Here is a 110320-nt window from a genome sequence, read left to right on the forward strand (position 1 = left end):
ACTGGAAGGTGCTGTCTGCTTTCTGCGGGCTCTGTTTAGACAAAAACAGCGACAACAGGAAAATCTCCATTTCCTTTTGTGGGAAATGAAGCTCAGTCTGGAGGAGCGGCCGGGTTTCCGGGTTTCCGCGTTTCCGAAGGCCTGTCCTCTCGGGCTCCGCTGGAAGCCGGCCAGGGTGCCCCTCTGGGTATCAGGGCAGGCCGCCCCCCAGCGGGCTCTGCCAGGCTGACCTGCCCCAGGAGGGGGCGGGGGTGCTGACAAAGGCAGACCCCCCCCCTCCAGCCGGGGGAAGGGGTGGTGGGAGTTGAGACCCTTCTGGGAGTCCAGGAAAAGAGACTTGCATGCGTGCATGTGTGTGTGTGTGTGCGCGCGCGTGCGTGAGCTATTTTCTCGTCCATAATAGAGAAAATCGTGGCGAGGTTAGATTAGAAAACTTCAATTAAGCCTTTCCAAAAAAAAAAAAAAAGACCATCTGCCGACCGATGACGGGGGTTGCGTGTAAACAAAAATGCCTGCGCCGATGACAAACAAATGATCTTATCCATTGTATTGTGTTACAAATTAAAATTAGATTAAGCCACCTACACGGTACCTCCTCCGCATGTACAATTGCCGGCGCACCCGAGCGGCGCTCCGCACATATTGAAACCGGGCGGAGGAGCCCTCATTATCTGCGCAGCGGCCTCGCTAACCACGCGCAGCATAATCAAACCCTGGGGGTACGTATTAATTATCCTTTTGAATAGTGATGAAATTTTAAAAACATCTCCTTTAGGCTCAGATCATCAGCAGATGAAACAAAGGCACCCACAGCTTGCGCGTGCAGCCCCGCATGTGTTTTTACATCTGTTCAGGATATTTCAATTTGAAGCTCAACAAGCAGAGACGGCGATTAAAGAGGAACATGGAGACAGACGGGGCGGGCGGGGGAGAAAGAGGGAATAAAGTAGAAAACCCTGCAATAACAAATAGACTCCCCCCGCCCCGCCCGCCCCGCCAGCTCATCAGCCAGAGAGGAAAATGAGGTTCCTTCCCAGAAAAAGCGCCCTTGTTCTATGAAGCGTCGGTAACGATTGGGATTCAGACAGCTAGAGTCACCGGCGGGGGGTCCACCTGTTACCTCCAGACTCGAGCGTCCGCTCTCGAACCTGCAAATCAGGGTGGCTTCCTGATGATTTTCGAGGTTGAGGCGCCAAATTCGCAGGATCTGTCAGCGAATTGTGCAATCTAACCCGAGCTAGAAAGCAACTGTGTGGTTGTTCAGTCACTTGGTCGTGTGCGATTGCTTGCAAACCCATGGACTGCAGCATGCCAGGCCTCCCTGTCCATCAACAACTCCCAGAGCTTGCTCAGACTCACATCCATCGAGTCGGCGATGCCATCCAACCATCTCATCCTCTGTCGTCCCCTTCTCCTCCCGCCTTCAATCTTTCCCAGCATCAGGGTCTTTTCCAATGAGTCGGCTCTTCATTTCAGGTGGTCAAAGTATTGGAGTTTCAGCTTCAACATCAGTCCCTGCAATGAACACCCAGGACTGATCTCCTTTAGGATGGACTGGTTGGATCTCCTTGCAGTCGAAGAGACTCTCAAGAGTCCTCCAGAACCTCAGTTCAAAAGCACTGATTCTTCAGCGCTCAGCTATCTTCATGGTCCAACTCTCACATCCATACATGACCACTGGAAAAGCCATAGCTTTGACTAGATGGACTTTGTTGGCAAAGTAATGTCTCTACTTTTTCATATGCTGTCTAGGTTGGTCATAGCTTTTCTTCCAAGGAATAAGAGTCTTAATTTCATGGCTGCAGTCACCATCTGCAGTGATTTTGGAGCCAAAAAAATAAAATTTGCCACTATTTCCACTGTTTCCCCATCTATTTGCCATGAAGTGATGGGGATGCCATGATCTTAGTTTTCTGAAGGCTGAGTTTTAAGCCAACGTTTTCACTCTCCTCTTTCACTTCCATCAAGAGGCTCTTTAGTTCTTCTTCACTTTCTGCCATAAGGGTGGTGTCATCTGCATATCTGAGCTTATTGATATTTCTCCCAGAAATCTTGATTCCAGCTTGTGCTTCATCCAGCCCAGCATTTCTCATGATGTACTCTGCATAGAAGTTAAATAAGCAGGGTGACAATATACGGCCTTGACACACTCCTTTCCCGATTTTGAACCTGTCCTTTGTTCTGGGTCCGGTTCTAACTGTTGCTACTTGTCCTGCCTCCAGGTCTCTCAGGAAGCAACTCTGGGAGCCCAGGAAGAGAAGAGTTCCTGCTGTGAGATGGTTAGGGTGATGAGAGCGGAGGTCTTTGGAAGATGAGGGGATATTTCATCGACTTCTCTGCCCTGGAGTGAAGGTTGGCAGACATGCAACCAGATGCCCTGCAGACTGAACTTGCCTGCGTGGGATTGAAATGTAGGGTCTCACATTAAACCCTGGATGCTCACAAATACTGATTTGCTTTTTTTTTTTGAAAGTTTTTTTTGATGTGGACTGTTTTAAAAGCCTTTCTTGAATTTATTACAGTATTATTTCTGTTTTATGTTTTGGGGGGTTTTTTTTGGCCACGAGGCATATGGGAATCTTACCTCCCTGACCAGGGATCAAACCCATATTCCTTGCATTGGAAGGTGAAGCCTTAACTGCTGGACCACCAGGGATGCCTCCAATTTGCTTTTAATTCCCTGTTTAAAGCGGTACAGAGGGTATCATGAAGTGGCAGCACCAAGAGTGGGTTTTGGAAAGATAATCCGGAAATCGGGGCTTCTCTGGTGACTCAGAGGGTAAAGAATCTGCCTACAATGTGGGGGACCTGGGTTCAATCGCTTGGTCAAGAAGGTTCCCTGGGGAAGGACACAGCGACCCACTTCAGCATTCTTGCCTGGAGAATCCCATGGACAGAGGAGCCTGGCGGGCTACAGTCCAGGGGGTCACAAAGAGTTGAACACGACTGAGCAATGAATACTTTCTCCTTTCTTTATCCAGAAATCAAAAGGTAATCAAAAACTGTTTGACGTGTACAACAGCTGTGTGACCGAAGGCATCTTTGAAATGGCATTTGACAAAACGCCCCTTATAACGCTACGCGTGATGAGAGCTTAACCCGAAAATACAGTAAAAATAAAATTCAGGGTCATTTTTTAAAATCTCTGAACCTGCTTTTCTGGACAATTGGAGATGAAAGAGTTCTTCCATTATGCACGCTGTGTGTTGTGATAAGTCACTCAGTCGTGTCTGACTCTTTGTGATCCCTAGCTCACCAGGCTCCTCTGTCCATAGGATTCTCCAGGCGAGAATACTGGAGTGGGTTGCCATGCCCTCCTCCAGGGAATCTTCCAGACCCAGGGATCAAACCCAGGTCTCTTGCATTACAGGTGGATTCTCTCATCATCTGAGCCACCAGGGAAGCTCATGTCGTATGAATGTACTAAGACCGTCCTGTGGCTTTAGTTGGTTAGTATCAGGTGGGGTGGATGGCCAGGAGATCTTAGAAAAACAAAAATTTGTTTTTTGTCATTTTTGGAGACCAGAACTTGGAAATCAAGTTGTTGGCAAGGCTGAGCTCCCTCCAGAGGCTCCAGGGGGGGTCCTTCCCGCCTCTTCCAGCTTCTGGGGGCTCCAGCTGTGTCCCTGGGCTTGTGGCTGCCTCCCTCCCGTCTCTGACTCCCTGGTTGCTTGGCCATGGAGAGTCAGGATTGATGGTGGTAATGCAGCCAGGAGGATGGAGCTGGGAGGAGACAAGCAGACCTCGGTGAAGGACAAAATCAGTCTGCTGGTGACGGTCAATCCTTCTACCCTGGGTTCAAAATAGCCCTGGGCTAAAACAGTCCTGAAGTCGATGTGAATTCGTCTAGGCTGAGAGTGTCCAATGCACAGGCCATCCAGATAACTCTATCCTACTCCAGCTCACCAGGTGGACAGAGGGCACAGAAAGGACCAGGGTGACTCCAGAATTGACCCCAATCAGGAGCACAGGCAAGACACAACCTCACAGGGAGGGCCCCTAGCTGACCCTAACCGTGTGGACCCAATGGGTTTATCTCCTTGAGGGAGTCCCACACTTGACCGCAACCCCATGGTCCCAAAGGGCACATCCTCCCAGGGGTGGTCTCCCAGCTAATCAGAGCTACACGGACCCAATGGGTATATCTCCTCGAGGGAGTCCCACATTTGACTGCAACCATGTAGATCCAAAGGACACATCTCCTTGGGGTGGTGCCACAGCTGATAGTGACCAATCATGTAGACCCAATGGGCACATCTCCCTGGGGTGGTCCCACAGCTGATAGTGACCAATCATGTAGACCCAATGGACACATCTCCTTGGGGTGGCCCCACAGCTGATAGTGACCAATCATGTAGACCCAATGGGCACATCTTCCTTGGGGTGGCCCCACGGCTGATAGTGACCAATCATGTAGACCCAATGGGCACATCTTCCCTGGGGTAGCCCCACAGCTGATAGTGACCAATCATGTAGGCCCAATGGACACATCTCCTTGGGGTGGCCCCACAGCTGATAGTGACCAGCCATGTAGACCCAATGGGCACATCTTCCTTGGGGTGGTCCCATGACTGACCCCAACACATGGGCCCAAAGGGCACATCTGCTTATGGCGGTCCCCTAGCTGACCCTATCCCCAGAGTGTCATTAGTTGGAAAGCTTCACGGGTAGAGAATCTTGTCAAAGGCATGCCCTAAACCTGGGGTCTTCACCTGAGTCCAGCAATGCCCAGAAACATCAGGGGCATCCTGATGTTATGGGGGGATTTTTTAATGTGTGTCTTCCTAAGAGGAGGTTCGACTTTTCACACATCCCACAGGGTTTTGTCTAAAGAAGCTTGAGATTTGCTGCCCTTGGAAGCTGAGAGACTTTATAAAAGGAGGAGCTGCCAAATGGAGGATGGAGAGGACACAGCTTCTAAGCCCAGCCTTTGGGTGACCCAGGAAGACAGTGGTCTGGTCAGATTAGTGCCTCAATGGCCACATCCATGGGCCTCCGGTCACACGACGTTCTTATCCTGTGACCCAGGACACGCGATTCCAGACAACGGAACCTTGTTCAGTTGTCCAGAATGACGGCCCCAAGTGGAAACGCATCCAGCCCCCAGACGATGAAAATCCAACCCCTCCTGGTTGAAACGCCCTTGAAATTCACCGTGACGGTCTCTTGAAATGACTAGATATATTTTTCTTTACACCGCCTTGATTTTTGTTTAATTGTGTCTTTTGCTCCGGGGCTGAGATTCTACGCCTCATTTCAGCCTACAGCGGTTTGAACGGCTGAGAGATAAAGTTCCTAAAAATAGGGTTCTTCCAGCCAAAGTGCTGATGTCACTTTATCTCCTGAGGAATGAAGGTGGCAGAACTATAATTAAAAGGACCCGGAGTACTCTGTCTTTGACTAACCTAAATAGCCATCAGGTTAACTTAAAGTTTCTCCGGATTACGGAAGGCTGTAGGACATGGAAACCGCGCTCTTCCGTGCCACCAAAACAGATTGCCCAATTCCGATGACAGGTGAAGAAAAGCGAGCCTGCCTGTGGGTTTCAAAATGACACTAATAAAATATTCTTTGAAAATGCACAGAGACCAGACCACAGATGGGGGCCCGGGCTGTGCAAGAAGCCGCTCAGCAATGGCTGCAATGATTCTCCCCGCGTTCACCCCAGTCTCAAAAGAGGCTTCAGCCCTGCTGTTTGATGGCGAGCGTAGCCGTTAATGCTTAAAATTGGATATTAGGTAATAAAAATAAACATTTCCCCTCCTGTATCTCTCTCTCTCTCTTTCTTTAAGTACTGTGGCTATTTTTTTTTTCTCTCTCTCTCTCTCCGTCCTCTGGATCTGATATTCTGTTGATTTCTTCAGTGTGTGAGGATGAGAGAGTCTGGGATGAGTTTTCATGTTCGTTCTGGCTTAATAATATTTTCTTCTGCGATTTCGTTGGACGCCTTGATAAAAGCTCTGCTGTTTTATAACTTGGCATTTTATGACTTCCCTTCAGCGTGGTTCCTGCAGTCACCCTGAGTTTTTCTTGCTTGCTTTCTCTCTCTTTCTCCTTCTCTTTTTTTCTTTCTCTTCCTTTCTTCTTTTTTCTTTCTTTCTCTCTTCCTTCCTTCCTTTCTCTCTCTCCCCCCTCTCTCTTCTTTCTCCTACTTCGGGCTTGCTTCACTCTTGCTCCTAATTCCCGACACAGTGTTGGGAAGTGAGGTTTTCCTAACCTGGTACAAGAAGGCATGTCTTGTTTTTTATTTTATGTGGATAAGTCGATCCACTGGAGATTCGCTGTGGATACTTTTCTTCTGACTAGGAAGGATGCGTGAGCCCTAAGATGGAGTATGGAAAGAAGTGAGGGATAAAGATGAAAATTATGTCCTTCAGCCCAGAGGAGGCAGAAGTAGGAGAAACAGTAAAATAATGGGACCGTTCGTGGAGATACAAGTCTTCCAGTGCCATGCAGCCATCATCATCACCAATATCATCACCAACTTCATTATCACCATCACCATCATCTTCACCACCATCACCCTTATCACCATCGCTAACATCATCACCATCATTAACATCATCATCACCACCATCATCACTGTCACCACCGTTATCATCACCACTATCAACATCCTCACCACCATCACCCTCATCACTATCATTAACATCATCATCACCACCATCCTTATCATCAAACATCATCATCACCACCATCATCACTGTCACCACCATCACCCTCACTACTGTCACCATCATCACCACCACCCTCATCACCATCCTTAACATCACCATCATCACCACCATCACCCTCATCAAAACCGTCATCACCACCACCACCAACACCATCACAACCATCATTACCATTGCCGTCGTCACCATCATCATCACTGTCACCATCATCATCACCATCACCAGTATCACCATCATTATCATCAACATCATCTCCGCCATCATCATCACTGTCAGCATAATTATAACCATCATCATCATCACCGTCATCATCACCATCATCATGATCACCATCGTCATTACCATTGTCATCATCCTCATCATGTTGACCATCACCACCATCACCACCATCACCATTATTATCATCAACATCATCACCATCGTCACCATCAACATCATTCTGACCATCATCAATATCACCGTAACCACCATCACCATCACCACCATGATCACCATCACCACCATCATTACCATTGTCATCATCACCATCACCATTACCACCATCACCATCACCAGCATCATCACCGCCACCACCATCACTGTCAGCTTCATCATCACCATCAACATCATTATGACCATCATCATGATCACCATCATCATTACCATCATCACCATCGCTGTCTCCATCACCATCATCATCGCCATCACCACCGTCATCACCATCACCACCATCATCACCACCACAACCACAATATAATGACCATCTCATGCATTTGGAGCACGTTCTTGAGTTCCCATGTGGCTTTCCAAGTTTCAAAACTGAGTTATCTTGGGACTTCCCAGGTGGCTCAGTCAGTAAAGGATTCACCTGATATGTAGGAGACCACCTGCGATGCAGGAGCCCAGGGTTCGATCCCTGGGTCGGGAAGATCCCCTGGAGATGACAATAACAACCCCCTTCAGTATTCTTGCCTGGAGCAGCCCATGGACAGAGGAGCCTGGAGGGCTACAGTCCACGGGGTCACAATAGTTGGACATGACTTAATGACTAAACCACCCACCACTACCCTTCCAAGAAGCCCTGTGGTTCTAGAAACCTCATGCCCAGACACTCTGATGCCCGCATCCAATTTCTGGCACTAGTCATCATTCAGAACTGCCCCTGGGTGTTAATGTCTGAGCCTGGGAATCCTGGCTCACTGTCTCAGGTCTCCATGATGGTAGAAATTTAACAGGCTTTGCTTATTTTTTTTTTTTTATCATTTTTGCAGACAGCATCTCAGAACTTTGGGAAGTTGATGACCTGGTGGCCTGTGAAGCTTGGGGGGTGCAGCAATGCCTTCATTCTTTTTATTTCAATAGAGAGAGTGTGGTTTTTGTCCTTGAGCTCAGAGCCAGGTTCCCAGGCCCTGGAAACGGTTGCCTATGCAGGCGGGGTCAGCGTCTGCAGGACGGTCTGGAAGCCGGGATGCGCGTTCGTCGCATGCCCTCTGCTGGGGAAATCCGAAGCTTCCCTCTCTTGCTTTCAGCTTCCCTACTTCCTGAAGCTGTTGGAGGGGGGATGGTTGCAAAGATAAGGCTGTGTTCGTAAGACAGGCTGCAGGAGGAAAAACCCAGGTGTGCATTGACCCTGCAATGCCACCAACGGTTGGGACCCGATGAGAACGCAAAGAAAAAGTATGTGGGCTGCTAGGGGTGATACTGTGACATTACTTATCCTAAAGACCACCGAGAGAGAAGCAGTCCATGCAGGGAGAGATGGTGGAGCTCACAGCTAACTCTGACAGACCCAGTATCCCCCAGCCCCTGGAAAGAAGTGGATGGTCATTGCATTGCTTCCAAGGGCTGCTGCAGGAACAGCTATGGGCTTCCCAGGTGTCTCAGTGGTAAAGAAGGCACCTTCCAACGTGGGAGACATGGGAGACACAGGTTCGATCCCTGGTCGGGGAAGATCCCCTGGAGAAGGAAAAGGTAACCCACTCCAGTATTCTTGCCTGGAAAATCCCACGGACAGAGGAGCCTGGTGGGCTATAGTCCATGGGGTCACAGAGTCGGACACAGCTGAGCGACTAACACAACACTACCTTTGGGAAAGAACCCGCCTGCCAATGCAGGAGACCTGGGTTTGACCCTTGGGTCGAGAAGATCCCCTGGAGGAGGAAATGGCTACTCACTCTGGTATTCTTGCCTGGAGAATCCCACGGACAGAGGAGCCGGGGGGCTACAGTCCATTGACTGACAAAGAGTTGGACATGACATAGCAACTGAACAACAGCAACAAAGAACAGCTACAGAAACAGGAGCTTAAACGGCGCACACATTTCTATTGCCTAACGGTTCTAGGGGCGAGAGGTCACAAAGGGCTAAAGATACGGTGTGGGCAGGGCTGGTCCCTTCGGGAGTTGACCCTGTGTCCTTCCCCTCTCAGCTCCTAGAGGTTTCCAGCATCCCCTGGCTTGTGGCCCATTCCTGCATCTTCCAAGGGCGTCACTGCAGCTTTGGTCCAGTCTCCACATCTCCTGACTCTGACCCTCTGACATCCCTCTTACGAGGGGTCACACTCATGCACCAGGGTTATCTTTTCATCTCAAGAGGCTTAATTCAATGACCTCTACAAAGCTGCTCTTCTCGGATAAGGCGACACTCAGAAATTCTAGAGGTCAGGACGCGAACACCCTTGGGGACATGACTCTGTCCACCACTCAAGGATCAGGACTTGGACATCCTGGAGGACATTACTCTGTACACCACATGGCGGCCAGGACGTGAACATCCTTAAGGGTGTCATTCTGTCCACCACAAAAATCTCTGAACTGAACACACCCGCCTGGCTGCCAGGATGACCCGAGGAGCCCTTTCCAACACCCAGGGCTCATCCTCAGGGGCCTTCAAGGTACCAAGCAGCGAAGGCCAAGCCACTCAAGGAGGGGCTGAACCCGAGGGTCAGTGTGTGAAGGGCAGGGTTGGGAAGGGGGCGGGCACAGTCCCGGTGGACCGAGCTGGCGTGCCAACCGATCAGCTCCTAGGTCTCAGGTCCCACCGTAACCACAGCCAGCATCCAGAAGGTTCCAGGCTCCAACACCCTTCCCTCATCCGCTTCCCTCCCCAGCTCCTCCAAGACCTATACATATATAGCTATGCTGCTGCTGCTAAGTCACTTCAGTCGTGTCCGACTCTGTGCGACCCCATAGACGGCAGCCCACCAGGCTCCTCCATCCGTGGGATTCTCCAGGCAAGAATGCTGAAGCGAGTTGCCATTCCCTCCTCCAGGGGATCGTCCCCACCCAGGGATCGAACCCTCATCTCCTGCATGGGCAGATGGAATCTTCACCACCGAGCCACGCGGGGAGGCCACTGAAACGGCGGGACAGCTAAATGCCTGGGAAATGCACCGCAATTCCGTTCCAAAGTACCAGCAGAGGTTACTTCCACTCTGAGCAGAAAGCCCTACTCTTGGCGGGGAGGGTGAACCCTGGAAGACTCGAGACCCCGGGGAAAGAAACATCCTTGTTTCTGATTTGTATCCTGTTGATGAGTTTCACTCGAGTTCTTGTTCTGGGCTGCGGAGGTGGGGCAAGGGTTACGGTTTAATTTCCTTCTCTCTCGTGTATTTGTAATTAAAAATCTGGAGGACAGAGGAAAGAAACCTAATATGGCCCCTGCTCGCGAAGGCTCCAAGGAAGGGCGTTTTTCCTCTTCTGCGATGGGTCAGGGTTAAGTGATGCCCACACGGAACCCACGGCCCAGTGGGAGCCCGTCAGCCCTGCAAGTGGAGCGGGATTGCCCGGCCTTGGACACACACGGCATGCACACACAGGAGGCCAGCTGACACGGAGCGCCTGCCTTCTGGGACCCTGTTCCCCTCTGTGGAACCACGACCATCTCCTGCGAGAGTTTGACCACTGAAAACAAAGAGGAAAAAAAAAGCACCGTTCTGACTTGTATTATATATCACATGGTCTTGTTCAGTAGCTCAGTCGTGTTCGACTCTCTGCAACCCCGTGGACTGCAGCACACCAGGCCTCCCTGTCCATTACCAGCTCCCAGAGTTTACCCAAACTCACGTCCATTGAGTCAGTGATGCCATCCAACCATCTCATCCTCTGTCGTCCCCTTCCCCTCCCACCCTCAATCTTTCCCAGCATCAGCGTCTTTTCCAGTGAGTCGGTTCTTCGAATCAGGTGGCCAAAGTATTGGAGCTTCAGCTTCAGTCCTTCCAATGAATCTTCAGGGTTGACTTTCTTTAGTCCACTGTTTAGTTTATTGCAATTTATTTTACGCAGTTCCATGAATTTGGTCTGTGGAAGCACACACACACACACACACACACACACACACACACACACACACACACATGCGCACACACACACACACGTTGCCCTGAGCCTTGAAAATAGACAGCCCGCTGCAGGAGAGTGGTGTTTTTACCTGGAAGTACTCAACACTTCCACCAACCCTTGGAATCTCACATTGCCTTTGAAGGTAATGGCAACAATTATCTGGGCTTCATAAATACGGAATTACCCTGTAATACTCGTGGTTATTAACCGGGGTATGGCTTTTAAAGAGACGGGTCCGCCGTGGAGAGCCTTCACCAGAGGAATTAAATCAGTTCCTAGGAGGCGGGAACACAGCTTTGATGTCTGGGCTGTAGAGAACCCCACGGAGGTGGGAGCTGGCTCCGTTTGTTTGCGGCTGGAAAAGGTCCGGGAGAGGCTGAGGCCCCGGGGTCCCCTGCCTGTCCCCTGCAACCCCCTCTCCGATGGTCGGCGGGGAGTAAAATCTTTCCTGGTGAGCTGGGAGCGGAACATGGGAATATGGACGTGCACAGACTTTCTTTTCCTTCAGAGGGTGGGAAAAACCTGGGGATCTCATGATCCAGAGACAGAACTATGTCCCCAAGGACGTCCACGTCCTGACCCCAGTGTGGCGGACAGAACCGCGTCCCCAAGGTTGTCTGCCCACCCACCCCCAATTTCTGGAGGCTAGAATCTGAGCTCAAGGAGTCAGCAAGGCTGGTTCCTCCTGAAGCCTCGGTCTTCGGCGTGTGGACGGCCGTCTCCTCCCCGAGTCCCCAGGTGGTCATCCCTCTGTGTGTGTCTGTGTCCTGACTTCCTCCTCTTATGAGGACCCCAGTGCTGCGGGACCAGGACCCACCCTAGTGATCTCATTCCACCATCAACCCCTCTTTAGAGACACTCATCTCCAAACAGAGTCTGGGGTCCTGGGGGTTAGAAGTTCAATACAGCAGTTCGAGAGGGACTCATTTCACCCGCTAACCATCAGCATCCGTTGCATCGCTGTAGTTTTAACCCCGTGAATTCCTTGTTTCATCAGTACCTCTGAGCTTCCCAGGGCGCCAGCGAGCAGTCACGGCCATCAAGCCCTCGGGCACCGCAGCCGTCCCAGCGGCCCAGGCTGAGGGGGCTCAGGATGGAGAGGAACAGGACATGGGCCTCAGATAGCTGGGCCACACATCAAAGGAATGACTTCCATGAGCCCAGGCTCTTGCGGGCTTCCCTGGAGGCTCAGCTGGTAAAGAATCCACCTGCAAGGCAGGAGATCCCGGTTTGATCCCTGGGTTGGGAAGACCCTCTAGAGAAGGAAACCGCAACCCACTCCAGTATTCTGGGGCTTCCCTTGTGGCTCAGCTGATAATCTGCCTGCACTGAGGAGACCTGGCTTTGATCCCTGAGTCAGGAAGATCCCCTGGAGCCCACTCCAGCATTCTTGCCTGGAGAATCCCATGGACAGAGGAGCCCGGTGGGCTACAGTCCGTGGGGTCACAAAGAGTTGGGTACGACTGAGCGACTAACGCTCGCAGCTGCTTTACAAGGCTGTGTCCGTTTCTGCTGTACAGGAAAGTGAATCAGCTGTGAAGTGAAACTGTTAGTCGCTCCAACATGTGTGACCCCATGGACTGCAGCCTGCCAGGCTCCTCTGTCCGTGGGATTCTCCAGGCAAGAATACTGGAGTGGGGTGCCATGCCCTCCTCCAGGGGATCTTCTCAACTCAGGGATCAAACCCGTGTCTCCTGCATTGGCAGGCAGGTTCTTCACCACTGAGCCACTTGGGGAGCCTTTAACACATCGGATAGGAAGTGACCTCTTTACTATCACTGTTGTTGTTCAGTCACTACGTTGTGTCCCACCCTTTGTGACCCCGTGGACTGCAGCACGCCAGGCCTCCCTGTCCTTCACCACCTCCCAGAGCTGGCTCAAACTCATGTCCATCGAGTCGGGGATGCCATCCAACCATCTCATCCTCTGTCGTCACCATCTTCTCCCGCCCTCAATCTTTCCCAGCATCAGGGTCTTTTCCAGTGAGTCAGCTCTTTGCATCAGATGGACACAGTATTGGAGCTTCAGCTTCAGCATCAGTCCTTCCAATGAATATTCAGGAGTGATGTCCTTTAGGGTGGACTGGCTGGATCTCCTTGCAGTCCAAGAGACTCAAGAGTCTTCTCCAGAACCACAGTTCAAAAGCATCAGATGTGGAGGCTGCTAACCGCCCCCTGGGACGGAATCACTTTCATGGACAGAGGGTCCTGAGGGACTGCAGTCCACAGGGTCACAAAGAGTCAGACTCGACTGAGCAAGTAACACTTTCACGAAGTGTGTCTTCGTCCTGTGGACTGTAGGCTGCCTGGTTTGTGATGAGGACCCAACACGGAGTGAGTGCGGCCTTCAACGCCCCAGGGGCGCCCCATTTGGAGGGCTCGGGAGGCGCCCACCTCGTCAGCATCCGCTGGGGAGGAGTCCAGCCTCCCAAGCAAACGCACTCTCCCCGCCTGCCTTTGTTTGCAGCGGACGTGATCTATTAGCCGAGTCCCACGCTTCCCTCTTTCAACCTCTCAAATTGGCATTTGCTCCTAATGGGAGACAGAGGGGTCCGGCGGGTCCCCGGCACGCTCGTTAGCATCTGCGGGCAGGACCGGGCCTGATGAGGTGCTAATCGGATACAGCACAGGCAGAAGAGGCCCCCACGTCTCTGCCTCACGTCTGGGTAAAATACGGCCCTGATCTGTGCAGCTTTCATGTGGCCGTCTGCAGGAATGCGTGTGCCCCCCCAGACCCCCTCACCCACCCTACCAGCCTCTCCCCACACCCCACCCCCGGCCTCACCCAACCCCTGCTGGAGCCTTTGAAAGCCTGAGCCGGGTTTCCTGAACGCGGAGGTCCTCCGGGTCGGCCCGCTCCCACGCAGGGGAAGGGATAGGCCGCCGTGCCGTGTGTGTCCTCGGCTGGGTTTCCGTCCAAATGGGAACCTGCAGAGCTTTCTTCCCCTAGTGGCTCAGGGGTCAGGCATCCGCCTGCCAATGCAGGAGACATGGGTTTGATATGTAGATGACTGCTAGACAGATACATACGTATGTGGATCACAGATAGATCATAGATGAGAGAGATGATAGATACGGATGGATGGACAGACAGATAAATGATAGGGAAGAGAGATGGATGGATGGATGGATAGATAGTAGAGATAGATGGATGGGTGGATTGACAGACAAACGGATGGGTGGGTGGGTGGTTAAATGGATAGATAGATGATTGCTAGATGGATACATATATATATATATATATCATATATACATAATAGATGAGAGAGATGATATAGATAGACGGACAGACAGATAGCTGATAGAGAATAGAGGTAGATGGATGGATACAGAGACAAACGGATGGGTGGGTGGTTAAATGGATAGATGATTGCTAGATGGATACATACATATGTAGATCACAGATAGATCATAGATGAGAGAGATGATAGATACAGGTAGACAGGCAGAGAATAGACACGGATGTATGATGGATAGATGCTAGATAGAGAACAGAAGTGGATGGAAGGATAGACAGACAAGTGAATGGAAATGGACAGACAGATGATTGCTAGATAGATATATCCCTATATAGATCACAGATAGATCAAAGATGAGAGAGATGATGTAGATAGACAGACAGATAGATAGACAGGCAGATAGGTAAAGTAGATTCAGAATACCAGACAGACAGACAGTCTCCTGCAGTTTGACCAGAGGTTCTTCATGCCAGCATCTCAATACCCGGGTCAGGACGACCCTCTGGCCTCAGGAGCATCAGCCCTGGTCTCCCCCTACCACGGGCCTGGAGCCCCCCTCCCCCACCGACCATGACGACGGGAAACGTCCCCAAGGGCCCCAGGGAGGGGAGTGTCGCCCTGTTTGAAAATCCCTGTCGTGGTGGCTTCTCTGCTGGGGGTCTGGAAGGCCCTCCTGCACCCCCGGTGCCTCTCCAGGGCTGCAAAAATGCTTCTGAAGGAGGAAACAGAACAGGCTCCGTCTTGAAAGCAGGACTCCATCTCGGGGGGACGGTGGGCTTTGGGCTCTATGCCCAGTGTCTATGGAAACGACATACAGGCTGGAAAACCAGACCCCCAGAAGGAAGAGCCCCAGGGCTCTCCGCCGCCTAAAAGGATACCCTAATTATCTGTGTAAGCGAATAGAATCATACACTGTATTCTGCTTATTGGGGTATGACCACAGGCCTCTGGAAAATTGTCCACTGTTAACTACCTAGCCTTGAGGCATATGAATCTCGGGCTGACTTTGATTGTATCTTTCTTTTTCCTTTGTTCCGACTAGTTTCAGGGAATCTGGGGAGGTGGGTTTGAGCACGTCCGCTGATGGTATATAAGGTTTTCACAAAACCTGGTCGGGGCCCTTGGCTAAGAGGAGACTCTGCCTGGGGCCCGCGGTGTCATTAACCACTGCACTCTCTGCATTGTCCCCCTGAATGGGTTCGTCTCCCTGAGCGGGTGGCTATAACACTTTCCCCGGCAGGGTCACGCTTTGCCACCCCGAATACTCTGCGGAATTTACCACCCAGGAAAGGGAAAGGCTCAAGTCTCTCCCCTGCTTCTGGGTCCAGAATTGCGTTTCTGCACCAAGAAAGCCCGACACGGCGGTTTGGCGTCTCAACCCCAGGGAGGCTCAGGGCACGTCTGTCTCCCGAGGTCCATCCGGGAAATAACTCTCCTCGCCCCAGGGTGACCCAACATGCCCAAGGCCCATTTCCCGCTTAACAGATCACCTTCTACCGGGCTTTGCACAAAACTCTAGTCTGACGGAAACCTCGTGAAAGAAAGCTTCCCTTTCAGTAATAGCCTCCAACTTTGTCTTTTTTTTTTTTTAAGGAGAAAAAAAAATACTAACCATAGAACACTTCCTTTATTTATTTGCTCCACCACCCCAGCCCCCAAACAATAAACTATTTAGGCAATGCCGTCCTTGGCTTCTCACCTCGGTGGTCAAGTCATTAATTACGAAGCCTGGCCGGCTGCTAAAGGGCTCTGCTGGCCGGCTCCCGCGTGGGGTGCAGAGAGCAGTACAGTGGGGAGCTTGTCCGGCCCTGGGGGAGGGTGGGGGCCCCCCTAAAAGGGCTACTGTGGCCGCCAGGGGGATGGAGGGAGGTGGGACCTGCCGCCCGCCCGGCAGGACTGAGTTCTCTTTCTGCGTCTCTGGAGGAGGCAGCCCGCGGGGCTGGCGGACAATCGGGATTTTATGCAGACTCACGTTGAACCTGATGCTGGGAAAGCTTGAAGGTGGGAGGAGAAGGGGGCGACGGAGGATAAGAGGGTTGGATGGCATCACCGACTCGATGGACATGAGTTTGGGTGGACTCCGGGAGTTGGTGATGGACAGAGAGGCCTGGCGTGCAGCAGTCCATGGGGTCGCAGAGAGTCGGACACGACTGAGTGACTAAACTGAACTGAACGCGGATCTGGGGCTTCCCAGGTGGTGCTACTGGTGAAGAACCTGCCTCCTGACACAGAATATATAAGAGACTTGGGTTCGCTCCCTGGGTCAGGAAGATCCCCTGGAGGAGGGCTTGGCGACCCACTCCAGTGTTCCTGCCTGGAGAATCCCATGGACAGAGGAGCCTGGCAGGCTACAGTCCACGGGGTTCAAAGGGTCAGACACGACTGAGCGACTGGGCGGGCAGGCGTAAGTGATTCCCACGTGCATGCTGGATGCCGACGCTGGGCGAGCTCAGGTGTCAAGGTCTCGTCTTTCTCCCTCTCTTCCATCCCTGCTTCCCACCCAGGAACTCTACATCCTGCAAAACAGGACCGATGGCTGCAGACACATCACCCCTGGGAGAGGACCGCGGCGAGCACACCACACACCTCTCCCGGTCCACAGCATCAGCTGCCACAAAGCCCCCTGGACAAAGAGGGGGTCACTGTGTTTCTGAGAGGGGTGGTCAGTTTACACTCAGTGGGTCAGCGATGCCTTCGATCCTGAGGAAGGAAGTGAAAGTGTTAGTCGCTCTGTTGTGTCCGACTCTTTGTGACCCCGTGGACTGCAGCCCGCCAGGCCTCCCTGTCCATCACCAACTCCCAGAGCTTGCTCAAACAGTCCATCGAGTCGGGGATGCCATCCAACCATCTCATCCTCTGTCATCCCCTTCTCCTCCCGCCTTCAATCTTTCCCAGCATCAGGGTCTTTTCAAATGTATACGTTGCACATATTTTCAACTCCACCACAGACTGAGATGTCATGGAAATTTTTCCTTCCTAGTTCTAGTTCTTCAGTATCTAAAAAAAAAAAAAAGAATTTTAAAAAAATTTAATGGGGACAGACTCTTGGTTTTGGATGACGAAAGTGTGCTGGAGATAAATGTTGGGGATGGATACGCAGTGAAGTAAAAGTCTTTCGTGGGCCACAGAACTCTGCACTTCAGGGTGCAAATTTAATTCCGCCCGTGCTGCACCGCAATAAGCGCTACATGCAGAAATTCATTCGCTTCTTTTATTTCTCATTGACTTTCCTCGTACACCCCCGGCTGTAACGTGAACGCACGCTTCAATACCTGTTACCCTCAGGATGTCATAAAAATCCTACTGAAGGATAATATAAACCATCCTTTTTCCCGTGAGAGTTCGGCCTCGTGAGGAATTGGGGCCGCCGTCTTCAACTCCAGCGTCGTTTAGATGGAACACCTTGACGTCTGTAAGCGAACCGTCAGGAATTCGGCGTGTTCTGGTTTGAGTTTTCGCAAAGCGCTATTATGGAGAGGGGCGAGGGGCGGAGGGAAAAGGCGGTCCCCACTTCCGCCGTGGGTCACCCCAACCCAGGCACCCACGGCAGGTCACATACCTGGTCCACACAACCCTTTCTTCCTCTGCTAAGAAAAGAGGAGATTTTCAGAAACAAAAATGCGCTGAAAGGGAAATGGGCAGAGATTAAAAATTCACTCACATCATTTTCGCCAGACCCATCCACCCCAAAAATACCAGGGGGAAATCTGTAGCATTTTAACTGGAAATAGTTTGGGCGTTAAGAAATCATATAATCATAAATCCCACCTATAGAGCTCGGCCATTAATGAGTTTCACCTGTTTGAGGGGGGCGGTTGTAAGTCACGCCAGACCCCGAATTTCAGAACTTAACGCAATGAAACCTAACACTTCAGCCTGGACTGTTGGGTTAAGTGACACAGTCACCCCACCTCGTGTTTTTTTCAAATGGAAAAAAAGAAAATCGCGGAGACTTTGAGTTAGTTAAGCAGGCAGAGAAGGTGACATTTCATTTTACGTGCTTCTTAATAATATTTTTTATGAGGCTTAATCCAATTGCAAATTCTTCGCAAGGACCATTCGCTTGGATTTTTCAAAAACACAAAGCCTCAAAGTGCAGAGGCAGTGGAGAGGAACAGACCCTGCTTGTGTGGCTCACGTGTGACCTCCTACAGGCGCGGGGGTCCGCGTCTCTTGCTCAGTCGTGTCCGACTCTCTGCGACCCCACGGACTGCAGCACGCCAGGCCTCCCTGTCCATCACCAACTCCCAGAGCTTGGTCAAACTCATGTCCATCGAGTCGGTGATGCCATCCACCCGTCTCATCCTCTGTCGTCCCCTTCTCCTCCCGCCTTCAATCTTTCCCAGCATCAGGCTATTTTCCAATGAGTCAGCTCTTCGTATCAGGTGGCCAAAGTATTGGAGATTCAACTTCAACATCAGTCCTTCCAATGAATCTTCATGGTTGATTTCCTTTAGGATGGACTGGTTGGATCTCCTTGCAGTCCAAGGGACTCTCAAGAGTCTTCTCCAATACCACACTTAGAAAGCATCAGTTCTTCGGCGCTCCACCTTCTTTGTGGTCCAGCTCTCACATCCTTACACGACCACTGGAAAAACCATAGCTTCGACTAGATGAACCTTTGTTGGCAAAGGGATGTCTCTGCTTTAAAATAAAAAAATTAAATGTAAGGGAAAAAGCGAAAGCACCTTCATCGTCCTGAAAGCAAGCTGACTCCAAGGCTGTACCATTGGTACCCATCACCCAACCAGACCCAGGTGAGTAAACTGGGAAGTGTCTGGAGCTCCCAGTAGCTGTGAAGTATCCCCCAGCCTCATCGCTCTTCCTTCTCCGGGGGCGGCCCCTCCTGGTCCCCACCGTGATTTCTCAGCTACTCTTTTATTCAGAAACGGGAAGCTCTCTGGCTCTCTGCTTCTCTTCACATTCACCCTCAACATGACCCTGCCCCGTTTACCATAGTCCAAGACTTCTGAGCAAATCGCCAAACTCCAGCCGCCTGGGATCCACGGACCAACCACCGTCTTCCCCTAGGATGACGTTGGGCGGAAGCAGGAATGCCCGACTTGGACATCTTGGCTTCCCAGGTGGCTCGGATGGGAAAGAATCCGCCTGCCAATACAGGAAACTCAGGTTCGATCCCTGGGTTGGGAAGATCCCCTGGAGAAGGAAATGACAACCCACGCCAATATTCTTGCCTGGAGAATCCCATGGACAGAGGAGCCTGGCGGGCTACGGTCCATGGGGTCGCAGAGTCGGGACACGACTGCAGCGACTGAGCGTGCAGGCCTGCACACCCTGGTTCCGTGTCCCTGGGTGACCGGTCAGCAGGTGGGTGAGTGTCCAGGTAACAAGACCGACCTTGGGGGAAAGAGTGGGCTTCCTGGGTATGACTTGATTACCCCTGGGGTAGGGAGGTCTGTCTGTCACACCCGCTGTGGAGTTTGGGGGAATGCAGGGCGCACAGTGGGCTCTTAACAGCCCTTCCATTTAGCTTTTTATTTTTGCTTTTTTGTTTTTTAAACCAAATAAGGTCTACTAGAGAAGCTGCAGGTGTCTGCTGTCCCCTGGTGGCAGCTGCGGTGTATGGCCCGTGCTCCCAGCCTGTCTCCTAGGAGGGCTTCCCAGGTGGCTCAGAGGGTGAAGAATCCACCTTCATTGCAGGTTCGATCCCTGGGCTGGAAGATCCCCTGGAGGAGGGCATGGCAACCCACTTCAGCATTCTTGCCTGGAGAATGCCATGGACAGAGGGGCCTGGCCGGCTACAGTTCATGCGGAATCAAAGAGCCACACACGACTGAGGGACTCAACAGCAGCAAAATATCAGAATAAAAATATCTAATTTTATGGATTGAGGCAGAAGTAGATGGCAAAATAAACTGTATCTAATCTTATGCGTTTGTCTAGAAATAAGTAGAATAAACTATATGTAACCTTATGCATTTAGGCAGAAATAAGTAGCAGAATAAAAATATGTCATTTTATACATGTAGGCAGAAATAAATAGAATAAAAGCATCCAATCCTATGCACTTATGCAGAAATTTTAGAATAAACTCTATCCAATCATATGCATTTAGGCAGAAATAAATAGTAGAATAACCTATATCAAAACTTATGCTTTTAGCCAGAAGTAAATAGTGGAATAAGCTATGTATAACCTCCTGCATTCATGCAGAAATAGATCGCAGAATAAACTATATCTAATGTTATGCATTTAGGCAAGAATAAATAGAATAAACTACATTGAAACTTACCCACTTAGGCAGAAATAAATCGTAAAATAAACTGCATGTAAACTTATGCATTTAGGTAGAAATAAATAGTAAAATAAATTATATGTAACCTGGGCTCCCCTGGTGGCTCAGCTGGTAAAGAATCCACCTGCAATGTGGGAGACCTGGGTTCAATCCCTGGGTTGGGAAGATCCCCTGGGAGAAGGGAACGGCTACCCACTCCAGTATTCTGGCCTGGAGAATTCCATGGACTGTCTAGTCCATTGGGTCGCAAAGAGTCAGACATGACTGAGCGACTTTAACTTTCACTTTTATGCATTTAAGCAGAAGTAAAGCATAGAATAAACCATATGCATTTAGGCAGAAATAGCTAGAATAAACTACATCCAATCCTATGCATTTAGGTAGAAATGTAGAGTGGACGAAATATATCTAATCTTATGCACTTTTTTGCCTAAAGAGGAAGCTTTTTGTATACAGGAATGATAAGCAATCAGAAAAAAAAGCAAAGCTTTTACGTCATATCCGACAGCTTCATTCTGATTCCAGCATCAGGCTTCCTAAGAAATGTTATACATAAACGGGCATCTCAAACCTGTGCTGCCAGCCGTGGCTGTCCTGTCCACGATTCCCTCCGAGGGAATGCTGGGAAATTCAGCATTTGAGATGCTGCGCTGGGTGCCAGGATCTGAGAGGAAGTCTTGCGTGTGTTCGGATCACAGGACATCACTCTTGCAAATTCCCTTGGGTCATTTTTTTCTTCACTTTTTTTTTTTCTATTGGGGAAGAATTGCTTTGCGATATTCTGTTGGCCTCTGTCCTTGTATCATTTTTAAAAATGGACAGAAAGATGAAAGGTGGGGGCTGACGCCTGCTGCCGTCAACAGCCTATTTTCCATCATGGACTCATGTGATTCTCTTCCAACAGCTCAGAGGAGGCGACTGATCAGTGGGGGGACTTGAGGATGCTCTTTCTGGGAAATGGGGATGGGGTGAAGGCAGGTGCGTGCCAGGGCGTGAAAATGAAGATGCATTCGACTGGAATCTTCCTTCCTTTCAGGAAAGGAAGTAACTTTTCTCCACCTTCGGGAAAGGAATTTATGCACACTCTTGATGGCACCCAGAGAACAGGAAGCAGGAGACTGAATTCAGGGAAATTCACCTTCTCTCCCGGAAGGAAAACTGAAAGCCGATCAGCAAGGAGGGACTGAATCAGCAGCAACATCCAAACGCCAGCTTGGCCGTGAAGAAAGTGGTGGAAAGGCAATGACTGGGGGCAGGAGAGAAGTGCTTTGGGGTCAGATTCCGGGCGGGTGGGTGGGGAGGAGACGCAGGAGAGAGAGGATACACGTGTACGTACAGCTGATCCACGCTGTTGTACAGAGGAAACCGATAGAACGCTGTAAACCAACTAGGCGAGCTCGGCCGCCTCCGTCGTGTCCGGCTGTGAGACGCCGTGGACCGTAGTCAGGCCCCCCTCTGAAAGCAATTAGGCTCCAAACAAAAATAAATTTAAGAAAACAGTAACTCAAGTGCATCGATTGCTAAGGCGGATAAATTTGATAGTACATTTGATAAAATTGATTGGAAGCTGATTAATTGCTAAGGCTGAGCACACGGTGGAAAAAAAAGTGAAAGCGTTTGTCTCGCAGTCATTTCTGACTCTTTTCAACCACATGGACCGCAGCCCCGCCAGACTCCTCTGTCCATGGGATTCTCCAGGCAAGAGGACCCGAGTGGATGGACATGCCCTCCTCCAGGGGATCTTCCCAAACCAGGGATGCAACCCCAGTCTCCTGTATTGCAGGCCGATTCTTTACCGTCTGAGCCACCAAGGAAGACCCAAAGGGAGGAGAGTAGATTAGCAAAATATCTACTGCATGTCTAGCCCCTGCTAGTGAAAACTTAGAAAGTAAAATTTTAAACTAATGTATAAAGAAGTATAAAAAAATTACATGTACACCAGAAACTCCAAATATCGATACTTAAATCTAGCAAAATAAATTCAGCACTTCTTTCAGAAAGCATTCATAAAACTTGAACACATATGATGATCATCAATTTCGTTTGGTGGTAAAAACTCAGTAAACATTTCCATTTCCCTATATTGCTCATGGATTTAAGGGAATTCTAATTAAAAAAATCTTTGCTGATTTTTTTTTTTAAAGTAGCATTAACACATATGCATCGCCATATGTAAATTAGAGAGCCAGCAGGAATTTGTTGAAAGAGCTCAAACCGGGGCCTCTGTGACAACCTCGAGGGGTGGGAAGGGCAGGGACGTTTAACAAGGAAGGGACATGTGTCTACCTGCGGCTGCTTCACGCTGATGTTCAGCAAAAACCAACACCATATTGTAAAGCAATTACCCTCCAATTAAAGACAATGCAATTTTTTAAAAACAAGAAAGAATTGCTTTGCACATATGGTGACCCGCCCGGGGGTCAGAGGGCTAAGGAAACAAGGCCTGCGGCCCCAGGCGCCCACAGGGTCAGGGGTCACTGAGGAGACCTGGTACCCAGAGCCGCATGTGGAAGGCGGATGGGGCCCGGAGAGGTGAGGGCTGCAGGTGGGCGGGGGGCAGGCACCCCGTCTGGAAGCAGGGAAAGCGTGCCCCCCGGGGGGAATAAATCCGAAGAGGTGAGGGGCCACTGGGCATGTTTCAGGAACAGGCAGTCAGGATTGCACCTGCTGGGCCATCGGGCGTCCAGCTGGGTCCCCAGACCTTGGAATCTCAACACAGGGGTGACCCCGTGGGCAAACTGTGCGTGGCATCGGTGAGCGTTTGCTAGAAGACCACACGCTACCTTTTCCCTTCATCCCAGGAAGAGACAGCGTCCCAGATGTGACCATACACACTAGTTCAGTTTTGTGCGGAGCCATCACTTCTTGGGAAGGTGTTTCTGTGTTGAGGGGGAAGGGGTGTGGGATCTGCCACTATGGCAGAAAACTTTTTGAGCCGAAGGCCGTTGAGCTCCTGAAATTCTTCATCTGCCTGAAAGTAGAGTCTCCCCCTCAACACGACTGTCCTACACCCACTTCCTGGATGCAACGCTAATCTTGTTTTCTGGGCAGTGAGGATGGGACCACACCCCACACAGACGTCACTACACAAATATCATATCTCCCATCTGTTCTACGAAGGGCACATTTACCTTCTGTTCTGAGAAGGGCACCTTTATCTTCCCAGTCATTTGTTTTTCCTTAAGTGCCCTTTGTCTCCACATTTCCAGGAAGCCATTTCTTCTCCCAGAAATGTCCTCTTCCTCTCTTCCTTCCCGATGAACAAGATATAGAAAGCCCCTAATGATTCCGATTTCGCTGTGAATTCCTGTCCATATACATATGCATCGTTCAATGGTTTATTCCCTTGGTAAGCCAGCTTTTATCAGCTTAATTTGCACACCCCAATGAACGCACCTAACAGGGTGGAGGGAAAGTTATTACTCCTTGACAATATTGATAGAGGGAAAGATGATACAGACTGGCTGGACCCGCGTATCCCCACCTCCTCTGCTCCCCTATAGTAACCTTGCCTCTTTTTTTCTTCCTTTTCCCCTCTTCAAATTTCTTCCTCCCCAGATACCAACTCAGGAGACCCAGGTTCGATCCCAGGGTTGGGAAGATCCCCTGGGGGAGGAAATGGCAGCCCACTCCAGTATTCTTGCCTGAAGAATCCCATGGACAGAGGAGCCTGGTGGACTACGGTTCAAGGGGTTACAAAGAGTCGGACACGACTGAGTGACTAACACTTTCACTTTTCAGATACCAACGAAATGCAAGCTTTGAGCTTCCTTGAAATCATTTCTCTTGTGACCCTGAGGTTGGACCAGAGAGAAAGGTGTCCCCCTGCAAGTATCTAGGAAACGGTCCCTGGGACGTTGGTGATGGGCGGGACTGCAGGAAAGGATTCTCAGGGGGCCCTAACAGGAAACCTGGGAAGGCAAGTCCAGGCCCTTGACCAAGGTTCTCTCAGATCTGGTGCCAAACTTCTCAGGTGACTTGGGTTATTGTATGGGCTTCTCTGCTGCCCACTGTCTGCAGGAAGAAAACTTTTCCATGCTAGGAGGCTGAGCTACTGTCTCTGTACACCAGTGGATGACCACAAGGGTATATACATCAAGCCTGTGTGAGTTGAGTTACAGTGAGTCGGGCCTTAAGAAAAAATGCTGACTCTTGGAATTCTGGTGAAGTTAGATTTCTGAGTCTGTCAGTTTTGAGGGGGCAGTTTCGATACTGGTGGAAGTCAAGCTAAGGAAACCCATTTTATACGTCGTGGGCTACCATCCAAAGGACTTTAGTTGTAAGCGCTATTCACTCAGTCATGTCCGAGTCTTTGCAACCCCATGGACTGTAGTCCCCCAGGTCCCTCTGTCCATGGAATTCTCCAGGCAAGAATACTGGAGTGGGTTGCCATTCCCTTCTCCACGGGGTTTTCCCATCCAGGGACTGAACCTGGGTCTCCTGCATTGCAGGTAGATTCTCTAAAGCCCATTTAGTTATAAAGAGCTGAGAAAAAAAGCTGTAAAATATTGCTGATAGGAAAAAAAAAGTTCCAAAATGTTACTGAAAATGGAATCAAGTGATAATACACCATATTTCCACATATTTCAGTCGTTCAGTCGTTCATTCGTGTCCGACTCTTTGCGGCCCCATGGACTGCAGCACGCCAGGCCTCCCGGTCCATCACCAACTCCCGGAGTATACTCAGACTCATGTCCATTGAGTCGGTGATGCCATCCACACAAGAAATGAGGCCATTTCCACGTAAGACTCTCTGTATTTCAAGCAGACGGCTGGTCTGCAAATTCACCTGGTGACCCCACCCAACTGCAACCACAATTTCTACAGTTTTTTTCCCCATTGTTATTGACCAGTTATTTATAAAGGATGTATGGAAATTCAAAAGGGCTTAGATTCGCCCAACAGAAGGGGTGGAGGAGGGAGGGAGGCAGAGAGAGAGAAGAAACAGGAACCACATCCTAGCAGACAGTCAGATGTCACGTTTATTTGTTGCTGTTGTTCAGTTGCTCGGTCGTGTTCAGCTCTTTGTGACCCTGTAGACTGCAGCACACCAGGCTTCCCTGTCTTCACTGTCTCCTGGAATTTGCTCAAACACCTGTCCATTAAGTCAGTGATGCCACCCAAACATCTCATCCTCTGTCGTCTCCTTCTCCTCCCGCCTTCAGTCTTTCCCAGCATCAGGGTCTTTTCCAGTGAGTCGGTTCTTTCCATCAGGTGGCCAAAGTATTGGAATTTCAGCTTCAGCATCAGTCCTTCCAGTGAATATTCAGGACTGATTTCCTTTAGGATGGACTGGTTGGATCTCCTTGCAGTCCGAGGGACTCTCAAGAGGCTTCTCCAGCACCACAGTTCAAAAGCATCCATTCTTTTTATGGCTGAGTAATATTCCATTGTGTATATGCACGACAACTTCTTTATCCGTTCATCTGTCGATGGATATCTACGTTGCTTCCATGTTCTAGCCATTGTAAGTAGTGCTGCAATGAACAATGGGATACATGTGTCTCTTTCAATTTTGGTTTCCTCAGGGCATATGCCTAGGAGTGGGATTGATGGATCACATGGTGGTTTTATTCCTAGTTTTTTAAGGAATCTCCATACTGTCTTCCATAGTGACTGTATCAATTTACATTCCCACCAACAGTGCAAGAGCGTTCCCTTTTCTCCACACCCTCTCCAGCATTTATTGTTTGTAGACTTTTTGATGATGGCCATTCTGACCGGTGTGGGTGAACCTACAGCGTATTACACAGAGTGAAGTAAGTCAGAAAGAGAAAGATAAATATCGAATTCTAATGCATATATACGGAATGTAGAAAAATGGTACTGAAAGATTTACTTACAGGGCAGCAACTAAGAAAGAGACATAGAGAACAGAATTAGAGGGGAGAGGGGAGGAGAGGGTGAGATGTATGGAGAGAGTAACATAGAAACTTCCATTGCCATATGTAAAATAGCTAGCCAACGGAAATTTGCTGTATGGCTCAGGGAACTCAAACAGGGGCTCCGTGTCAACCTAGAGGGGTGGGATGGGGACGGAGATGGGAGGGAGGTTCAAAAGGGAGGGGACATCTGTATACCTATGGCTGATTCATGTTGCGTTTTGACAGAAAACAGCAAAATTCTATAAGGCAATTATCCTTCAATAAAAAATAAATTTAAAAAATAGCAATAAAAAAAGAGAAATAAAATAAAAACCTGAAAAAAAAAAAGCATCATTTCTTCGGTTCTCAGCTTTCTTGATGGTCCAACTCTCACACGCATACATGACTGCTGGAAAAAATGTAGCTTTGTTTATATGGACCTTTGTCGGCAAAGTAACATCTCTGCTTTTCCATATTAAACCGTTAGAGCACTCAGAAACTCAGACAGGAGGCGTGATGTACCACCGGGGGAAGGGGGACTTGTTTATATGAAAATGCACAGAACAAGATAGTCGGGGAAAGACTGATGGATCCAAGCGTCTCTGGACAGTAGGGTGAAACCTCATTTCCTGCTAGAGACGGTTTCCCCAAGTCCCTTCCAAACACTTTCCCTGTCTTTCTAACATATTTCTTGCTTACCCAGAGAACTGCACCTCCTTAGAACTCTCTGATCCCCTGGAGGAGGGCATGGAGACCCACTCCAGGGTTCTCGCCAGGAGAATCCCATGGACAGAGGAGCCTGGGGGGCTACAGTCCCTGGGGTCGCCAAGAGTCGGACAAGACTGAGCGACTAACACCAGACTAGACTAGAAATCTCTAGAATTGTGTGCCTGTGTGTTTCTTCCTTTTTCTTAGGAGCATTGTTTTATCTATTTAAATACTGCCCTGGCACCGTGTCATTGGCAGGCTTATGTTTATCTGGGGAGGGCATGGCTTTAGCACACGCACCCCCATGAGCTCGTTGTCACAGAACAGTGCTGCTTTAGACCAGAATCCTGGCTTCTGTTGGCTTCCGTCGGCTTCCGTCGGCTTCCGTCGGCTTCCGTCGGCTTCCCTCGGCTTCCGTCGGCTTCCCTCGGCTTCCCTCGGCTTCCCTCGGCTTCCATCCGGCTCCACGCTGATCCCCAGAGGCAGGAAGTCGCCACCCCTAACCCCTCCCCAGGCGCCAACCGGCAGTCTTGCTGCTGAGAAGAAAACAGAGTTGCACAGAAAGCCTGATTTCTCGCCCAAAGAAACCCCAAATCCGGGGGGATGCTGGTTTAGCCGCTCAGTGGTGTCCAACTCTTTTTGACCCCATAGACTATAGCCCGCCAGGCTCCTCTGTCCACGGGATGCTCCAGGCAAGGATACTGGAGTGGGTTGCCATGCCCTCCTCCAGACCCAGGAATCGAACCCACGAAGCCACCAGGAAAGCTTGGAGAATAAGGCTACACAAATGCCTCCTCAAGGGGGAGTTACTTCCCAAACTCAGAAAATCGCCTCCCTTAAAAAAAAAAAAAAGATTAAAAAAATAAGAAGAACCTCCTCCCACCCCAATCCCTTCTCCAGCAGAGCTGATATCATTGAAGGAGTCGGAAAAATTGTCATACTCCTAGAGACTCACGTCATTACAAACTTTCTTATCTCAGTTTGTGCTCCGAAAACCCACTTGCTCCTCCAGAAAGTCACTTGTTTTCCTCGTGGTGCCTTTTGACCCAGCCAGCCTCCCACGCTCTCACTTCCTAAGATGTTAGCCCCCGAAATCCTAGCCAATGTCACGTGTGACTCACAACACGTCACCCCCGGCAATGCCACTTCAGCCTGTGGATGGTTTGCACCTAAAAGTCACAGAGAACCAGTAGATTCCGAGGAAGCTGTCCGTGTTCTCTTTCCAACTGTGATGGAAATGCTCCTTTGTAAAGTTGAATGTCTGCTTTTTAATACGCTGCCTAGGTTTTTCATAGCTTTTCTTCCAAGGAGCAAGCATCTTTTAAAAGCACAGACATCACTTTGCCGACAAAGGTCTGTCCAGTCAAAGCAATGGTTTTTCCAGCAGTCGTGTATGGATGTGACTTTGGACCATAAAGAAGGCTGAGTGTTGAAGAATTGATGCTTTTGAGCTGTGGTGTGGGAGAAGACTCTTGAGAGTCCCTTGGACTGCCAGGAGATCCAACCAGTCCATCCTAAAGGAGATCAGTCCTGAATATTCATTGGAAGGACCGATGCTGAAGCTGAAACTGCAATACTTTGGCCACCTGATGTGAAGAGCTGACTCATTTGAAAAGACCCTGATGCTGGGGAAAATTGAAGACAAGAGGAGAAGGGGACGACAGAGGATGAGATGGTTGGATGGCATCACCGACTCGGTGGACATGAGTTTGAATAAGCTCTGGGAGTTGGTGAAGGACAGGGAAGCCTGGTGTGCTGCGGTCCATGGGGTCGCAAAGAGTTGGACACGACTGAGTGACTGAACGGCAAATGATGAATCTGTCTCCCATACTGGGAAAAAAGGAGGACTCGGAAGAACTTCTATCAATAGACAAAGAGGCCACTTAGGGTAAACCTAGAGTCTGTCATACACGGTGAAGTAAGTCAGAAAGAGAAAAACAAATACTATATCTTAGTGCATATATACGGAATCCTGAAAAATGGTGCAGATGAACATGTGTACAGAGAAGACGTGAGCGTGCAGAGGTCGAGACTGGACGTGTGGACACAGCAGGGGAAGGAGAGGCTGGAACGGATGGAGAGAGCAGCACTGACATGTGTACATATATTTTTAAAATAATTTTTAGGTTAAAAAATAATATTTTTTAAAGGTAAAAAATAGAGAAGGCAGCCACTTAACTCTGCATAACAAATGCTAATAAATACCCTATGTCACCAGACTTTCCTAGGCAGCTCCCCATAATTTCTCTTCTCCCCCAATCTGTTTCCCTCTGATTAGCTTTAAAAGGTATATAAGGACCCCTTGGAGTTATTGGCCTCTGGGGGCTGCCAAGTGTGAATGAGATGCTAGGTTAATAAATTCGAGTTTGTCTTTCTCTTGTAGATCTGTCTGTGGCCGACCTCGGTCCTAGGGTTCCACACAGAGAACTTAAGATGAACAGAGGAAAAGTTTGTCTTTTCTTCCATATTCTCATCACTGAATTTTGCTGGAATTATGCACGTTGCAGGCATAAATCAGCTCTGGCATGGTTCCCCCCCTACCTTTCTTATTAATCTTTTGTTAGTTTAATTCACAGGCCCTAGGCACAGAGCCTAAGAGGTTAGAGGAAAATTGTTTTTCCCCTACAGTTCAAACCTCACTATGGCACTATCCTCACAGACCAATTCCTCTTGAGAACCACTTGCAAGGAGAGAATTCTGTAGCCATCTAGGTCTTGGGCCAGATTCTTGGGTCTTGTTCCAAACGCTTCATCTCCGCCATGCACCTAGTTGGCTTGGGGTGTGATGGACATGATAAGAATGTCCCCGACTCAGCAGGAGGGTCCATAATGGGGATCTTATGGGGGAAAAAATGCAGGTTATCAGAGTCTATAAATATTCAGAAAAGGAAGCCTGGATTCCGGGAAGTCCTGACATGGCCATACCTTTGTGACTTGATCCTTCACCAGGAACCAGTGGCTGACATGGTTGGGTGGGCCTTGTCCAATCAGTTGAAGGTCTGCATAGAACAAAAGCTTGAACTCTTTTGAATAGAACAAAAGCCTGACACCTTGCCGATTGCTTGATTTCAGTCACGGAAACAGATCCTAAGTAGAAAACCCAGCTCAGAAGTGTGTATGACACACACATTATATGTTGTCAATATGGCCAAATGTGTTTGTCATAATGTGCTATCATGCAGCATAGCTAAATAAAACAATCTCTAACTCACAATTTATATGCAAACCTACCTAGATGGAATACACACAGACATACAATTAGGAAGCTATTTTAACTTCTAGGAGGAAATAGGAAGCTTTATTTATGGCATCAGGATAGGAAATGATGTGTTTAAGCAAAAGAGCAGACACTGACCCTAGACACCAAAAGTATTCTACGCATCCAAGAGTGTGAGTCCATAAAAATATTGTGTTCCATGTGAACAAGCAAAGGGTCCTCAATGTGGGTCATCAGTCATCACCCTTTGGATTTTATGTTTGAGGGAATCCAGGGGAGTCTGTCACTGGCCAGAATTCCTAAATGTGGGTGAGCCCAAGATATGTAATGACTGTCATCATATGAGAAACACCGTCTTCCAAGGAGACATTTACGACTCTTTTCCTCCAAGGGGATTCGGATGCAGGAGGCAAATGATGCAGACCTTAAACATGTCCTTGCTTCTGCTGAAATGAGCTTCCGGAATCCCATATTTCCAGCAGAATAGGTGGGGACCACCCAGATGTGAGATGTGGGAGGTGGGAGAATGGAGGAAAATTGAAATATTCACTGTTTACCAAGTTCTGGGTCTCACAGCCCAGGGAAGGTAAACAGAGAACCTGAGAAAGTAGGGTCAGCAGGTAACACACATGGAAATCACTCACTCCCTTGTTATAAAATTCAACTGTTTGCAAAATTCCTTCCACAAAAATCTGGGGGTATTAGAGTGTGAATATGTGAGTGCGTCTGTCCCAGCTTGATTTTGCATCCATGAACTTGGTTTTAAAAAATGTGATTTTTGACTTAAGACTGGGAGCCTCTGAATTTATACAGCTCAGCAGCTCTTAAATTCATGAGGTTTTTTGGCAGGCACACAGAGGCACGATGTGGAGACTTCAAATATGCCTCTTAGGGGATTTTTTTTAATTGAAGAAAATGTGAAAATAGAGTCAGCAGTGATGTTAACAAAATATGGACATTTTTACTACTTTTTTTTTTTTTTTTTTCAAGAAAGAAAACACAGGCCCCTCACAAGGCCTGGGAAAAGTCTGGAATTTTTTTCTATTAAAATCCCCTTTGCCCTGTGTGACAGAAACAAGCCCAGAGGGCATTCAGCACTTCTCACCTGGTGGGTGACAAGGTAAAAAGATTCTTCTGACAAACACAGGCAGAACATATTATTTAAAGGAGGACCCGTTTATTTTGTGGCATTTTTTGAGCATATATTTTCCCCAGAATCCATTGTTATGTCATATTTCCAACAGAAAGCTCCTTCTTTCTATCAGGATTCCCTCAGAAATTTTATCATTTCTCTCAGAAATCACGTTATTTCACTAAGACTTCCAAGAGATTTATCCATTTATCTGCTAGGATTCTCTCAGAAATCTGCTTGCTGTCAGGTGTACAGAAGTCTCCTACTCTCAGGATTCCCTCAGAAATCTTTCTTCCTCTCAGGTTTTCAGAGAAAACTTCTTTCTCTCAGGTTTTAGATTCAAACCTCCCTCTTTTAGCAGAATTTCACCAAAAAACCATATTCTTCTTCAAGACTCTACCTCAAACCTCTTTCTTTTCATCAGACTATACTTCAAATTAACTTATACCATCAGATTTTATTTCAAAAGTACCTTACTTACGTTAGATATTACCTCAGAATTACTTAGTTTCAGTCAGATTTGCCTCAGAACACTGAGTTCAGGTCAGATTTTAGCTCAGAAGCTTCTAGATTCTATCAGATTTGAACTAAGATCCCCGTAGTTTCCATCAGATTTTATGTAAAAATCCCCTAGTTTCTCTCAGATTTTACACCAGAACTCCCTAGTTCCTATCAGATTTTGCCTCAGAAGACCCTACTTTCTCAGAAACACCCGACTTTCTCAGAAGACCCTAGATTCTGTGATATATTAAATGAAAAACACCAAGTTTCTGTAAGATTTGATCTCAGAGTTCCCTAGTTTCTGTCAGATTTTATCTCAGAACCCCCCAGTTTCTGTCAGATTTTGCCTCAGAAGACCCTACTTTCTCTCAGATTTTGCTGCAGAAAATGCCTTCTTTTATTGTATTTATAAAAGAAGCCCCCAAGTTCTGTCACATTTTGGCTCAGAACACCCTAAATTCTCCCAGACATGCCTTACAAGGTGCTCCTTTTGGACAAATTTTGCCTCAGAGGTACTTCTTTCTGCCAGATTTTACCCCAGAAGGTCCTTCTTTCTGTCGGATTTTGCTTCAGAAAGACTGTCTTCTTGTCAGATTCTACCTCAGAAGGTCCTTTCTCTCAGATTTTACCTCAGAAGGGCCTTCTCTCTGTCAGATTTTACCGCAGAAGGTCCTTCTGTCTAATTTTACCTCAGAAGGCCCTTCTGTCAGATTTTACCTAATAGATTCTTTCTGTCAGATTTTACCTCAGAAGGTCCTTCTTTTTATCAGTTTTTACCTCAGAACCTCCTAGTTTCTGTCAGATTTTACCTCAGAACCCCTTAGTTTCTGTCAGTTTTCCTCAGAACCCCCTAACTCACGTCAGATTACACCACAGAACTCCCTTCAGTCAGTTCAGTGGCTCAGTCCTGTCCAACTCTTTGTGACCCCATGGACTGCAGCACGCCAGGCCTCCCTGCCCATCACCAACTCCTGGAGTTTACTCAAACTCATGTCCATCGAATCGATGATGCCATCCAGCCATCTCATCCTCTGTCGTCCTCTTCTCCTCCCGCCTTCGATCTTTCCCAGCATCAAGGATGGTCTCTGAAGAGAACAGTTGACATCTAAATGTTGTAAAAAATAAACCTTTAAATGATTTACAATTTGTTTTCCTATCCAAACATCAAAAGATTTGATTAAAATGTTTATCTACTTGGCTATCTGTTATTTTATGCCATTTCTAGCCACTTAGATACTGTTCTGTTTTTATGATTCTTTAAAGAAAACCTACAAAAATAATGGGTGGATAAAGTTGAAGGGTTTTTACAACCAGGAAATTTTCTAGAGTTGAACAGCTTCTTGTTGTTGTTCAGTTTCTCCGTCATGTCTGACTCTTTGCGACCCCGTGGACTGCAGCACGCCAGGCCTCTCTGTCCATCACCAACTCTCGGAGTTCACCCAAACCCATGTCCATGGAGTCGGTGATGCCATCCAACCATCTCATCCTCTGTCGTCCCCTTCTCCTCCTGCCCTCAATCCTTCCCAGCATCAGGGTCTTTTCAAATGAGTCAGCTCTTTCCATCTGGTGCCCAAAGGATTGGAGTTTCAGCTTCAGCGTCAGTCGTTTCAGTGAATATTCAGGACTGATTTCCTTTAGGATGGACTGGTTGGATCTCCTTGCTGTCCCAGGGACTCTCAAGAGTCTTCTCCCCAACCAGGGATCAAACCGAGGCCCCCTGCATCGGGAGTGTGGAGTCCTAGCCACTGGACCACCAGGGAAGTCCCTCAGCGGCTCGGGACCAGCAGAAAACCTTTTGTAGAAGAATTGCTTGATTGCCTGAACTCCCCGTTGACCAAAATCACATATACACTGACCCTCCCCCTGACCTCTCTGGAGCAGTTCCTCAGGGCTCTCTGCGGCGCTGTCTTCCAGGCTGCAGTCCTCATTTCGCTAACCCTAACCCTCTCTGCTGGACAAGGGAGCCCCGAAATCCCGGACAGGGGCTTTCCTCACCTGACCTGTGCAAAAGAGCAGGAAAGGAGGCCCCATGGGATCCTCCCACATAAAGCCCCGAATTCCCACCCACTCAGAAATGAAGGCTACACACTACGTTTTCTCTCTTGAAGCAGAGTTGATTTGCAAGGCTGTGTTAGTTTTCAGCGTGCAGCATAGCGATTCAGTAACATTTCTCAGATTCTTCTCCGTTATAGTTTATGATAATATATCGAGTAGAATCCTCTGTGCAATGCAGCAGGTCCTTGTGCTGAAGCTGAAACTCCAATCCTTTGGCCACCTGATGCGAAGAACTGACTCATTGGAAAAGACCCTGATGCTGGGAAAGATTGAAGGCGGGAGGAGAAGGGGACGACAGAGGATGAGATGGTTGGATGGCATCACCGACTCGATGGACATGAGTTTGAGCAGCTCCAGGAGACGGTGAAGGACAGGGAGGCCTGGCGTGCTGCAGTCCACGGGGTCACAAAGAGTCGGACACGACTGAGCGAGTGAACTGAACTCAACTGTGGAATATCTGTTTTATACATTGCAGTGTGTGTCTGTCAACCCCAAACTCCGGATATATCCCTCCACCACTTTTCCCCTTGGGTAACCTTAAATTTGTTTTCTATGTCTGTGTGATGTGAAGGGAAACGGATGGTTGCTCAGTTGTGTCCGCCAACTCTCTTCGACCCCCTGGACTGTAGCTCACCGGCTCCTCTGTCCGTGGAATTCTCCAGAGAAGAATACTGGAGTGGCTGGCCATTTCCGGGTGATATTCCCGACCCAGGAATTGAACCCAGGTCTCCCTCACGGCAGAGATTCTTTACCGTCTGAGCCACCAGTGAAGCCCAAGAATACTGCAGTTGGTAGCCTATCCCTTCTCCAGGGGATCTTCCCCGCCCAGGAATGGAACCCAGGTCTGCTACGTTGCAGGCAGACTCTTTACCATCTGAGCCGCCAGCGAAGTCCTGAGGGTCTGAGCCTCCGCCAGAGAAAACGCTCACGATGCTTTTGACCCAAGCAGGGTGTACGCCTGTGTGGTCTCCGCGTGGAGAGAGTCTCCATTCTCCCTGAACAGCAGGAAAATGTGTCACGTCCGTGGTGACCTTGAGTTCCTGAGGTTACCTACGACCCCGCAGGGTAAAGAGTCAGCCGGTAGAGACACAGCGGGTGAGGGGTGGGGAGAGGGGGACCCCTGCTGGTCACCCTGCCGCACCTGCAAGAGGTCACCGGCCGCAAGCTCTCCAAAGCCCCGAGGTTTAGGGGTTCATGGAGGAGCTGCGGGCGGTTAAGTCTCTCGGCAGGGCTGAGCAGCTAAGTCTCCAGGCCCTCCTCTCCCCTCCCTGGAGGGCAGGGCGGGGTGGGGCTGAAAATTCCAACCCTCTAAACACTGGGTTGGTTTCCCTGGCAACCAGCCTCGGTCCAGAAGGCTTCCAGGGACCCCTGTAGGGCTGAAAGGGGCTTACTATGAATAACAAAAGATGTCCATCTCCCCACAATCCTCAGGACATCCTGGGGATTTTTAGGACTTCTGATTCTGGAACCTAGACAGAGAATCTCCGTTAATAATGGTTAAGTCAATATGAAAAGATCTGTCCAGTCAAAGCTACACTTTTCCCAGTAGTCACTTATAGATGTGAGAGCTGGACTTAAAGAAAGCTGAGCACAGAAGAATTGATGCTTTTGAACTGTGGTGTTGGAGAAGACTCTTGAGAGTCCCTTGGACTGCAAGGAGATCCAACCAGTCCATCCTAAAGGAGATCAGTCCTGGGTGTTCATTGGAAGGACTGATGTTGAAGCTGAAACTCCAATACTTTGGCCACATGATGTGAAGAGGTGACTCATTGGAAAAGACCCTGATTCTGGGAAAGATTGAAGGCAGGAGGAGAAGGGGATGACAGAGGATGAGATGGTTGGATGGCATCACTGACTCAATGGACATGAGTATGAGCAAACTTTGGGAGTTGGTGATGGACAGGGAGACCTGGCGTGCTGCAGTCCATGAGATTGCAGACAGTCGGTCACGACTGAACAACTGAACTGAACTGAACTGAACATATATACAACGGAATATTACACAGCTGTAAAAAGGAATGAAACTGAGTCATTTTTGGGTTTTTATTTGCATTAGTAACAAATTCCCGAAGACCCAGAATATCATGCATAAGATAAATAATAGCTAGTATGGGTAACAATATGGACAATTGTATAATATATGTTCTGTTGAGTAAATCCCATGCAATGGATTCATCTTTCATAATGTCCGCGAACCAAGTTTATTATTAACTCTGCAAACTTCTGGACTTCCCAAGTGGCTCAGCAGTAATGAATCCACCTGCCATTGCAAGAGATGAGAGTTCGATCCCCGGGTCAGGAAGATTCCCTGGAGAAGGAAATGGCAACCCACTCCAGCATTGTTGCCTGGAGAATCCCATGGACATAGGAGCCTGGCGGGCTACAGTCCACAGGGTCTTAAAGAGTCAGAGGCAACTGAATACACACACACACACACACACACACACACACACACACACACACACCCTACAAACTTCTTGGGAGGTAGAGAAATACTCTCTTTTATAAATGAGCCTGAAATGGGTTCATCTGAAAATAGATTTCTCTCTGGTAAATTGTACAGATTAATGTTCCCCAGGGAGAGTCTCTCACCCACAGGAATGGAAGTGGAAGATGTGGAAATCCAAGTGGAAGAGGAGTCTAACTCCACCTCCCTAGTTTAAAGGGCTTTGCAAACCCCTGCTTCCATCCTGTCCCTGTTCATTCCTCCAGCTGCCCTGGGCGGGACTGCAGGCTTTCAGAACAGACAGGCTCAGAGAGGTCCCTACCCTGCCTGAGGCCACACAGCACACCGCCATCTGACTCCAAGCCGCTGAGTCACTCTCTCCGAAGCTCCGGCCCCACGCCGGGCTGCGTTCCCGGGCCACTGGGAGAGTGGACGTATGCCCTTTGTGCAAAAACATTCCATCTGCCTTTTCCCACCGTCTGGGACCGCCGGGCACATGGGCGCTCAGCTGGGGTTTTCAGGGGTGTGCGGCTAAAGCCCGTGAGAGTCATTTCCAAGGTTGATTAGGGTGATAAACATGCCCCCCAGGGACGCAGGGAAAACAAGGCGAGGTGAGGAGAAGGAGTAGCCGGAAAGAGAGGGTAGATAGCATCTCTGAGTCATGACCTTCCTGTACAACAGCCCCTGTCTTGGGGTGTGTTAGGAGCTTGGCGTCAAGGACATCCCCTCCCAAAAAAGAAGTCAAAATGTGAGAAGAATCGCTCCGGTGCTGTGTCGGAGTGCGGGGGAGTTGGCGGTAGAGTCCCTTGTCCTGACTTCCATCCTTGGAACTGGTCATCACGGAGCTCCGGCGTGGGGCGCAGGGCAGGTTTAGCAGCGTTGTGTTTTCACGGCTGGCGTGTGCGTCCTGAATGAGGGAGGGAGACCACCCCTCCAGGGAGACCAGTCTTTGTTCCAGCAGAGCCTTTGGCCTGCAACTCGGTGACAAACGGGCAGGGCCATCTGCTGGGCCCCTTCCTGAGACCCCCCAAGCCTCAGAGCACAACCCCACCCCCTACCCGGCCGGAGAGGGTGCTGGTGGCTCTAAGGAGCAGGAATTCTAAACCTCACTGAGGTCCCCAACACCCCACGGCTGATCCTCTGCATGAAGACGGACACTGGAGCTCCCTGGAAAGGGGTCTGGGTCCCCTCATTCCACAGTCCACCAAGGGGCAGGACCCCTGGTCCCCTTCTCCAGGGTTTCAGCCATACGCTTGGTCAGTCAGTCATGTCTGACTGTTTGTGACCCCGTGGACTGTAGCCCGCCAGGCTCCTCTGTCCATGGGATTCTCCAGGCAAGAACACTGGAGTGGGTTGCCACGTCCTCCTCCAGGGCATCTTCCCCACCCAGGGACCAAACCTGGGTCTCCCACATTGCAGGCAGATTCTTAACTCACTGAGCCATGAGGACCTAAACCTTAGTCCTGTAAGGGTAAGTGTAGCTTTATCTCATACCTGAAATGACAAGGTTTCTGACATAGCGGAGCTCAGCCCAGAGTGTAAATCAGATCTGGTACCAAAAGGTCACTTATGGTTCCCAGGGGGAAGGGTGGGGGAACGGATAGTTAGGGAGTCTGGGATGGACATGGACACACTGCTGTGTTTAACGTGGAGAACCAGCAAGGACCTGCTGGACAGCACAGGGAACTCTGCTCAATACTCTGTAATAACCTTATGGTTCCCAGGGGGAAGGATGGGGGAAGGGATAGTCAGGGAGTTTGGGATGGACATGGACACACTGCTGTATTTAACATGGGGAACCACCAAGGACCTGCTGGACAGGACAGGGAGCTCTGCTCAATGTCACGTGGCAGCCTGGATGGGAGGGGAGTCTGGGGGAGAATGGGTACACATATATGTACGGCTGAGTCCCTTCGCTGTCCACTTGCAACCATCACAGTACCATTAACTGGCTATAACTCAATAAAGGAGGAAAAGTTCATAATCTGCTCTTTGACTCAGGGGACTCAAACCATAGCTCCGTGACACCCTAGAGGGGTGGGGTGGGGTGAGTGTGAGGGAGACTCAAGAGGAAGGGGACATACATATACCTATAGCTGATCCCCTTAAAGAATCTGCCTGCCGATGCATGAGATGCGAGTTCGATCCCTGGTTGGGGAAGATCCCTGGAGGAGGGCAGGGCAACCCACTCCAGCATTCTTGCCTGGAGAATCCCATGGACAGAGGAGCCTGGTGGGCTACAGTCCACGAGGTCGCAAAGAGTCGGACACGACTGAAGCCTCTTAGCACAGCACAGCACGAGGCCGATGCATGTGGATGTAGGCCAGAGACCGACACAATGTTATAATCATCCTTCAGTCAAACATGAATCAGTTAAGAAAAGAAAAGAAGTGGTCGAGTGTTGAAACCCATCCCACATAGGGATGGGGAGAGGGGTCCTGCCTCCCTCGATTCATCGATGCCTGTCTGGAGACCAGCACTGGAAACAGGGTCAAACCCAGGGCGCCCGTGAGAGCTCTGAGCAGGGCTGCTAAAATGCATTCATACCTTCCTTTCTCTGAACTGTTCGGGGCCGTGGCATGCAGTGGTTTCAGAACAAACCGGTTTTTCTAAAACAGGATGTTCTAAACTTTCTCTTGCCTCGCAAAGTCCCCGGCCCCTACGCTACCGCCCACCTTGGGATCTGCCTCGCCGATCAGTGACTTTTGGGGTCCCTGCTCCCCAGCTGGCCACCCTGCACACCACCTCTGACCCAGGAATGACCCTTCCATACCAGGAGCGATCAGGTGGATGCCCAGCCTTCGGGGACAGGCTCGGGGACTGATTGCAGCTGGAAAACTGGCCCCAGATTGCAAAACCCACATCCCACAGATACAAGACACGTAGCCGTGTTTTCTGGAAACTGCCCAGGAATGGGCGGCTGAGCTGAAAAAAATGGGATGAGAGTCTTTCTCTGTTTGCAATACCCTGTCAAGCGGGCCTCCTGCGATGGGTGTTGCATTCTGGTGTCAACTAAAAATCAGTGAGCACCTGAAACCAGAGGGTTATTTTATTTGGTGGGAATGTGTGTAGGACCCCAAGCCCCGGGGACAGCATCTCTGCAGCTCTGAGGAAACAGCTCCGAGGAGCTGGGAGGGGGAGTCAGGCTGTATGCATGTTTGCAACAAAGGGAGCAGGCGGTCTGAAGGTCAAAGATCAGGTATCAAGGGCAGGAACTGAGTCTTCTATCTGTGGGAGGATGCAAGCGTGTGGGCTCACTGAATTCACTCCTTTCAAATGCAACTCTGCTGTCTGGGGCCAAGCCTGTTTCCTTGTTTACCTTAAGGAGTGAAAGAGGTCAGGGATGGCTGATTCGTGCATTTCCCCCCAGCTCCTCAGCCCCTTACTGATCACCGTGGGGTGTGGGGTGTGGGGTGGCATCTTCTGGATCCTAGTTTTGGGAGCTCACATTCGTATTTGTCCCTTGGACTTCAAGGAGATCCAATCAGTCCATCCTAAAGGAAATCAGTCCCGAATATTCACTGGAAGGACTGATGCTGAAGCTGAAGCTCCAGTCCTCTGCCCACCTGATATGAAGAGCTGACTCATTGGAAAAGACCCTGATGCTGGGAAAGATTGAAGGCGGGAGGAGAAGGGGACGACAGAGGATGAGATGGTTGGATGGCATCACTGAGTCCATGGACGTGAGTTTGAGTAAACTCCGGGAGTTGGTGATGGACAGGGAGGCCTGGCGTGCTGTAGTCCATGGGGTCGCAAACGGTCAGACACGCTTTGGCGACTGACCAACATTCGCATTTGGAGGGGAGAAATCGCTGATGGCGTGACATGTCTCCTTTATTTGACATGGCAGGAGATATTCTCACTTCACACTGGCTTGCTGTTTGTCCACTGATAAAGGTGTTTTCTCTCCATTTCTACCTTTGTGGAGGGGTGTTCTAGGGTGGGGAGACATTCTGCTAAATTAGACATCCTCGACACCACACAGACACACACACACACACACACACACCCCTCCAGGTTATCTGATCAAGCTTGTTGACTGCATCCTGCAGACACAGACAAGATAAACTCAGTGCCAGCCTGAACAAAAAAACAAAAACAAAAAACGGAGAAGTCAGTCCTCTAGACGACTAGAAAGCTCCTGTATCTGAAGTCTAAGGGGATCAAACTGCTATTCTCCCGTCTCCACGAACAGCAGCAGCCCGCTTACATTCTGCCATAGTTCTCATGCACACACTTGTTAAAAATTTTCAACATATTAAAAAAAAACCAGTAATGTACATTCACCCTGGGAGGCTTTGAGTGTTACTGCAGAGCTCCTTTACATTCAAATATCTCCCAGGAGCAAGGTCCTGAGTCCCTAGTTAAATAAAACCCTGGTTCCTAAAATGCCTCAGTGATTGCAGAAAGGGGCTTTTGTGCCTCCTCCGGGGCAGGAGGCGGGTGGCTGGTGTCCGTAAAGCGGGTGTTCTGCGGCCTCGCTTGTTGGGTACGTGTGATGAGTGACAGATGGTCCAGGAACCACTTGTGAGTGGAAATATGGACAGGACAGGAGCGGGAGGGTGGGCCTGTGCAAAGCAGGGTGGCCTTGGTCATCTTCCCTTACGGTTTACGTGAGCCAGGTGTCAGCAAGAACCAGCCCAACCAAGCGTCTGCCACCTACAGGCAGTCCACCTGCAAGCCGTTGGATGTCGGCATGAATGGGATGCGTTGGTTGGGGGTGTAGGGGCCCTGGGTGAGCTCACATACGGGTTGGGGCGTTGGGGCACTGCGTGACTTTAGACATCAGCATCCTTGGTTCCGGGGAGTCCCGTTCATGGCGGGGTTTTTTTGGGCCCCCGAGATGTTCTCCCAGGTCCTCAAACATCAGTGTAGATTGGGATGTTGGCTTGTGAGTTTGCACCCCCTCATAACATCATGTAAGAGTTGTCGCCCATCACAAACGCGAAATCCCCAAGAGAGACCACTCCACGGCCCTGGGGCGGCTGGCCAGGGAGCTGGCCGGAGTCCCCGGCAGCCTCTTCCTCCGCGGTCTGTGGGTACAACGGGCTCGTCATCACCACGGTCTTGGGCTTCTCGGTCTCGGTCGGCTGGACGACCACGGCGTCTTCTGGGGCACACTCCAGCTCCCCGTCTTCCATTTTGTTCAAGGACGCCACGTTCTGTGTGTCTTTGATCCACTCCTGCAAGGATGAAATGCTGTGGCTCACATTAGAAAGCATGAAATACCATTTGCATCAACATGGATGGACCTAAAGGGTGTCATACTGAATAAAGTAAGTCAGACAGAGAGGGGAAAATATACGATATCCCTTTCCTGTAAAATCTAAAGAGAAATGATACACATAAACTTACTGGCAAAACAGAAAGAGACTCAAAGGTGTAGAAAATGAACGTACGGTTGCTAGGGAAAAGGGACGGTTATGGAATTCAGGAAGGCCATGGACACACTGTTATATTTTAAATGGATAGCCATCGAGGACCTGCTGGACAGCACAGGGAACTCTGCTCAATACTCTGTAATAACCTCATGGTTCCCAGGGGGAAGGATGGGGAAGGGATAGTCAGGGAGTCTGGGATGGACATGGACACACTGCTGTATTTCACATGGAGAACCAACAAGGACCTGCTGGACAGCACAGAGAACTCTGCTCAATACTCTGTAATAACCTTATGGTTCCCAGGGGGAAGGATGGGGAAGGGATAGTCAGGGAGTCTGGGATGGACATGGACACACTGCTGTATTTCACATGGAGAACCAACAAGGACCTGCTGGACGGCACAGAGAACTCTGCTCAATGTCACATGGCAGCCTGGATGGGAGGGGAGTTTGGGGGAGAATGGATACATGTATATGGATGGCTGAGTCCACTTGCTGTTCACATTGTTCATCATCTATACCCCAATACAAAACGTTTTTGGTGTTAAAAATTTTTTTAATTAAAAAAATTATTGTGGCTCAGACTCTGCGCCGAAAAGCCCCGCCTTCGGAGCTGGTGCATCTTCACACACGTCCCTGGCAGGGACGCTTTCCCCGGTTGGGGCAAAAAAGCTCTCGTGTCTAGCGTCTCTGTACGGAATCCTGTGGTTTGCACACCTGCCTTTTGTCATCAGCCTCAACGCGCCGGCCTGTGGTCACTCCGGACACACGAGGGCGCCTGATCGTCGTTTCAGAAACCCAGATCCGTTCTCCACCCCCAGGTATATTGTCTGAGATCAGAGTGACGACCTATCAGAAGGATGACCTTCTGTCAGCAGGTCCGAGGGGGCGGACACTGAATTTCTAACAGGTGACCCAAGACTTCCTGAGGCTGGGAGCTCCATGGGACTGTCCTCCTCAAGGGGACTCCTCACTCCCTTCTCACATCCCTCCCCGGCTCCTTCTTCTAGCCCCAATTTTTGAAAAAATTGAGATTCCCTGTCCTAAATTCTGTTATAATCCCCTTTGCTCTCCCTTGAAGGGGACCGGGACACCACTCCCAAATCTGCCCCTTTGACGTGCGGAGGATGCTGACCTGAAGGCAGTTAAGTACGAAGCGCTGTAGAGGGTGTTCTCTGCTCTCCACTAATCCTCGCTAAAATTGATATTAATATTAACTGATGCCCCTTTGGGAAAGTAAATGTACATTTGGAAGAGTCACCCGGTCCCTTCCAACTCCAGAGACAATGCTTATCACCTGAAAGAGCCTGAGTCTGCATAAAATCTTACTAAACACCCCTCACTTCTCATGCATTTCCGAGACACGTCCTCACATCTCACCTGCCACTCACAGGTCCCCAACCCCTTTTCCTTTGCCTGGTCTCTTCCAAACACTCTATCATCCTTTGCTAAAATAGCAAATCAGCCCCAAGGTCTAACTACATCTTGGGGGTGTTCAGGTCTCTCTCTTTAATTTTTCTGGTCGGTTTAATTTGCAGGGCCCCAGGGACAACACTTAAGAGAGTAGAAGAATTCTTTTTTTTTTTTTTCTCATCTCCTACACCTAATTAGTTTTACAATTCACTTTGCTCCTCTAGGAAGCTGAATGGACTTCCCAGGTGGCAATAGTGGTGGGAAAAAACAAAAAACAAAAAACGCCTGCCAATGCAGAGGACCTAAGAGATAGAGTTCAATCCCTGAGTCGGGAGGATCCCCTGAAGAAGGAAATGGCAACCCACTTCAGCATTCTTGCCTGGAGAATCCCATGGACAGAGGGGCCTCGGGGGCTGCAATCCATGGGGTTGCAAAGAGCTGGATACAACTGAAGCAACTGAGCCAAAAAACAAGCAAACAAACAAACAAAAGGAAGCGAAACAGTGCGCTGTTTCCAAAATAATGATCTACCCAAGGGCTACCCCTCAGAACCTGGGAACAGGACTTAATTTGGAAGCAAGGTCTCTGCAGAGGTGATGGAGCGAAGGGTCTGAGATGAGGTTCCTCCTGGATGGGGGTGCCCTAAACCCCATGACGGGGTCCTCATAAGACACAGAAGAGGGGAGACACCGACACAGAGGAGAAGCCACGTGGAGACGGAGGCGGAGACGGGAGGGAGGCGGCCACCAGCCCAGGGACGATGCCCGGAGCCCCCAGAAGCTGGAAGAGGCGGGGAGGAGCCTCCCCTGGAGCCTCTGCAGGGAGCTCAGCCCTGGGACCCCTTGATCTCAGACATGTGGCCCCCAGGACCGGGGGGAGGATGAGTGTATGATGCTTTGCACCCCCAGGTTTATGGCAGCCCCGGGGAATGCACAGCGCTCTGATCCCGGCGTCCTATAAAATCCACGCCTGGTGATGGGGGGAGCCGGACCCCCCTTCGCTCCGTGGTCCCCAGCTCCTCCTCGGCCCCCCACCCCCCGTAAGCGTTTATCACAGGAAGGACATTAACGACCATAAACGTTGAAAAGCGGAAATGCAGGTTTCGCTGACGGCCCCCTGCAGTGGGAGCGGAGTAAGAACGGAACCTCCTGATAAGATCGGAAGGCGAGGAGGCTGGAAAATCCCATGGTCCTGGGGCGGAGGGGACACCGATCTGAAGCTGATTTCAAGAGAAGCCGCCCTCGGAGACCCTTGGATCCACTTTCTCTGACCGAAAGAGAAAAACAGTAAACTGCTGCTTTCGGATTCGAAGAGGCTCCCAGGCGTTCAAAGAGGAATAAAAGCCGTTTGTTGGTTTGCTTTTTTTTTTTTTTTTCTTTTTCATTAATGGTGAATCAGCTCCAATGTTCATTGCAACTCTGCTTTCAGTGGCCCCGATACAGATGCGGCCTAAGTGTCCGTCGACACAGTAATGAGCACACATCTCCTTCTCCAGAGGATCTTCCCGATCCAGGCATCGAACCCAGGCCTCCTGTTTTGCAGGCGGATTCTTTACCATCTCAGCCACCGGGAAAGCCCCCGGTAAAGGACATGTGGTAAATATATACACACTGGAATGTTGCTTACTCATCAAAAGGATGAAATAAATGCCCTTTGAAGCAACAGAGATGGACCTAGAGATTATCATACTAAATGAAGTTAAGTCACAGAGAAGGAGAAATATCATATGACATCCCTTATATGCAGACTCTAAAAAGAAATGATACAAATGAGCTTATGTACAAAACAGGCTCACAGGCTCAGAGAATGAATTTATGGTTGCTAGAAGAGAAGGAATATCTTTCCTTTTCTCCTTTGCTTTTCGCTTCTCTTCTTTTCCCAGCTATTTGTAAGGCCTCCTCAGACAGCCATTTTGCTTTTTTGCATTTCTTTTTCTTGGGGATGGTCTTGATCCCTTTCTCCTGTACAGTGTCACGAACCTCTGTCCATAGTTCATCAGGCACTCTGTCTATCAGATCTAGTCCCTTAAATCTATTTCTCACTTCTACTGTATAATCATAAGGGATTTGATTTAGGTCATACCTGAATGGTCTAGTGGTTTTCCCTACTTTCTTCAATTTAAGCAAAGGAGAAAAGGAAAGATATTCCCATCTGAATGCAGAGTTCCAAAGAATAGCAAGGAGAGATAAGAAAGCCTTCCTCAGTGATCAATGCAAAGAAATAGAGGAAAACAACAGAATGGGAAAGACTAGAGATCTCGTCAAGAAAATTAGAGATACCAAGGGAACATTTCAGGCAAAGATGGGCTCGATCAAGGACAGAAATGGTATGGACCTAACAGAGGTAGAAGATATTAAGAAGAGGTGGCAAGAATACACAGAAGAACTGTACAAAAAAGATCTTCACGACCCAGATAATCATGATGGTGTGATCACTCACCTAGAGCCAGACATCCTGGAATGTGAAGTCAAGTGGGCCTTAGAAAGCATCACTACGAACAAAGCTAGTGGAGGTGATGGAATTCCAGTTGAGTTATTTCAAATCCTGAAAGATGATGCTGTGAAAGTGCTGCGCTCAATATGCCAGCAAATCTGGAAAACTCAGCTATGGCCACAGGACTAGAAAAAGTCAGTTTTCATTCCAATCCCAAAGAAAGGCAATGCCAAAGAATGCTCGAACTACTGCACAATTGCACTCATCTCACATGCTAGTAAAGTAATGCTCAAAATTCTCCAAGCCTGGCTTCAGCAATATGTGAACTGTGAACTTCCAGATGTTCAAGCTGGTTTTAGAAAAGGCAGAGGAACCAGAGATCAAACTGCCAACATCCGCTGGATCATCGAAAAAGCAAGAGAGTTTCAGAAAAACATCTACTTCTGCCTTATTGACTATGCCAAAGCCTTTGACTGTGTGGATCACATTAAACTGTGGAAAATTCTTCAAGAGATGGGAATACCAGACCATCTGACCTGTCTCTTGAGAAACCTGTATGCAGGTCAGGAAGCAACAGTTTGAACTGGACATGGAACAACAGACTGGTTCCAAATAGGAAAAGGAGTACGTCAAGGCTGTATATTGTCACCCTGCTTATTTAACTTATATGCAGAGTACATCATGAGAAATGCTGGGCTGGAAGAAACACAAGCTAGAATCAAGATTGCCGGGAGAAATATCAATAACCTCAGATATGCAGATGACACCACCCTTACGGCGGAAAGCGAAGAAGAGCTAAAGAGCCTCTCAATGAAAGTGAAAGAGGAGAGTGAAAAAGTTGGCTTAAAACTCAACATTCAGAAAACTAAGATCATGGCATCTAGTCCTATCACTTCATGGCAGATAGATGGGGAAACAGTGGAAACAGTGGCAGACTTTATTTTTCTGGGCTCCAAAATCACTGCTGCTGGTGATTGCAGCCATGAAATTAAAAGACGCTTATTCCTTGGAAGGAAGGTTATGACCAATCTAGATAGCATATTTAAAAGCAGAGACATTACTTTGCCAACAAAGGTCCGCCTAGTCAAGGCTATGGTTTTTCCAGTGGTCATGTATGGATGTGCGAGTTGGACGGTGAAGAAAGCTGAGCGCCGAAGAATTGATGCTTTTGAACTGTGGTGTTGGAGAAGACTCTTGAGAGTGACTGCAAGGAGATCCAACCAGTCCATCCTACAGGAGATCAGTCCTGGGTGTTCATTGGAAGGACTGATGTTGAAGCTGAAACTCCAATACTTTGGCCACCTCATGCGAAGAGTTGACTCATTGGAAAAGACCCTGATGCTGGGTAGGATTGGGGGCAGGAGGAGAAGGGGACGACAGAGGATGAGATGGTTGGATGGCATCACCGACTCGATGGACATGGGTTTGGGTAAACTCCGGGAGTTGGTGATGGGCAGGGAGGTCTGGCGTGCTGCGATTCATGGGGTCGCAAAGAGTCGGACACGACTGAGCGACTGAACTAAGAAGGGAAGGGTGTGGGGAAAGGATAGTCAGGGAGTTTGGGATGGGCATGGACACGCTGCTGTATTTAACATGGAGAACTAGCAAGGACCTGCTGGACAGCACAGGGAACTCTGCTCAATGTCACGTGGCAGCCTGGATGGGAGGGGAGTTTGGGGGAGAATGGATACATGTACGTGTATGGCTGAGTCTCTTTGGTGTCCAGCTGAAACTGTCATTAATAGGCTATACCCCAAAGCAAAATAAAAAGTTGATTAAAAAAATACCTCTAAGCAGAAAAAATAAAATATTGCAGAGGGGTGATACTAGGGCCGCCCAGAGCAAGCTTGCACAAGGAGACGCTGCTTACCTGGAAGTTACCTTGGTGGGATTCAAAGAGCCCCAAGAAGGAGAACTTGGGATCAGGAACGCTGGGCATGAGAACCTTCTTAATCCTGAAATGGACATGGACAGTCTGTTCAGATGGGCTGGCACCCCCAAAAAGGGCATCCAAGTGGAAAGACCCCCACCAGGGACCCACGACAGCTGCATATGGATCTCGGGGTCTCAGCACCTTGGCGGAAAAAGCAGAGCCAGGAGACGCTCTCTGCCCTCCCCCATCTGCCTGAAAGGAGAGCATCAGTTTCCCTCCTGATTAAAGCAATGATTCCATTCATAAAAGTGGGCCCTCTCCTGTAGCAGGAAATGGACAGTGAATCATATCACCAAGATGGTGTCAAGACGATTCCATTCAGACAAGCTTCATCTGCGTGCAGTTTGTCTCACACATCTCTTAATCACTTCCTCACAATTTATGCCCATTCAGACTCCCTGTTCCCTTGTCTAGTGACTTTTCCACAGATTATTGCCCTTTGTTAAAATGCTATAAAAGTCTCCAGATGAAATGCCTGGTTAGGTGTTCACTTGCTTCCTGTGAATGACTTGTGCACTTAAAAATATTGCATCAGAAAAGAAATATAGACATATTCTTCTATTACTGTCTTTGGCCAGTTTAATTTGCAGGCCCCTAGGAACAGAGCCTAAGAGAAGCTCTCATCTGATAGGATGCTAATCCAACGGGAGTGGGATCCTTATAATAAGAGGAGGTCAAGACACAGACACACACACACACAGACGGAGGAGCACGTGAGGACTCGGAGGAGATGGCCGTCTACACGCCCAGGAGAGAGGCCTCGGGAGGAACCAGTCCTGCCCACGCCGGGACCTCAGGCTCCAGCCTCCAGGACTGGGAGAAATACAGGTCTGTTGTTTGAGCCCTCAGTCTTTGGTCCCTTGTTATGGCAGCTCCGGGAATATAATACGATCCATTAGACCACTCACTGTAACAGAAGCTTTCTTAAAGACAGGAGGAGTCTGTTTCCCCCCAAGAAGTGTATTCCTCGGATTCCTTGTGGGGTGATTTCAGTTTTGAATTAAAAGCACCCAAAGCAAAATAACAAGAAGAGCAAAAAACAGCAGACCCGTCGCTTGTCGACACCCCTATCTGACTGCTTCATCTCCTCCTGACTCCCTACCGCCTCTATTCCCCAACAGAGAATGATGAAGATGACATCTGTCTGAGCTGGTGAAAGCGGGAAATCTAGACTGAAGAATTAATGGGCCGTGGGCAAGAATTAAGAGAATTACCCCCATGCTCTATCCAGCCATGAGGGAAGGTCCTTGAAACTGTCTAACTCAGCCTGGCTCAGACCCAGTGAGAGTGGTCCAGAATGGCACCCCATCTTTTGCTATGCAGCACTCCCCTTGTTGCTATGGAAACGGCAATCGAAGAAATAAAGATGGCGCCCACAGTCCTGGGCATCAGTCCCTTCAAACATCCTCCACAATCAAATGCCTGGCACAACTAAGCTTGAATAAAGCTGGAAATGGCAGCAGTTAAATTTATTGCCTGGAAGGATAAGAGAGAGAACTATTTTAATATCATATTTTTGAAAGGCTTTCTACAGTTTCAAAGAATCTTGTTTTGGTGTATCTGTAACTGGATTTACAAACCAGACAAACTTTGCTTATCTCATCACATCACTCACCAGGTTGTCCAGTTTAATAAATGTCAATAAAAATTAAAACATGTTCTACATGCTTGTCATTCTAATATGATAGGCGGACAGAGCTCAGTGGAGTGTGCGTCTGAAGCAAGGTAACTACAATAAACTTAGACCAACTATTAAAAAGCAGAGACATCACTGACAAAGGTCTGGATAGTCATAGGTGTGTTTTTTCCAGTAGTCATGTACAGATGTGAGAACTGGACAGTAAAGAAGGCTGAGGGCTGAAGAATTGATGCTTTCAAACTGTGGTGTTGGAGAAGACTCTTGAGAATCCTTGAACAGAAAGGAGATCAAACCAATCCTAAAGGAAATCTGTCCTGAATATTCATTGGAAGGACTGATGCTGAAGCTGAAACTCCAATACTTTGGCTACCTGGTGCGAAGAACCGACTCATTGGAAAAGACCCTGATGCTGGGGAAGATTGAAGGTGGGAGGAGAAGGGGATGACAGAGGATGAGATGGTTGGATGGCATCATCGACTCAACGGACATGAGTTTGAGTAAACTCCGGGAGTTGGTGATGGACAGAGAGGCCTGACGTGCTGCAGTCCCTGGGGTCGCAATGGGTCGGACACGACTGAGTGATTGAACAGCAGTAACACTCATAGGAATGAACATTCCTGCATCCTATGGTCTCCAAGAGAATATTCCTCAATAAATTCTGCAGGTATCTCCGCACCTTTGGCACTATTCACCTCTCCGTTTTCTTGTCATATGCCATGTGCATTAGAGAGAAAGTGATATTCAGCTAAATAACCACACCACACAATTTTTTTTTCCCCCAACTCACTATATATGGAAACCAGAGCCCATGCATCTGAGGATTCCGGTGGGGACATCCTTACCTGTGTAGCTTCCATAGAGACAGAAGCAGAAGGAAGACTGTCAGGGAGGAGACCATGCCAGCAATTAAAATAAATCTGGGGAAAAGGCTGTTTTCCCAGCACGAATCTGAAGGGAAACAGAATGAGGGCTGTGAAGTTTTCAACACGAGACCGGGTGGCGCTCTAATCGCCCGCCGCTTTCCCTCGAGAAACGTCAGGGTCGGCAGATCTTGATTTTGGTGTGAAACACCCTGGAAGGAAAGGCGGGTCCACTGGAGACGCAAACGTCGGGCAGAAGGGAGCACAGACTCACCTCCGTCCGTCTATCATCTATCTGTCTCCCTGGGACCTCCCCCCTGGGCAGCAGTAAAGAATCCGCCTGCCAATGCAGGAGACGTAAGAGACCTGGGTTCGAACCCTGGGTCGGGAAGGTGCCCCGGAGAAGGAAATGGCAACCCACTCCAGTATTCTGGCCTGGAGAATCCCATGGACAGAGGAGCCTGGCGGGCTACAGTCCACGGAGTCTCAGAGTCGGACACGACTGAAGAGAATGAGCAGGCATCCACGCACCTGTCTATCATCTATCTGTCTATTATCTATTATCCATCGGCTTGTCCACCGCCTGTCATGCATCTGTGTTGATCTATATATCTCATCTATCTGTCTCTGCCATCTGTCTAGCATCAACTTATCTACACCTGCGTCCTAAGTCACTTCAGTCGTGTCTGACTCTGCCACCCCATGGACTGTAGCCCACCAGGCTCCTCAGTCCATGGGATTCTCCAGGCAAGAACACTGGAGTGGGTTGCCATGCCCTCCTTCAGGGGATCTTCCCCACTGAGGGATTGAACCCCCGTTTCCTCCATTGTAGGCAGATTCTTTACCACTAAGCCATTGGGGAAACCCCTGCTTTCCTATATCTGTAACCTATCATCATCTATCATCTATCCATTAAGCATCTATGGTCTAATAACCATTTATCATCTATTTATCTATAGATCTATCTACGTCTCTATACCTATATCCACGGAACAACATTCAGTCATGTCTGACTCTTTGTGACCCCACGGACTATACCATCCATGGAGTTCTCCAGGCCAGAATACTGGAGTGGGTAGCCTCTCCCTTCTCCAGGGGAATCTTCCCGACCCAGGGATCAAACCCAGGTCTCCCGCATTGCAGGCGGATTCTTTACCAGCTGAGCCACCAGGGAAGCCCAACAACATTCATAAATAACACTTATTATTCTTGCTGGGTCAATAGAAATAAAAGTGAAGCTTGGTCTGATGATAACGGCCACAGGAAGAGGCATTGCTTCCACAGTGACCTCTGCAGAAGGCCTTAGGACCATCCATGTTTTCAGGAGCCCCACTCCACCCTCCCCGCACGTAGCCCACTGGCCCCTGTCGGGCAGCGACGCTGCGTGAGAAGCATTACCTCTCAGCTCACCCCTCTGCTGGTGCGTCACCTCTGACCAGTCACTGGGGTATGTGTCCGAGCCGTAGCTGAACTCCAGGGCTTTCACCCTGGCCCGGAAGAAATAACACTTCTCAGTATCCAAACCGCCGATGGTAACGTTACAAGTTTCTGCCTCTGCGGACTGGAGCGGACAAAACACACACGATGAGCCATGACTGAGGCTTTACCCTGACGGCTCATCTTGTACCAGAGATGCTCACGAGATTCCTGCTTCCAGGACTTCCTCCTCCTGTTTCACTTCTCTCTGGGCAGACGTTTATCCTCAAAACAACAGCCAAAAAAAAAAAAAAAAAAAATGCGGAGACAGCTCTGCCTTTCCCTCCAAAAAGGAAATAAATCCACCATAACAAATATGATGAAAGAAGCTTTTGAAGATTTTCTAAGTTCTTCCTTTTTACAAAAGTAAATTTAAAAAAAATGTATTTATTTATTTTGCTGCGTCAGGTCTCAGTTGCAGCACGTGGGAGCTTCATTGCAGAACACGGGCTCAGTCATTGCCTCATGGGCTGAGTTTCCCAGACGCCTGGGAATCCTGGGTTCGTGGACCAGGGATGGAACCCACCCACGTGGCCTGCTTTGCAAGGCGGATTCCTAACCACTGGACCACCAGGGAAAGTGAAAAAGAAAGTGTTAGCCGCTCAGTCGTGCCCGACTCTCTGCGACCCTGGGGACTGTCGCCCACCAGGCTCCTCTCTGTCCGTGGAATTCTCCAAGCAAGAATCCTGGAGTGGGTTTGCCATGTCTTTCTCCAGGGGATCTTCACGACCCAGGGATCGAACCCGGGTCTGCTGCATTGCAGGAGGATTGTTTAGCGTCTGAGCCACTAGGGAAGCCCAAACAAGTCTGGATATTGGTGTCTCTCTGTCTCTCCATCCCAGGGACGCCTACTCACACCCGACCCGAGACCATGTCCCCTCACCTGCCACTCCGTGTCAAAGACGGTCTTGTACTGGACTTCATACTGGAGATCGTTGTATCCCAGATTGGGGCAGGTCACCATCATGGCTTCCTCACGCCACTGGAAGCTCAGGTCGCCGGGCGTTCTGGGTTTCACTAAGAACGAGAAAGAGCACGGTGACTAACACCTCTGAGAAGATAAACATGGCCCATCTCTGAACTCACAGCGGTCCCTGGGCTTCGATTCACTTTCCTCTCTGCCTGCTCCCCATCCTTTCCCCAATACTTCATGAGACATGAGCTTTCCTTGTCTTTAGCACATGGGCAATTGGAAGGGTTACCCAGCTCTCCGAGGACCCGTGGGGGTCTCATGGAAAGGAGCTCCCCTGAAACTGGTGGAGAAAGTTTTCGGGATGGGTCATGAAATGAATTGTGTTCCCACCAGAAAAAGATGCCTTGAACTCCTGGCCCCTAGCCCTTCACGATCTCTGGAAAGAGGATCATTACAGAGGTAACGGTTTAAGATAAGATGAGGTTGTAGAGACCGTGGAATTGAACAAAGTTAGTCAGACAGAGAGGCAAAAACTTATCCTATGGCATCCGTTATATGCAGAATCTAAAAAGACACGATACAAATGAATGTAGTTACAAAACAGAAAGAGATAGACTTAGAGAAGGTACTTAGGGTTACCAGGGGGAAAGGATGCGGGAAGGGATAGTCAGGGAATCTGGGATGGACATGGACACACTGCTGTGTTTAACATGGAGAACCCACAGGGACCTTCTGTCCAGCACAGGGAACTCTGCTCAATACTCTGTAATAACCTTATGGTTCCCAGGGGGAAGGATGGGGGAAGGGATAGTCAGGGAGTTTGGGATGGACATGGACACACTGCTGTATTTAACATGGAGAACCAGCAAGGCCCTGCTGGACAGCACAGGGAACTCTGCTCAATACTCTGTAATAACCTTATGGTTCCCAGGGGGAAGGATGGGGGAAGGGATAGTCAGGGAGTCTGGGATGGACATGGACACACTGCTGTGTTTAACATGGAGAACCCACAAGGACCTGCACAGGGAGCTCTGCTCCATGTCGTGTGGCAGCCTGGATGGGAGGGGAGTTTAGGGGAGAATTGATACACGTATATGTATGGCTGAGTCCCTCAGCTGTCCACCTGGAGTCATCACAGCATTGTTAATCGGCGATATTGTTGTTGCTGAGTCGGTAAGTCATGTCCGACTCTTGCGACCCCATGGACTGTAGCCCCACCAGGCTCCTCTGTCCATGGGATTCTCCAGGCAAGAACACTGGAGTGGGTTGCCATTTCCTTCTCCAGGGGATCTTCCCAACCCAAGGGTCGAACCTCACGTTGGATTTTAACAGGGACCTCTGACATTCCAGCCCTCAAAAAAAAAAAAAGAAAGAAAGGACCATTACATCACAGAAACGTAGACCAAAACAGGAATCTTTGGAGAGACTGGTTCACGCCATTTGTACAATGTCTCCTAACCCAAGAAGCATAGTCAGCCTTCAAGGTCCTTAATACGTACGGTAAGCGCTAATCGCTAGGTCCTTGGTGAGGAGAGGCTGTGTTCCATTCCGGATGGAAAAATATAGCGGTCCATCTCTTTGCACCTCCAGGAGGCACCCGGCCCTGTAGCCTTGCTGCAGAATATAGTTGGAGCATGGTTTGTAGTCCTCATTTTTATCTAGTCTGTAATTTTAAAAAGAGAATCACTCAGTCATGTAGGGCCCTTCAAAATAACCTCTTGGGGCTTCCCTGGTGGCTCAGTGGTAAAGAACCCGCCTGCCGATGCAGGAGACTCAGGTTCGATCCCTGGGACGGAAAGATCCCTCGTGCCGCCGAGCAGCTAAGGCCGTGAACCGACGGATCCTACCCTCTAGCACCCGCAGGCTGTGACTAGTGAAGCCCATGAACGTACAGTGTGTGTGCTCCACGAAAGGGGAAGGTGGCGCGCGACAACTGGAGACAATTCCACACAGCGGCAAAGGCTCAGCACAGCCAACGTCATACAAGTAAATAAAGTAAAAACTAAATAGCATCTCAAGGGCCGTTCCTTTGCCCCGCGTCTCTGCCACGGACTCAGATTGCATACCGGGTCATGTGCTTCTATGACCTCCCTCCCCTTACGACTACAGCAAGACCTGTCAAAACAGACAAGGAGCCTCCCCTCTCTCAAATGTTGATTCCCCTTCGATAGATCCCGTAGGGGGTGAATGGTGGCTCTGCAAAGGGCACGCCTACCCGCTAATCTGGAACCTGTGAACAAAACCTTATTAAGAAACAGGGTCTCTGCAGAGGTGATGGGGTGAAGGGTCTGAGATGAGGCCCTCCTGGATGGCGGTGGCCCTAAACCCCACAACAGGGTCCTTATAAGACACACAAGAGGAGAGACATGGACACAGAGGAGAAGCCACGTGGAGACGGAGGCGGAGACGGGAGGGAGGCGGCCACCAGCCCAGGGACGATGCCCGGAGCCCCCAGAAGCTGGAAGAGGTGGGGAGGAGCCTCCCCTGGAGCCTCTGCAGGGAGCTCATCCCTGGGACCCCTGACCTCAGGCGTCTGGGTCTCAGGACTCAGAGAGGATGTATTTTTTTTTTCCATTGTTCCAAGTTACTCAGCTTGAGGTAGTTTGTTGAGACCATCTAGGATACTATTAATGGTATCAATAATAATAATTGCTGCCACATATCAATACCATGAGCAATTAATAAATTGGTATCAATAAATAATTGACCTCCAGAGCAACCAAGCCCTTGATTCAAGGATGCGCTTTTAATACGGATGTGCCGAAACTGGATAAACCTTTGAGACTCCCCTGCAGTGTATTAACAGGAAGCCGAGAGGGGTTTACGCTCCATCCTTAAGTCTTCAACCCCAATCTGTGATGAGATCAAGAATTATCTCCTGTATGACAGAACAAACAGCTGCTCGGGAGAGAAAAAAAACGAAACGAGCTATCTGTGAGACCACCTATACCATCCGACACTTTTTTGTTTGCCCCGTGAGTCTTATTTTCCTAACAAATTCATCTTAAAAATTTCCCTCTTCTGTTCGCCTTCCTGCCTATCTCGTGTTTTATCAGATGGCAACAACTCAAGCCCTCACCAAACACCTCACTCTTTACGGAACTGAGACCAAATTCGTTGGAAAAAAAACCCTGCCTCCCACGTGGGCACCCAGGTCATTGAGTCAGGCAAGGCAAAGCGCCCTATGAAAGGAGGAGATGTGTTTATTTTTTTTGGAAGGCGGCCCCTGGTAAGCAGGGAATATAGTTGAAGGCAACAGAGACGCAGGCAAAGACAGCTGCTGGGACGTTGCAGAGAGCCCCACGGGGTCAGCCCGCTCTGTGCACGTCCTGTGAGAATCCAGGTGGTTTTGAGCGAGACTAGAAGGTTAAAAGGTCTGGGAGCTGCAGCTGTGCTTGTGGTAATACTGGGGGGGTCCAGAGGGCACACACTCACATTCACATTTCACTTACGGTTCCTCACACCTTCCCTTCCTGGCTGGCCCCCTCGGTGCCATCTTCCTAGGGGAAATGCTTTAGCCAAAGTCATGGTTTTCTGGGGAGCCAGGGTGGGGTGAGAGGGGGCTTACTTGCAGACGAGCCTGAAATGAATCCCAGTGACGGCACTTACTTGTAAATGAACGTGAAATTCATCCCAGCGTATGCACTTGCGTTCCACGTAACCTGCACGGTTTCAAAATTAAAGTTGATCACCTGAAGTTGCAACGCGTTTCCTGTGCAGAAAACAAAGAAAAAAAAGACACACGGAGAGGACTCTGAGGCGACGCTGGAAAGACTTTGAAATTTGTAAAATGATCTCAGCACTCGCAACAATGATACGGTGTTTTCTTAAAAAAAAAAATTTGATGGTGTATCTTATTTAGCCCAGTATGACCAGAATATTGGCCTTCCGTGATGGCTCAGTGGGTTAAGAAGCCACCCGCAATGAGGAAGTCACAGGAAACGTGGGTTCGATCCCTGGGCCGGGAAGATCCCCTGGAGGAGGAAGTGGCACCCCACTCCAGTATTCTGGCCTGGAGAATCCCATGGACAGAGGAGCCTGGGGGGCTACAGTCCATGGGGCCACAAAGAGTCGGACACGACTGAGTCGCTAAGCATGCACGCAGCCAGAATATTGGCATTGGAACATGTTAGCTGTCATCATCATCATTATATCCTCAAGTTATTATCCATCTACTATCTGTATTTATATATCTATCAATCACCTATCATCTATGGCATCTATCTAGGTAACTATCTATGTAAATATGTACAGCTATCTAGCTAGCTATCTATAATCATCAAGACATTTTATATTTTTACCGTGTGTCCAGAGTCTCCGTGTTTCACACTTTCAATACAAGAATGATGCAGTTCTTCAAAGGGAGTATAGAAAACATTTTATAATAACCGTAAAGGGAGCATGGCTTTTCAAAGAGGAGACTCACTATGCTGCAAGTTATATTAATTTATATTAAGTGATATTCATATGTGATGCATGGGCTATGCCTGCGAGCACGCGTGCTCAGTCGTGTCCGACTCTCTGCGACCCCGTGGACTACAGCCCGCCGGGCTCCTCTGTCCATGGGATTCTCCAGGCAAGAACACTGCAGTCAACTGCTACGCCCTCCTCCAGGGGATCTTCCCCCCTCGGAAATCGAACCCGAGCTTTCTGTGGCCGCCGCTTTGCAGGCGGAACCTTGACCGCTGGGCCACCAGGGACGCTCATGCATCAGCTCTGCTTCAACTAAAAATTCTGTAAAGCGATTATCCTTCTATTAAAAAAGAAACGTTTTATTTTTTAAAAAAGGATCGGGTTGTGTGCTTTAAAGAGCTGAATCATCGGGCCTGTGAATTAACAGCCCAACAAAGCTGTTAACCAGAACGTCACCCCCCCGCCCCGGCCCCGATACACCTTTTTTGCCTAATTTCATTTCCCCCGGATCCTCCTCACATCTGACACAGACTTTGTCATCTATCACTGGTGAGCAAGGAACCCCCAGGGAGAAGGTCTTGAAAACGGGAGCCTCCTATCACATAGATCCAGACGGGTCTGAAAGGTCTGGGGGCTTTTGTAACATGACTGGTTCTGTAACCTCTGGGGATTTTTTGTTTTGTTTTTCTTAACTTTTTCTCAGAAACCCACCAAGGTCGCGAGCAATCTGGACGTGAACAAACATACCAGCTGCGGGTCTCCGATAGGCAGACACATCTTGTAAATACCAAGAATTCCTCGCCCGCCCGCAGGGGTAGAACCTGCTTCCCATTTTGGAGAGCGTATCGAAAACATGATGGATGAATCAGAGGCATTTGTTCCAGCGAGCTCGGGCGCTCAGAGGGACTTTGAGCCCAGCCCCGCTGGGTATTTCCAAAGGGGTGTGAGTCGTGGGGGGAATCGGCATACGTTACATCATTTGATGTACAGTCCTGGGGTCTTTTTCCATCCAAGTGAGTTGCAGCGGTTCAAGCAGCCTTGGCTATAACAGATACCACACGGGTTTTATATCTATACATGCTGCTGCTGCTAAGTCGCTTCAGTTGTGTCCAACTCTTTGCAACCCCAAGGACTGTAGCCCACCAGGCTCCTCTGCCCCTGGTATTCTCCAGGCAAGAATACTGGAGTGGGGGTGCCATTTCCTTCTCCATATCTATACCTACATATACATATATAATTTCATCTCACTAGCTTCCCAGGTGGCACTAATGGTAAAGAATCCACCTAATACAGGAGCCAATACAGGAGACATAAGAGATGCATGTTCAATCCCTGGGTGGGGAAGATCCCCTGGAGGAGGGCATAGCAACCCACTCCAGTATTCTTGCCTGGAGAACCCCATGGACAGAGGAGCCTGGCGGACTACAGTCCACGGGGTCACAGAGAGTCAGATATGACCGAGCGACTCAGCAACATACCCGTGCTTCCTCACACACACTCCATCTCTTGCCCACACCACCTTCTTCTACAGCAGCTCGTGAACTCAGGGGCACAGCAGCGAAGACCCAGCAATGCCCAAAAGTAAAGACATAGATAAAATAAACAATAGCATCTTGAGAGCCGTTCCTTTGTCCCGCGTCTCTGCCACGGACTCAGACTGGCTACCGGGTCGTCAGCTTCGACGACCTCCCTCTCCTTACGACTACAGCAAGACCTGTCAAACAGAAAAGGAGCCCCCTCTCTCTCCAATGTTAGCATCCCTTGAACAGATCCTGCAGGGCTTGAACTGCGGCTCTCCAAATGGCATGCTTACATGCTCACCCCAGAATCTGGGGAGAGGACCTCATTAAGAAATGGGGTCTTTGCAGGTGTGATGAAGGGGAGGGTCTGAGATGAGGCCCTCCTGGATGGGGGTGGCCTAAACCCCATGACAAGGTCCTTATAAGACACAGAAGAGGGGAGACAAGGACATAGAGAAGCCACGTGGAGACGGAGGCGGAGACGGGAGGGAGGCGGCCACCAGCCCAGGGACGATGCCCTGGAGCCCCCAGAAGCTGGAAGAGGCGGTGAGGACCCTTCCCTGGAGACTCTGGAGAGAACTCAGCTCTGGGACACCGTGACCTCGGATGTCTGGTCCCCAGGGCTGGGGGAGGATGCATTTTCCTTGCAAGTTCAAGGACATTTTTTGGATGGCAAAGGTGCCTCATCAGTAGCTCAGTAGCCCTGCCGTCAACACATGGTGGCCTCGGATGGAAATACTATCTGATAGTCCACTGCAGCCATTAAGTCTGACTCTGTTGGTTAAAAATGGATCGATTGGGTAGAAATGTCCCCCGAGGGGTCTCGTGACACAACTCTGGGACCTTGGGTGGGAAGAGGGGCTGCTTTATTAAGACCATGCCCAGTGGGTTCTTAGGGTCTCACATCTGTAATGACCTCAGGCAAACAAAGGCCATTCATAAAGTGAGTCCTGCATTTTCCCAGGAAGTTCCTACGAAGGTTCTGAGTGAGCCCAGCTTCACAGGGGAATGAGCCCTCCGCCCTTTCAAGGTCTCTCCATATTCCCATGTCCTTGAAAGAAAAGCAACGACAAACCTAGACAGCGTATTAAAAAGCAGAGATGTCACTTTGCCAACAAAGGTCCGTCTAGTCAAAGCTATGATTTTCCCAGTAGTCATGTATGGATGTGAGAGTTGGACCGTAAAGAAGGCTGAGCGCTGAAGAATTGATGCTTTTGAACTGTGGTGTTGGAGAAGACTCTTAAGAGTCCCTTGGACAGCAAGGAGATCCAACCAGTCCCTCCTAAAGGAAATCAGTCCTGAATATTCATTGGAAGGACTGATGATGAAGCTGAAACTCCAATGCTTCGGCCACCTGATGCGAAGAACGGACTCATTGGAAAAGACCCTGATGCTGGGAAAGATTGAGGGCAGGAGGAGAAGGGGACGACAGAGGATGAGATGGTTGGATGGCATCACCGACTCAATGGACATGAGTTTGGGTAAACTCCGGGAGTTGGTGATGGACAGGAAGGCCTGGCGTGCTGCAGTCCATGGGGTCGCAGAGAGTCGGACACGACTGAGCAACTGAACAACAACAACAAAATCTTACTATTGTATCTGTGCTTCAAGAGGTTCAGATTCCAGAGCTGGTCTAAACTGTACTTTTCCACCCAAACTCCACGTGCAGGAGTGGGAGTCAGGAGGAAGCTACAGCCCTCAAGGAGTCTGTGGCCATGACCACGCCAAGCATAGCCAGGTCCTCCTCCCTTACGTCTGTCACTGGAAGATGGGAGGCCAGATCTGGACTTGTGAAGACAGATCGTGGGCGCTGCACACAGCTTGGGAAATTACGTGAGTGTCAGGCCTGGGGACTCTCCACGTCCAGGCTCCCTCCCTCTCCCCGCTGCGTCTGCTGGAAGCACAGTTTCCACCCCCTCAGGGCTGCAGCCCGGAAGGTCCCCGAGGACCCGTCCAAACCAGCTGGGCAACAGGCCGCCTTGGGCAGGGGTGGTCTAGCGTGGGGTGATGCCCGCAGACAGTTCACAAGAAGAACGTCAGGAACATGCCATCGCCAGCTCCTACCTGGGCGTGAAAGTGGCAGTCACTCAGTCGTACCGACTCTTTGTGACCCCACGGACGGTAGCCCGCCAGGCTCCTCTGTCCATGGGGATTCTCCAGGCCAGAATACTGGAGTGGGTAGCCATTCCCTTCTTCAGGGCATCTTCCCAACCCAGAGATCGAACCTGGGTCTCCTGCACTGGCAGGTGGGTTCTTTACTGTCTGAACCATCAGGGAAGCCCCACAACGGAAAGGTAAGTATTAATTTAAGCAAAAGGCTTGCACCTCTTTGCAGGCAGACAGCACAGTGAAACCACACAGATTCTCAGTTTTCTAGACACGGTCTCTCATATTTCTTTATTTTTCCATCTGAACGTAATCCTGGACGCAATGAATAGGGGGTCCTTTACAACAGGCAGACTCAGGTTTGTAGAGACTTCAGTCGTACCCTATTCTTTGCGACCCCCATAGAGTGTAGCCCGCCAGGCTCCTCTGTCCATGAGGATTCTCCAGGCAAGAACACTGGAGTGGGTAGCCATTCCCTTCTCCAGGGGGTCTTCCCAACTCAGGGAGGGAAACCTGTAAAAGCTGTTGTCAGTTTCACAAAGAAAACCGTGAGTTTGCAGAAGACATCGTAAAAAAAAAAAAAAAAAAAAGCAGAGATGTTGAAAGCAAGGGCACTTCACGCAGACAGGCGGCTACGGCTGCAAGCAAGACTTACGTGGCTTGGTTTTCCCTGATGCATTCGCGTGTCCCAGCAAGAAGACAGCGGCGGCCGCCCAGGGCAGAAAGAGATGCCTCATAGTGGAAGCAGGAGGTGGAGGCAACGAGCAGAAGGTCGACTCCTCCAAGGGGACTTCGGCTCATGACTAACGTACGAAGGTCACCCCTTTTTTTTAAAAAGCGGAAAAAAAAACTGGGGAAATGACTACAGGAAACAGTCACGCTTTTATTTTAAAAGATGACTCCGGTCAGAAAGGAAAAAAAAAAAATGCAGAATCATTTTTTCAGCCTCGCCGATCATTTGTGCAGCCCCGCCGGATACAACTGTCTAGAGAGGCTGATCAGATACTGGATGTTGTCCAGCCAGGGTTCTCAGCCGCTGGTGGTCGTCCTGTGTTTGGAGACGGAGGCCCAGGCAGGTCTCAGCTCGCTGATGCTTTCTGGCTGCTCATCCAGTGTCAAGGAGATTTGGTCCAGTTGCCGATGACACCAAGGGAAGCATGGGACAGCATGATGTCTGCGTAAGGGACAAAGTTTGCTGGTCTGCAGGGTCTCAATGGAGAATCACTTCCCAGAGGTTATCAGGGCGATATATCAGTGGGCTTTGCCCTGCAGGACAAAGCCTGGGCTGACCATCAGGTGCCGACTAACCCCCACCCCCTCAGGTCATAAAACCAGTCCATCCTAAAGGAAATCAAACCTGAACATTCATCGGAAGGACTGACAGTGAAAGCTCCAATGCTTTGGCCACCTGATGCGAAGAGCTGACTCACTGGAAAAGACCCCGATGCTGGGAAAGATTGAGGGCAGGAGGAGAAGGGGACGACAGAGGGTGAGACGCTTGGATGGCATCACCCACTCAATGGACAGGAGTTTGAGCAAGTTCCTGGAGATGGTGATGGACAGGGAGGCCTGGTGTGCTGCAGTCCGTGGGGTGGCAAAGAGCTGGACACGGCTGAGTGACTGGACAATAACTCACATCTGCATCCAGAAGCACTCCTGGGAGCCTGTGTTATCGTTCAGTCAATGTCGTACCCGACTCTCTTCAACTCTTACTAAAAATAACACCCAGCATGATAACCTTCCTTGTAAAATCATGTTAAAAAAAAACCTGCAAAGCTCTAGGACCTCCCTGGCGGTCCAGGGGTTAAGAATCCACCTTCCAACGCAGGGAACACAGTTTCAATCCCTGGTTGCAAGCTAAGCTTCTACGTGCCTTGGGGCAACTAAGCCGATGCGCCAGAGCTAAAGACGGTGTGGGCCGCAGCAAAAGACCCAACATGTTGAAACTGAGACCCAGTGCTGCCAAAGAAATAAATTTAAGACAAATTGGGAAAAAAAAAAAGAAAAAAACTACCAACCCCTTTCACAGATACCCACTGATGGAATCTGTGAGCCATGGACAAAGTGAGTTAGAAGCATTTCAGAGTTAGAACCTGACTTTTCCAGAAGCTAACAGCGGCTGCACGCGTGCAGGCATGTCAAGTCACTCCAGTCGTGTCTGACTCTCTGCAACCCCCTGGACGGTAGCCCACCCGGCTCCTCTGTCCATGGGATTCTCCAGGCAAGAACACTGGAGTGGGTTGCCATGCCCTCCTCCAGGGGATCTTCCTGACACAGGGATTGAACCCTGGCTGATGGACCTCAAATTGTTCATTGCGATGCAGGCTGAGATTCAGGTCTTCCTGGCTCCAGACTAGGGGTGCTTCAGCCATGACCATCCTTCTGGACGTGAGAGGCTCAACACTGTGGTCTCTGGGCTAAAATCCAGGTGTAGAGTAAGTAGATAGATAGATAAATAGAATAAGTAAATAGACAGAACAAGTAGATAGAACAAGTAGACAGAATAAGTAGGTAGGTAGATAGAATAAGTTCATTTCAGTTCAGTCACTCAGTCGTGTCCGACTCTTTGCGACCCCATGGACTGCAGCAGGCCAGGCCTCCCTGTCCATCACCAACTCCCGGAGCTTGCTGAAACTCATGTCCATCGAGTCGGTGATGCCATCCAACCACCTGATCCTCTGTCGTCCCCTTCTCCTCCCACCTTCAATCTTTCCCAGCATCAGGGTCTTTTCGAATGAATCAGCTCTTCACATCAGGTGGCCAAAGGATTGGAGTTTCAGCTTCAACATCAGTCCTTCCAAGGAATATTCAGGACTGATTTCCTTCAGGATGGACTGGTTGGATCTCCTTGCCGTCCAAGGGACTCTCAAGAATAAGTACGTAGAGTAAGCAGATACACAGACAGAATAACTAGATGCATAGAATAAGCAGACGAACAGACTCAGTAGACAGAGAGAATAACTAGGTAGATAAATAGAATAAGAAGACAGGTTTAATAAGAAGATAGCTGGAGTGAGTGGATAGAGAGAGAGAGCATAAGCAGATGGACAATTACACCGTCCTCACGTAGGTCAGGATTTCCCAGCCTCACTCTCACGGATGTGTGGAGGGATGGATGGACGGATGGATGCATGCGTAGAGAGGATACATATGTGATTAGAGAGTGACGCCAGTTCAGGGTTTCTCAGCCTCAGCAGTGCTGACGCCGGGGGCTGGACGACTCTCTGAGGCGGGGCGTCCTGGGTCCTGCGGGTGTGCAGCAGAGTCCCTGGGGACCCCCCACCGCACGCTGGGAGCAACCCCTCCGCCACCAGCCGTGAGACTGAAAGGTGCCCGGACGTCTGTGCCCACCACCCCACGCCCCACCTCCCTCCTCCCTGCCTCATGCCTCCTCCAGAGAAGCTGGAGCTTCAAGCCCTTCTCCGGGGCTCCACCTAGCCCTCCAGGAAATTTTCATTTCAGACATTTTAACCTGAAAAGGGAAAAAAGCCCAGGGAGAGGTGCCCGGGGCGGTGTGAGGTCACAGGGTGCAGCAAGACCAAGGTGCTGCTTTCCTGGGCGGGACTGGGAATCTGGGGAGATGAGTGTTTCACGAGACCAGAGATGCGTGCTTCCCAAAGGCAGAGTCTCCCAGACTCCCTGGGGTCCGTTTGTCCTTTGAGGGAACAAAGGGAGAACAAAGGAAGTTCAGAATCCACGATGTCCTCCAGCGTCTCCTGGGAAATCATAAGAGAGAGACCGTGTCCTGGACATGTTAACGCCTGGGCTTCTGCAGTCTCAGTGGACTACCCAAGAACCTCTTACTTTCTCTGGTCTTGCTCTTCAAGAGGACATAAACCCGGAGGAGAGGGCGGCCGAAAATAATCAAGCAAACCTCCCCACTCCCCGCCCGGAACTTCCCCGGCTCCCTTCCAGAGTCCAGGATGGAAACGCTCAGTCCACGCGAATCCCGAAGACCACCGGCGTCACCTCTCATGCGGATGACACACCGCCCCTCCCGGGAACCTCCTTCCCCACGCCCCCCGCATTGCACGCAAAACCACAAACCGATAGGATTCCTACCGCGCATTTCTTCCACCCGGTCAGGCGCAGGGACTGAGTCAGCAAGCCAAGAGAGGCAGGACGGAGGTGGGAAGACGTGGTTGTCCCAGCGGAGCTAGAAACGTCAGCCTTTCTGTCTCGCGGGCGTGGCCGCACTCCTGCATACGTGGGGATGACTTGGGTGGGCTGTGGATGTGTCTTGTGATGCCAAGACAGTTGGAGGCATCTGTGAGCAGTGGCCGGTCATGTGTCCTGATTGACAGGGTGGGAGCGCCTGGGAAGTTCTGCTCGGGGCTGGGTGGGACCACGCGCAAGGGGAGGCTTGAGTGCAGGGGAATGTTTCAGCACCTTCACACACACACACACACACACACTCACACACACACACACGGCCGCTGAGCTTGACAAGTAACCCGACAGCTTGAGGGGTCTCTTCACCGGCTGGGAGACTTGATTTGACGGTCCACCTTCCCGAGGGTCTGGTCACTTCGGCTGTCATCCTCCGGCCAAACCCAGTCATGAGCCAGCCCAGACTCCAGATGCACAGAGCATCCTCGGGAGGAGCTGTAAAGAATTCACAGCCGGGCTTCCCTGCTGCTCCAGGGGTTAAGAATCTGCCTTCTTGCAGGAGGCAATGGCAACCCACCCTAGTATTCTTGCCTGGAGAATCCCACGGACAGAGGAGCCGGGAGGGCTACCGTCCACGGGGTCCCAAAGAGTCAGATGCGACTGAGCAACTACCCCTTTCACACTTTCTTTTCGTTTACATAAAATAGTGTTTCCTCTCCCTGAAAAAAACAAAATATTTGCCTTTCAGTGCAGGGGACATTCCATCGATCATCGATCTCCGGTCTGGGGTGGGGGGGGAGGAGGTGGGGGTGGATACCACACCCACCGGAGCAACTAAGCGTCAAAGCTGCAACTACTCAGCCCTGTGCCACAGCTCCTGAGCCCACACGCCTGAGAGCCCGTGTTTGGAAACAAGAGAATGCACTGCAGGGAGAAGCCTTCTCACCACGACTAGAGAGTAGCCCCCCCACAGCCCCACTCACTTTAACTAGAGAAACCCGGCGAGCAGCAATGAACAGCCAGCGCAGTCAAACAGAAAAAAACATTAAAAAAAAACCAAAATATGAATTCACACCCGTACGGATGTCTGTTCGATAAGACTCAGCGTGCCTTCCAAAGAAAGACAGTCGAGTCTTGCATGAGTTCAAGATAAGATGGGCTCACGGTGACAAAGCCCGACTGCGAGGATGGTTCCGCCGCCTTCGACGTCAAAGCCTCCAGCCACAGGTCGCTCTGTCAGAACGTGCGGCGTGACACGGCCTCTTATCTCTCCTCCGGCCGCCTCGTTTTTTGAACCTGCCCAGCCCCGGTGGATGTTCCGCGGCCAGCTCTCACAGGCCAGCCCCGTACCGCCAGCCCCGCAGTGGTTTGCTATCAGATCCATCTGTCGGGTCTGACACTCCGGTGAGAAGTGTTACATAACAGGAGGGTTTCCCCGCCCCGGCGGGGGGCAGAGGCCGCTCTGTGCAGCACGGAGGCTGTGGGAAGCTCTCTCCTGCTTCACCTGTTTGGAGAGAGATTGGAAGACGGGCAGAGGTGGCGATCAAGAACCTTGGAAAAGGAGGGATTGGCTTCAGGCGGTGCAAGAGTGGAACGCAGGGGCCACAGGGGGTCTGCACCACGCAGACCATACTTGTTGCTGCTTTTCAGTCGCCAGGCTGTGCCTGACTCCGTGCGACCCCGCGGACGGCAGCACGCCAGGCCTCCCTGTCCATCACCAACTCCCGGAGCTGGCTCAAACTCACTTCCATCGAGTCGGTGATGCCATCCCGCCATCTCATCCTCTGTCGTCCCCTTCTCCTCCCACCTTCAATCTTTCCCAGCATCACAGTGTTTTCCAATGAGTCAGCTCTCCGCATCAGGTGGCCAGAGTGTTGGAGTTTCAGCTTCAGCATCAGTCCTTCCAATGAGTATCCAGGGTTGATTTCTTTCAGGACTGACGGGTAGACCATGCTGTGTCAGTCCCTCATTGGTGTCAAACTCTTTTGTGACCGCATGGACTGTAGCCCGCCAGGCTCCTCTATCCGTGGGATTCTCCAGGCAAGAATACTGGAGTGGGTTGCCATGCCCTCCTCCAGGGGATCTTCCCGACCCGGGGATCAAACCCGGGCCAGTGCACAATGCCTACATCTCAAGGCAGAGAAAAGACAACCTCTTAACTGTCTTGGCCAGACCGTTACAACGTTAAGCTCTGGGGCCTCCCTCCGCCGGGTACACAACCTCTTAAGCGCATGGAACCCACCCTGCTGACGCTTTGATTTTGGACTCCTGGCTCCCAGAACTTCCAGACGATACATTTCTGCTGTTTCCAGCCACCCTGCCTGTGGTGCTGTGCCACGACCAAGCCGGGAAGCTCACACAGGTGCCACCGAAGCCGTAAGCTTGGACCTTCTGTCTGGTGTCCAAGTGGCTGCAACGGACCGAAAGTCCACCTGTTCCCTACAACCTGGCCTGTCCTCTGACCGCACGGAAAAACCCATCTCCGTGGGAGCCCCATTCAGATAGCTGAGGGTGGCAAATGCTACCTTGATTTCCAGGTCAAAGGAGCCTCCTTCTTTGCTGAGCTCCAAGACTCTTCAGTAGCCTGATATCGTGTCAGATTCAAGAGGCTGGGCGACCCTCCACACACTTCCTTCGGGTGCCCAAACCGTAATGATGGAAAGGGTACAAGTGCGTCGGAGAAAGGGCACTGCACGGGCAGGCACGAGTGAAACACAGTTCTGTAAGATTCTGGGCTAAGAAAGAGGATTGGCTCTTTCAGAGATGGAAAGATCCAAGAAGGGGAAGGAAGGGAAAAAGAAAAAAAAAAAAATCTTTTCCCTCTGTCCTCTTAGATTCTGTCCCTGTGCCCCTGCAAATTAAATAGACAGAAGATGGGTTTGTAGGAAAGAAGAAAGCAGAGTTTACATGTTCAGCATGCATACATGGGGGCGGGGGGCGGGGAAATTCGGTGATGAGTAATTCCAAGGAATGGTGAGAGTTTGGGGTTTGTGTAGCTAACTTGGGCTTCCCAGGTGGCTCAGTGGCGAAGAATCTGCCTGCCAATGCGGGACGTGCAGGTTTGATCCGTGTGTTGGGAAGATCCCCTGGAGAAGACAACGGCGACCCACTCCAGTATTCTTGGCTGAGAAATCCCACGGACGGAGGAGCCTGGTGGGCTGCGGTCCATGGGGTCGCAAAAGATTCGGACGTGACTGAGTGACTGACCAGCAACAGCATGCCTAACTCAGCAGGTGATGGGGAGGTGGGTGAAGCCCACTCAGGGGAAAGCAAACCGCTTTTAGGCACCAGAACAAACAGGAGACGAGAGAGTGTGACACCATTTGTTTACACAGACAAGAGTGAATTTTCCACCTCCTTCACGGCTGCAAAATTGCCCTGGAGATGGAATTTGGGGGTTGGGGGTGGGGGTTTTTACAGTCTTCTCCCACCTGGGAGCACACCCACCCTGCAGAGGTATTCATGGAGCGCTATTTCTCAGAAATTGCTGCTTTTGATCAGATAGGGAAGCTCCAAGAAGACTTTTTTTCTCCCCCTGCGTCTGTTGCAGTTCAAAGGGCTTCAGCTTAAAACAATCTTGACACACAAAAAATGTCATCTTTTGGGTGTGGCGTATTCGAATCCCACAGCTGAGAAGTAGCCCGTGGAGCCCCTTTGGCCTGGAGGAGCCCTAGTAAGGCAGGAGGCTTAGAAGAAGCAGGTGGAAGGGGAGAGATGGATATCCAGCAAGACGGAAGGACTCACAGCAGCTCCTGGAAGAAGCGAACCAGAAAGCGGTCCTGAAGTGGGGTTGACCAGCCAGCACTATTCGATGAGAACACCCTGAAAGGGAATCTGTTATTTTCCGCCGCACCCCCCCAAGAAATCTGTACACTGGAATTTCCCTGGTGGGCCGGTGGTTAAGAACCCCGCTTTGCCCTGCAAGGGATGCACCTCGCTTTCCCTGTCCACCGCTTCCCCTTTGTGGCAGCCGTGTCTCGGAACCGGCCGTGGGGAGCCGGGCGGGGCTGCAGCTTCGAGGGTGTGTGTGGGTGCGTCAACCGCTTTGCAGTCCCAGCACACACCTCTCTCCCGCCTAACTCCATCCCTGGGCGGGGAACTAGGATCCCTCATGCTGGAGCAAGGCAGCCGGCACGTCGAGACGACCCAACTCCCCTCGCGCCCGAGTGAAGAGCGTCAGTGCCAAAAGTGAGCTCCGACGCAGACGAGTAAAGATAAACCTGTATTTTTTTAATTGAAGATTAACTGCTTTGGGCTTCCCTGGTGGCTCAGCCGGTAAAGAATCCATCTGCAATGCTGGAGACCTGGGTTCCATCCCTGGGTTGGGAAGACCCCCCTGGAGAAGGGAACGGCTACCCACTCCAGTATTCTGGCCTGGAGAATTCCAGGGAGTGTATAGTCCATGGGGTCACAAAGAGTCGGACACGACTGAGTGACCTTCACTTCACTTTTAACCGCCTTACAGAATTTTGTTGCTTTCTCTCAAACATCGACAATAAACAAATACTAAAGAAAAAAAAAGTCAAGCTGTATTAAGCATGATCTTTAGAGTCAGGGCTTCCCCGGTAGCTCAGATGATAAAGAATCCGCCTGCAATGTGGGAGACCCAGGTTCAATTGCTGGGTCGGGAAGATCCCTGGAGAAGGAAATGGCAACCCACTCCAGTATTCCTGCCTGGAAAATTCCATGGACGGAGGAGCCTGGCGGGCTATAGTCCACGGGGTAACAAGGAGTCGGACACGACTGAGAGACTTCACTCACTTTCAGAGTTCTGGGTTAGCCAAGCGGAGAACTGGCAAAGAGAAAGAGGGGTTCCAGGTGTGGAGGGGTGACTGACAAGATGCAGGATCTCTTTCTTTTTTTTCCTGCCATGCTCTCTGGATGTGGCATCCTAGGTCACCTCACGCCTCCTCAAAGTTGGGCTCCTTCACATGGGCTATAAGGAGATCCAACCAGTCCATCCTAAAGGAAACCCACCCTGAATATTCTTTGGAAGGACTGAGGCTGAAGTTCCAATAGTTTGGCCATCTGATGCGAAGAACTGTCTCATTGGAGAAGACCCTGATGCTGGGAAAGATTGAAGGCGGGAGGAGAAGGGGACGACAGAGGATGAGATGGTTGGCTGGCATCACCGACTCAATGGGCATGAGTTTCAGCAAGCTCCGGGAGATGGTGAAGGACAGGGAAGCCTGGTGGGCTGCAGTCCACGGGATCTCAGAGACTGAGATGGGACTTGGTGACTCAACAGCAAAAACAGCAAATGTGCTTCCTCTGGAAGGAACCAGACTCGCACCTCTGCCGTCTCTCCCTGCCCCCAACCCCGCCCCGATCGGTAACACGCAGGAGGAACACTTACGTGTTCTCTGGACGCGCTGCAGACAGTAGCCCAGCGGATTCATGGTCACAAGGGGGAAGGGGGCGGAGGGAGCCCCCAGAGGGGGCGTCTTTCTCTTCCGTATAGACTGTATTTTTAGAGCACTTTTACGTTTGCAGCCAACTTGAGAGGGAAGTACAGGGCTTCCCCATTCGCGTCCTTTCCCCCACACGGCGAGTTTCCCCTGGTATTAACAGCCACCGTCGGTCCGGCATGCCACGCCCGTTAGATTGACATCGATATATGTTCACTGACACACTGATGGCTATCAGTGTGTGATGAGAGCGATGCTCTGAATACCCAGGTACATATGTGCCTGACGTCATTAATCTTGTTGTTTAGTCTCTGAGTCGCGTCCGACTCTGGGTGACCCCCTGACTGCAGCCCGCCAGGCTCCTCTGTCCATGGGATTCTCCAGGCAGGAATCCTGGAGTGGGTTGCCATGCCCCTCTCCAGGGGATCTTCCCGACCCAAGGATCGAACGTAGGTCTCGTGTATTGGCAGGCAGGTATCTTTACCGCTGAGCCACCTGGTAAGTCCCTGTTTCAGGCAAAGGACCCAAACACAGAAGGAAAAGACCAACAGTAGGAAAAGCCAGCAACTCTAACATCTCCGTAGTTTGTAAAACAGCAGAAGGGTGACCTTCCATGGCCTGCCGTGTCTAAAGTTCGTCCTTTTGTTTGGCACAGAGCTTACGTGGGCTTCCCAGGAGGCACTTGTGGTAAAGAACCCGCCTGCCGATACAGGAGACACAGGAGATGCGGGTTCGATCCTTGGGTGGGGAAGATCCCCTGGAGGAGGGCATGGTAACTCACTCCGGGATCCTTGCCTGGAGCATCCTGTGGACAGAGGAGCCTGGCGGGCTGCAGTCCACCGGGTCGCAGAGAATCAGATACGCCTGAAGTGACTCAGCATGCACATGTCCTGCGTAAGCCACGGGGTCTTTCTAGCTCACTGTCCGTGTCCCCTACTTCCCCTTTGCGGCAGATGTGCCTCCGAGGACTGGCCATGGGGCACCGGGTGGGGGTGCAGCTGTGTGCATGCGTGGGCGTGTGTCACCTGCTCTGGAGTCGCGGCCACGTCTAACTCCGTGGTCGCGGATCATGCCCAGCGGAGTGATTTCTACAAATATCCCCTGCCACCCACGGTCCTGACTCACGGGCACATGAGCGGGGGCTGGGGGTGGCATTGCACCAGGAGCCCATGTGAGGTTGCAGAGACAGGAGCCCAAAGCTGGTCGGTCCGTGGGAAGATACGGCAGACTCAAACCCAGCAGCCTGCCCGTCAGAGCTTCAGACCCCGTTCCTGGGCGGTGGGGTATCTGGGAACCCGCAGGCTTTTCAAAACATGCCCCTGGCTGCTGGTCTGTTTCAAGCTCATGTTCACTTTCCCTGCACAACGTCCACTACTTTCCTGAAAGTTGTCACCTCCCCGGAAGACAGGAGAGGGAAGTGTTGGGAGTTTAGGGGTTAGCAGCTGCAAACCTGGGCTTCCCTGGTGGCTCAGGCAGTAAAGAATCCGCCTGCAATTCGGGAGGCTTGGGTTCTACTCCTGGGTCGGGAAGATGCCCTGGAGAAGGGAACAGGTCAGACTATTATATAAATATATATATATATATATATGTATATATAGGATGGATAATCAACAAGATCTTACTGTAGAGCACAGGGACCTATAATATCCTATGATAAACCACAAAGGAAAAGAATATGAAAAAGTATATATATATATGCACATATATATATATGTATATATGAATCGTTTGTTATACAGCAGACATTAGCACAACATTGTAAATGTACTATGGAGCTGTTGTTCAGCTGCTCAGTCGTGTCCGACTCTTTGTGACCCCATGGACTGTAGTACACCAGGCCTCCCAGTCCATCACCATCTCCTGCGGTTTGCTCAGATTCATGTCCATCGAGTCGGTGATGCCATCCAACCGTCTCATCCTCTGTCACCCCCTTCTCCTCCCGCCCTCAATCTTTCCCAGCATCGGGGTCTTTTCAAATGAGTCAGCTCTTCCCATCAGGTGGCCAAAGGATTGGAGTTTCAGCTTCAGCATCAGTCCTTCCAATGAATATTCAGGACTGGCTTCCTTTAGCGAGGACTGGTCAGATCTCCTTGCAGTCCAAAAGGGACTCTCAACTATAATTTAAAGGAAAAAAAAAGACACCCGTCACCGAATTGTCGACACAAAGTCGGGCCTGCCCCCACAAGTGAAAAGTCTGATGCTCTAAACTGCCTGAAAACTTCACGATCCTTTTCCCAGAAAGTCACACTTTTTTCCTTTGCTGTTGCTGTGATCACGACGTGTGTCTTTCCTTCTTCCTGAGTTGGCGGCTGGGACACCCAGAATATTCCTCCAACAGTGCGAAGCACGTTCCTAGCAGCTCCAGAGCCCAGTTAGCCCTGTGCCTTCCTGCCTGCTTCGGTAGCATTATAAGCGCGGACAAAAAAAAATTACACATAAGCCCTTCTTCACGACACATGTACTGCGGGATACATTTCCATTTTCTTGTATATCAGTGATTGAAATTCCAGCCCGAGATTCAGTAACTATAAAATAAGTTGAAAGTGGATATTTTACCCCAGGAAATAGCCCTCCAGGGAGTCGCTGCTGACTGAGGCTGACTTTTTGGGAAACCAGCTTTTGTAACCTTTAAAAGCACTCAGAGAGGGCTCCGTCTGTGTACTGAGAGAGGGTTTTCAGGAATTCCCGGGCGACCCTTCGAACTTTTGCACTCCAGGCTTGGAAAAAAACACTGGGTGGCTGTGTCCTTCCCTTCCCCCCGAAAGTCCATCACCTACTCCCCGCCCCGGCTCCCAACCCCAACCTACACACCGCCCTGTCTGGCTTGGTCCTGGGACTCTTTGCAGGGCTAGTGAGCTGACAGGCACTTGCAAGCTCCCTGCAGATGACGGTAAGTAGAAATGAAGCGCTAAATGCCTGGGTTATTCACCAGAGTGAAGCACCTAAAATTTAGAGCTTCCGTAGTGACTCAGACGGTAAAGAATCGGCCTGCAGTGCGTGAGACCTGGGTTTGATCCCTGGGGCGGGAAGATCCCCTGGAGGAGGGCATGGCAACCCACTCCAGTATCCTTGCCTGGAGAATCCCATGGTCGGAGGAGCCTGGCGGGCTGCAGTCCATGGGTTGGCACAAGAGTTAGACACGATTTAGCTGCTAAACAGCAACACAGCCCTTAGAAAGGTAGCCGAATTCATCTATGGATCGAGAGATGGCATCACGCAGGCCCTCTAAGACCTGTGTGTGGCATGTGCTTGCTCGCTCAGACGTGTCCGACTGCTTGCGTCCCCATGGACGGTAGCCCACCAGGCTCCTCTACAAACCCCGGGGCTGTTTAATGAAGCCCTGAGGTGGAGGCAGGTTGCTCAAGCAGACGCTGAGTTGCTGACACAGACCCCCTCCCCGTGAGGGACCCTGTCTTTCCTGTCCTGGGACTTGTCATCGAGGCTCAGGGACTGTGTCTGAGGGGTGGAAAAATCGGGGGTGATTCTGGGGTCTCTGCGGTGGTTGATAGAAATCGGGGATGGTCTTGCAGAAGTCTTTGGGCAGAGTGGTGAAGAATCTGGGGTGATCTTAAGGTTCTTGAGGGATGAGGGATGGAAATTTGGGGTGACTGAGGATGGTTCTCTGGGGGTGATGGATGGAAATTTAGGGCAAACGGGGAGGGCTCAGATCTGGAATGAACGATGGACGTTTGAAGTGAGTGCAGGGTGTCTGGGTGAAGGAATGGAGAAGGGAATGGTTACCCACTCCAGGTTCTTGCCTGGAGAATCCCATGGACAGAGGAGCCTGGCAGGCTACAGTCCCATGGGTCGCAGAGAGTCGGACACAACTTAGTGACTACACCACCAAAAGGAATTTGGAGTGAGTGGGGTTACTCCCCGGGTGATGGATACCAATGTGGGGTGAATCGGGGTCTTTAGGGTGAGTGGTGGCAATCTGGGGTGAGTGAGGATGTCTAGGGTGAGATGGAAATTTGGGGTGAATGGGGATGTCAGAGGTGATTGGTGGAAGTGTGGGGTGAGCCCAAGGGTCTCTGAGATCAGCCACAGAAATCTGGAAGGAGTGGGGGTCTCTGGGGGTGAGTGTAGAAAGCCCGGGTGACTAGAGGGTCTCTTGGGTGGGAGATGGGAAGCTGGGCTGAGTGGGAGGGGGGTGTCCCTGGAGTGAGCCTGGGTGTCCTCAGAAATCCAGTGACCCTAAAGCTGCCAGTACACAACAGATCTGAGCAGGAAAGTGCAAGAGCACTGAAAACTTATCTCTTCTCCCGGTCCTTGAGAGAGAGAGAGAGACACAGTCCAGTCGCTCAGCCGCGTCCGACTCTCTGCGACCCCATGGGCTGCAGCGCGCCAGGCCTCCCTGTCCATCTCCAACTCCCGGAGCTCCCTCAGACTCACATCCTAATCGTTGGACAAGATGCACAAATGAGACACACACACGGCCGGGAAAAACAACAGCGAACACACATCAGTGCCCGGAGAGATCAAGCCGGGGCCTTGGGGGGGTCACGCAGACCCCGGGCAGAGCCGGGCGCTTCCAGATGCCCTCTCACCTCCGAGAGGCAGAGAGCAACGACCCCACCCCGCCCCTGCCCCAATCTCTCCTGCATCTAACCTCTCCCCACCAATTACCTTGTTTTTTTAAATTTTTTCCAGGAACAGAAGCTCCTGGGGGTTGGGAGGGGGTTTCCGAAACTGCAGCAACAATGGAGATAAGCCCGGCAGATAAGCACGCTAATCTGCTGTTTAAATTTAAAAAAAAAAAAAAAAATGTGAGTGAGCTGGTTCTGCAACCACCTGGAAAAAAAGATCTGCAGTTATTTCTGCCTTCGGCTCGGATGGGCGGGGACGAGTTGCCTGGTGTGGAAGAAAAAAAAATCTGAATAAAGCAGGAGGGGATGTGGGTACACCTACGGCTGATTCGTGTTGATGTTTGACGGAAAACAGCAAAATTCTGTAAAGCAATTATGCTTCAAGTAAAAAATAAATAATTTTTTTTTTTTAAAAAAAGGAGGCTTCCTTGGGGGTGGGGGTGGTGCACAGTGGGTGGCCCGGGCTCCATTTGGTCGGGACTTCTTTGTGACTGACTCTGTGCTTCCCTGGTGGCTCAGGGGGAAATCTGCCTGCAATGCAGGAGATGCGGTTCAACCCCTGCAAGGGAAGATCCCCTGGAGGAGGGAATGGCGACTCACTCCAGAATTCTGGCCTGGAGAATCCCATGGACAGAGGAGGCTGGCGGGTTACAGTCCATGGGGTCGCACAGAGTCAGACACGACTGAGGGACTGACACTTTCACTTTCACTGTCTGTGCCCTCAGGTGGTCTCACACCGGTCCCTGGGGGGGCTGGGCGGTGGTCTCTGGCTGAGCTTGGAAACCTGAGGACCCAGAGGCCAACGGTTTGTCTCCTGTGTTTGCATCAGAGTGCAACCCAGGGAAGAATCAGTCAGTTCAGTGGCTCAGTCGTGTCCGACTCTGTGCGACCCCGTGGACTGCAGCACGCCAGGCCTCCCGGTCCATCGCCAACTCCCTGAGCTTGCTCTAAGCAGAGAAGAACAGCTTTTGCATTTGAAGGAGACTCTGGGTTGTAGGCGTTCTGAGAACCACTCCCCCATTCCAGCATGACCCCTGCGCCCAGTGACACCTCTCCCACACTCAGGGGGTGGGAGTGTATTGTTTACTCAGTCACTCAGTCGTGTCTGACTCTTTACAACCCTGCGGGCTGTAGCCCCCGCCAGGCTCCTCTGTCCCTGGGATTCTCCAGGCAAGAACACTGGAGTGGGTTGCCAGGCCCTCCTGCAGGGGATCTTCCCGACCCAGGGATCGAACCCACGTCTCCTCCGTTGGCAGGTGGGTTCTTTACCGTCTCAGCAGGGTGAGTGGGCTCATAGAAACCCCACGCTCCTTACACCCAGCCCTAAGAACACTCCTGCTTGGCCAAAGATGAGTTTCTGATATTCGTGCCTATGGGAGGCCCCGTTCAAGGGCAGCAACTCCTTGGACGCCCGCTGGCCTGGATCGGGCTTGCAGAGAGCGCTACTGACCCCTAGTGACGAAAACTTCCAAACCGCACCAAGACTCCCGCTACCTCAGCAGCTCAAAGAGCCTGGAGTGGGGATTGACCCTGCCCAGCTCCATCCGGCGGGACCAGAGGGCACAGGCTTTCGGGGCAGCTCAGGGTTTGCTAAGTCAGAAGGCGGAGGGTGCTTTAGTCAGTGTGGGTAGAATAGTTTCTGTTCAGTTTCTCAGTCATGTCTGACTCTTTGCGACCCCCTGGACTGCAGCACGCCAGGCCTCCCTGTCCATCACCATCTCCCAGAGCTTGCTCAAACTGATGTCCGTCGAGTCGGTGATGCCATCCAACCGTCTCATCCTCTGTCGTCCCCTTCTCCTCCTGCCTTCAGTCTTTTCCCAGCATCAGGGTCTTTTCCAACGAGTCAGTTCTTTGCATCAGGGGGCCAGAGGGCTGGAGTTGCTGCAGCTTCAGCATCCGTCCTCCCAGTGAAGGCTGGTGCCAGCACGGAATCTGGAAGTTTCGGTCAGTAGGGGTCAGCAGCGCTCCTTGCACACTAGCGCAGGCGCGCAGGCGTGCTCCGTCGCCGCGTTCCCGGCGAGCAAAGTGCGGCCTGGGGCCATTCCTTCCTCCGGGAGAGCTGCCCTCCACAGAGGACAGAGGAGGCAGAGACGTGAGCCTGGGGCGGCGAGGGGCGCGGGGCCTGCAGTCTAGCACCCGGGAGGCTCCAGGGCGACGAGATGATGGGCCAGGCACGTCTCCCCGGGGGGCAGCTCAGGGGTGGCCGTCCCCTGTGGAGGGACCGCCCAGCACGAGACTAAGTCCTGGACTACGCGTCTCCAGGGGCTGCAGGTAAGGAGGTCGCCTTGTTCCTTTAAGCATTTCACTGATGTATTTTGGGCTAACGCTGGGTCTGCAGTTGCTGCACACGCGGGCTTTTCTCTAGTTGAGGCGGGCAGGGTGGGGTGGCTGGGGGTGTGTGCAACCTGGGGTGCAACCTCTTTGTTGGGGTGGCTGGGGGTGGTGGTGTGCAATCTCTTTGTTGGGGTGCGCGGGCGTAGTTGGGGTTCACGGAATGAGGGTTTTTTTTTTTTTCCACTGGACCAGGGAATGAATCGGTGTCTCCTGCACCGGTAGGAGGATTGTTTACCACTGAGCCACCAGGGACGCCCCTGGCTATCATTGAAGGTGCATGCTGTGCCCTGCATTCTTCCGCGTCTTTCTTCCGCCCAGCGTTTACTCCGGGTGATGTTTGTTTGACCCTCCCTTCCCCTGTGGGTTGCTCTCCGAGCTTTCTGTAACGTCTTTAATGTCTGTGGAGGCTTTTCTGTTCTTTCTGCAAAGCAGGGCAGAAGGGGAGGAAGCCAGAGTCTTACCTATTTTTTATTTTTGCAGTATTAGTTTATTTGGCCGTGCCAAGCCTTAGTTGTGGCAGGCGGGCTCTTTGATCTTTAGTTGCTACCTGTGGGGTCTAGTTCCCTGAACCAAGGATCGAACCCAGGCTCCCTGCACTGGGAGCTCAGAGTTTTAGCCACTGGACCAGGAGGGAAGTCCCAGCTCTTACCTTTCTAAGAATGGCTCTTACTTATGTCTACTGACCTTCAGCTTTCTATAGATAATGTATTTTTTTTCAAATTGTTTTCCATTGTAGGTTATGGCAAGATATGAACGTATTTCCCTGTGTTATAAAGGAAATCCTTGCTTTCGCATATTTTATACGACATACTTGTGCTCCCTTGTAGCTCAGTCGGTAAGGAATCTGCCTGCCATGCAGGAGACCCCGGTTCGATCCCTGGGTCAGGAAGATCCCCTGGAGAAGGGGTAGGCTACCCACTCCAGCATTCTTCCCTGGAGAATCCCACGGACAGAGGAGCCTGGTGGGCTACAGTCCAAGGGGTCGCAAAGAGTCGGACACGACTGAGAGACTAAACCACCACCCCCGTATGAGATATTGACTAGAAGTCCCGGTGGTATACAGGAGGTCCTTGCTGGTTATCTATTTTACGTATAGTAAATACGTATAGTAAATACGTATAGTGTATACGTCCATCCCCATCTCGTAATTTACCCCATCCCCCAACCCCCGACTTGCAACCGCAAATCTGTTCTGCACGTCTGTGAGTCTGATTCGGAGATAAGTTCGTTTGTGTCATATTTTAGATTTCATATCCACGTGATACCATGTGATGTTTGCCTGACTTTGCCTGACTCACTTCCCTTAGTGTGATCAGCTCTAGGTCCACCTCTGTAGCTACGAACGGCATCATTTCATTCTTTTTCATGGCTGAGTAATATTCCACTGTGTATACGGACCGTGTCTTCTTTATCCACTCCTCTGTTGATGGACGCTGGGTTGCTTCCCAGGGTGGGTTTTCTTTTAAACATTAATAAATGTAATTTTTGGCTGGGCTGGGTCTTTGTTGCTGTGCGCAGGGTCCCTCTAGGTGCAGCTCACAGGCTCTAGAGCGCAGGTTCAGTGCTTGGGGCACGTGTGCTAGGTTACTCTGTGGCATGTAGGATCTTCCCTGCCCAGGGATTGAACCCGTCTCCTCTGCTTTGGCAGCGGTTTCTTTACCACTGAGCCACCAAGGAAGGCCTCGGTGTTAAATTTTTAAGAGTAGGTCTTACTTATGTCTTCTGACTTTAAGCATTATATATATGCATATATAAATACAAATATATATATATATATTCCAGATTATTTTCCATTATAGGCTTCCCTGGTGGCTCACACGGTAAAGAGGCTGCCTGCAATTGTGGGAGACCCGGTTCGATCCCTGGGTTGGGAAGATCCCCTGGAAAAGGAAATGGCAGCCCACTCCAGTGCTCTTGCCTGGAGAATGCCATGGACGGAGGAGCCTGGCGGGCTACAGTCCGTGGGGTTGCAGAGAGTCGGACACGATCGAGTGACTTCACGTAAACGTTGTTACAGGATTTTAATACTGTTCCCTGTACAGTAAACCATTGCTTCTATACATTTTATATAAGGCATTGTGTATGGTTCCCCACACTGTACTTGTATGTTATCTATTTTGCATATAGCAGTGGGTATCTGTAAATTCCAAACTCCCGGTTTATCAGCGCTTGGCAACCACAAGTGTGTTCTGTATGTCTATGAGTCTGTTTCTGCTTCATAGGTAAGTTCATTTATGTCTTTTTTTTTTGATTCCACATATAAGCTATATCATATGATATTTGTCTTTTTCTGTCTGACTTATTCCACTAGTATGATCATCTCTGTTTACATCTGTATCGCTGCCAATGGCATCGTTTCATTCTTTTTCATGGCTGAGTAATACTCCATTGTATATGTGGACCACACCTTCTCTATTACCCATCAGTGGATGGACTCCAAGGTTGCTTGGAGGGGAATTCCATCCCCTCCGCTAGCTTTGTTCGTAGTGATGCTTTCCAAGGCCCACTGGACTTCACATTCCAGGATGTCTGGCTCTAGGTGAGTGATCACACCATCGTGATTATCTGGGTCATGAAGATCTTTTTTGTACAGTTCTTCTGTGTATTCTTGCCACCTCTTCTTAACATCTTCTGCTTCTGTTAGGTCCATACCGTTTCTGTCCTTTATCAAGCCTATCTTTGCATGAAATGTTCCTTTGGTATCTCTAATTTTCTTGAAGAGATCTCTAGTCTTTCCCAATCTGTTGTTTTGCTCTATTTCCTTGCATTGATCGCTGAGGAAGGCGTTATTATCTCTCCTTGCTATTCTTTGGAACTCTGCATTCAGATGGGAATATCTTTCCTTTTCTCCTTTGCTTTTCGCTTCTCTTCTTTTCACAGCTATAGGAGTTGGATAGTCACAGGTTCACACGACTATATATGAAATAAATAAACAACAAAGGCCTGCTCTGTAGCACAGGGAACTATATTCACCGTCATGTAATAAGCTATAGGGGAAATGGATCTGAAAAAAATACACGTGTATTTATCTATATATGTATGTTACCGAATCACTTTGCTGTACAGCTAAGACTAACACAGTATCAGTAGTCAGCTATACTTCCTTTGGGCGTCTCTGGTGGCTCATGGTAAATAATCTGCCTGCAGTGCAGGAGACCCGGGTTCGACCGCTGAATTGGAAAGATTCCCTGGAGGAGGGCATGGCAACGCACCCCAGGGTTCTTGCCTGGAGAATCCCACGGACTGAGGACCCTGGCAGGGGGCTACAGTCCACGGGGTCGCAGAGAGTCGGACACGACTGAGCAACTAATATTTTCACTGCACTTTCCTACTCCAATTAAAAAACACTAAGATGGGGGCTTCCCTGGCGGTCCACTGGTTAAGACTGGGAGCTTGCCCTTTAGGAGGGGTTCTGGGTTCGATTCCTGGTCAGGGAACTAAGATCTCGTCCTCTTGTATGGCCGATGATAATAATAAGAGATAAAATGAAACCTAAAAAAAAAGAGGAAAAAAAACCAGCGCAAGCCTTCCTGTTGCCTGAAGATCTTTGCCCCGGAGCCTGGGCGGAAGTGAAGCCAGCTGTCCCATCCCCCGCCCTGAGTGTGAGGCCCCCCTCCCCCGCTCAGCCCGTCAGGAAATTGAGAAACCTTGACTGGTTGTTTGGAAACGCGTCTCCCGCTGTCTGGTTTCTTTTCTGGGAAAATCGATGTTATAACTCCGTGGGCTCCAGCCTCCCCTGCACGCGGGCTCACTGAGGTCCTGCCGCCCACACCTCCGTTTTTGTCTGAAAGAGGCGCTGACCCCTGCTTCCCCAGGACCCCTGCTCTTCCCTGACCCGGAGGAGAGTCTGGGACGGGCGGAAACAGTGGGATTCGGGCAGAGGAGGGGGTGGGGAGGAGCTGGTGTCTGCAGAGAGGGCAGAGGTGCTGTCGCCGAGAGCCTGCGCTGAGCTGGTCAGCCTCAGCCCACTGAGGTCTGGGGCTGGATGAGGCTCTGAGGGGGGCGTCCTGGGCCCTGTGTGGGGCGTGGGGGAGTGTCCCTGGTCTCCCCCCACCGCACGCCAGGGCCACCCCCTGCCCCCATCGCTGTCACAGCCGGAACGTCTCCAGACGCTGTTATACGTCCCCTCGGAGGGTAAAGTCCTCCCCGTCTGTGAACCACAGCCACAGGTGCATACGTGGATGGATGAATAGATGGATGGGTGGATGGATAGATAGGTAGATATATGGATCAATGGATGGATGGATGGATGGATGGATAGATGGATGGATGGATACATGTATGTATGTATGGATGGATGGATAGATGGATGGATGGATGGATGGATGGATAGATGGATAGATGGATGGATGGATGGATACATGTATGTATGTATGGATGGATAGATGGATGGATGGATGGATACATGTATGTATGTATGGATGGATGGATAGATGGATGGATAGATGGATGGATGGATGGATGGATGGATACATGTATGTATGTATGGATGGATGGATAGATGGATAGATGGATAGATGGATGGATGGATGGATGGATAGATGGATGAATCAATGGGTGGGTGGGTGTGGTATGGTCCATGGGGTTGCACAGAGCCGGACACGACTGAGCAACTGAACAACAACAAATGTATACATATGGCTGATAATGTATACATATGGCTGATAATGTGTACATATGGCTGATCCAATTTGCTTTACAGCAGAAACGAAGACGACATTGTAAAGCAACTGTAAAAAAAATTTAATTAAAAAAAAAAGAAGGGATCCTGAGGAACATCAGCCTATCACTTACCTGGATCCTGAGTTATTTGCCTTCATCTGGGTGTATCAAGCTTGCCTAGACACACCAGCCTGGGAAACTCAGGAAAGATCTGATGCATTGAAGTGAGCAGAAGTGGGCTGGTTCTGAGCGTCAGCAAAGAGGGGAATTGTTCTCTACTGAAGACACGAAGATCCACCGTGGTGTCCACCCTGAGTAGACTCGGGAACCATCCAGTCCAGCTCTAGGGAAGGTGACTGTCTCCATGTCAGTGATGACCAATCTCATACGTGATCTGAGTAGACTCGGGGAAGCATCTGGTCCAGTTCTTGGGAAGATGACTGTTTCCACGTCAGTGATGACCAACCTGGTACCCGATCTGAGTGGACTCGGAGAAGCATCCGGTCCAGTTCTTGGGAAGATGACTGTTTCCATGTCAGTGATGACCAATCTGATACGTGATCTGAGTGGACTCTGGGAACCATCCGGTCCAGTTCTTGGGAAGATGACTGTTTCCACGTCAGTGATGACCAACCTGGTACCCGATCTGAGTGGACTCGGAGAAGCATCCGGTCCAGTTCTTGGGAAGATGACTGTTTCCATGTCAGTGATGACCAATCTGATACGTGATCTGAGTGGACTCTGGGAACCATCCGGTCCAGTTCTTGGGAAGATGACTGTTTCCACGTCAGTGATGACCAACCTGGTACCCGATCTGAGTGGACTCGGAGAAGCATCCGGTCCAGTTCTTGGGAAGATGACTGTTTCCATGTCAGTGATGACCAATCTGATACGTGATCTGAGTGGACTCTGGGAACCATCCGGTCCAGCCCTAGGGAAGATGACTGTCTCCATGTCAGCGATGACCAATCTGGTACCTGATCTGAGTGGACTCGGGGGACCATCCAGTCCAGTTCTTGGGAAGACGACCCTCTGCACATTTATGATGAAAATGGTTGCTGAGAGGCTTCCCTGGTGGGCTCAGTGGTAAAGAACCCTCCTGCCGGTGCAGCAGACAGGGGTTCGATCCCCGATCAGGGGAAATATCCCACGTACTAAGCCCACGCATCACAACTCCTGAATCCCGGGGAAAAGCCCTGGGAAAAGCCACCGCAGGGAGAAGCCTGTGCACCACAGCTAGACAGTTGCAATTTAACAGCTACTGAATGTATTTGTTTGTGCCTCCATTCTGCCTACGGAGAGGGGAAAATACTCTGCCACGCAATATTAATACAGACTCTATATAAACTTTGAAAAAAGAAAGAAAGAAAACCACAGCACAGTCAAAAAATGAAATAAATAAAATTGAAAAAAAAAAAATTGAAAGTGGTCAGTGAGACCAGCCCTGCCTGGTACCCGCTCTGAGAAGACTTGGTGAAGCGTCGGGTCCAGCTCTAAGAAGACGACCCCCTCCACGCGAGTGATGCGAGCGGGTGTGAAGCCCACAGGACCCACCCGTCCCAGTTCCTGCTAGCGGCAGGCGTGGCAAGGGGAGGGAATCGCGGAGGAGAAAACAGGAACACAGCTGAAGGCGTCTGGTCGTGCCGTCCACGGGCCGTCACTGTCGGATGAGGAAGAGAGGCGTCAGGGCGGTCAGACGTGGAAGCCTCGCGGGAGAGCGAGCGATGGGGAACGCAGGTTGGCGGACGCGCGCGTGGGGTCTGTGCTGGAGGGGAGGGGTGTGACCCGGTCCCCCTTGACCCTCGGGGTCCTCGGAAGGGTCATTTTCCTGCTTCTGTTGCTGCCCTTGACGGCTGATGCTCCAGGTGGGTCAGAACAGAAGTGCTGTCCTGGGTGCTAAGTCACTTCAGTCGTGTCCGGCTCGTTGCAACCCCGTGGACTGTAGCCCACTGACAAGCTCCTCTGTCCGTGGGATTCTCCAGGTAAGAATCCTGGAGTGGGTGGCCGTGCCCTCCTCCAGGGGATCTTCCTGACCCAGGGGTCAAGCCTGGGTCTCCTGCAGGGGCAGGTGAATTTTGTACCGCGTGCAGCACTTGGGAAGCCTCGGTAACCTGAAGGTGTGCACTGAAAAACCTTTCGGACGCGGGGCGCCCTGGCGGACAGTGTGAGCGGTGAGGGGTAGCGTGCGGGCGCTGCGTTTTCAGGTCCGAATGAGCCCCAGGGAGTTGGCCAGGTTGGGGTGGGAGACTTCGTAGTCCCCCGGGACAGCCCGTGCCTGTGGCGATTGGAACGAGACTTGGGTTTGCCAGCTGTGTGTGCTGCGGTGATGGGGGCCCGTCGGGGTGACAGGTGTTGCCTGGGACGCTGGCATTGCGTTTTGTGTAGCTCAGTTGGTAAAGAACCCGCCTGCAATGCAGGAGACCCTGGTTCGATTCCTGGGCCGGGAAGACCCCCTGGAGAAGGGAAAGGCAACCCACTCCTGTATTCTGGCCTGGAGAATCCCATACAGTCCAGGGAATCGCAAAGAGTCAGACAAGACTGAGAGACTTTCACTCACGCACTCCCTGGCACGCCTAAAACCACGGTGAGCTCCATGGGCAAGCTCATGCAAGGGTCCCCCTTGGACCCGCTTCCCAGTCACCCAGCCCCCTCCCCAGGGCGTGTCCTGAATCTGAGAGACAGTGCCGGTCCCCTCCGTCCAGCCGACACGGTTGTAAAACTGAAATCTTTAAATGGGGAAAGAAAGCGCGGCCTGGTGATCGCCAAAACAAGAAGGGAAAGCGGGCGTGAAAAAGCAAAGGACAACGCGATCCACTTATAGGAAGCAAAGCAGCACGGGCGACTCCACGGAGGCAGAAAGTGGGAGCGTGTTCGGAGGGGTTCGGGGGACGAGGGGTGGAGGGTGACGGCTCAAGGGGACAGGTCTCCCTTGCGGAGACCGGAAGGTTCTGCAGCCAGGCTTTGTGGATGTGCTGAGTGTCACTGAGTTGCAAGACGGGGCTTCCCGGGTGGCTCAGTGCTAAGGAATCCGTCTGCCGATGCAGGAGACGCAGGTTCGATCCCTGGTTCGGGAAGATCCCCTGGAGAAGGAAGTGGCAACCCACTCCAGTATTCTGGCCTGGAAAACCCCATGGACGGAGGAGCCTGGTGGGCTGCAGTCCATGGGGTCGCAGAGACGCGAGTGAGCGGCTGAGCCCACAGGCTTGCATTCCGTGTGAATTTAGCCCAGATTAAAAAAAAAAAGCAATGAGGGCAAAATTAAGTGAAGCAGCGATGAGATTTCTGAGGATTTCGGTCTTCTGATCACCTCTGTGAGGCTCCTGGAAGTGCCCGTAGGATGGGAGCGACAGTTAAACCGGGGATTGGCTGAATGAGACATATCATGTTGTTATTCAGTCGCTCAGTCGTGTCCGACTCTCTGCGGCCGCATGGACTGCAGCACGCCAGGCCTCCCTGTCCATCACCAACTCCCGGAGCTGGCTCAAACCCATGTCCATAGAGTCAGTGATGCCATCCCACCATCTCATCCTCTGTCATCCCTTTCTCCTCCTGCCTTCAATCTTTCCCAGCATCAGGGTCTTGTCCAGTGAGTCCGTTCTTCGCATCAGGTGGCCAAAGTACTGGAGCTTCAGTTTCAGCATCAGTGAATATTCAGGACTGACTTCCTTTAGGATGGATCTCCCTGCAGTCCAAGGGACTCTCAAGAGCCTTCTCCAGCGCTACGATAATCACGCTCATTGCAGAGTCTCCTTCGGAGATTTTCTTACAATTCTTGACCAAGAGCCGGGGTCTGCCATGAACTGATTATTTAAAGCGAGCAACTTTGGGGGGTGGATTTCTGTGTCCCTTTGTGTTATATGAGAACTCTTTTTTTTCAGTCAGGGTTACAGCAGGTTCTGGTTTTTGCTCCATCACGATGCGCAGGAAGCGGACGGGAGTTGAGTGCACAGGATGCTAGTGGGGAAGTTGGGGTGAAGGGTGTCGATGAGTCCGGGGGGGTCGGCGCGTGGGCGCCCCCTCTGCGCGTCCACCTCCCTGAGGCCGGTACGACGCTGTGCCCCTCGGGGGAGAAAGCGGGACTCAGGGGGCTTGATAATGCAGGTGCTGCCATCACCGAGGAGGCGGGGAGACGGGTCAGGCTGTGGTTCCCCCACCTCTGCCCCGGCACCCACGGCCCATCCCCCCACCCCGTCTCCCGTTAAGCAAAGCTCAGACCACAGACATTTCTCAAATTGCGGATGTGAAAATCCAGGCGCGGCAGCAGGAGCCGGGGGCGTCTGTTGATGGAGGACGGTCCTCTCTGAGAGGTTCCGGGGTGCAGCGGGCTGGCAAGCATGCCCCCTCCCCACTGCAGGAAACAACCCTCCCCCAGGGGGATCAGACAGCAGACCCCCAAGAAAGACGAAGTCTGGCTGGGGCAGGGTCTCGGGGGGAGGGGCCCTTGGGGCAGGGGGACAGGAGATGACGGTCAGGTGGGAACGTTGGAACCGGTCTGGTGGGTGGTTTTGTCTTGTTTTGTGTTTTCCCCCTCTGTGATGGCAAGTGAGGTTCCCTGGGGGGAGCGGGGTTGAGGGTGCAGGCGGGCATCTGAGGCTGGGTGCTTGTCCCCGGGTATGCTGGTGGACAGGTGTCCCTGTCCTTAAGGAGGCAGGATGCTTGTGGTCCTCCATCCGCGGCATCCGGCCGGGAGGACCTGGTGAAGATGCAGACGGTCTGAATGAGTCTGGAAAGGGAAGGCGGAGAAGGCGGCAGAGGAGGGGAGCGCTTTGTGGAAACAGCAGAGAATCAAACATGGGAGGCCCAGGGGACTTGTTACCAGAGAGGCTGGGGGTGTCAGGGGTTGGGAGCTTCTCGGGTGGCTCAGCAGTGTAAAAAAAAAAAGTCTGCCTGCAAGGCAGAAGATGCAGGAAATGCTGTAGGTTCGATCTCTGGGTCGGGAAGGTTCCCTGGAGGAGGGCATGGCAACCCACTCCAGTGTCCTTGCCTGGAGAATCCCATGGACAGAGGAGGCTGGCTGGCTGCGGTCCACGGGGCCACAGAGTCAGACACGAGTGAAGCAGGAGGACGAGGGGCTGGTATCGAGCGTGTGCAGGGTCAGCAGACTGTGACCGTCATGACCAGGTCTCCGAGACGGGGCATCACGGGTGATGCTGACCCATGGGGACTGGGCGTGCAAGGGCAGCTGGGGTGCGGGGAGCTGGGGGGTTTATTTGCCGGTGGAGACGCCCACGGGAGCCGGGAGGTCCCCTGTGTAGATGCCAGTGTCGCCAGAGGGGAGACGCGGGCCAAGAATGGGAGGCCGTGGAGAACGCGGGCGGGAGGTCTGCGGGTGGTGGGTCCCGCAGCGGGGTCCGAGAGCCTCGGTGGAGCGTGGCCGAAGCCCTCTGGGTGGGGACTGGAGCCTGAAGGCACTGACCTGGACGTGCCTCTGACACGCAAGATTCTCGGAGCGGAGCTACAGCTGAGCGGAGAGGTGGAAGACGGTCTGTGAGTACCAGAGGGAGGAAGGAAAGATGGAAGGAGACAGGAAGCCACCCTGAGACCGGTAGACTCCTAAACCCAAGGACACGATGGACAATACGACGGTGCACGGTAGAATAGAGACAGAGAGGGGGAACCCTCGGGGAAAAGAGAGTTCGAAGGATGGGATTCCTGGGAGCGCGGAGAGATGAGGAGGGGGGTCTGCAAGGACTCAGCTCGAGACACACGGAGACTGGCCCTGTCGACAAAGGTAAAGGCACATTGCAAGTCACAGCGATGCCGGAAAGGGGTCACCACGGCCAGAGTCAGCGGGTCTGATTCCTGGCGGCCCCGTGGACCGTAGCCCCGCCAGGCTCCTCTGTCGGTGGGAGGGACTCTCCAGGCGAGAACGCTGGAGGGGGTTGCCGCGCCCTTCTCCAGGGGATCTTCCCGGCCCGGGAATCGAAAGCGAGTCTCCTGCGTTGGCAGGCGGGCTCTTCACCATCTGAGCCACCAGGAAAGCCCAACCGAAAACCCCGCTGGGGAAACGGTGGGCACGTCCACAGATGCCACCCCAAACCCAGCTGGACGATCAGCTGTTCTCTGTGGAGTGTGGCTTTGTGGGGGAGAGAGCACGGTACCTTCGTACTTTTTTTTTTTTAAAGTTTAATTTTTTAATTTTATATTTTTGTCCGAGATGCACGTGAGATCTTAGTTCCCCAGCCAGCGATAGAACCCGAGCCCCCTGCATGGGAAGCTCGCCGTCTTAACCCCTGGACCGCCAGGGAAGTCCCTAAATATTTCGTTTAATGTTAGTCAAGTTCATGTGTTTAGGACGAGTGTAGGTTTGCAGAAACATGAGGTTCGGAAAGTGCTGGAAATTCCGACGTACCCGCTTCCCCCTACGGTTAGTTCCCCAATGATGGACAGCAAGCATCAGTGTGGGACGTCTCTCACAATTGATGGAGCAAGTTTGATGCAATATTCTTGGCTCAAAGTCATGATTTGCATTAGGGGTCACTCTTGCTGTTGTCCAATCCTTTGGCCACCGGACGCGAAGAACTGACTCATTGGAAAAGACCCTGATGTGGGGAAAGATTGAGGGCAGGAGGAGAAGGGGATGACAGAGGATGAGATGGACCAACTCGATGGACCTGAGTTTGAGTAACCTCCAGGAGTTGCGGATGGACAGGGAGGCCTGGTGTACTGCAGTCCATGGGGTCGCAGAGAGTCAGACACGACTGAGCAACTGGACTGAATGGAACTGACCTTGCTGTTGGACGTTCTATGGGTTTGGGCAAGCGTGTGATCGCATGTATCCGTCATTAGAGCCGAATGTTTCCACTGCCCTAAAAATTTCCTGTCCTCCAGCTGTTCATCCCTCCTGTTCTCATAACCCCTGACAACCACTGATGCTTTTTCTGTCCCCATGGTTGTTGGTCAGTCACTCAGTCGTTTCCAACTCTTTTCAACCCCATGGACCGCAGCACGCCAGGCCTCCCTGTCCATCACCAGCTCCCGGAGCTTACTCAAACTCATGTCCATCGAGTCAGTGATGCCGTCCAACCATCTCATCCTCTGTCGTCCCCTTCTCCTCCTGCCCTCAATCTTTCCCAGCCTCAGGCTCTTTTCCAGCGAGTCTACTTTCACATCACGTGGCCAAAGTATTGGAGCTTCAGCTTCAGCTTCAGTCCTTCCAGTGAATATTCAGGGTTGATTTCCTTTAGGATGGACTGGTTGGATCTCCTTGCAGTCCAAGGGACTCTCGACAGGGTTCTCCGCCACCACAGTTTGAAAGCATCACTTCTTCTGCACTCAGCTGTAGTTTTACCTTTTCCAGAAAGTCACAGAAGTGGAATTATGCACTCTGTGTGTGTGCTAAGTCACTCAGTCGTGTCCAACTCTTTGTGACCCCGTGGACTGTAGCCCGCCAGACTCCTCCATCCGTGGGATTCTCCGGGCAAGAGTACTGGAGTGGGTTGCCGTGCCCTTCTCCAGGGGATCTTCCCGACCCAGGGATCGAACCAGCCTCTCCTGAGTCTCCTGTGTTGGCAGCCAGATTCTTTACCACCAGCGCCACCTGGGAAGCCCGTGCACTTTGCACCCTTTTCCAAATTGTCTTTTTAGTTAATTAATTTATTTTTTGGCTGCACTGCATACCATGGGGGGATCTTAGTGCCCCGACCAGGGATTGAAACCACGGCCCCCTGCGTTGGGAGGGTGGAGTCTTAACCACTGTAAGCAGGTGACCCACGCTGCTGGCCAGGTCAGCTTGCCAACGCCGACCACCACTCTGCAGAGAGTCCTGTGGGTTCTTTTTCCCCGTCTCCCCGGGGAAACATCACTGCTGTCCACATCAAGACTCTCACGAAGGGTGGTTTTTCTCTCCCCGCAGAGCTTCTGCGTCGTCCAGGAAGCCCTGCGAGTCCTCTGGCGATGGTTTTCCTCCTCTCTGTGGTGCTTGACTCCGCGTGGCTGCTCACCCAGGAACAGCAGGGTGAGTATGTGAATGTGCCTGACCTCTCTGTGCCTCCCCCATTGCCCTGACCCCAGCTTCTGGGACACGGGCCTATCAGTTCAGTTCAGTCACTCAGTCACGTCCGACTCTTTGTGACCCCACGGACTGCAGCACGCCAGGCCTCCCTGTCCGTCACCGACTCCCAGAGCTTGGTCAAACTCATGTCCATCAACTCATGGACATCGACTCATGTCCAACCATCTCATCCTCTGTCATCCCCTTCTCCTCCCGCCCTCAATCTTTCCCAGCATCAGGGTCTTTTCCAATGAGTCAGGTCTTCGCATCAGGTGGCCAAAGGATTGGAGTTTCAGCTTCAGTATCAGTCCTTCCAATGAATATTCAGGACTGATTCCCTTTAGGATGGACTGGTTGGATCGCCTTGCAGTCCAAGGGACTCTCAAGAGCCTTCTTCAACACCACAGTTCAAAAGCATCAATTCTTCGGCGCTCAGCCTTCTTTATAGTCCAACTCTCACATCCATATATGACTACTGGGAAAACCATAGCCTTGACCAGACGGACCTTTGTTGGTTGGCATGTCTATAGGCATAGCCATGCCTATGGCTGTGTCTAGTTTCATGATTTTCCTTCTATTCAACAGTCTGCCGGCATTATACCTCCTATTGTGTTCACCCCTTGTGGTGATGTGAACGGTCCCCCACCCAGCCTGCAGACACAGGTGATGGTACCCGACTCCCTTCCCATGACGAGATGGGAATAAATAGCCTCCCCTCCTTCTCACTTGGTTGGTCTTCATTTATTTTCACAGTAGACGTCTCCACTTGGCCTGCGCTGGTGGCTCAGTGGTAAAGAATCTGCCTACAGTGCAGGAGACGCGGGTTCAATCCTTGGGTCGGGAAGATGCCCCGGAAGAGAACATGGCAACCCACTCCAGTATGCTTGCCTGGAGAATCCCACGGACAGAGGAGCCTGGTGGGCCGTGGTCCACAGGGTCACAAAGAGTTGCACACGGCTTACTGACTATACAAAAACAACAGAGATATCTCCACTTGGAGAAAGGGGTAGGAAGGAGAGACGGGACAGAGGGTGGGGGGGAGACAAAGAGGACTTGACAGAGGTGGTTGACAGTGATCCCCAACGCCGATCTTTGCTTGCGAGACCTGAGACGAATTGCTTAAGTGGGTATGGAGTCGGGAAAAGGGGATTTTCTTGATTCCTGAGGTCACGTCTTCCAGATCTTCCAACCGCGAAGCCAAACTCCAGTCTACATGTGAAGTTTGACCCGAAGATGATGAAGCTGAGCTGGGACTGCTGGGAGAACAGTACCCACGGGGAATGCGTGTTGATTCACAAGGAGAAGGAGCTGATTAAGAAAAAGGTAAGGCGGTCTGGGCGTGAGTTTGAGCAAACTCCGGGAGACGGTGAAGGATGAGGGAAGCCTGGCGTGGCTGCGGTCCGTGGGGTCGCAGAGAGTCGGACACGACCGGGCGACTGAGCAACAGCGGTGAGGTAGATTGGACGGGCCGCCTGCGATCCTTCGTCGAGCTCTCGTCAAGCATGAGCGACAAAAACTCGAGAGTGAGTCGGGGACACATCGAGGAAGTCATGGTTCGGGGTGCACCAGGGAAGTGACCCTCACGTCCAGTATGTATTCAGTAGGCTGACTCCCCGGGGGAGCCACGTTCCTTTGCTCAGTTGGTCCACGTGCTAGACGCGATCCTGAGAAAAATAATAGCGTTCGCTCCGCCTGTTACATGGAAACAAACTAAACGGACTGACCTGGATACAGTGCAAACATGATGCTCGTGAGAGACTGACGACTGTGAGACAAGACAAGAAAAATCAATCCCATAGAAGAGGGCGCGGGGACTTCCCTGCTGGTTAAGACTTTGAGCCTCCACTGGAGGGGTTGTGGGTTCAGCCCCTGGTCAGGGAACTAAGATTCCCACAGGCTGTGCGTGGTGTGGCCAAACACACGGGGGGGGGGGGTAGTGTGAGGTTCCAAAAAATTTAAAGCGATGAGGGCGCAAAGAGCAGGCCACTCTGCACCCCTTGGGAGTTTGTGACAAACGGAGGCTCCCAGACCTCAGCTGGGGCTTGTGTAACTGGACTGGATGTTTTCACAAGATCCGTGGTGACCCCAAGGTGGGTTCCGAGGGAGGTTCAAGAGGGAGGGGACGTGTGTATGCTTCTAGCTGATTCACACTGTGGCAGCAAAAACTAACACAACTCTGTAAAGCAATTATGTGCCTGCCTGCTGAGTCCCTTCAGCCGTGTCCGACTCTTTGGGACCCCATGGACTGCAGCCCGCCAGGCTCCTCTGTCCATGGGATTCTCCAGGCAAGAACACTGGAGTGGGTTGCCATGCCCTCCTCTAGGGAATCTTCCCGACCCAGGGATGGAACCCATGTCTCTTGCGTCACCTGCATTGCAGGTAAATTCTTTACCCACTGAGCCACCTGGGAAGCCCAAAGCAATTGTACTCCAGTTAAAAATAATTTTTTTTCTGAAAAAGGTGAGCTCTGAACAATGACTTTCTGAACCCTGCTAGGGGGCCTCTTCTCAAAGAAGGTACCTGGGCGAGATTTCACACAGGGAGGCGGATGCCGTGACGGGGGTCAGTGTAGGAGCAAAACTGTGAGGATGAGAGGAAAGAAGACAGGCTCTTAACCCACTGGCTGGTTGCACCTCTTCAGGTCAAAGACAGCGAATGTCACTGCACATTTCCGGACTGTTCTCTCCATGGGGGAGTCACCCTCACCGTCAAAGTAAATATCAACCAAAGACGGCTTTCAGAAATGCTGCTCTACACTAACCCAGGTAGGGAAAACACAGGGGTGACCCTTCTGCTCCCCAGGAGCATGCAGATTCCATTGTCCCACCTTTTTCAGCTTTATGGGACATACCTGACACACAGGAATTGTGTATATTTGAGGATTTTTTGGTTCTGTTTAGTTATTTTGGTGTTTTTTGCTTTTGGCGGTCCTTTGCGGCTTGTGGAGCCTGACTTCCCTGACCAGGGATTGAACCCAGGCCCCAGGCCCACAGCAGCGAAAGTGTGGAGCCCGAACCACTGGGCCGCCAGCGGATTCCCACATTTGCCGTTTCAGTGTGTGCGTGCTTTCGAAATGACTGCCACAATCGAGCTGTTAACGTATCTCTTCTGTCGCGTGTGTTTTTGTTGGTTGGTTGGTTTTTTTTGTGGTGAGAACCCTTCAGGGATCTTCTCTCTTCAGTTCAGTTCAGTCAGTCCGTCGTGTCCGACTCTTTGCGACCCCATGGACTGCAGCACGCCAGGCTTCCCTGTTCTTTACCACCTCCCGGAGCTTGCTGAAACTCAGGTCCATCGACTCGGTGATGCCATCCAGCCATCTCATCCTCTGTCGTCCCCTTCTCCTCCTGCCCCCAATCCTTCCCAACATCAGGGTCTTTTCCAGTGAGTCAGCTCTTCGCATCCGGTGGCCAAAGGATTGGAGTTTCAGCTTCAACATCAGTCCTTCCAATGAACACCCAGGACTGATTTCCTTTAGGATGGACTGGTTGGATCTCCTTGCAGTCCAAGGGGCTCTCAAGAGTCTTCTCCGACACCACGGTTCAAAAGCATCGATTCTTCGGCGCTCAGCTTTCTTTATAGTCCAGCTCTCACAGCCATACGTGACCACTGGAAAAACCATAGCTTTGACTAGGTAGACCTTTGTCACCAAAGTAACGTCTCTGCCTTTTTATACGTTGTCTAGGTTGGTCATAGCTTTTCTTCCAAGGAGCAAGCGTCTTTTAATCTCATCTCTTTTCTCTCCGTGAATTTCAAGTGGACAAACACAGTATTGTCAGCTGTATCCGCCGCTTTGTGTGTGAGATGCCTGGAACGTATTCTTCTGTTTTGGGAAGAGTCTGCGAAGGATTGGTATCGATTCTTCTTTGCGCCATGAAGCCATTGGGTGCATCCCCCTTTAAACCTCATCATTATGTTTCTGTCCCTTCCCAGGTGGGGAGGACACAGCTGCCCGAAACTTCTCCTGCGTTATCTACGACGCAGATTTCATGAACTGCACCTGGGCCAGGGGCCGAGCAGCCCCCGATGACGTCCAGTATTTTTTGTACACGCGATCAAAGTAAGTGTTGACCTCACGTAGCCGTAGACAACCCTGAGAGATGCTGTGAGGAAGTGCAAACTGCCCTGACGGTTCTCTGAACGTTTTGGGATCTCCCAGGAAAAAAATCGAAAGGGAATGTCCTCGTTACCTGAAAGACTCGGGGACCCACGTGGGATGTCACCTCCGAGACCTCTCGGAATTAACGTCGTACAGTTACTTCCTGGTTAACGGTACCAGCCAACAAACAGGAATCCAGTTCTTTGACTCGGTTTTGCTCTTAAAGGAAATAGGTGAGAACAACCACCTGGAATGTAAAACCAGTGCTTAGCCAGAGGTGACAGAATTTGCGTAGGCATCTGCATTGAGACTCCCGGAGATGCTGTAACGCATGACCACAGACTGGGAGGCTTAAAAGAACGGAAATGTACCGTCCCAGGGTTCTGGGGGCCAGAAATCTTGGTCCCTTTTGGAGGGTCTGAAAGAACACCCGCTCCCTCCTCTGTCTGCCAGCTCCTGGTGGCAGCCAGCAGCCCTTGGCTTAGAGATGCATCATTCCAGTCTCTGAAGCTGCTCCCTCCTGCTGGTGAACTCGGGACCTCTCGTCAGTGTCGGGATGGCAGAAACGGGTCGCCCCTCCGTGCTCCAGGGGAGCTGTTCCGCATCACAGCTGTCCCTGGGGTCTCGTTACAGAGCGGTACAACCCTCCCGCCAATGTCACCGCCCACTGCAACGAATCCCTCTGCCTCATCCGGTGGGAGAAGCCCAGGACCCGACAGAAACGGTCCAGCAGGGAGTTCCAGTACCAGCTGGACATCCAGAGACAGGTGAGCGGACTCGGCTCCGGGAGGGCCCCGGGCCTCGGGAAGCCTGGCAGCCACCCCCGTGGCCCGACGGGAGGGCCTGGGGCAGGAGAGGGGGCTCGGAATGGGCGGGCGTCGGGGGAAATCCAGGGTCTGCTCCAGGGCCACCTGGACCCAGTGTAGACGTGGGTGAGCCCTCCGACCCCGGTCTGCCCAGACCCAGTATAGACAAGGGTCCTCTGCTCCAAACCCAGAGGGGCCCTGTGTGGACAGGCAGGAACCCTGTACTCCACGTCCGCGGGGACCCAGTGTAGACAGGAGCCCTCTACTCCGAGTCCAGCTGGACCCAGTGTAGACAAGAAGGCTCCACTGCTCCAAACACAGAGGGGCCCCGTGTGGACAGGCAGGAACCCTGTACTCCACGTCCGCGGGGACCCAGTGTAGACACGGGGATACCCTCTCCTCACGTCCTGCTGAACCCAGTGTAGACACGGGTGAGCTCTCCGATCCCGTTCTGCCCACACCCAGTGTAGACATGACACACCCTCTCCTCTGTCCCCCTGGACCCAGTGTAGACATGACACACCCTCTCCTCATGTCCTCCTGGACCCAGTGTAGACATTATACAACCTCTCCTCTGTCGCTCTGGACCCAGTGTAGACATGACACACCCTCTCCTCTGTCCCCCTGGACCCAGTGTAGACATGACACACCCTCTTCTCAAGATTCCCTGGACCCAGTGTAGACATGACACACCCTCTCCTCATGTCCCCCTGGACCCAGTGTAGACATGACACACCCTCTCCTCTGTCCCCCTGGACCCAGTGTGGACATGACACACCCTCTCCTCTGTCCCCCTGGACCCAGTGTAGACATGACACACCCTCTCCCCTGTCCCCCTGGACCCAGTGTAGACATGACACACCCTCTCCTCACGGCCCCCAGGACCCAGTGTAGACATGACACACCCTCTCCTCTGTCCCCCTGGACCCAGTGTAGACATGACACACCCTCTCCTCTGTCCCCCTGGACCCAGTGTAGACATGACACACCCTCTCCTCTGTCCCCCTGGACCCAGTGTAGACATGACACACCCTCTCCTCTGTCCCCCTGGACCCAGTGTAGACATGACACACCTTCTCCTCTGTCCCCCTGGACCCAGTGTAGACATGACACACCCTCTCCTCACGGCCCCCTGGACCCAGTGTAGACATGACACACCCTCTCCTCTGTCCCCCTGGACCCAGTGTAGACATGACACACCCTCTCCTCTGTCCCCCTGGACCCAGTGTAGACATGACACACTCTCTCCTCTGTCCCCCTGGACCCAGTGTAGACATGAAACACCCTCTCCTCTCTCCCCCTGGACCCAGTGTAGACATGAAACACCCTCTCCTCTGTCCCCCAGGGCCCAGTGTAGACACGGGGACACCGTCTCCTCTGTCCTCCTGGACCCAGTGTAGACACGGATACACCCTCTCCTCTGTCCCCCTGGACCCAGTGTAGACATGACACACCTTCTCCTCTGTCCCCCAGGACCCAGTGTAGACATGACACACCCTCTCCTCTGTCCCCCTGGACCCAGTGTAGACATGACACACCCTCTCCTCTGTCCCCCTGGACCCAGTGTAGACATGACACACCCTCTCCTCTGTCCCCCTGGACCCAGTGTAGACATGACACACCCTCTCCTCTGTCCCCCTGGACCCAGTGTGGACATGACACACCCTCTCCTCTGTCCCCCTGGACCCAGTGTAGACACGGAGACACCCTCTCCTCTGTCCCCCTGGACCCAGTGTAGACACGGAGACACCCTCTCCTCTGTCCCCCTGGACCCAGTGTAGACATGACACACCCTCTTCTCAAGACTCCCTGGACCCAGTGTAGACATGACACACCCTCTCCTCACGTCCCCCTGGACCCAGTGTAGACATGACACACCCTCTTCTCAAGACTCCCTGGACCCAGTGTAGACATGACACACCCTCTCCTCTGTCCCCCTGGACCCAGTGTAGACATGACACACCCTCTCCTCTCTCCCCCTGGACCCAGTGTAGACATGACACACCCTCTCCTCACGGCCCCCAGGACCCAGTGTAGACATGACACACCCTCTTCTCAAGACCCCCTGGACCCAGTGTAGACATGACACACCCTCTCCTCTCTCCCCCTGGACCCAGTGTAGACATGACACACCCTCTCCTCTGTCCCCCTGGACCCAGTGTGGACCAGGAGGACTGTCCTCTCCAAGCCCATCTACATTCTCAGATCCTTCACCAGCTGAGTTTCTAGCAGGAGCCGTGAGCCAGGGGCGCCGTCTGTCCTGTGGACACGTTCCCTCCTTCTATGTGGTGCCAACTCCAGCTCAGGCCGAATGGAAGGGCTCAGCTGTTTGTTGGGCCCTGACTCTTGTTTTGTCTTGATTGCATAGAAAGGGGAGATGGCATGAGACCTGTGAAAAACTTTCAAGTTGGAGAAGAGTAAATATTCTCTTCTGGTTTGGGCTTTTTTCCAGGGTGACCCCAGCAGCGGCAGAAGTCAGCTGGTGAGTGGCGACCCTGACCCTGAATATCGCCTGTGCAGTTTCATCCCACATGTGTGTGGGCATGCCCAGTCTCTTCAGTCACGTCTCCTTGGGACCCCAGGGACTGTAGCCCACCGGCCTTCCCTGTCCGTGGGATTCTCCAGGCAAGAATACTGGAGTGGGTGGCCACGCCCTCCTCCAGGGGAATCTTCCCGACCCAGGGACTGAACTCCCATCTGACTGCATCTCCCACATTGCAGGCAGATTCTTGACCTACAGAGTCACCGGAGAAGCCCAGTTTAATCCTGCAATATTGGTGAACGGACACACACCAACTGCAATTGTTCCCGCAGTGGCCAGGATGGGGATGAGATAAAAATCAGACGATGGGGTTCGCCTAGAGCAGTGGTCCCCAACGTTTTTGGTACCGTGGACCACTTTCATGGGAGACAAGTTTTCCGTGCACAGAGGGGGATGGTTTTGGGTGACTTAAGAGCGTTGCATTATTGTGCACTTTATTTCTATTGTTACATCAGCTCCACCTCGGGTCATCAGGCCTTAGAGCCCAGAGGCTGAGGACCCCTGCCCTAGCATAGCAAGACAGTGATATAGCGGCACCCCTGATTACCGCTTGACTGGGGTCCCCCTCTTCTATCCACGTTGGTCCAGGAAATACCCCTTGAAGTGTCGCAGAGATGATCGCGTCCCTCAAAACTCCTCTTGAGATCGATCATCCAAGTACTTTTTGCTGATTTTTTCTAAGCTTGGCCACCACTGTGACCTTGGTATCATCCTCTCTCTGATGAGGAAGGAGAACTTGGTCCTCTGAACATCCTTCTTGGGGCCATGATCTGTCCGTGGGTCTGTCCACGTCCACTGCAGTTCCTCAACCATTGCTGCATCTCTGCTGAACGATCCCAGGAGCCCCAGGAGTAGTTACTCAGAAGATGGAGGACAATCATCCATTGTCTTTATTTATCTAAGCATCTCTCCAAAGTGTTCAGGATGCAAAGTACAACATTCACGCCCAGGTTGTGGGGGGGTGGGAGGGTGTGGGCTTGAATTTTTCACTTCACTTGGCAACTAACTGAAAAGACACACACCCCCCTCTTTTTCTCGACACAGCTGACAGCTCTAACTTTCTGCTTTCTCCAAAGATCGTGGTGTTTGGTGACTCGGGAAATCGATACAACTTTCCGAAACCGGGATCCAAAGCAAAACATACTGTGAAGATACGGACAGCGGATGCCCGGAAAGCCCACTGGGGTGCCTGGAGCCAGCCCGTTGAGTTCGGTAGGTGTCCCGAGACCAGGACCAGGGCAGGTCCTGGCACGCTGAGTCCTTCTCTGAGCCATTCTGGGAAGAGTTCCCGTCCACGAGCCCCTGGTGACACTGTCCCCCTGGCATCAGCAACAGCTAGTGAGTGAAAGTGAAAGTTACTCGGCCGGGTCCGACTCTTTGCGACCCCACGGACTGTAGCCCGCCAGGCTCCTCTGTCCGTGGGATTTCCCGGGCAGGAATACTGGAGTGGGTTGTCATTTCCTTCTCCAGGGGATCTTCCTGACCCAGGGATCGAACCCAGGTCTCCTGCATTGCAGGCAGATTCTGTCCTGTCTGAGCCACCAGGGAAGGATTAATTTAAACTATGGGCCAAAAAGAAAAACACAAACATTAACTTTTCCCAGAATACGACTTTTCCCAGAATACACTTCTGAACAGACTTGGCTCACCTCCACGTGATTATTTTTTGGTTTGGCCTGCCATCTGGAATATGCAGTTTTGACAATTGACATATCGCTTAAAAGAAAAGATGCTGCTTTGCGTAACAGGTCACATTTTATCTGTGTATACTGAGAAATGTCACAACAGTGGATGCGTCCATCAGGTTATAATGACTCTGATAGACTGAGAGTTTCTCCTTGTACTTTTGACGATTCACAGATGAAAAATGTGCCCTGTTTAGGAAAATAATTTTGCAGAAGAAAATGAAAACCCACTCCAGTGTTCTTGCCTGGAGAATCCCATGGACAGAGGAACCTGGCGGGCTCCAGTCCATGGGGGTCACAAAGAGTCGGACGCGACTGAGCGACTAAGACGGACAGGGGAAAATGCTGCTGCTGCGGCTGCTAAGTCGCTTCAGTCGTGTCCGACTCTTAGCGACCCCATGGTCTGTAGCCTACCAGGCTCCTCTGTCCATGGGATTTTCCAGGCAAGAGTACTGGAGTGGGGTGCCATTGCCTTCTCCGACAGGGGAAAATAGTTTATTGTAAAGAGCGCTTATTCTAAATGACACGTGAAATGAAAGCTTAAGAATAGGTGGGAGGGGCCTTCTCTGGGGGTCCAGCAGTTGAGATCTGCCTTCCAACGCAGGGGATGTGTGTTTGACCCCTGGTCAGGACGCTCAGACCTCACACACCCTGAGGCGAAAAGACCAAAGCGCAGAACAGAGGCCATAGGGAATCCCTGTGGCTAAGAGGCTGGGCTCCCCAGGTTCAATCCCTGCTCATGGAACTAGGTCCCAGGTGCCGCAGCCAAGCCCCAGCACAGTCAAATAAACGAGTAAATATCAAAAGAAGAGTTAACATTGTCATAAATTCACCCAATGGGAGGGAATGCAGTTTACAGCTGTTTGCCTGGAACTGCCTATTCGTCCTTTCTTCTGTCCATTTTTAAATCGAATGGTCTTTAGGTTGCTGTGTTCTCAGAGTGCTTTAGGGGTTTTGAACATGGTGTTGGGCTCATCTCTCGTTCAGTCGCTCAGTGCTGTCTGAGTCTTTGCAACGCCATGGACTGCAGCACGCCGGGCCTCCCTGTCCATCACTGTCTCCTGGAGTTTGCTTAAACTCATGTCCATGGAGCCAGTGACGCCATCCGACCATCTCACCCTCTGTCGTCCCTTCTCCTGCCCCCAATCTTTCCCAGCATCAGGGTCTTTACCAGTGAGTCAGCTCTTCGCATCAGGTGGCCAATGGATTGGAGTTTCAGCTTCAGCATCACTCCTTTCAATGAACATTCAGGACTGATTTCCTTTAAGATGGACTGGTTTGATCTTCTCGCTCTTCAAGGGACTCTCAAGAGTCTTCTCCAGCCCCACAGTTCAAAAGCATCAGTTCTTCGGCACTCAGCCTTCTTTATGGTCCAACTCCAGTATTCTTGCCTGGAGAATCCCATGGACAGAGGAGCCTGGCGGGCTACAGTCCTAGGGGTCTCAAAGGGTCAGACATGGCAGAGGGACTAACACTTCCAGTTTCACTGTTTCCTCGCCTGTGAGGACGTGGGCTGGCAGCTCATCCCCCTCCCCTTCGGGGTCCCTGGCACGTGCCCCCACTCTGTCTTCCCCAGGCTCCGAAGAACCAGAGTCCAGCCTGGTGCACGTCTACGTTCTGGTGGTCCTGGGGACTCTCGTGTGTGGCCTGACCCTCAGCTGCCTTTTCAAAAGGTAACCCTGGGGAGTCCCGGGTCAGCACCCCCCTGGTCAGTGGAGGGCCCAGTGCTTATTCTAAAGTCACCCCCGCCCCCCGATCAGCTCACAAAGATGGGAAGGCAGCCTGCAAACACCCCAGGCGATCCGAGCCGCCGTGTGGGTTTTCCATAAGAAGATTTCTCTGGGGAAAACAGTGTTGACTTTAAGAAAAATGCACAATGTGAACGTTGCGAGTTTATGTTTTATTTGGGGCGAAATTAGGAGCGCGGGCTTCCCTGGTGGCTCAGATGGTAAAGAATCCGCCTGCAATGCGGGAGACCTGGGTTCGATCCCCGGGTCGGGAAGATCCCCTGGAGGAGGGCATGGCAACCCACTCCAGTGTTCTTGCCTGGAGAATCCCATGGACGGAGGAGCCTGGCGGGCTACAGTCCATGGGGTCGCAGAGAGTCGGACACCACTGAACGACTAAATAAACAAAGGAATGAATGAAGGATTGCAGCCCAGGACACAGCGCCTCAGATAGCTCTGAGGAGCTGCTGCAAAGAGGCAGGAAAGGCAGGTTGGTGTATATGTGATTTTGCTGAAGGGGGACTTCACGCAGTCAAGCATATATATATTTTTTTGCAGAAGGTCTCTGCTAGTCTGCCAGGGGAGCAGACATCACCGTGAAGCATTTCAGTTGTCTTGCTATGAGGAGATACAAGAGTTGGGCTCATAAAATGGGCTCCTGAGAATATCTAACTATCTGAAGACCTGTCCTGCCAGGTTTTTTTTGTTTTTTGGTTTTTTTCCTCCAGAGGGCAGAATGTCTCATGTCTGCTCTCCACCCTGAACTCCTTTCAGGAGATGACTGAAGGTCAGCAGCTGCAGAAGCAGCTGGTTGAATCCTTGTAGAGGTAGATGAAGTTTTGAAAGAGTGAGTCGCTCAGCCGTGCCCGACTCTCTGCGACCCCGTGGACTGCAGCCCGCCAGGCTCTTCCGTCCATGGGTTTCTCCAGGCAGGAATCCTGGAGTGGGTTGCCATGCCCTCCTCCAGGGGATCTTCCCGATCCAAGGATCGAACCCAGCTGTCCTGCATTGCAAGCGGAGTCTTTAGTGTCTGAGTCAGCAGGAAAGCCCCCTTACAGCTCAGCTGTGCGGCAGGTCCCGCCTTCCCCGTCTTTTGGAGCATCTGAAATTCTCAGAGTGTCCCTCCTGGTCCGACTTCTGCTTTACCGCAGCGTGTTACTCAGCCCCGGCTCCCAGGCCGCTGCAGCCGGCTTCCCCCACCACACGGACCCCTGCCAGCGTCTTTCCTGTCACTTGAGCTCAGCAGTCACACAGGCTCTCTCAGATGCCCCGGAAGGAAGCCCACACGTGCACAATAAAGCCTGTGTGCTCTGCAAAGCCATGGGGAGATTTGGCTCAGGGAGAGACCCTCCTGCAGGGCGTGGGGAACCTGTGGGCATCCACCCGGGGCGTCTTTGTCACCAGGAGTCCCCCGCCCCCGCCCTGGTTGGGCGTCCTGTGCTCAGAGAGCGTGGATTCCTCCAAGCTGCTCAAGACTGGGCACATACTGCCACTGCCGTCTCTGCACCCGCGACAGTGAATGTTCAGTTCAGTCGCTCAGTCGTGTCTGATTCTGTGCGACCGCATGGACTGCAGCACGCCAGGCCTCCCTGTCCATCACCAACTCCTGGAGTTTACTCAGACTCATGTCCATAGAGTCGGTGATGCCATCCAGCCATCTCATCCTCCGCTGTCCCCTTCTCCTCCTGACCTCAATCCTCTGGTTTCTCTTCAAACACAGTGAGTGAAGTTTCTGGAAAGACTTTCCCGGGCATTTCTTAAGTACATTCGCACAGTCTATTATATTCTCCACAGTCTAAGATTGGAGGCCGTCCTTCTGTGATTTTTTTTTTAAGTTTTTTTTCTGGATCATCTTTTTTTTTTTTTTATGTCTCTCCTCTTTTTTTTTTTTTCACACTTTAAACTTTTTATTTTGTATTGGGGTATAGCCGATGAACAATGTTGTGATAGTTTCAGGTGGACAGCAAAGGGACTCAGCCATCCATACACACATATCCATTCTCTCCCAAACTGCCCTCCCACCCAGCCTGCCACGTGACATTGAGCAGAGTTCCCTGTGCCGTCCAGCAGGTCCTTGCTGGTTCTCCATGTTAAATACAGCAGTGTGTCCATGTCCATCCCAGACTCCCTGACTATCCCTTCCCCCATCCTTCCCCCTGGGAACCATCAGGTTATTACAGAGTATTGAGCAGAGCTCCCTGTGCCGTCCAGCAGGTCCTTGCTGGTTCTCCATGTTAAACACAGCAGTGTGTCCATGTCCATCCCAGACTCCCTGACTAGCCCTTGTCTCCATCTTCCCACTCTCTCATAACAATGAGTTGGTTTTCTAAGTCTGTGAGTCTCTTTCTGTTTTGTAAGTAAGTTTGCATCATTTCTTTTCAGATTCCACATATAAGGGAAGCCATACAATATTTCTCCTTCTCTGTCTGACTGACTTCACTCAGTATGACTCTCTCTGGGTCCATCCATGTCCCTGCAGATGGCATTATTTCATTCTTTTTAATGGTTGCATAATATTCCATCATATATATATATGTGTACCACGATGTAGATCATTTTTAAAGTCTTTACTGAATTCCTTACAATAGTGCTTCTGTTTTATGGGTTTTTTCCTGTGCGAGGCATGTGGGAACTAGCTTCCTGACCAGGAATTGAACCGGCACCCCAGGGCCCAAACTCACACCCCCCGCCTTGGAAGGTGACGTCTTAACTCCTGGACCTCTACGGGAAGTCTCCCCTTCTGAGAATCTTAGAGGAAACTGTCCTGAAGGCCTGAGTCCAGAGGGCGTGTTTGCACTTACCATGACCGTGCCTCTCCTCTGGGAGCCAGGACGGAAATGTGGGCCCGTCGGTCTGGTCTTCATCTCGTTTCTTATCTCCCCAGGTTCCTCGGGACACACAGATTATTCCCTCCGGTTCCGCAGGTCAAAGACAAATTGAACGATAACCATCAGATCGACCACGAGGTATGTCCGGGGTGAGTGAGGAGGGGTAGCCAGGACGGACAGGTGGGGAATGGTGAGCCCAGCATCTCATCTGCGCTCAGCCAAAGCGGCCCAGAGGACGAGGCTGGAATCCCGTGTCCTGCTCGCTGGCTTTCTCTGGGGGGATGGGGGTTTTGTCTGCAAGCTGTGTCCGGGGAAATGAGCCGGAATGTGGGGAAGGAGGAGGAGAGAAGGGGAAGATGGGGATGGCAGAGAGAGACAGAGACAGACGGAAAGGGTCCAGCCAGATCTCTAGCACACGGAAAGGATGAAAAACAGCAAGGAACAGGAAACAAGAGAGACAGACTGAAAGGGTCCTGCCAGATCTCCAGGGGGTCAGCACACAAGATGAAAAAGGGACAAGAGAGACCCCCCCATATGTAGGGCTTCCCTGGTGGCTCAGATAGTAAAGAACCCGCCCGCAATGCGGGAGACCCGGGTTCGGTCCCTGAGTCGGGAAGATGCCCTGGAGGAGGGGAATGGCAGCCCACTCCAGTATTCCTGGGCTTCCCTTGTGGCTCAGATGGTAAAAAAAAAAAAATCCGAATGCGATTAGGGAGACCTGGGTTCAATTCCTTGGGTGGGGAAGATGCCCTGGAGGAGGGAATGGCAGCCCACTCCAGTATTCTTGCCTGGAGCATCCTCATGGGCAGAGGAGAGCCTGGCGGGTTATATACTCCATGGGGTCGCAAAGAGTTGGACACAACCGAGGGACTAAGACTTTCACTTTCAAATGTGGGAAACCCTCGCCTCCTCTTGGGTGCACCCGAGGAGCCCGTCTTCCCGAGGCGGGGACTGTGTCCGCCTCCTCCACGGCCTGCCTGACGTCACATCGACCTGGTTGCTTGCTCACCTGGGTCTCTGAGCCAGCCATTGCCCCTCTCACGGACACCGACTCGCCCTGGCGGGTCCCCCGGGAGGTCTAGGCTCCCCGACACTCTCCTTCCAAGCTCTGAGCTCCGTGCGGTCCCAGCGAGTGCGGTACCTGAGTCTCAGATGTCCCTCCCCAGCTCGTCGGCCGACGACAAGCCCCCCGCCCCGGAGACCCGGCTCCCGTTTCTGTCTAAACCCTCCACATCCGTCCGTGGCTCCCTGGGGGCTCCTGGGGAGTTGACATCCCTGCCTTTCTCCCCCATCAGATGCTATGGGAGAAGTTTGCGCAGGAAACGGGAAAAGGTGACAAGGAAGAGGTCTTAACGGTGGAGAAAGTCACGGAAGCCCCAGCGAAACGGTGAATTCCAGGCGTCTCCGTACCCGGGACTTTCTAGACGCTGTTGACTTTTTTAACATATTTTTTAAACATTTCTTAAACGTTTTATTTACTGTTTCGAATGAAGCTTTTTTAAATTGTCGTGAGCGTTTTTATAGCATTCTTTTTGTCCTTTTAGTGAGACTTCCCAGGGAGTCAGTGGTAAAGAACTCACCCGCCAATGTAAGAGACGCGGGTTCAATCCCTGGGTCGGGAACAGCCCGTGGAGTAGGAAATGGAAACCCACTCCAGTATTCTTGCCTGGAGAATCCCATGGACAGAGGATCCTGGCCTTCTAGAGTCTATGGAGTCATGAAGAGCCGAACATGAATGAGTGACTGAACAACGATTTACTTTTTTTTTTACTCTAAAAGATAATGGCATCTTTTTCAAAGGTGCTTTTGCAGCTGGAGAGGTGCTTTGGTGCCTGCAGTTCTGAACAGTGAACGCACCTCTCAGCGCCTCCTGGAACCCCACGTCTTCATCACACGCAGGTGTGCAGGCTGTCGGCGGCCACTGGGGCTGGAACGCCATCTCCCCTGCCTCTGCTTCTGCTGGCAGACAGAATGCATCCTCCTTTTTTTTTTTTCCCCTGTATCAGCTGCAGTTTAGAAAGAAATGAATTTCCAGAGGCTACTGTAACAGGCCCTCCACGATGGGCTTGGCGTGGCAGGAATCTGTCCATTACAGCTCGTATGGCCTCCTGTGTACTTCTTGTAACGGTGTCTGTCATGACCTTACCCCCGGGCGGGCGGTCCACGACCCACTCTCCATCTCGGGATCCTGACATTCATCACAGCTGTTAACTTCCTTGCGTCAGAAGGCGTCCTGTGTGTGGGTTCCGGGACTTGGGATGTCGTTGGGGATGTTATTCTGTCCACCACACGGGCACCAGGACGTGGACATCCTTGGGGATGTTTTTCTGTCCACCACACGGAGAGTGGACGCAGACGTCCCTGGGGACATTTCTCTGCCCACCACACGGGTCCCAAGGAGGGGAGCTTCGCTGAGCGGCCGTGATGGGTGAGCTCGGAGCCGTCCCCAGACCTGCAGACTCAAACGTCACCCTCTGGGCGTGGAGGTTCCTTCCGCCCACCCTCCCGGCCCCTCATGCGTGTGGCGTGCATTGCTCCCGTTCCGCTGGAATCCTCCACCAAAACCAGCTGAGTCGGATGCTCTTTTCACAAACCGGCAAAGCCTTTTTTTTGTTTTTTTAACTCCGGTCTTTTCATGAGCTTTGTGAGCCGTTTTAGACAATTACCCAGCCCCAAGGAGGGGGTCTTGGGAAGCCCGATTTTATAAGCCGGTCGGTCGGAAGTCTGGGCTGCCTGGGACTGCCCCACCCCCCCAAAAGGGTCTGAAGAGACTGGGGTCAGAAGTCTTGGGGAGCCGGTTTTTCGTGCTGGAAAGTGATCCAAAACCTGGCACGCAGCCAGGTGAAAACGCTTCGGGGCTAGAAATGATCCGGACACAACAGCTGTGTCGTTTTAACACGTGGATATTACACAACTCAGGGAACGTGAGCTATTTGCGTCTGTCAGTCTGTTTCCGTTTGAACACAAATGCCTTTTATCTTATTTTTTTAGGTTCCAGAAGAATGGTTACCAATGGGGAAAGGAAGGTAGGGTTGGGGCGGGCGGGGGTGTAATTTAGATGTTTGGGGTGAAAAGTGTTAAATGTGAATTGATTAATGGACATAAAGTGTTAGACCTAAAATAGATAAGCAACAGAGATTTATGGTACATCTCAGGGAATCATATAATCGTATTCCGTATCATGTCGGACCCTATAATGAAAAGGGGTCTGAAAACATGTGTGTCTCCACAAGTGAATCAGTTTGCTGCGCAGCTGAAAGTAACACAATGTTGTGAGTCAACTCTGTGCTCAGTCGTGTCCGACTCTCTGTGACCCCATGGGCTGTAGCCCCCCAAGCTCCTCTGTCCATGGGATTCTCCAGGCGAGGATACTGGAGTGGGTTGCCATGCCCTCCTGCAGGGGACCTTCCCAAGCATCAAACCTCTGTCTCCTGCATTGGCAGGTGGATTCTTTACCACGGAGCTATCTGGGAAACTATACTGTAAAATTAAAAAAAAAAAATTTTTTTTTTAAAGTAAAGTCATTCTAGAGGCTTCCCAGGTGACTCCATGGCAAACAATCCACCTGCCAATGCAGGAGACACGGGTTTGATCCCTGGGTCGGGAAGATCCCCTGGAGAAGGAAATGGCAACCCACTCCAGTATGCTTGCCTGGAGAGTCCCATGGACAGAGGAGCCCGGTGGGCTACAGTCCATGGGGTCGCAGAGAGTCGGACACGACTGAGGGACTCAACAGCAGCAAAGTTATTCTAACGAGAAAAAGAAAGCAATTCTTCAACCGATCGCCCCCGGCACTGAGGATCTGATGCCCCCAGCTCCGCTCCCCATCCTGTCCCCCCAGAAGGGCCCCCTCTCAGGTCTCCGCTGGGCGCTGAGGCTGCCGGCCCAGCTGTTCCATGTCTGCCGCCCCAGGGGGCAGCTGTGTACCCTCCTGGGTCTGCACCGCGATGCAAACCCAGACCTATGGTCTGCACCACGACGCCGGTGCAGGAACCAGCGCCCTGCACCACGACGCCCCTGCAGGAACCAGCGCCCTGCACCACGACGCCCCTGCAGGAACCAGCGCCCTGCACCACGACGCCCCTGCAGGAACCAGCGCCCTGCACCACGACGCCCCTGCAGGAACCAGCGCCCTGCACCACGACGCCCCTGCAGGAACCAGCGCCCTGCACCACGACGCCCCTGCAGGAACCAGCGCCCTGCACCACGACGCCCGTGCAGGAACCAGCGCCCGGGGAGTCGGGGGTGTCGCTGTCTGCAGTGTCGCCCGGGAGGATGAGGAAGCTGGCGCAGCTGGGCTGGTGGGGTCGGTCCTGGCGACCCCAGCCGCCTCCCGGGTCCTCTCCGTGCGGGAGGACGCAGGGCGAGCACGTGCTTCCCGGGGCCCCCTCCCGGGGCGGCTCCGCAGCCGGCTGCGCCGCGTCCTGAAATAGACAGTTGATGCTTTCATTGAGGACCGAGTTACTGGGCATGGATGCATTGGATGCATGCAGCAGGGTCTGTTTTAGCATCATGGGGTCCCCCGGGGAGGGCGCTGAAAGGGGTGTGTGTGTGTGTGTGTTGCTCACTCAGTCGTGTCCGACTCTCTGCGACCCCGTGGACTGTAGCCCTCCAGGCTCCTCTGTCCGTGGGATTCTCCAGGCAGGAATGCTGCAGTGGGTCGCCGTCCCAGTATTCTTGTCTGGGAAGTCCCATGGACGGAGGAGCCTGGTGGGCTATTACAGTCCAGGAGAGGGAGGCAGAGAATAGTTCCCATCCCGAGGGAGCCACCTCCCGGGGAAGAAGCTGAGAACACATCACGTGGAGAAGGAGGAGGAAGTGGACGGCGTGTGAGTGACATTGGCCTTTGAATCTGAAATTTGCTCCAACTTACAGCTTCTTCCTTGTTGTTGTTCAGTTGCTCAGTTGTGTCTGACTCTTTGCGACCCCATGGACTGCAGCACACCTGGCCTCCTGGTCCATCACCAACTCCCGGTGTTGGTGGGAACATAACCAAGTTCCCAGAGTTGACTCAAACTCATGACCATCGAGTCGGTGATGCCATCCAACCGTCTCACCCTCTGTCATCCCCTTCTCCTCCTGCCCTCAATCTTTCCCAGCATCAGGGTCTTTTCCAATGAGTAGGCTCTTCGCATCAGGTGGCCAAAGTAGTGGGATTTCAGCTTCAGCATCAGTCCTTCCAATGAACACCCAGGCCTGATCTCCTTTGGGATGGGCTGGTTGGATCTCCTTGCAGTCCAAGGGGCTCTCAAGAGTCTCCTCCAGCACCACAGTTCAAGAGCAGCATTTCTTTGGCACTCAGCTTGTTTTACAGCACTGTGTTAGTATCTGCTGTACAACAAACTGAATCCGCAGGAGACCCAGGTTCGATCCCTGGGTCGGGAAGATGGTTTTCTCCCTTTCTGACTTGCTTCACTCCGTACGACAGACTCGGGGTCCATCCACGTCTCTACAGAGCATTTCCCCATTGCTGGGCTAGGCTTTGTCTCCTGCCTGTTCTGAACTTTGCAGGCCTTCTTCCTGGGGCGGGACGCGGGACGCCCAGAACGCCTCCAGACCAGGGAAGGCTCAGCCACAGCCCTGCTGGCAGCTCAACTCCGCTCAAAGCTACCGGGAAACTGTAGCAGTCAGGCCTCGCCAGAGAAATAAGACCAACTGGATCGCGATTTGTGACAGATGTGTGGATAGATAGGCAGATGATAGATGAGCAGATAGATGTGATAGAGAGACAAGTAGGTAGGTAGATAGGATAGATATAATAGACAGACAGATAGGTAGATGGAGATGATAGATATAGTAGGTAGATAGGTAGGTGGAGATGATAGATATAATAGACAGGTAGATAGAGATGATAGGTACATACAGATGATAGAGGGAGAGATAGACAAATAGGTACCCAGACAGATAATCGATGGGTAGACAGAGATGATAGGTAGATAGAGATGAAAGAATAGACAGGTAGAAAGAGATGATAGACAAATAGGTAGACAGACAGATTGGCAAATAAGGATGATAAGTAGATATAGGTGATAGATACAGATGGTACATGGACAGATAGACAAATAGGTACCCAGACAGATAATTGATGGGTAGATAGAGATGATAGGTAGGTAGAGATGATAAATAGGTAGACAGATAGGCAAATATAGATGATAGGTAGGTAGATATAGATGATAGATACAGATGATAGATGGATAGGTAGACAAATAGGTATACACATAATCGATAGGCAGACAGAGATGATACATAGACACAGATGGTGGATGGACAAATGGGTAGACAGATAGATGGATAGGTAGACAGAGATGATACTCAGGTAAGTAGACAATAGGTAAGTAGGTGGATGATAGATATAGATAGAAAGATATAGATAGATAGGTAGACAGAGATGCTAGATATGTAGATAGAGATGATAGATAAATAGGGAGATAGGTAAATAGAGATGATAGGCAGATAGGTACATACAGATGATAGACTGATTGATAGACAAATACGTAGGCAGACAGACAGACAGGTAAATGGAGATGATAGGTAGATGGAGATGATAGATAAATAGGCAGACAGATAGGTGAATAGAGATGATAGGTAGATACAGATGATAGATCAATAGACAAATAGGTAGATAATCAATAGGTAGATATGGATGATAGGTGGACAAATAGATCATTAGATAGGTAGGTAGAGATGATAGATAGGTAGACAGATTGATGGATAGGTAGACAGAGAAGATAGACAAGTGAGTAGACAAGATAGGTAAGAAGGTAGATGATAGATTGACTGACAGCTGTAGATATATACAGGCAGACACAGAGAGATTGACAGGTAGATGGATAGTTGGTAGATGATAGAGATGAGATGTAGGCTATGGATATACAGAGAGATTTATATATGTGTCTGTGGATATATGTATGTGTGTGTGGATATATGTATGTATGTGTATATATATATATATATATATGTATGTATATAGGGAGAGACAGAATCTTATACTGGCCTTCCACACCTACACGTGCAGAACCCAGGCCGCTGAGGGCCAACTGTATGCATA

General features: G+C 51.2%; 2 protein-coding genes across 8 annotated transcripts; one reads left to right on the top strand and one right to left on the bottom strand.

Moving 5' to 3' along the window:
- Positions 1-39444: 39444 nt before the first annotated feature.
- LOC145537612 (cytokine receptor-like factor 2) lies at positions 39445-61300 on the bottom strand. Of its 2 annotated transcripts, XM_081568310.1 has the most exons (9): positions 61151-61300; positions 56066-56168; positions 53956-54119; positions 52427-52560; positions 51466-51628; positions 50050-50155; positions 47506-47590; positions 40278-41592; positions 39445-40078 (listed from the first exon to the last, which is right to left on the bottom strand). In XM_081568310.1, exons 1-8 carry the CDS (start codon positions 61230-61232, stop codon positions 41317-41319), a joined length of 1113 nt encoding a protein of 370 aa, XP_081424436.1. In that variant the 5' UTR covers positions 61233-61300; the 3' UTR covers positions 39445-40078; positions 40278-41316. The 2 variants fall into 2 exon arrangements, with proteins under 2 accessions (XP_081424436.1, XP_081424435.1); XM_081568309.1 differs by lacking the exon at positions 39445-40078 and having other exon boundaries at positions 40226-41608.
- A 15303-nt stretch (positions 61301-76603) lies between these two features.
- Positions 76604-106200, top strand: LOC145537521 (granulocyte-macrophage colony-stimulating factor receptor subunit alpha-like). 6 transcript variants are annotated; one of them, XM_081568216.1, is made up of 14 exons: positions 76604-76870; positions 77126-77206; positions 79245-79472; positions 89451-89552; positions 90769-90911; positions 92230-92353; positions 93519-93645; positions 93745-93917; positions 94318-94451; positions 96943-96972; positions 98109-98244; positions 100294-100390; positions 103329-103410; positions 104568-104779. In XM_081568216.1, the coding sequence occupies exons 4-14, from the start codon at positions 89492-89494 to the stop codon at positions 104661-104663; spliced, it is 1203 nt and encodes a 400-aa protein (XP_081424342.1). In that variant the 5' UTR covers positions 76604-76870; positions 77126-77206; positions 79245-79472; positions 89451-89491; the 3' UTR covers positions 104664-104779. The 6 variants fall into 6 exon arrangements, with proteins under 6 accessions (XP_081424342.1, XP_081424338.1, XP_081424341.1 ...); XM_081568212.1 differs by lacking the exons at positions 77126-77206; positions 79245-79472 and adding an exon at positions 104817-106200 and having other exon boundaries at positions 104568-104659; XM_081568211.1 differs by lacking the exons at positions 76604-76870; positions 77126-77206; positions 79245-79472 and adding exons at positions 83255-83332; positions 104817-106200 and having other exon boundaries at positions 104568-104659.
- Positions 106201-110320: the final 4120 nt, after the last annotated feature.

This window comes from Giraffa tippelskirchi, chromosome Y, assembly GCF_054371585.1.
Source record: "Giraffa tippelskirchi isolate mGirTip1 chromosome Y, T2T-mGirTip1v1.2.pri, whole genome shotgun sequence".
Classification (NCBI taxonomy): Eukaryota; Metazoa; Chordata; class Mammalia; order Artiodactyla; family Giraffidae; genus Giraffa; species Giraffa tippelskirchi.

What these genes read in the sequence shown, in the direction of transcription:
- LOC145537521 (XM_081568211.1), top strand. Translation starts at nt 83,263, where the DNA reads ATGAGGAAGAGAGGCGTCAGGGCGGTCAGACGTGGAAGCCTCGCGGGA. An exon ending in GCGAGCGATGGGGAACGCAG is followed by an intron (nt 83,333 to 89,450) that starts GTTGGCGGACGC and finishes CTCTCCCCGCAG; the next exon opens with AGCTTCTGCGTCGTCCAGGA. An exon ending in GCAGCGGCAGAAGTCAGCTG is followed by an intron (nt 96,973 to 98,108) that starts GTGAGTGGCGAC and finishes CTTTCTCCAAAG; the next exon opens with ATCGTGGTGTTTGGTGACTC.
- LOC145537612 (XM_081568309.1), bottom strand. Translation starts at nt 61,232, where the DNA reads ATGAGGCATCTCTTTCTGCCCTGGGCGGCCGCCGCTGTCTTCTTGCTG. An exon ending in ATCAGGGAAAACCAAGCCAC is followed by an intron (nt 56,169 to 61,150) that starts GTAAGTCTTGCT and finishes TTTTCTGCACAG; the next exon opens with GAAACGCGTTGCAACTTCAG. An exon ending in TCTCTATGGAAGCTACACAG is followed by an intron (nt 47,591 to 50,049) that starts GTAAGGATGTCC and finishes TGTCCATTTCAG; the next exon opens with GATTAAGAAGGTTCTCATGC.